The sequence below is a fragment of the Artemia franciscana genome, chromosome 3, assembly GCF_032884065.1.
Source record: "Artemia franciscana chromosome 3, ASM3288406v1, whole genome shotgun sequence".
Lineage (NCBI taxonomy): Eukaryota > Metazoa > Arthropoda > Branchiopoda > Anostraca > Artemiidae > Artemia > Artemia franciscana.
Genome location: NC_088865.1, coordinates 45,154,902 through 45,296,731, shown reverse-complemented (window position 1 = coordinate 45,296,731; position 141,830 = coordinate 45,154,902). Strand labels below are relative to the sequence as shown.

The 141,830-nt window shown below is 35.0% G+C and overlaps 2 protein-coding genes and 1 long non-coding RNA gene across 4 annotated transcripts in view; 1 reads left to right on the top strand and 2 right to left on the bottom strand.

Annotated features, from left to right (window-relative positions):
* Positions 1-169, bottom strand: part of LOC136024651 (uncharacterized) — a 3,132-nt gene extending 2,963 nt beyond the window's left edge. The window contains exon 1 of the long non-coding RNA XR_010616875.1: positions 35-169. This is a non-coding gene — a long non-coding RNA (uncharacterized LOC136024651). The remainder of the gene's footprint in view (positions 1-34) is intronic.
* A 21,792-nt stretch (positions 170-21,961) lies between these two features.
* LOC136025317 (sodium-independent sulfate anion transporter-like) lies at positions 21,962-97,280 on the bottom strand. 2 transcript variants are annotated; one of them, XM_065701223.1, is made up of 10 exons: positions 97,204-97,280; positions 76,477-76,701; positions 61,451-61,646; positions 58,456-58,676; positions 54,461-54,800; positions 49,570-49,734; positions 43,279-43,419; positions 38,458-38,603; positions 28,627-28,794; positions 21,962-22,297 (listed from the first exon to the last, which is right to left on the bottom strand). In XM_065701223.1, exons 3-10 carry the CDS (start codon positions 61,623-61,625, stop codon positions 22,169-22,171), a joined length of 1,485 nt encoding a protein of 494 aa, XP_065557295.1. In that variant the 5' UTR covers positions 61,626-61,646; positions 76,477-76,701; positions 97,204-97,280; the 3' UTR covers positions 21,962-22,168. The 2 variants fall into 2 exon arrangements, with proteins under 2 accessions (XP_065557295.1, XP_065557294.1); XM_065701222.1 differs by lacking the exon at positions 97,204-97,280 and adding an exon at positions 80,436-80,546.
* Positions 95,031-121,766, top strand: LOC136025318 (carbonic anhydrase 2-like). Its single transcript, XM_065701224.1, has 4 exons — positions 95,031-95,093; positions 105,799-105,849; positions 119,301-119,465; positions 121,269-121,766. The coding sequence occupies exons 1-4, from the start codon at positions 95,042-95,044 to the stop codon at positions 121,409-121,411; spliced, it is 411 nt and encodes a 136-aa protein (XP_065557296.1). The 5' UTR covers positions 95,031-95,041; the 3' UTR covers positions 121,412-121,766.
* The last annotated feature ends 20,064 nt before the right edge of the window (positions 121,767-141,830 follow it).

Genomic DNA, 141,830 nt, shown 5'->3' with positions numbered 1-141,830 from the left:
GAAAACTTATCAAAAATCAGTACAATGCACTTACATATTTGGTGTAGTGATTTTCTTCGATTTTCCGTGGAATTAGCTTTGAAAAGAAAACTACAACGAGGATCAAGTTTCACACTACGTTAGGATTTTCATTGTGAAAGTCTTAAACATCTATGGATCATGCGTCTTAAAATCAAAACTAATGTTTATTTGCGTCATAAGTTACCAGTATCTTTGCTTATAAAGTAATTAATAAAATTCTAGAACCAAGCATCAATACAACAGTAACTGTAAAATCCAATAGCTTTATAGGAAAAAGAAAATTTATAAAAATAGGGAAAAGAAATTAAACAGTAATTTGACGGTAGACACATTCATATAATTATGGTAATATTCATATGGCAATCATAGCATCTGTCAATTGTATAGATTAGTATAGCCTCTTGGGTCCAAAACTGTAAAGGTGAGGGAAAAAAGAGAGCATTTTACAGTTGGCACGTTTCCAAAAGAAGTTCATGATAATTTTTGCATAGCAATCTTAATACGGGTCAATTACGTAACATGGAATGCCTTTTGGAGCGACAAAATTAATAATCAAACAGTCAAACAGAACTGTAGTGAGGAGCGACCCGGCTCAATATTAACCAAAAGTCTAAAAAATGGAATTTTGGTACCAATAGCTATATCAAAAGAATCGCTGATTTTAAATATATAAGTTTCATCAAGTTTAGTCTTACCCATCAAAAGTTACGAGCCTGAGAAAATTTGCGTTATTTTAGAAAATAGGGGAAAACACCCCCTAAAAGTCATAGAATCTTAACGAAATTCACACCATCAGATTCAGCGTATCAGAGAACCCTACTGTAGAAGTTTTAAGCTCCTATCTACAAAAATGTGGAATTTTATATTTTTTGCCAGAAGATCACGGATGCGTGTTTATTTTATTTTTTTTTCCCCAGGGGTGATCGTATTGACCCAGTTGTCCTAGAATGTTGCGAGAGGGCTCATTCTAACGGAAATGAAAAGTTCTAGTGCTCTTTATAAGTGACCAAAAAAATTGGAAGGCACCTAGGCCCCCTCCCACGCTAATCATTTTCCCAAAGTAACGGATCAAAATTCTGAGATAGCCATTTTATTCAACGTAGTCGAAAAACCTTATAACTATGTCTTTGGGGACGACTTACTACCCCACAGTCCCCATGGGAGGGGTTACAAGTTCAAAACTTTGACCAGTCCTTACATATAGTAATGGTTATTGGGAAGTGTACAGGCATTTTCAGGAGGATTTTTTGGTTGGAGGCAGGGGTTGAGAAGAGGGGAATATGCTGGGGGAACTTTCCATCGAGGAATTTCTTATGGGGGAAGAAAATTTCCATGAAGAGAGCGCAGGATTTACTAGCATTACTTAAAAAAAAAACAATGAAAAAGTTTTTTTTTCAGCTGGAAGTAAGCAGCAGCATTAAAACTTAAAACGAACAGAAATTATTACCCATATGAGAGGCTCACCTCCTCCTAATACCTCGCTCTTTACGCCAAAGTATTTTTAGTAATTCCAACTATTTATTCTGCGGCGTTTGTGATTCAGGGGTCATTCTTAATGAATTGGGACAAAATTTATGCTTTAGTGTAAAGAGTTTGGTAGTAACGAGGGGGCGAACCCCCTCATATATGTAATAAAAACATAATAATACAAAAGTTCTTTACGTAAGCTAATTTATAAGTTACGTATATCTTTTACTTATAAAAAGATTCGTAAAAAATTAAAAGTTCTAGTTGCCTTTTTAATTAACCGAAAATCGGAGGGCAACTAAGCTTCCTCCCCCGCTATTTTTTTCTCAAAACCATTCGATTAAAATTATGAGAAAGCCATTTAGCCAAATCAAATATATATACAAATTTCGTTTTAATTATTCCTCTGCGGAGAGCCAAAATCAAAACATGCATTGATTCAAAAACGTTCAGAAATTAAATAAAAAAAACAAGATTTTTAAATGAAAGTAAGGAGCGACATTAAAACTTAAAACGAACAGAAATTACTTTTTATATGAAAGGGGATTTTCCTTCTCAACGCCCCGCTCTTTACGCTAAAGTTTTTTACTGTTTTAAAATGTAGAGTTAAGAGAAAGAGTCAAACTTTAGCGTAAAGAGCGGGGCGTTGAGAAGGAAAAGCCCCTTTCATATACAAAGTAATTTCTGTTCGTTTTAAGTTTTAATGTAAATCTTAGTTTTTAAATCTTAAAATGTAAATCTTAGTTTTTAAATTAAATTTAAATTTTGGTCCTTACTTTCTGTTGAAATGACCTGTTAATGTTTCTTTAATTTCTGATCGTTTTCTAAATCATGCAAAGGTCTAACCAAGACAGTAGGTGGATCGTCCATATTTTGCTATTAAATGGTATATCATAGTTTCCTGCTTTTTCATTTTTTCGGCTTCAGAATATCGGGTTGAAAATTAAAATTTTTGGAAGAAATCAGGAAATCTAATCAACATTTTTGAAGATAATTAGGCATTAATATGTACTGTTTCTAGCATCAATCCCACCTCCTCGCCTAGAAATAACCAACCGTCCTTGCTTCATAACAACTGATTCGCGCTAACATATCTCTGAATATAATTTCACGAAAGCTTATTGGAATGGAAATTAAAAGTTCTGGTGTCCTTTTCAAGTGACCGAAAAAATTGGAGGGCAACAAGGCCCCCTCCCACGCTAATTTTTTTCCAAAGACACCTAATCAAAATTTTGAGATGGCTATTTTGTTCAGCATAGTCGAAAAATTTATTAACTATGTCTTAGAGGATGACGTAATCCCCAGATTCCCCAGGGAAGAGCTGCAAGTTGTGAACTTTGCCCATTGTTTCAAATAGCATAGGTTATTGCTAAGTATACACACGTTCTTAGGGGAGATTTTTTCTGGCGTGTGTGTGTGTGGGGGGGAGGGGGAAGGTGGAAGGAGTTATGTTGGAAGACCTTTATATGCAGGAATTTTTTATGTGAGAAGGAAATTTTCCATGAAGGGGGCACCAGATTTCCCAGCATTGTTTGAAAAACGATCAAAAATTAAATTAAATAACAAGTTTTTTCAACTGCAAATAAGGAGCAACATTAAAGCTTAGAACGAACAGAAACTATTACGTATTTGAGGGAGTTGGCCCCCTCGTCAATACCTTACACTTTACACTAATTTTTTTTTTCAGTGCTTTTAAAGGGGCTATTCATTCTCATTAAGCGGCGTTTGTGAGTCAGGGGTCATTCTTAAGGAATTAAAACAAAATCTGAACTTTACTGTAAAGAGCGAGTTAATGGCATTTTTGTGCAGATAGGAGCTTGACAATTCTACAGCAGGGTTCTCTGGTTCGTTGAAACTGATGGTTTAATTTTCATTAAAATTCTTGTAATTTTATAGGGGATTTCCCCCCGTATTCCGAAGATCTGGCAAATTTTCTCAGGCTCGTAACATTTGAGGTGTAAAACTGAACTTGATGAACTTTAAATATTTTGAATAAAAAAATAAGCTGATTTTTTCATTTATCTAGAGATAGTAAAATTCCGTTATTTAGAGTTACGGTTACTATCGAGCCGAATCGCCCCTTAATCGGAGTTCGTTATAATGAACTGTTTGATGACTGCTGCTACTGCTGCTAGAAGTACTACTGCTACTACTACTACTACTACTACTACTACTACTACTACTACTACTACTACTACTACTACTACTACTACTACTACTACTACTACTACTACTACTGCTACTACTACTACTACTACTACTACTAATACTATTACTGTTACTCCAGTTACTACTTCTACAACTGCTACTACTACTACTAATAATAATAATACTACAACTACTGTTTCTACTACCACTATTACTACTACTACTTCCATGCGACTATGACTACTTGTGGCTCCTGCTACCACTGCCAATACTACTACTACTACGACTATTACTGCTACTACAGTTACTACTTCTATAGCTACTACTAGAGTACTGCTACTAGTACTGCTACTACTACTGCTAATACCACTACTATTATTACTATTACTACTTTCATGAAACTATGACTACTTGTGGCTCCTGCTACTGCTGATAATACTAATACTGCTGCTGCTACTACTACTACTACTATTACTATTACTACTACTACTACTACTACTACTACTACTACTACTACTACTACTACTACTACTACTACTACTACTACTACTACTACTACTACCACTACTACTACTATTACTACTACTTCAACTACTACTAATACTACTACTACTAGTACTACCACTACTACTACTACCGCTACTAGTGCTAGTAGTAGTATTACTACTACTTCTGTTACTACAGTTACTACTACTGTTTCTAATACTTCTATTACTACTAGTATTACTACTACTACTACTACTACTACTACTACTTCTACTACTACTACTACTACTACTACTAATACGACGATTACTGCTACTACACTTACTACTTCTGCAACTACTACTACTACTAATACTGCTACTACTGTTACTACTGCTACTATTACTGCTACTTTCATGAAACTATGACTACTTGTGGCTCCTTCTACTACTGCTAAAACTACTACTACTACTACTTTTACTACTACTAAAACTACTACTGCTACTACTACTACTACTACTACTACTACGACCATTACTGCTACTACAGTTACTACTTTTACAGCTATCACTATAACTACTAGTACTGCTACTTCTACCACTACTACTACTATTACTACTACTTCAACTACTACTAATACTAGTACTACTAGTACTACCACTACTACTACTACTGCTACTAGTGCTACTAGTAGTATTACTACTACTTCTGTTACTACAGTTACTACTACTGCTTCTAATACTTCTATTACTACTAGTGTCACTACTTCTACTAAACTACTACTACTACAACTGCTACTAAATAAATCAAAAGAACAATAGTGTATCAAGTTTGTCAAAACGGCACAGATACAATACCACAGGATAAAATAGGGTATTAACTTGAAAGTTCGAGGAAAATTCGTGGAAGATACAAAACTAATTAGAAATAAACTATGTATGTGATTGTCAAAAGGATATCTGTATAATATCCCAGGAGAAACTGAGAGTATTATGTTGGACATTCAGGGTAAGGTTTGGGGGATACTGAGCTTTTTTTAAGCTCAAAAAGTCTTAAGTGTAAGGAGTGAGGAGTAGAGGAGGGGCAGTCCCCGCTGTTTATGTAAGTAAAGTAAGTTATATAAGTAAAAGTAAGGGGTCAGTCCCCCTTACTTTTGGTTGATTAAATTTCTATATTTAATAAGGAAGCAAAATTTTTACACTTGGACTTGGGCAGAACTGTAGTCAAAACTACAGTTATTTTACTGTCGTCAAGTCCCCTAACGCAGTTATGGGCCCAAATCCATTCCTAGTTTTTTCTATCAGGACTGCAGTTTAAAAGCGTTTTCAGAACTTTTCACTTTAGTAACTGATACTAAGTATTAGGGTGTGTTTACTTTTGGTTGTTACATCATAGGGTTTTTTAATTTTAATTGTTACTTAGTAGGGAATGTTAGAGTCCACTAGTCAAGCCTTACCGATTATAAAACAGAAGATGTAGCTAAGTTGATCCCATCCTGCGGAAAATCTGAGCAGATCGGTCAGTCCCACATTTTCAGATTTTATTTCCCATCAAAAAAGCCTTGGAGGCTAATATGAAGGAACCTCTAAAGATCGGGTTGAACGCTTTCGCATTGATGGTTTTCAAATATTATCACGCCGTTGTTTCCACCATGTAGGAGATCTGGCGACCGAGTGTCAAAATGCTGAAGTTTATTCCCAGTGCGCAGGCTCTGACCATAAAGGTACAATAGAGTGGCCATGCATGCCTAAGAAAAGATTTGTTGTGTGCAAAGCTTTGGGTCACTCAGGTTATTCTGTATCCTGCCCCGAAAATTGGAAATTGACAGCTGAACAGTACAAATCTAACAGCTTTCAATGAATATTGATGGTTTTCTTTCAGTTATGTCATGGAATATTGACGGTGGCATTCTTGATAAACTACCGGTCCTTGAAAAGATGTGAATTCTTTAGTGTCATCTGTATTCAGGAGCACTTTTTGACGGATTTGAATTCTCAACTTGTATGCCCTCCCTCTAACGTAACAGTACATCACTCCCCTGCAAAAATATTTAAACCTAAAGGAAATTCAAGCGATTGTTTAGCCGTCCTGACAACTTGTCAATCAGAATTGTTAGAAATGTATGATTGCTATCTTGCTGTGACGGTTGATAACTTGGTAATAGTCAATCTTTATCTTCCAACCAATTACAGGGACGAAGCTTCTGAAAGAAAATTTGCTATCGCTTGCAGAAAGGTGGCCAAACTGTTAAAAAATTTCGAGAAGATGAACAGAAAGTGAATACTTATCGGAGACTTTGACTGTGATCTACTTGAGAGTTCAAATGCTAGAGCTGAAACGTTTCTACCTATTCTACCAACCGGTTACGCAATTGTACCGAAAGACCGAAATTATTTGTTTATTTCAATTTCTGGAACAACTTCTAATCTTGACCATGTAGTCTTTCTCAATCCTCCCAATACAGATCTTATTGTGAAAATCGGTTGGGAATGTAAACATAGTGACCATATCCCTTTGTTCCTGTTTATTCCCGTCCGAGATACTCCCTCTTCTGAATTTGTCAAAAGGAAATCAAAATTTTTACGTGTTAAATCTTGGGACAAGATTGATAAGGGTTTCTTCCAATGGGAGTGTAACTTTGGGCTAGATAAAATCCGAGTTCTCTTTCAACTGCTCCAACGGCAACCTGGGACGGACGAGTCTGACATTCGTATTGAACTGAATTTTTATCGTGTGCAGATTACCCACGCTCTAAAAAATGCCGAGAAATTCGCTGTCCGATTGAGAACGTGTAGATCTCGAATCGAAAAATTTAGATGGTCCGGTAACGAGAGCCTCAAATCCGCTTGTCAGTCTTTAAAATTTTGGTTACGTCTATGAAATGATTGTAAAAAATCTAGAAACGGAGTTGTAAATATTTTCCAGTTACTTACTAAGCGCCACTTTCAGAAGGACTTCAAAGCTCACCGGGTTGGCCAAAGTGTTGTAATTTCGGAATCGATCGCGAATGACCCTAATCACTCACGGAAAACTCGTTCAGCAAATAATAGGACTCGGGAAAGTAAAATTACCATTAGTGAGAACCAGTGGCATTCACATTTCAAAAATCAGTTCACCTTACCCGACGTTAACACTCTCGAGAAATTTGAAACGGAATGACATAATCGCTTACGTACTCCCGGACCGGGGGCCTTTGTAGTAAGTTCTAGTGAATTACGTGATGTTATACAAAAGCTTAACAAAAGACAATCTATGGGCTATGATGGCACATGCGCCCTTCATTTACAAAACGGGTCTGATAAGCTTATGTGCCATCTTTCATTGTTGTACCAAAGGTTTTTTTGCTGTGGTATAGTTCCAGATTCTGTTTGTGCTGGTCTTATTTCACCGATTCTCAAAAAAAGGGAAGGATCCGCCTAAAGGCTCATTGTGTCAACTTATAAAAGTTTCAAGCGTTTTTGCTAAGGTTTTTGAATTACTTATAATTAATAGCCTACGTTCTCTCTGTTATGTGCCTCCTCACCAGTTTGGCTTCCAGAATAAGCTTGGCTGCTTTCATGCTCTAAAATGTCTATGCAGTTTGTTGATCGATGCAGATAAATCCAGTGGTACTCTAGTGCTAGGAACATACGATGCTAGTAAAGCATTTGATTCGTTGTTCCATCTCCAAGCAATGAATGAGCTTTTTAACCGTAGTGTGTCGCTAGACTTAGTTAGACCTCTTCTGCACACTTACCGCCATATGAAAGCAAATATATGTATAATTGGAAGCAATTTGCTGACTGATGATATGCCAATTCATTAAGCAGGGTGTGGTTACTTCTCCCACAGTTTATAATAATGCAGCGCTTCCAGCTTAGTGCCAACTTTCTTCGCGCTGTACATATAAAGGTGCTGATCTGTCAATATTATGTTATGCAGACGACATTTTTAATAATAGTAGGACTACCAGTGGGCTAGAAATGTGGTGTTTAGAGATATCTAAAAATTACAGTGATATTTGGCTTTCCCTAAATTATGGAAAATAGAATGTTTTGATTATTAATGAATTAAAAGATGCGATCAGATATGATAATATATCTATAAATTTGGATGGTACAGAAGTAAAGCCTTATGTTAAGTTGAATTATCTTAGCTATCGGAAAAAAATCTGAAGAACACTAGGGTATTCTTACTAGAAATTATGGAAACTAAAATCCGCCGTGTATATGGTACAATTTTTAGTTCTCAGTTTCATTCGAATAGTGCCCATCTTGAGAGGATATAAAATAGTGTCGTCTTGCCACATATTCTGTATTTAGTACCATATATTTAGTGAATCTGACCATCTTAGGACGAAGCACGTTTTCTTCAAATTTGCTAAGTTTTTGTTGCGAGTTCCTCCGTTGACCCGCAACTCCTATTTGATGAAAAAATATAGCATGTCTGACCCGTGTGCTAAGTTAACTTAGCTGAATGTATACATATACAATAAGCAAACCGGCCAAGAATTTCAAAATGTTGTTTTTTGACGTGGAATTATTTTTGTTTGTATTTTAGAATGTAATTACGAGATGTTGTGTCTTTCTTTTTTTTCAATGTGCTCCATCGCTTCATTATTTTGTATGATAGGTTATAAATACATACATACATACATACATATATATCCTGCAAAATTCGTCGAAAAGTTAATTATCTTTGGATTTTCGTGAGAAATTCACTTGAAATTGCTGTTAGCTGTTGCCATTATTAACGGTGGCTTAGCTACCTGCACGCTTTTAGTCAGCATGGAGAAGATAATTGACTCTTAAACAGATACGCCTTCTTATTTCAAGTAACTAGTAATTACCATCAAGATGACGGAATCAACAGAAGTCCAGCTACAGATTTTAAAGACATTAAGTGAAATGTCAATAGAGCTTAGAAGACTTGATCCTTTGTGCGAAAAGGTAGTAAAAATCCTTGGAATATTCTTCAATTTCAGAATCTCTGAATAAGAAAATTTGTGTGAGGCATAAGAAAGATCAGGAAATACAGAGGCAGAAGTTCGTGAGCTGCAAATGGAAGATGCAAATAATAAAAAGATAATGGATTAATTGAGGCGGATCAAAAAGGTGCAATGTGATGCTCTACAATTTTGACCCAAAGACGAGGGATTCTATTCTAAAACAGGACATTCGTAGATGCTTAAATGAAGTAGTAAGAGGCGTCAGGTTTTTGCAGACATATATCAAAGATGTTCTTCGTTTACTTTCAAACCAGAAAGTAAAACCAGTCCTAATTAAATTAGCGTAAATGGAATTTAAAAAAATTCTCATTTACTTTGGCTGAATTTTTCAAAAGGTTTCATTTGTCAGTAACCCCAGTCTACTCTTTTTCAACTTTATTGGCCCGCAGTAAGTTGATGGCCATTTTGGAAGCCGCGTGTTAGGAAGGCCATTTACATGCAAATCTGAGGGGTGTGAAGCTTTTCATGGGGGATACGAATTTTGCATACGATAGGGAATTGGGTAAAGTGAAAGAAAGTGATTGAGAACAACGAAAGGTTAATGCAGTAGAGGAAATGACTCATCAGAATTTAGACTTAAATTGTAATTTGTGCAGGGGCAATGAAGTAATGGACAATACAAGTTTACTCAGTAAAGAAGGATCAAAATCAATCAAGCATGGGACAGTTATTGAAGTTCAGAAAGGAAAACTTACGCGTGATGTGCTGGCTAGCCTCCATAATGATTTTAATGAATCTGGCACATCTTACGCTTGTGCAAATCAGAGTAATCAAATTTTTTCGTTTGAGAGAAGCGAATCGGTAGATTCTGCTGCTATTGTTCAGAGTTTTGTAAGTGCTGCTTCTGTTTTTAGTGTAGAAGAGGGGGGCCAGTATGATTATGCTGGTGGGCAGTGTCATACCCCCGTTAGCCAAGAACCTGTAGTGTATTTAGCTTGACAGGGTGTGGGACAAGGCGAAAGAAAAGTGTGAACATTAGCCCTTTAGAGGAGGATAACGACACAAAAAAAATGCTCGAGAAAGGTAGTTTATTCGGATCACGAATCATTTGTGCCTCGCCAAATAGTGAAAGCCTCGGTTTTATCAGGCGCACCTTACTTGGGGTTATATAGTAGTGCCTGGGAACTAGTCAAAATTGCCTGAATAGGGAATACAGGGCCATAGTAAATCTTGATTACGTTTTGTAGTTTGGAATTTGCAAGGCTAGAGTAGGGAAAAGTTAGTAAATCTAATAGAGTAAAGTACATCAGCTGGTTGTGAAACTTTGAAAGTTGTTTGCCTTGTTGAGACGTGAAATTCTCTCGACCACTTCCCGTCATGTGAAGATTTTGATGTTTTCAAGTGTAGGAGAAAAGATTCGGCAAATGGTAGATATTACGAGGAGTTTCGGTGCTTGCACGGAAGGGTGTATTTAATTTATTCCGTAGACCAGAAAGTGAGTCTGGTAATCCACATGGTGATTGATTGAAAATGAAATATAGATGTATAAAAGAATGTACCCTTGCCGTAATTTTGTTTTTCTAGTGGACATCAATCCATATAGTAGTGAAAAGGACGAGCTGCAGGCTAGTGAATCCCTTTTAAGTGAACCAGGTCAAAATGTTTACTGGGAGAATGAATGTGATAATGAATATAAGGAGAATGAATATGTTTTTCCTATTAAGAAAAGTAGGGATAGGTCTCGGAAAATAAATAGATCGAGAAGGAAGTTAATAAACTTTTTAAAGAAGGAAGGGTTACTAATATTGAATGGAAGGCTGGGAGTAGATTTTGGTATGGGTTATTTTACGTGCTATAGTGAGTTTAGCCCCGAGTTTAATTGATTATATTTTATGTAGTACATCTCACTGGCCGAGGGTGGTGAGCCTGAGGGTCCCAGAGATGGTCGGATTTGACCAATTGCAAGTGAGTATTAAGATGAGAGCCTGTATTCGACGGTCTGAAAGGGTAAATGGAGAAAGAAGAATTGGTTAAAATGAAACTAGAAAGTGAGGAATTCCAGAATGATTGTCGTTCGATTTTGAACTTTTCAGAACCAGTTGAATTGGATCAAGCTGTTTGGGTAATTACGGATATAATTTATGAGAGAATCAAGTCTTTATCTCAGGATAGGAAACATCCAGCCAGAAAAGATGAGGATTTTTTCGATGAGGAATGTAGGCAGAAAAAGGAAGAGGTAATTAGGATTTTCAAGCTACTTAAGGCAACTGACTCATTGTATCAGGAAACGAATGTGTGCAGGCTAGCTGAATACGGGAAATTAGACTCAGATTACAATAAGGTTTAAATAGATAAAAAGAGAGAGAGGCAGATAAAGATTAATGAGGAAATTAAGAGAGCTTATGGTGTGGATAACCCTAGAGAGTTTTGCTCGGTAGTTAAATGTTCAATCCAGGGCCAGGGAATAAGAGGTGATGTCCTCCCAGTTGAGACGTGGCAAGATTATTTTGAAAAAAGGGATTCAGAATATGTCAGGCGAATGAGTCGAATGGCTCATAGGATAGAGAGTAAGGTCTAGGTACAGTAACATATCCTTTAAAACTGAATACTTACGATTTAATTAGGCCTGTATCTCAACAAGAAATTTGGGATCAGTTGAAAAAGATGAATGGTAATTTGTGTTTAGGAACAGGTGGTATATCTACAAAGGCCCTGAAGGTAGGAAGAACAACTTGAATACCCATGTTGGCTGCAATTTTCTCGTTTTGTAGTGGAGAAGGCTTGATGGCCTCGCTCATGGGTCACTTCGTTAGCAGTGCCTATTTTTGAAAGAGGTAATAGGAAGTTATATGAAAACTTCGGGTTAATCTTTATAGGAAATTTTGTAGGCTTAATAAACTGTTTTGTAAAGTTTTGGAATTTCGGCTAAAAGATTGGTTAGATAAGGAGGAAATACATAGCCCGATGCAAGTGTGATTCAGATCGACATTCAGCACTGTTGACCATATTTTAACTTTGGATATACTGAGAAAAAATATGCGAGAGGGAAAAGCAGTCGGCTATTTCTAGTCTTTTAGACCCGAAAAAAGCTTATGACTCGGTAAATAGGAGGTTGTTGATTGAAAGTCTGCTAGAAATAGGCTTGTCGTCTTGTTTTGTAACTGAGGTTCATTTTAATTTGATAAATAAAATGCTTTTAACAGATGTCCCTTTTCCGGGCCTTTTCTGCACCTCCACCGAAAACTTGATTAGTTACCCAAATAAGAGGAACTTTCGTATGCGTTTCATTAAAACTTCTATGCCTTTTCCTTCCACAGCCTCCTTGCCTCTTTTTCTGATTCTTGATAATTGAACTGCAATCAATACCTTTTGCTACCTTCTAAAGACAACATATATTGTATTAAATTTGAGATAGCAGGTGATCTGTCACCTTGTACTCATGTTTTTAAACATTTTTTTTCTTTCCATAGGATCGTGACTTTCTTATCAATAAATTTTTTTTTTCATTTAAAACATTTAATTTAATTAAATGTTTTAATTTAATTTTTTAATTAAATTAAACATTAAATTAAAACATTTAATTAAAACATTTAAATTTAAACATTTAATTTAATTTTTTCATTTAATTTAAGGTGATTGAACATCAGTTGATAGCTCGAAAGTTGCCATTTGAAACTACTTTACGCTAATTTGCTTTAAAAAATGAGTTTCAGAAAAGACAAAATCGAACATTTATAATATGTAAAAAGCTTCCAAAAATGTCAGTCTATGTTGTTCCTTAGAGGTTCTTTTTTCATAAATATTTGTACAGCACCAAAGGGACAAAAGCCTGGTTTGTTGTATATACCTATTTTTATAATTAGAGAGCCTTGCTTGTTTAGCCTGGCTGCTTGCAAAGTGAAAGGCTGAGATACTCTGCAATATTGACATACCATAGTTTATATATCATCGGAAATAACCTATGATTAATTTATCCTGGTTGACCCAATACTCCCTCGCTAAAAATACCATCCCGTGAAAAATGTCTCCCTGGAAAATACACCCCCCCAACCACTGGTTTCTAATAACTTTGACTTAAAAAGTAAGGACTGTAACTCTCAATTCTTGATAGAATAAGCATCCTCCGAAGTTTCTACGACAACGAGGCGAAGGCAGGAATGAGGAAGGGGTAGTCCCCTTCCTATACGGAAAGAATTATGCTAACTTCGGGGTTGAATGTTACCCCAATGTTAGGAGTGATTAAATATCAATTTCATATTTTTTATGTTTTTTGAATCCCCCTGCCAAAAATACCCCCCCCCCAACAAAAAATCTCTTTGATACGACCATGATAATTTTACATCAATTTCTGTCTCCACCTTCCCTTAGAACTAATTCTGTATTTATCTGAAAGTTCATTGAGAGCTGGGATGTTTTGGTATTAAGATAAACCCTTTGAGGGATCTCTTTTTCTCCCTAACTACTAAACAATCATAAATTCTCATTTTAGAAATTTGAAGTCCTTATATGCAGATGTTTGGAATTGTAAAACAATAATATTTTGAATAGTTTGGGAAGGAAAGAGATGCCACAAAGGGTATCTCTTACACAGCGTAGTTTTATTACCAAAACGCTGTTGATATTGAAGTAAAGAGAAACGTTAGACCTCAAAATGAGCAGAATTTATTCTATATGGGAAAGGATGTCCCTTCCTTCCCCCCAACTTCTTCTCATGGTCATAGAAGCTTCGGAGGATGCTCAATAAATCGAAAATTGAGAGTTCTAGTTATTTCTTTTAAGTCAAAAGTGATTGAAAATCATCTAGCTGCTGGCGGAGGTATTTTCTAGGAAGATATTTTTCATGGGAGGGTAATTCAACGAGGTTGAATTTTCCAGGATGGCGGTATTTTCTAGGGGGGGGGTAACTGCATAAACCCATGGACAGTGAAAGGCTGAATGGAATCCCAATAACAGGCATAAAAAAAGGAGAAATAAATCTGACTTTAATGGTTTGTGAAGCCCAATTTTCTATGTCTTTGTGGCAACAAAACATAGCTTTTTCATGAATCATTTTGATAGGGATTTATAGCGTGACTTTAATAACAAGCAATTCCAACAAGGTTGAACATGTAAAGATTCTAACTTGTGTTATGCCCAATGATATTGACTCGTACTTGTACAATGTATATATATATATATATATATATATATATATATATATATATATATATATATATATATATGTATATATATATATATATATATATATATATATATATATACATATGAGGAGCGTTATCCCACCTCCCGTCAATACCTTGCTTTGAGAATCCGAATTCTCAGAGTCAATCCAGTTCTTCAGAAATGACTCCTGAATCACAAAAACCGTTTAATTAAAATAAAAAGCTGTTTTAAAAGTACTAAAAGGTTTAGCGTAAATAGCGAGGTATTAGCGAGGGGGCGACCCTTCTGTAATATGTAATAATTTCTTTTCGTTTTCAGTCTTAATGTTGCTCCTTACTTTTATATAAAAGAAATTATTATATAATTTCTTATCGTTTTTTAAATAATTCTGGGATTTCAGCTTCCACTCCATATAAAATTCCCTTCCTCCATGAAAAAATTCCTCCATGGAAATATCTTCCCGCGTAAGCCTTTCTTCTGATGTATCTATTGTTATCAAGACTCTGCTTCGTAGTTTGTTACTATTCCGCAGCATCACTCCTTACTTACAGTTTATCATTACAAACTGTTTGACTTAAAAACTGAGCTCAGAAGTTCAGTTGCACGGGGGTTTACTTACACGACGATTCATTTACATGGTAGTTCAGTTGCACAGTGGTTCAGTTGCACGAAGGTTCAGTTACGCGTAGGCTGTGTTAAACGGGGTTACGTTGCACGGGGGTTGAGTTGTACGAGGGTTAGGTTAAATGGGGCTCAGTAGCACGAGGGTTCAGATACAAGGTGTTTTAGTTCCATGGTGGTTCAGTCACACTGTGGTTCAGTTGCAATGGAACCGTGATTACCATTATATAGGAACAATATTTGAATATGTTTCACTCGCTCCTGATGAACACTATTGAGCAAACCAATGATTTGCAGCAAAACACATAAGCATATGCTTTATTTATGGTGACTTTTTCATTATTTCTCAATTTTTACTCAAAAAACAGTAAAAAAAAAAGTATTATTTGCCATAAAGCAGGGATGATTGGTCTTCTAGGATATGATGATCAAAATTAACAAAATATTTAATTTATATGGTGGTTTTAGTGTATCCACATGTAGTAAGGCCACACTGCTATCCACACCAACATTAAGAGTGCAGGAAAGACAAGTTTTATTTAGTTTCAAAGATTGTATGCTAGATGCCTAATATTTTTCTGATTAGTTATGAGAGATGGCAATAGTGAAGAATTCTTGTTTAAAGCTCCTCAGATTTTATGACTCTTCCAAAGAGAACAGATGAAATTTGAACCTACACCACTCAGATTCAATAGTCCCATAAGTTCGTTGAATCCTGGACGAGTCACCCACAATTCGAGGGATGGATAAAAAAAGAACTTATATCTGGAATATTGTGTAGTATGCAATACTGATGTCAAGCTACGCAAAAGCGAAAAATCAGATTTTATACAGCACTCAACAAAGAGCACCCAGACAAAGCTTCTTGAGGAAAGAATCTGGAGTATATTGTGGAGTATACATTTTTGATCACAAGGTAGGCAAAAGTTGAAAATCAGAGCTTATTCAGCACTCCAACGCAAAAAAGCATATATATAATATTGAATCAGAAGGATTCACTTCGAACACCCTATCATTTTTTGCAAGGAGGATTTACTAACTAGACAAAGCTTCTTGAGGCAAGAATCTATAGTTTGGAGTATATTTTGGAGTATGCAATACTGATCTCAAGCTAGGCAGAAGTGGAAAATTGGAGCTGATACAACACTCCAACAAAACAAAGCTTATATCAAACATTGAATCAGGAGGGTTCACTTCAAATTCCCTTGATAACTTTTTGCAAGGAGGATTCACTAGCCAGACAAAGCTTCTTGAGACAAGAATCTGTAATTTTGGATTAAATTGTGGAGTATGCAATACTGATCTCAAGTTAGGCAAAAGCGGAAAATCGGAGCTTATATGGCAATCCAACACAACAAAGCATATATAAAACGTTGAATCAGAAGGGTCCACTTCAAATACCCTTGATCACTTTTTGTAAGGGGGATTCACTAACCAGACAAAATTTCTTGAGGCAAGAATCTGGAGTATATTGTGAAGCATGCAATATTGATCAAGCTAGGCAAAATTTTAAAATCAGAGCTTATACAGCACTGCAATACAAAAAAAGCATATATTTAACATTAAATCAGAAGGGTTTGCTTCGAAAACCCTTAATCACTTTTTGAAATATTGATTTACTAACCAAGCAAAGCTTCTTGAGGCAAGAATCTGTAGTTTGAAGTATGCTGTGGAGTATGCAATACTGATCTCAAGCTAGGCAAAAGTGGAAAATTGGAGCTTATACAGTACTCCGACACAACAAAGTGTATACCAAACATTGAATCAAAAGGGTTCACTTCGAGTACCCCTGATTACTTTTTGCAAGGAGGATTCACTAGACAGACAAAGTTTTTTGAGGCAAGAATCTGTAGTTTTTGAATATATTGTGGAGTATACAACAATGATCTCAAGCTAGGCAAAAGCGGAAAATCCGAGCTTATACAGCACTCCGACACAAAAAAGCATATATCTAATATTGAATCAAAAGGATTTGCTTCGAACACCCTTAATAATTTTTTGCAAGGAGGATTTACTAACCAGACAAAGCTTCTTGAGGAAAGAATCTATATTTTGGAGTATGTAATACTGATCTCAAGCTAGGCAAAAGTGGAAAATTGGAGCTGATACAACACTCCAACAAAACAAAGCATATATCAAACATTGAATCAGGAGGGTTCACTTTGAATACCCTTGATAACTTCTTGCAAGGAGGATTCACTAACCAGACAAAGCTTCTTGAGACAAGAATCTGTAGTTTTGGAGTAAATTGTGGAGTATGCAATACTGATCTTAAGCTAGGCAAAAGCGGAAATTTCCAGGCTGTACTAAGACATGATTTATGTTCAAATAATGAAAAAGGGTATTTGTGTAAGTTTTTATAGAAATCCCAATCAATCCCAATAAAAGGGTAATATTTGGCAAAAAAAATTGTTCTCCAAGTGGTTCTACGGCTGGATTTTTGGAAACATTAGAAGACGTTCTTAGAAAAATTGGTGCTGAAAAATATGAAGTTGTATTAACGGGTGACTTTATCAATGAAATGGCGGAATTGTCATCTAGGCAGGCTTCTGACCTCTTGTCCTTACTAATTTCGTATGGATCGGCTCCTTGTATAAAAATACCGACAAGGGTTTCAAACTAGTCAGCAACATTAACTGACATTATTTGTTCATCACTACACTCCATTAAGAATGAAGTAATGCTTTCTGATACTTCCAACCATTGCCAATTGCAGCCTTGTTTCAAATCCTCCAAAATCCACAAAGATTAGTCCCCAGGTTAAACTAAGATTCTGGTGCTCACAAGTGAAGCTGAATAGACTGGAAGAAGATCTTGGTACATCTTCACAGGACTTTTCTTTACCAAAAAGTATTGTTGGAAAATTATAACGATATATTTACCCGGTTTTATGACACTGTTAAGGAAAACTTCATGTCTAAAAGCTCTTTTAAGGAATCCTCGATCAAAACGATCAACACCCATAGCTCCCTAGTTAATATCTGGTGTTCTCAAGTTAATAAAAAGGAAGCAAAATCTTTGGAAAGAGTAAAAAACAATACACCGAGTGATGCTAAGTTAGAAGCATTTAACTTGTTCCGTAATATGCTGAAATCAATTATTCGCAGAACTAAAATAGTATATTTTACAAAGGGATTACGGTATAGATATAAAAAAGGTGTGGGACATGATTAAGAAGGTTAGTTGGCCATCCATGAGAACAGGAGGTCTCCTAAGTTTCTCATTGAAGACGATCAACTTATAAGAGAAGAAGGCCAGAACGACATCATATGAACAAATTCTTTGCGGAGAAAGGGAAAAAACTGCTAATAGTGTTTCTTATTGCTCTGTGTCACAGTCTTGGAAGCAGTTCCAAGGCCCTTCGTGCTTGAAATCAATGGCTCTTTAGGAGGCTACTGTGCAGGAAATCAGAAATAATGTTTTGTCTTTAAAGAAATCCTCAGCAGGATTTGACCAAGTTTCTGCTAAAATAATTAAACATATTCTTCCATCGATTTTACCCCAATTTGATATTTGATTAATAGGTCATTTCAACCAGGAATAATTCCCTGACGTCTTAAATTGTCGCGTCTAATAGCTTTCTTTAAGGGAAGTGACCTTGAGGATCCTGGGAACTACAAGCCAATCTCTCTTTTGTCAGCGTTCTCTAAGATATTTGAAAGGCAAATGCTCAAACGGCTGGTGACATCTCTTGGAGCTAATTCTTTTCATCCGCATCAGTTTGGGTTTCGCACAAAGAATTTTACAGAATATGCTTATAATATACTTCTTCAGTTTATACGACAATCTTTAGATTCTAATATTATCCCTGCAGAGATTTTTTTTACGCAAAGAAAGCTTTAGACAGCCTTACACACAAGATTCTCACTGGTAAACTTTCTCATAACGATGTGCGCGGGGAAGCATTCTCTTGTTTCTCTTCACACCTCACAGACAGATCTATCGCCACGGAAGATACAGACAAACAAGTTCCAGTAGAATACAGAGCACGCCAAGGCTCTATTATTGGGCCAACTAACTTCCTCATCTATGTGAACGGCCTCTACCGACTTTTTAACACCCCTACCAATGTTTGCAGTAGATTTTGTTATATCTTTTACTCCCAGACTGCGTGGGTGTCCCCATCTCATACTCGAGAAGAATTGATAGTAGTTATAGATGACACTACTCTAGGTGTTGTGGCTCTGGATAAATCATACCTTATTCTGAGGCTTCAAGCAATGACTGAGAAGATACTCAATTGGTTTGGCATAAATCAACTAGTTTTAAATGTAAAAAGTCGTACCTTCTTATTTTCTCTGGTACAGGTGTGAGTTGCCCCACAATTACTGAGCTTCCTTCACCAATAGGCTCCAAAAGTCACCCCCCCCCCCAAGATCAATATGTTTTGTTCCTGGGAATTCTTTTGGATGAAAATTTATCGTTTAAGTGGCATGTTCAAGTAATAAAAGTGGAAGTTTCCCATGAACTTTGTATCATCCAAAAATTAAAGCGTTTGTCATATGTTACTATCCTTCGTCTTTTATATTTCTCTCTCATTTACCCTTGTATAAGTTACTGTTCGACAGTGTGGATGTCTATTTTTTTCTTTACTTACTCGTGTTCACCATCTTCATGAAGAAGAGACAAGAGTTCTCAAGTTGACAACACACACTCCTTTTGACCTCCTTAATACTAAAGATACTTATGTTATATTTCTTTTTTCGTTGGTATATCAATACTTCCAGGGAGATCTCTCATGTTGCTTTCCTGGACTACTTAAACTAGAAGGAGAAATCAATTTGTACACAGTTGGAAACTAGAAGGATGTGATGATTCCAGCTACTCCCTCGGTTCACTCAGACTTCGGTCTGGCCGTGACTGTGGGGTGTGCTTGAAACTTGATTCCTGCTGAGATCCGACAGTCAAGAACACTTGGCGCTTTTAAAAGACACATCAAAAGTTTCTTATTAAAGGTAAATATTAAATAATTTTTATTTTTTTTACGGTTTAATTTTTTTTGTGTTGTTTTTCTGTTGGCGTTGGATCCCCGATGACGTAGAGAATTTAAATTGTTTTTTTGTTGTCGGGTGATGAAGGTTCGCTCTTTCGTGGGAAGAATCGGTGACATAATTTCTTTTCATTATAAATGTATATTTAGACGGTGTTTAGTTTTCTTATGCCGAATTTTAACATTATTTATTTATTCTATGTGGTTTCCCAAATAACAGGCCATTGAGTCCTTTTGGGATATTGCTTTTGTTATTGTTATTTTATAGAAATAAATTAAACTTGGAACTTCAACTTTAAAGGAAATAGTGCAGAATACAGTCGTGGTTATAGTCACGAAACAGAAAGCCGATAACATTATACGATCAGAACTAAGTTTCTGTGAAGATCGTTTGATTAAAATCTTACAGAATCACTGCTTTTCTGTTATTATTGATGAATTCACTAATGTGTCTTCTAAGAAGCTTCTTGTAATTGTAGCAATGTTTTACTTGCAATGATGACATCCCAGTTGAAGTTTCTGTAGTCGAAGGTCTCGAATGTCCCGACTCTTCAGCCGGGGTTAAATTTAAGAAGCTGAAGAAGTGCATAATGGAAACACGAAAGCTTCCCCCTGCTAATTTCATAGGATTTTGATCTAACAATGCAAATTTCATGACTGGAGCCAACCAATGCGTGACGTTGATGACAAAAGAGGTGTTTGCCTGGTTAGTCATAGTGAAATTCTCTTGCTGTATTGCTCATTATCTTGCTTCATATTAATAAAAGAAACTACCAAAATTATCAAAAAGATGTCTGTCGCTCCATGTATAGTCACTTCAAATATAGTCACAAGAATCAACATGCTTTCCCAAAATTTAAAACTTTCAACAAAGTTGACATGCATAAGATTTGGCAGGCTGAGCTGACTTGGTGACTTTCAGTCAAAGCTGCTTCGGATAGAATTTCGGAGCAATAAGGTGCTCTTGGTGCCTTGGTGACTTCTATAAGTTGATGATCCAACAAAGCTCAATGAGCTTGTAAACAGAAATCTGAACCCAGTCATGAAGCACAGGCATGAATGTGTTACCTTTGCAAAGGGATTGCTTCCTGAACATAATGTATCTTTTCAAGCTGACAAACCGCTATTTTATCGCATGAAACTACAGACTGAATCTCTTACCAAGGAACTGTCTTTAACCTTCACAAAAAAGGACAATGTGAACTCAACGAAGGTATTCCAGCTTAATGTGAATGACCCAAGTGTTTACCGTCCCCTCAAAAACATTTATTTGGGTCCAACTGAGGAGGACACTCTTTTGACGCTAGATCAGTTCCTGGTGTGCCCCATGAAACAGTTGAAAATATCCTCAGAGCTAAACAATCTTTTCACATTGAAGCTGTAGTGCAGATAGAAACTCGATTTCCCTTTGATGATGACATTTTCAAAAAAATTCAGAAATTTTTCAATATGTTTCAATTACCTTAGTCACTACGGCCTGAATCTCTTCAACCCTTTGTTTGAGAGTATTAGAGATTATAATGGGATGAAAACAAAATCAAATAGGAGTGGAGAACACAAAGTCTTATCAGTGTTGAAAATATTCGAAATATGTCGGAAGAATAAGTCTAAAATTGATAGTAATATTTTTGCTTTCTTTTCCTTTCTTCAATGTCGCCGTCGAACGGTTTTTTAGTGCAGTTTGCCTTACGACACCTTACTAAACGAATGTGAACAATCCTTAAGTATTTTTTTTTTATATTTTACCTTTTCTGTATTACTCCTAGTACATTTTAAGCAACTTTTTATCCTCCAATATCCTTGAGGGTCACCTATTGACGGATCCATCTACAGATAAGTTTTTTTTCATTACTATTATTAACATAAACACAATTCAATACGATAACAAGTCAAAACAAAAAAAAAAAAAAAATGCTTCAAAAAGTGACTAGTTGGATATCAATCATACTAATTCGTCGTATTAATTCAAACAAAAACGGAAGTGTTGCAAAAACAAATTTATTAAATATTTCAATAGAGAGCGAAATGTGAAATATTTAAATATATATATATATATATATATATATATATATATATATATATATATATATATATATATATATATATATATATATATATATATATAATATATATATCCATTCGTTCAATAGGACCTGAAGGAAAAAGGAAGTCATTTATTTTGTATTTAATCGCTATTGCGTTGATTATGACAAAAAGTGAAAGTAAAAAACAAAGGTAAAATTATTTTACCAAACAAACAATTCGGTAAAGCTAAATCACAAACATCGAAACACTTAAAAATATACGTCATTTGCAGTTCTTCACTTTACAAGTGAAATAAAACAATTAATTAACAATCCTTTGTGTTAACTGATTGTTATATTCATATTCTTTGGTTGAATTCCTTCTAAGACTTCTAATGCTTTTGGCATCACGTTTATAGCTAATACCTCAATGTTTGAACTCGCAAAGTTGTCAGACAGGCCTTTTAGAGTCTGGAAGAGATAATCATAGGTTGAAAAAAAAAACTGTTAAAAGTTACCATAATGCTTGAAAAAAATGAATAGAAAGATGGAAAATCATACAAATAACAATATAAAGCACTAAATATAACTAAAATACAAAGTACTATAAAGTACATACTAGAATACAAACAAAGCACACATGTGGTCACAAATATAAATTATAAGTAATGGACTCAAACTGACATGTAACATGAAAGTTTTATAGTATTTTAACATTAAATAGTCTCCTCGATGTTTTGGTGTCATCACGATTTATGTTCATCTCACAAATTTTCATTAATTACCTTTGTTATCTATTTTTGTTTGTCATTAAGAAAACGTTATCATTATTTTTGGGAGTCATGGTACTGAAAGAGAATGTCTGTGACCTTGAAACGTGTCTGATTCAAATGATTGAGGAAAATATCAGTGGTGTCTTTGACGGGGTAGAGGGGGTTTTGTTTCCCTTCTTTACCGCTCCCCCAAAATAATATGGAGAAACAATTTTTATAACTTTGAAACTGTTTCTCGTTCCAAGATTCAACTTCATTCAATGCTTTGAGCAGAGAATTTTTTTTTTAATTAGTCCATCCTCGATTTTAATATGAAAATAAAGTGAAAAACGGGTCTATTACATTTCTTAATATGTTCAACATTCATACTTATAAAAATAAACCACCTTTGAAACCTTATCAAGTAAATAGTTGAGCCTAGTTAATAGTATAATTGCGAAAATCGATTACTTATTGTTTTGTCACATTTGCTCAGGTCAAACTGTTTCCCTTGATAGTTATTTTACTTCCTAAATTTTATCAGTTCCATATAAGATTTTCCTGTTTTAAAACTTTCAAAAAATTATATGAGTGCACCTACTACATCTGCAAATATAGCAGAAAAGGAATCGCTGAAAAACAAGAAATCATTGAAAACAAGAATTCTTTTCATTGAAAAAAAAAGAAAAGAAATCATCGAAAAAGAGAAATATTCTCACTGTAGCTAGATAGGTCAAATCAGTTAATGTTTGGTCTTAGAATTAAATAGGTTGGAGGGATGAGATCCAGGAATCCTTTAATTGTTTCAATTTTTACTTCCAATTTTAAAATCAAAACTCCAATATAGCTCCAAATTCTCTTATTTGTAATTAAACGCATAGTGAGTGCTGATAACATCCAATTTCTTGTGTTTTTGATTCATATACTAACCCATATATGCAGAACTGCATCTACATAAAATTAAATAAAAACAAGTTAATTAACTGAAAGTAAGGAGCGAACTTAAAACGAACAGAAACTTTTTCGTATATGAAAGGGGCTTATGCCTCCTCAACGCCCCGCTCTTTACAATAAATTTTGACTCTATTTCACAACTCTACTTTTTAAAACAATGAAAAAATGTCCCGTAGAGAGCGAGACGTTGAGGAGGAGACAGCTCCTTTCATATACGGAATAATTTCTGTTTGTTTTAAGTTTAATGTCACTCCTTGCTTTCAGTTAAAAAAAAAAAAACTTGTTCTTTTTTAATTTCTGAACGTTTTTGAATTAGTGTAAGTTTTGAATTTGGCTCACCGTACATGAATAATTAAATCAAAATTTACGTATTAATTTCACTTTATTTTAAACTTATAATGACTTATAGTAGCCTAAGTTTGATTTTTGTTCCAGTTGTCTATTAATGACTCCTGAATCACCCAGGCTATTTGATTAAAATAATAGACTCTTTTAAGAGCTAGTGGAGAAATTTTAGCGTTAGAGTGAGCTATTGAGGAGAGGCAACCCCCCTCTTACACGAAATATTTTCCGTTCCTTTTAAGTTTTAACATTGCTTCTTACTTTCAGTTGAAAAAAATTGCTTTTTATTTAATTGCTGATCGTTTCTTTAACTAATTTCGGGAAATCCAGCTCCCCATCCATGAAAACTGCCCTTCATCCACTAGAAATTTCTTCATGGAAAGATTCTCCCATGTAGCTTAAATTAGTGATACTAATTAAACTAATTTTCTAGTAAAAATGTGGTTGGACCTCAAACAAATTGCTATACGAATGATTCCTTAACTATTTGACTACAAAATATGTGCTGATCACGAATCCGAAAAGTTCATCGCTTTAGCTATTTCACAAATTTGAGTTTTTTAAGGTTGAATTTGAGGTTGAGGCAAAAAATGTTATTTAGCTATCTCAAAAATTTGAGTTTTTTAAGGTTGAATTGGAGGTTGAGGCAAAAAATGTTATGTAATTTCTATGTAAAAAAAAAAGATATGTAATTTCTACGCTCTTTTTTTGCTAATGAACATGAAACTAAATGATTAAAGTCAAATGGATTGTTTGAGGATTAAAGCTTTTAGAGAGACTGAGGTTGTGGGAGAGGTTCTAGGACAATTGTGAAAAAAGGGGGTCAAACTCAAACAAATTGCTATACAAATGATTTTACACTATCCGACTAAAAAATATGTGCTGATTCCCAATCCGAAAAGTTTGCTGCATTAGCTCTTTCACAAATTTGAGGTTTTCTTAGGTTGAGGGTGAATTTATTAATGCAATGAATGCCGTCCTGAAAAGACAATTCAGAATTTAGGAAATGGTTTAGGGATTTGACTTAACATCCTTAATGCATCAGAACATTACAGTAACCCGGATTTAGAATGGAGAGGGTGAGGTAGTCTCTGAAACAAATTTGAGGTACATAAGAGTCTGATTTTTTCGAAAATAGCCACCTTCCACGAGTTTCGAAGAATTTTTGTGTCTCCAATTGTGTGTCTGAAAATTCTACTTTCTAACTAATGCTGGTAAAGACTTGCAGTAGATATAGAAGAAGATTTGAGGTACAAGAATTAACAAATAATTACAGAATCGCTAAAGTTATTATGTAACTGCAAAAATATTTATGGTGTCTGAGTGATAATTTCAACTTTTTGATTCAGACTAGAAAAATACCAAAAATTTCAAAATTATTCTGACATTCTTTCACTTAAAATGAATTGTTACGTCGCTTTATGAGGTAGAATTCGAGCCTAGAATTATGTTTTGTTTAATCTGTAAAAAAGAAATACTCGAAGCGGACGAGAAAGTTGTTGTGACTGAAGTAGGAGCGAGAACCAAGAATCAAGTAAGAAGCGAAAACGAAGTGATGTTGTGGGGGATATTTCCACAAGTCATGACAAAGTTCTTACACAAATGAAAGGCCAGTTGACCAGCACTGGCGATTCTTAGTCAAGCAAAATGAAAAATTTGAAAGCAAAAAATCAATTCAAAATGAAAAGCAAAAAAAATTTAAAACCGATTGTTTATTTTGTTCGAGCAGTGTGGTTTTTGTAAATACTCACAAGAAGGAAAACAGCTTTCGCATCCGCACGACAGAGTTCAGTGAAACATTGGTGAAACTTTATCAAAAGTGAAATGATCACTGGTCTGAGAAAGGCCATGGACGAATACTAGCAGCAAATTTAGATCTGCATGCAGGAGATGTTGTATGCCAAAAAATATGTTACTCCAAATTTGCATCTGGCAACAACCTCCCTTTGAAATATGCAGGAAATCCGAATGACAGACTCGAAAAAAAGAGAGTTTGAAAAGTAACATAAATTAAAACCAAGCATTTGAAGAGGCGATTCGGTTCTTTGCAAATGATGAAGAACAGTCAAGAGTTCGTGATTTGGTCAATAGGCTATGATGAGTGAGTTTCTCGGTGATTCGCAAGAGCTTGTGTATAGCCCATTTTACATGAAGAAGCTCGTCAACGAGAGCTTTGGCGATGGAGTAGTGATTGCAGAGACCAACGGTAAGGGTAGTGTTGTCACATTAAGGCCCACGGCCTTACTATGCTGCGGAGCTGTTACCCACAACCAAATGATAGCGACAAAACCTAGGAGAAGATGAATATTATTGATGCGACTGCTGAGTTGCTGAAGAGCGACATAAAATTTATCACTCAAAATATGACTAAGTAGGTTACGACGAACGACTTGAAAATCTCAAGAAAAATTTGAACTACGTGTCACAGACTCTGACGTTCTTCCTGGAAATTTTTTTCGTGGGCAAAGATGCTAACTAAAAATAAGGCCTGCAACCAAAGACAGATTATGCGCTTATAAGTTTGGATGAACCTCAGTATGTAATTAATTGCAATAGCTGTCTTGTGGTGGCGCAGTGGATTTGACCTTATCTTGGTAATACGGGACCCAGAGATCGAACCATGCTGCAGGAATGCACTGCAGGGCCGACGCAGGGACCTTAGTAGTCAAGAAGCGTCATTAATCCGATACAATACAAATTGTAATAGCTATGTGAAGCAAAGATATGCTTTCACTTCCATAGCCTTTGACGGATATTTATCTGGACCCTGAAACAGAGAAGTAACAAATTTGAGGAGGATCAGGTTTAAAGACTGTCTTAGGAACAGCATTCAGTTGCAAATGCCTTGTTTTAGTTAAAACAGAGGATTTCCTGTGCAACACAGAAAACAGGCAGGTAATCATCAGCATGCTGCCCGCTTACCTTAATGATTTGGGATGTTAAATTTACAAATCGCCAGCCAGTACTGACCTGCCGATTGTGAGGTCAGCGGTCAAATCAACAGAATGCCATCCCTCTGTCTTAATAGATGAAGATACGGACTTACATGTCCTTTTACTGAAAGCAAGACTGTAAACTTATATTTTACAATTCCGAGTCCAGGTCACAGAAAAATGAAGGTTAACTGTGGGATATATTGGCAGCTAAACTGAAACTTGGTGACACCCTTTGCGAAAAAAGTATTTTTCTCCATGCCTCTCTCGAATGGGAAAATATATGGAGTAGGAAAATTTACACCACTGAACCACGCAAAAAAGAAGAAAAACTTCCGGGATATCACCGGGCTATTCCTAGATTCACCTTCTACAAAAGACGACATTAGAAAAGCTGGAGAGAAGGCCATTCTTATCATGTTTTAAGCTGCAGAAAATTAAAAAAGTCTTGACCAGATCCGCTACAGGAAATTCTATGAAAAAGTTGGAAGATCCGGGAAATACGTAGAGGCAAAAACGCACCCACCAACAAGCGATTTTTGCAAGTAACGTTTGCTTGGAGCATACTTCCAAGCATAAGCGTGAAATATATTGAGCGTCAACTTGATCCTTTAGAGTATGGCTGGATTTTGCGGAAAGAAGAATTACGACCTGCGCATTCAGATAGATCACCGGTACTACCTTCACTTCTCTTAGTGTTTCACTGTAATTACAAGAGCGATTGTTTGACGCTACGATGTTCTTGCAAAAAGAATGGCTTAAAATGTACCTGTGCTTGTAGCAATTGTAAATGAACAAGCTGTTTTAACCGCCAAACAGTTGGTGCTTGAAACCTTGAAGACGATGGTATTGAAGATGAAGACCGAATTTTTGAACGGCTTTGCCAAGCTTTCAGCCACAGACATTTCTTTTAACTTTAAAAGTTTAATTTCCTGTTCATCAGCAGAAAAAGGGTGTATGAATTACATAGCAAACTTTTCGGAATCGGAATCAATACATATTTTTTGGTCAGGTAGTGAAAGAATCATTCATATATCAATTTGTTTCAGGTTGACCCCATTTTTTTATAGTTTTCCTAGAGCCTCTCCTCCAACCTCACTCTCTCTCTCAAAGCTTTAAGCCTCAAACAATTTTTTTGACTTTAATAATTTTGTTTCATGTTCATCAGCAAAAAAGAGCAACATTAACAAAAGGTTCAACATCCACAAAACATCAAAAGGTGCAACAGATTCAAATCGCTTTGGGATTTTTTGTTTATAAAGAGATTATATTTCATTTAAATTTTTCATATCTATCGACAATAGCTAGCAGGTTTTGATATATGTGTTAACAATCATAGATAATTCTAGAAAAAATACAAAAGAATAAAATAAAATATCCAGATTTCATACCCAAAATTGATTTACTAAAATGTTTGAATAAGATTTCTTTCTAAATACTTTGAATAAGTTTATAATGTTTTAAATCTGAATTTTTTTTTGTCCTTCAGTGCTTGCAAGTGCGGAGGACCTCCACTGAAATCGAAGAGTATTTCTGTTTTTATCAGAACATCCTCTTTTTCTTAATATAGTTTTCTTCTTACTTTTATTTTGTTTTTGGTTTCTGATTTTTTTTTCTTCTGTTTGAGCAGAAGCTTCTGTTTTGATTCTGCAATTAAAAATCAAAATTATATTTTTCTTCCTTTAAGTAACTTTATTTCCTATAATCTCGTGTCTTATTTCGCACGATTTTGTCTCTTTTTATCATAGCTCGTTAGATTGCCTTTTTATGTTCCAATTTTGTGATTCATTTCATTTTATTTTCAAAAAAATAATCTTACCTTTGCTGTAGCAAAATCTAATCTATTCACATAGGCTAGATCGAAAATAACTGTAGTAACATGCTCTTCTTTTGAGATGGCTTTTTTGACAATGTTGCTGAAATAATCAGCCGCAGGAAAAACAAGGCTTTCCCGGGGCTGAACCACAACTGTTGCTCCCGCTTCTTTCTGTAAAATAAAGAAGAAAAATTATAGACTATAAAATTAAAAGTCATTTTAGTTCTTTTTCCATACTGAAATTCTTTCAGACACTTTAAGTTTACTTGTACATGGTCTATTTGTGTTAGACTATCAAAAATATATATAAAAAAAAACTGGAAGAAACAATAAAAGAGGCAAAAGGTAGTACACTTTGAATAAGCTCAGTGAAATTACAATACAAATACATCCTGAGTAGTTAAAGTGAAGCATAGTTAATACTGAAGTTGCATATTTAAAGTAAAGTGCACACAAAGGAAACAAGAATAAGAAAAGCCAAGTGAAAAAAATACAAAAATTTTATCTGAACAAGCTTAGTTTTTAGTTATAGAGAATTGGAACAAGCAGAATAAAGTGGTTGGTAGAATAACGACCAATCAGCATTAAAAGATGATTACCAAGTTCTGGCAGAAAAAAGTAACAAAGAAAACTATTTTATATCAGCATATAAAAGTGAGTCATACAGTTTTTGTAGCAAAGGAAAAATCTGGAAAAAAACAAACTGCATTGATATGGTCTCTCTTTCTCTCTCTAAAACTCTCTTTCCCTGTCCTTCTCTTGTCCTCCCCCCTCTCTCTCTTTCTCTCGCTCTCTGTCTCTCTGACTCAGTCACACTCATAAAAATTTCATTTTCAATATCCTTTGAAAACACTTAAACTGAACACTAGAACTGAAATTCTCTTCAAAACTCTTCAATTGTTGGTATTTTTATTTCATTTTTTTTTGTTCGTTGTTCGTTTTTTTACTTCCTTTTTTAATGCTATTTTTTAATGTAACTTTGATTTTGTTAATAATTATTTTGTTTATTGAGTTAATCTAATTTTTATCGTTTATGATATGACTAATCTCAGTTGGAATAATGACTACGGAATTGATTTTTATTCTTACAATTTTAATGGCGGCATTCTTTTGCCCTTGGTTCGTACTTTCTAGTTCGTTAACCCGGAAACTTTTGATTCAGCCTTTCGGCTAAATTATAAAAAATAAAATTTTACGTTATAAACAAAAGGGAACAAGAATTATAAATGAATTTATCGAAATGAATAAATTTAGAAAGTAACTATATTACAGAATCCTTCAATTATTAACCCACAGTGTACTTGCACAAAAAAATGTGTTTAGCAGTGAAATAGATTCATGTAAACGTATCTTTTCGTGTAATCGTTTGCCTTTGTAATTTGTTTCTGTAATTCTTTTTCGTGTAAGTTCATACAAACGTATCTTATTCGTGTGAGCGCCAAAATTAAAAATAATTTTGTAATAAAAAGGGCGCATTTTCCCTTTTCCAACCATATTAGTGTGTAAGCCAAAATATATTGTTCCAAATGGGCTTTAGAAGTGAGATCCCCTATTTAAAGTAAACGGAAGGATCTCTCAGGAGTGATTGGAAAACTTGGCCCCAAAAACTCACCAATCAGCTTAGAACTTTTAAAATGAAGCTTGTCAGTAATTGCCTCTCAGTAGCCTCTCTCAGAGTTTACATTTGATAACACTTCGGTCATTTCATGCCAAAAAAATAGTTTTTGGCAAACACTAGCATAGTTTACCAAATATTTGGGGTAACAAATATTTCATCTTATGTTTTTGCCAAAAGGAACATAAAACCTCTTTTAAAGAGTTCTTTGAAATGCTTCATATAATGCCATAGTTTTTATCAAGGCCTTCTTTCTTTTAGAAGTGTTTTCTCCCTTTTTCTTAAATTGTGTAATTTTTTTCAGGCTTGTAGTTTTTATGAGCAATTTAAGTTAGAATGTGAAAAGAATATTATTTTAATATATTTATTGCTACCCAAATTTAACTGTTATCATTTAGGAGCTGTTAGATCATCCACTATAATAAAGTTTAATAATAATGTTTTTTAATGACCAGTGCATCAAAATTTGGGGTTGGTGGGAGGCACGTTATAGTAGACTGAAACCAGAGATTTGTATAAGGATATGATAAAGCTCTGCTTTTGAAAAGATATAAAATTTTCAATCCTTCAATTAAGAATGACAATTCAAAATCTTGTATTAAACATATTTTTGTTATTACTTGGAGCATGGATGCACGGACCATCTCACATACAGAAGCACGTTTCTGGAATTTTTGACCATTTTGATTCAAATTGCGATCTTGAAGTTTTGATGTAATCGGACTGTGGAAAAAAACGATTTTTTCTAATGAAAGTAAGGAGCAGAATTAAAACTTAAAACAAAAAGAAACAGAAATTATTAAGTTCAGAAGGGGATTGGCCCCTCCTCAACACCTCACTCTTTACGCCAAAAATTTTTAGTACTTTTTAAAAAACCTTCTTAGCATTCTAATTAAACGATCCTTGTGTTTCAAGAGTCCATCTTGGGAAGTTGGGAAAACCGTCAAACTTTACCATAAAGCGTGAGGTGTTGAGGGGGAGGGGAGCAATCCTGTTCATACACGTAATAATTTCTGTTCGTTTTTAGTTTTAATGATGCTCTTTACTATTAGTGAAAAAAAATTGTTTTTTTTATTGAACTTCTGATCTTTTCTTAATAATGACAGGATATCTGACCCCCACCTCCATAGAGGAATCCCCCTCCCCATGAAAATGGTCTCTAGAAAATTCAATCCCGATAAAAATTCACCCTTGACAATTACCCTTAACAACTACATGCCTAAAGTTGAAAAGGAAAAGAGAAAGCAACACATATAAAAAGGATTTCGTTCAGTAATTCTGGCAAATTTCCCTCAGTGTATAATTTCTCCTGACAAGTTCACCCCCTGAAGATTTTCCCTCCACGTGAAAGATTCCCAGTATAACAATTTGTCCTCCCCCCATACCAAAATGTACACATACTTCCCAATAACAAATACTATGCATAAACAATGGGAAAATTTTTTTTAACTTAAAGATCTTTCCCCTAGGGCTGTGGGGGGAGGGAGGTAAGGCGCATCCAAGGGCATAGTTATTGGGATTTTAAATCATTATCTATCTATATATATAAAAATAAGTTGTCTCTCTGTCTGTGGATCAGTTGACGTCATGTTTCTGTGTTGACTGACGTCATGTTTTCAACTGACGAAATTACAGACCGGGACATCGGGACACAAATGACGACCGGGACACCGGCACATAGGGAATATAAATGACGACAATCAAAGAGAAAGCGACCGGTACAAAAGGATTGTTCGATTAGCAATCACCATCAACAAAGCACCGGGACACAAATGACGACCGGGACGCAGGGAGTATAAATGACGACCAGGACATAAGTAAAAAAAAACTAAAAAACGGTAAAACTACAAAAAAACTAAAAGGAAAAAAAAACTAAAAACTAATAAAAAAACTAAAAACTAATAAAAAAACTAGAAAAGCTAAAAAACTAAAAAAACTAAAAAAGAAAAAAAATAAAAAAGGAAAAAATGAAAAATAAAGGAGAAAAACAAAACTAAAAAACGAATGTATATACAGACCGGGACACCGGGATACAAAGGACGACCGGGACACAGGGAATATAAATGACGACCGGGACGCAGGGAAACAACTGGAACGGGGATGCCGGGGGGCACAGGGGGATATAAATGACGACCGGGACACCGGGACACAAGGAATATAAATGACGCCCGGGACACTCAAAGAGAAATCACAGACTGGGACACCGGGACACAAATGACGACCGGGACACAGGGACAAAACTACAAAGGGGACGCCGGGGGGCACAGGGGGATACATAAATGACGATGGCGACACAGGGAATGGTCGATTAGGGGACACAGGGACAAAACTACAAAGGGGACGCCGGGGGCACAGGGGGATACATAAATGACGATGGCGACACAGGGAATGGTCGATTAGCAATCAACATCAACAAAGCTCAAGGGCAATCATTAGAATCATGAGGTATAGATCTGAATATGGATTGTTTTCCCATGGACCATTATATGTTGCATGTTCAAGAGTCGGCAAACCTGACAATCTATTTATATGCACAGACAATGGGACAGCAAAGAATGTTGTATAATCGCAAGTTTTACGTAGTTAAAAACATATATATATATATATATATATATATATATATATATATATATATATATATATATATATATATATATATATATATATATATATATATATACTAGCTGTTGGGGTGGCGCTTCGCGCCACCCCAACACCTAGTTGGTGGGGGCGCTTCGTGCCCCCCCCAAGCCCCCCCGCACGCGTAAGTCGTTACGCGCCATATTAGTTACGCGCCATTGTAGTTGTGTCCCTATGTCCCACCTGTCAATATAGATAGATATATATATATATATATATATATATATATATATATATATATATATATATATATATATATATATATATATATATATATATATATATATGTTTTTAACTACGTAAAACTTGCGAATATACAACATTCTTTGCTGTCCCATTGTCTGTGCATATAAATAGATTGTCAGGTTTACCGACTCTTGAACATGCAACATATAATGGTCCATGGGAAAACAATCCGTATTCAGATCTATACCTCATGATTCTAATGATTGCCCTTGAGCTTTGTTGATGGTGATTGCTAATCGACCATTCCCTGAGTCGCCATCGTCATTTATATATCCCCCTGTGCACCCCGGCGTCCCCTTTGTAGTTATGTCCCTGTGTCCCGGTCGTCATTTATATTCCCTGTGTCCCGGTCGTCATTTGTGTCCCGGTGTTCCAGTCTGTGATTTCTCTTTGAGTGTCCCGGGCGTCATTTATATTCCTTGTGTCCCGGTGTCCCGGTCGTCATTTATATCCCCCTGTGCCCCCCGGCGTCCCCATTGTAGTTGTGTCCCTGTGTCCCGGTCGTCATTTATATTCCCTGTGTCCCGGTCGTCATTTGTATCCCGGTGTCCCGGTCTGTATATACATTCGTTTTTTAGTTTTGTTTTTCTCCTTTATTTTTTTCCTTTTTTCTTTTTTTTCTTTTTTAGTTTATTTAGATTTTTAGATTTTTTAGTTTTTTTATTAGTTTTTAGTTTTTTTGTAGTTTTTTACCATTTTTTTAGTTTTTTTAGTTTTTTTTTTTACTTATGTCCTGGTCGTCATTTATACTCCCTGTGTCCCGGTCGTCATTTGTGTCTCGGTGCTTTGTTCATTGCTAATTTATATTATATTTATATTTATATTTTTATATTTATTAATATTTTTTTAGTTTTCTTTTTCTCTTATTTTTCAGTTTTTTCCTTTTTTTTAGTTTTTTCTTTTTTAGTTTTTAGTTTTTTTTTGTTTTTTACCTTTTTTTAGTTTTTTTAGTTTTTTTAGTTTTTTAGCTTTTTTAGTTTTTTTATTAGTTTTTAGTTTTTTTTTAGTTTTTGCCTTTTTTTAGTTTTTTTCAGTTTTTTTTAGTTTTTAGTTTTTTACCTTTTTTTAGTTTTTTTTAGTTTTTTAGCTTTTTTAGTTTTTTTTTCTGTTTAGTTTTTTTTTGTAGTTTTTACCTTTTTTAGTTTTTTTTCTTCTTTTGTATTAGTGTGAAATAATTCAGACGTCATATGCGGACAAACACGACGTCACTCGACAGACAGACAGACAGACATAACCCACAAACAACTTATTTTTATATATATTTATTCATATTTTTTTAGTTTTCTTTTTCTCTTTTATTTTTCAGTTTTTTCCTTTTTTTTAGTTTTTTTCTTTTTTAGTTTTTAGTTTTTTTTAGTTTTTTACCTTTTTTTAGTTTTTTTTTAGTTTTTTTAGTTTTTTAGCTTTTTTAGTTTTTTTATTAGTTTTTATTTTTTTTGTAGTTTTGCCTTTTTTTATTTTTTTCAGTTTTTTTTAGTTATTAGATTTTTACCTTTTTTTAGTTTTTTTTAGTTTTTTAGCTTTTTTAGTTTTTTTTTCTTTTTAGTTTTTTTTGTAGTTTTTACCTTTTTTAGTTTTTTTCTTCTTTTGTATTAGTGTGAAATAATTCAGACGTCATATGCGAACAAACATGACGTCACCTGATCCAGCCACAGATCCACACACAGACAACTTATTTTTATATATATAGATATATATATTCACAGGTGGGACATACGGACACAACTACAATGGCGCATAACTGATATGGCGCGTAATGACTTACGCGCGCGGGGGGGGCTTGGGGGGCGCGAAGCGCCCCCACCAACTAGGTGTTGGGGTGGCGCGAAGCGCCACCCCAACAGCTAGTCTATATATATATATATAAAAATAAGTTGTCTGTCTGTCTGTGGATCAGGTGACGTCATGTTTCTGTGTTGACTGACGTCATGTTTTCAACTGACGAAATTACAGACCGGGACATCGGGACACAAATGACGACCGGAACACCGGCACATAGGGAATATAAATGACGACAATCAAAGAGAAAGCGACCGGGACAAAAGGATTGTTCGATTAGCAATCACCATCAACAAAGCACCGGGACACAAATGACGATAGGGACGCAGGGAGTATAAATGACGACCAGGACATAAGTAAAAAAAGACTAAAAAACTAAAAAAAAAGGTAAAAACTACAAAAAAACTAAAAGGAAAAAAAAACTAAAAACTAATAAAAAAACTAAAAACTAATAAAAAAACTAAAAAAGCTAAAAAATTAAAAAAACTAAAAAAGAAAAAAAAGGAAAAAATGAAAAATAAAGGAGAAAAAAAAAACTAAAAAACGAATGTATATACAGACCGGGACACCGGGATACAAATGACGACCGGGACACGGGGAATATAAATGACGACCGGGACACAGGGACACAACTGGAACGGGGACGCCGGGGGGCACAGGGGGATATAAATGACGACCGGGACACCGGGACACAAGGAATATAAATGACGCCCGGGACACTCAAAGAGAAATCACAGACTGGGACACCGGGACACAAATGACGACCGGGACACAGGGAATATAAATGACGACCGGGACACAGGGACAAAACTACAAAGGGGACGCCGGGGGGCACAGGGGGATACATAAATGACGATGGCGACACAGGGAATGGTCGATTAGCAATCAACATCAACAAAGCTCAAGGGCAATCATTAGAATCATGAGGTATAGATGTGAATACGGATTGTTTTCCCATGGACCATTATATGTTGCATGTTCAAGAGTCGGCAAACCTGACAATCTATTTATATGCACAGACAATGGGACAGCAAAGAATGTTGTATATTCGCAAGTTTTACGTAGTTAAAAACATATATACATATATATATATATATATATATATATATATATATATATATATATATATATATATATATATATATATCACAGGTGGGACATAGGGACACAACTACAATGGCGCATAACTGATATGGCGCGTAACGACTTACGCGCGCGGGGGGGCTTGGGGGGCGCGAAGCGCCCCCACTGACTAGGTGTTGGAGTGGCGCGAAGCGCCACCCTAACAGCTAGTATTTTATAATTTTGATTGAAATATTTTGACAAAAAAGTGTCTGGAAGGGGACCTGGTTGTCCTCCCATCTTTTGGTCACTTAAAAATGACACTAGACCTTTTAATTTTGTTCGAATAAGTCATATCACGAAATTTTACGACCGCTGGATGAACACAATCAACCCTTTGAAAAAAACTTAATACATAAATAAATAAAAACCCGTCCGTCATCTTCTTATGGCAAAAATATATGTTCCAAATTTTCAAACAGTTCGTAATAACGAACCGTAGTAAGGAGTGACCCGGCTCAATAGTAACCAAAATTCTAAAAAATGGAATTTGATACCAATAGTTACATCAAAAGAATCACATTTTTACGTTGATTCTAACTATAGAGTTTTATTAAGTTTATTTTTACCCATCGAAAGTTACGAGCCTGAGAAAATTTGCCTTATTTTAGAAAACAGGGAGAAACACCCCCTTAAAGTCAAAGAATCTTAACGAAAATCGCACCATCAGATTCGGAGGTATCAGAGAACCTTTCTGTAGAAGTTTTAAGCTCCTATCTACAAAAAAGTGGAATTTTGTATTTTTTCCCAGAAGACAGGTCACGGGTGCCATTTTTTTGTTTTTTTTTTGTTTTTTGCTTTTTTCTTTTCTCCAGGAGTGGTCGTACCGACCCAGTGGTCCTAGAATTTTGTGAGAGGGCTCATTCTTACGAGATTAAAAGCTCATATTCCCTTTTTAAGTGACCAAAAAATTGGAGGGCACCTAGGTCCCTTCCTATGCTCATGTTTTCCCAAAGTTACTGGATCGAAATTTTAAGATAGCCATTTTGTCCAGTATAGTCGAAAAACCTAATAATTATGTCTTCGGGGACGACTTAATTCCCCACAGTCCCCAGGGGAGGGGCTGCAAGTTACAAACTTAGACCACTGTTTACATAAAGTAATGATAATTGGGACGTGTACAGACTATTTCAGGGGGACTTTTTCACGTTAAAAGGGGGTCAAGGGAGGGAGTTACGTGGGGGATCGTTCCGTGGAGGAATTTATCATGAAAGAATGAAATTTCCTGGAAGGGACCGCAGGATTTTCTAGCATTATTTAAAAAAAAAAATGAGAAAATATATAAAAAAAAAGTTTATTTCTGGTGAAAGTAAGGACCAGTATTAGGACCTAAAACGAACACAAATTATTATATATATAAGGGGGTTCATCTGCTCCAAAATATCTCACTCAATATGATAAAATATTTTTAGTAATTACAACTATTTATTCTACGGCGTTTAGTGTAAAGAGCGAGGTATTGACAAGGGGGAGAACCCCTTCATATACGTAATAAGAATATACAAATTCAGAATTTTGCTACATAAGTTAATTCGTAAGTTACGTGTATTTTTTGCTAATATAAACATTCATAAAAAATAAAAATTTCTAATTGCCGTTTCAAGTAGCCAAAAATTGGAGAACATTTAGGCCAACTCCTCCACCCCTTTTTTCAAAATAGTCCGATCAAAAGTATGAGAAAACCATATAGCCAAAAAAAATCAATATGAAAATTTTGTTTTAATTATTCATGTGCGGTGAGCCAAAATCAAAACATGCATTAATTCAAAAACAGTCAGAAATTAAATAAAAAACAAGTTTTTTAACTGCAAGTAAGGAGCGACATTAAAACTTAAAACGGACAGAAATTTTTCCATTTATGAAATGGATTGTCTCCTCCTCAATGCCCCACTCTTTACGCTAAACTTTAGCGTAGAGAGCGAGGCGTTGAGGAGGGACAGTCCATTTCATAAACGGAATAATTTCTCTTCGTTTTAAGTTTTAATGTTGCTCCCTACTTGCTGTTAAAACTGGTTTTTATTTAATTGCAATAGAAGGTAAGGGTTTCCTGATACGCTGAATCTGATGGTGTGATTCTCATCAAATTTCTATTACTTCTAGGGGTTGATTTTCTTTCTTTCGTAAATAAGGCAAATTTTCTGAGGTTCTTAGCCCTTAATGGGTAAGACTAAACTTAATGAAATTTATTTTTGAAATCAAGCGATTATTAATTCGCAATTACTAGTTACAAAGGTAATTTTTTTTAACAGAAATAATATTATTTCAGCCAATTGTTTATTTTTCATTAGTTTCTGGAGGTCTACAATTTACTCTTTTAAGGTCAAAACAATGTTTTACCAAGATTTTATGGAATGTACGATTAATATTTCAATGGCTTTAGTAATTCTATTGAAGGCAAACAGTAGAACATAAAAACTATAAATTATTCTTACACGAGTAACTCCAATTTCAATTGGTGGTCTGGCGTTTGCAAATGACATCATAAATAGATGTACAAATGTGCCAACAATGATTCCCAGCTCCAAGCCAAAAAGAAGACCAGAAAAAAATGTGGTGGCAAACGGAATCAAGTCACTCTCTGGAATTCAAAATAAAATTAATTCACCAACTTCACAGCTTAACAATTCGTTGAACGTCCGAATGTCCGTTGAAATAACAAATTTCTTTGAACGTCCAAACACCTCTAAAATTCAATCTTGAAAAAATTGTATATATTTACAAATATGTATATTTTAATAATATTGTAATATTTGTCATAAACTTTGGACAGTTTTACTTTTTGAACTTTGATTTTTATCTATACATTTGGGTTCGTTTGTTTAGAGGAATTCCTCATCAAATTTTAAAATTGAAATTTGCTTACAATTATGGCTTTCATCTCACACCAGTGGCTTTGGTTACTAGCTACTTGAACAAAATTTCAGTGGGGTCTACTTCTCTGATCTGAAAGATTTACTGAAGACTAAGCAACTACAATACATCGCGATAAAAGTAAAATCAGTTTTTTTTCCTGCTAACTGGAACTTTTTTTATAATTCTTAAATTCATGGCGTCAGGTACACCTAAATACATGTGTTACCTTTTAGCTTTTACGTTGCTCAATCTGGAGATTTTAGATGACTTTTAAACCTTCTTTTGAAGGTGTCAACATGAAAACTTTAGTGGATAGCATGCCCAGGAAGATCATCCTAAATTGAAGTGCAATGTTGAATGAAGCTGTTCTTAAAGCAATCTGTTCTAAGAAAGTCAATACTATGATGATTGCATTGAACTTTTTGTTTTATGTTTACATTGACAGTTGGACAATGGGGATTACAATATGAGAAATATCTAGAGAAGGGTATGTGCTCATAGAAAACAGCCATCGACACTACGCTAAATTGTTTCAATAGCAGGTTGAAGAGAGTCATGGGGATCAACTGAACCAACCTATTCTATTATTCCTATTTTGGATTTCTTATAATGGTGCCAACAACATTTTCTGAGCACCCGATCGATGTGGATTTTTTCCAAGAGAGAACTCTGAAGCAGCGCAGATTCTGAGGAGACAAAACTCGTCAACTCCCTTTGTAGCTTCATTCATGAAGATGTAGCTGTGGTTCATGCTTAGTGCTTTGATCGGGAGATCAGTAGCTCCTTTTTTTTGACACTTCGAAATTTGGGATTTATGCATCGGACTACTTTTCAATTCCGACAAAATCAACCTGTAAGAGCAGGGGGGCTCTGGTTTGGACTTAGTATTATGTGATGGTTATGTGTGTTCTGGTATCCTTAGCAAAGTGATTAAAAGGCCTTGTATGTTTTTTTCCAGTGACAACTATGTAAAGAATGGAAAGCGTAGGTGCCGAAATACCCTCCTGAGTTACGCCTGCTTTTATTGGATATTGTCAGAAAATGAGCCCGCTAACAACAATCTGTTGTTCGTTTACAAAAGGCCTTTGTAAGCCTTACCAATGCAGGAGAGGGGCTAAAAGGACCGTTCGAGCCCACGATCGTTAGATTATCACCTGTATCACGCATAGAAATGATATGGGCAGATTTGCATGTGTGTGGAGACGCCCTAGAGTGAAAACACAGACAAAAATATGATTGACAAAGGTTCCACTCCTTTGGCACTACTGAACGTGAAGGCAGCATTAGATATGCTTTTACAACCTGTGAATTTGGTCAAATTAAGACGGTGTAGACTGCGAAAGACTTTAGTAGTGAAACAGCTAACACAATTGAACACTGTATCGGTTTTATCATGGGAAATTGAAAAAAATCTTTACCATCAATCGTCCAGATTTGAGAATTTGGTACACACCTTAGCAAGAACTTCAACCTTTGCCTGTGGATCTTGCAGTGATTTTTAGAGAGGAAACTGAAGTTCACCTAAACGACGAAAAAGCCTCTTTGACAATCCTCCATCAGCTCTTGGCAGAAGTATTTTGAAGCTTAGTAGTGAATATCTCTTCCTTCTGAACTCAAAATGACTGAACTGTGTGAACTGCTTGTTTACATGCTTTTATAAAATCATATATTTCCTTTTGATCTTTGAAGGTGGCCATCACTTGTTTGCCTTCTTTACTCGAGTATCGTTTCTGCAGCTGACGTTGAGCCAAGGTTTTTTCTTGCTGGACAGCTGGATCTGCTTCCATGGGATATAGCTTACGATAGAGTCGAGTATGACCTGCTGGTATTTTTCTGCAGATTTCTTGGACCCATCAAGAAGGAAGATTCTCCACTTATGATTTGCGACTGTGTCCCTTAAGCCATCCCAATCTCCTGTTTTATATTTTCAGATTTGTCACTCATACTTTTTTTGGGAAGAAAAAGCCCAGATTTGCGTCCCAATGACATCAACTGATCCATTTTGAAGCTGTGAATGTAACCTTAATGAATTCTAGGCGATGTGTAAGTAAGAAATCAAGACAAGGTGAGCCGTCTGGGCCGTGGTGGGCATCAAATTCAACGAGATATTCAAGCCTATACGAACGAGAATCATCATACAGATTTTATTCCTCCTTATCATTATCTTTTTTACAAAGCTATGCGCTATGACGAACATTGAGGCCTCTCCGCGGAGAATGATGGTAGACTTAGCATGTTTGCCATGAATAAAATTGAGGAAGGGTTTATGTTAGCTAGTAATATGACAGGTTGGAGGTTTAAGTGTTGATCCAATGGTCAAATACTTGTTTGGAAAGGTAACCCATGGAGCTTCTTCCAATGCTGTGTTTGGTAGATTTAGACCTGAGTGTGGAATATGGCTCTATATGTAAATGAAAACACCTCATCTTCCATTGTTTTTTTTACTGTTGGTCTGTGCCCGTTATCACCTGAGGAATGTGTACCCCGGTGTAGAGACCTCGTTGCTCTCTTATAGCTCAGATTGGCCGCAGTGATGCACATAATTGAGAGTCTGAAAGATAGCACCAGATGTAGAAAATAGTCAAATTTAGTTGTGATACTTCTTGCACTACAGTTAGCTACCGTAAACATATCCATTTAGATTATCTGTGTTCGTATTAAAATATTAAAGGTCATCGACATATATTAGATTTGTCCCGAGGCCTATTTTGATAAATAGTATATAGGTAAAAACACATTGTCGGTTGGTCATCCCAACAAAGACTAAGGGATCCAACGGCTGGTGCATTCTTCGGATAAGGAATAGAGCTGAAGCACATTTTAACTATACTCAGTATTGGAAGTAGTGCCTCAGTATGGGTTGTGCCTTTGTTGGTTGGGAGCGAAGAATTTTCATAACATATATTATGGGTTTTCAAGGACAACTTTGTATGTCTTGGCCAAGTTTTTGTGGAAGCAACAAAATAGCGAATATTCACATTTTACCGTTTTTTACGTCTTGGTGTACAAACTTTAAAATACAGATTATACATGTATATATATATTTTTTTTTACTTCTTTAATTTTGAGGGAAATTGATAAGGGTTCTCTAGACAATAAACTGCTTTTTGAAACTCTTCAGATGAGAATATTTCTAATAATGTTTTTTCTGCTGTGACATCATCAAAAATTTTGCATTGTAAAAATTTCAGGAGAGATGGAAAGTTGCATCATAAGTACATGAATGGGGTACGTTCTTGGGAATAAACAGTTAAACCATTTGTAAACTTTTGAAGATGATTCGGAAAAATATATTTGTCATGATTTTACTAATTTTAAAAAACTGTAACCAAGAAGGTTACAGCTTCTCTCTCCTTAGACCGAGAATTAAAGTAAAAATTAAAGTTTTAATTTTTATAGGTGTGGGTTATCATTTGCTCATATTTTCCCTTCAGAATCAAACTGTTTTACTAGGTCTGATTCTAAATTTTTAGTTAATAAAAATGAGAATGTAGACAATATTTCAGAGATAATTTTTCGGCATAGAGTTTGCATTGGAGAGTTTTAGATATTTTTTTCGAGGGATCATCAAATATTTTAGTGTAATATCTACACAAAATTGACACTGAGGAAAATTGGAGAAATTAAAAGACATATGGAAACCGTGTAAACTAAACGAAGAGCGAGGAAACTTTATTTTTTTCAGCTCTAAAAACAGAAACAAAATTGGCCGAAAACCAGTTACAGCCTGAACCTACACCAGAGTTTTCTGTTTTGCTGAAACTGAAAAAGAAACCTTAAAAAATGTTAGAACTTCGGTGCAAGGCACCACTGACATAAATTTTCCCGAATATGGATCCGAAATTTTCAGGGAGAGACTCAAAACTTGGATGAAATTTTTCTTGTTGCAGATTTTTGACGCTAGAATTTTAAATATTCTTTTAAATTTCAATGAGAAATAAATTATTTTTTAGGAAAAATTACGTATTATCCTAAATGAAAATAATAAAATACCCATAAAGTTCCTCCTATATTTTTTTTTTCAATTTGACTTCCTGGGATGATCAGAACTCAAAATAAGAGTTCACTTAAATTCTATAATCATGTCAGCAGTCCCACGTCAAAGCGTTGGAAACGAAGATATTGATGCTTATTGTTTATTTATTTTCCTTTATTTTTATTTTATTCCTCCACATTTTTGCTCCTTTATCTGTTTGCTATTATACGTTGAATATCTTTCTATCGCTACAAAAATGCTTTTCACTGAGGTAATTTGGTACCTGTTACTTCTTTCACGCTTAGAGAGAGTGACTGTCAAATAATAACTAAAGGCAATTATTAGAAAAAGCCGAATATAAAATCAAAATTAGTTTAATTTTTTCCTGCTTTTCCATGCTTATTTCGAATGGGGAATAACTTACTTTTTGTTCTCCACATTGGCATGATTACGTGATATTCTACCATTACTATCACAGCACCAACGATAACAGCGGCAAGACTCGCTTTTGGAATGTAATAAAAATAAGGTGTCAAAAACTGTGCTGCCAGGATAACAATAATACCTGTAAAATATTTATGTTGTATTAGTTATTAGTTAGTAAAAGAAAAAACAAGCAAATATTAGTCAATAGATCTGCTCCTGGAGGTTAACTTCTGTTACTCCTTTAATGGAGCCATGAACGCTATCTATGATTTTAATTTCCGAGTAGTTACCGGCTAATTTAATTGGGTTTTTAGTCGCAAGTTTTCCACATTTAGAATTTTCAATGTATACAAAGTCGAACTTTTAGTTTCTAACAGCTGTTTGGACATCGTTAAAAGTTGTAATCACTTGTATAACATGATACATATTCACTATCTAACAATTCATGGTAACGAACCGTATTAAATTCTTAAAAGATAGCAACTTAAATAACAGTGAATGTAAAAAAAAAATTGGTTTTTTAACAATAATACCTGTAAAATATTTAGGTTGTATTAGTTATTAGTTAGTAAAAAAAAACAAGCAAATATTAGTCAATAGATCTGCTACTGGAGGTTAACTTCTGTGACTCCTTTAATGGAGCCATGAACGCTATCTATGATTTTAATTTCCGGCTGGAACACCTTATTCACCAATTTGGAAAATTCATCCAAGCCAATAAGAGCCACCGATCTTTACTACCCGAACCAGCCCCTCCCAATAGCCGAACTCGATTACGAAATAAACTTGTACCCCCTAAATTACGAACCAATCGATACGCAAACTCATTTGTGCCTTTTTTCACATCAGTTTTTAATGCTGAGTTGTAGTGTGTGATTTTTGTTTAAATGTATGATTTTTGTGAAAAAACTGAATTTAGCACTATGCTACGATAGTTTTTTAAATATACCGATCTCTCTCTCTCTCTCTCTCTCTCTCTCTCTCTCTCTCTCTCTCTCTCTCTCTCTCTCTCTCTCTCTCTCTCTCTCTCTCTCTCTCTCTCTCTCTCTCTCTCGAGTAGTTACCAGCTAATTTAATTGGGTTTTTAGTCGCAAGTTTTCAACATTTAGAATTTTCAATGTATACAAAGTCGAACTTTTAGTTTCTAAAAGCTATTTGGACATCGTTAAAAGTTGTAATCACTTGTATAACATGATAAATATTCACTATCTAACAATTCATGGTAATGAACCATATTAAATTCTTAAAAGATAGCAACTTAAATAACAGTGAATGTAAAAAAATATTGGTTTTTCCAAATATATTAAATTCTTTAAGTTTAATGTTATGCATCAAGAGCTAGCTACAAGTCTGAAAATATTTCCCTGAATCCCAAAAAAGAGGAGAGCTTCCCAAGAAATGCAAGTTATCGTAATGAAGTTCACACTGTATATTTTGCAGGCTTTTTTACAGAAGAAAATCATAGAAGTATTTTTCTAAGACCGCGCTGCCTATCCATGACGTACAAGTAACCGTTTATCCGCTAATGATGCTCCCTGTGTATTTGATCTAAATATCCAGATCTTTTATCATGGTTTTTCATTGTCTATTAAAATGATGTATCCCTATTTGAACTGTTATGTGTAAGGAAGATCATGGATTAGTCTTTGCTTTTTTTTTGTTTTTTCCCTGTGGGGGTCATTTCAAACCGATAGTCCTAAAAGAAGAAACGAAATTTTGTACGAAAATTGAATTCCCTCATTTGAACAAAATTTGAATGTTTTATATGCTTTTTAAGTGACTAAAAAGATTCTGCCACAGGAAATTGGTGTTTTCTGTCATTTTATGACACCAGACAACGACCTTGTTCCAAAGAGGATCAAGTCGCAATTGATTGAAAAATACATGATTGATTGAAAAAAATACTACAAACTTGTCCCAAAGAGGATCAAGTTGCTATAGGTTAAAAATTCTGAGCCAATCAATTCAAAAGTATCAAAAAATTGCATATTGAACTCCCCAGTTGCAGAGGAAGTACTGATACATAGCGGCGTATTCGATCCTGAAAAGTCAGGTGGTACATACAAGATAAATGCTTAATATGGGCATCTACCGTATAGTTTGTATTGCATTTATCCCTATTTGAAATGTTATTTCTATAAGGATCACAGATTCACCTTTATTTGTTTGTTCTTTCTTTTTCCTCGGGGGGGGGGGGGGGGGGGGCATTTCCAACAGATAATCTTAAATGAATGAATGAAATTTGATACGAAAATTTAATTCGCGCATTCGAACGAAATCTGATAATCTTATGTGCTTATTAAGTGGCTAAAGAGATTCTGTCACGAGAAATTGGCGTTTTCTGTCATTTTGTGGCACCAGACTACGACCTTGTCCCAAAAAGGATCAAGTTGTTATCGATTAAAAATTCTGAGCCAATCAGATGAACAGTGCCAAAAACAATGTGTACTGAACTCTGCTTGCAGAGGAAGTACTGCTACACAATGCCACATTTATTCCTGAAGTCATTTTTACAGATAAATGTAGTAGAAAAGCACAATGTAATATAAAATACAAGATAAATACTTAATATGGAGATCTACTACATTGCTTGGTTTAACTAAGTTGATTTAATTCATTTTTATTGAATTATTTTTGGTAATGTACAATTGGGCATCCGCTATTACAAAGATGGAGTGATGGGTCATAATTAGGGGGGTGAGTGAATCCTTAAAAGGACACTATAATGTCCAATTTCTAAAGCTCTCCATGAGGCTTCAGAAGCATATATAGAAAAAGGCATGGAAGGAAGAGATAATAGGAATAAACCTCTCATCTCCATTTATTTTGACTAAGCCTGAATAAGGATGATGCGATTTCATATTTGTTTTGTATAGCCCCGTTTAAATAAACTTATCTGTTTCATATTTCATACAACTATATAAGATGTGTGTAAGCATCAGCTTTTACGAAGGAGGAGTATATTGTGGAAGGAAGAATGAATATTATCATTAGGGATGTTTTAGTTGAAAATGATTTATTTTCGAGACGCAGAAAAAGTAATTGACGGCTGCATTGATTATCTTTGATCTTAAAAAAGGTTTTCCGAATGAGGGGTGGTGGGTTATTTCCACACGAGGAGGAGAAGACTTATGCTTTAAAATTTCCATTCTAATGTTCAAAATTCCTAACTCAGCTTGAGCCTTCATATGAATATAGAATAGTTTAGGAGAAAGGGGAGGCGGAAATTGATACTGAATCTTTCTTGGTTCCCAAAAAGATTTGTTTTTTCGCTTGATTTGTTTTATCGCTTTTTTTTATGGTGCTGGTAGGGGACTAATAGAACTCTCCCATCATGACAATCTCTTTCTATGTAATATAAAAAATTACACTCATACGCCTAGCGGCACAGAGTTGGAAAAGGCAAGGCGGGGCATCATGAGTCATGCCAGAAGCTTCCTTGGGTAAAAGGGAGAGGGGTTACTAATTGCTGCTAGGAGCATTGTTTTCATTAATTTAAATGGTGATATTTCTGTTTTCCTATTTATATACAATGTTCCAATGCATTTAAAAACCTGAAAACGCTATTGTGGGGTCGCGAAGACTTTAATTGCGTACAAGATCAAAAGTGACGCTTAATTTCGATCGTAAATTCAGTAGTACCTCTCTTCATCCACCAAAATTCTTTAAAAGATATATTACTAGGAACCTGTTCAAAAAAGGAACTGTTCATCAGAATTTCAAAAAAAATTGAAATTTTGTCCAAATTTTTAATGGCAATTTGATTCAGCCTTGCTAGAATTAAGAAACGATCAGAAACTAAATTTTAAAAACAAAGATATTTAAGAGTAAGTAAGTAGCAATACCAAAACCCAAATCGAATATACGTTATTTCGTGTATAAGGGGGCTTCCCACTCCTTAAAACCTAGCTTTTTACGCTAAAGATTGATTTTTTTGTCCAAATTCTTTAAGAACAACTACTGAACACAAAGACCGATGATTTGAAATAAGAAACTTTAATGAAACACTGCAAAAACTTTAGCCTGACTCACTCACTTACTTAGTTCCTCCAGAGCCATCGGTGGCGCATAGGGCGTCGACAAAGCCAATCTATTCGTCTCACATTGGTGCTGCAGCGATGACGTCTTCCGATTCCGGTATTAGTGAGGTGCCGGCCGTCCTCACATCTCGGTCATATGTTCGTCTCAATGTATTTTTGGGGCGGCCTCTCTTTCTTCTACCGTCTGGCTTCCATTCATAGGCTGTTCGAGGAAGGCGGCTCTCTTCCATACGAAGAACGTGTCCCAGGTATGTCCATCGCCTTCTTTTCAGCAACTCAATGACTGGAGGTTGACCTGTTTTTCTGCGTATTTCTGCATTTGTAATTTTTTGTTGCCAGCTTGTATTCAACATTCTTCTGGGGCTCATATTTTCAAATACAAGGATCCTTTTTTCAACCTGGGTATTTATTTTCCAACATTCGCTTGCGTAAAGGAGAATTGAGAGTACATTGCTGTTGAAGAGTCGAAGCTTCAGTCGCAATGAATATTTATTGCTTCTCCAAATAGGCTTCAATCTATTGAAGGCACCTGTAGCTTGTCCAATTCTACGTTTAATCTCGGTCGAGATCTCTCCATCACAATCAATCCAGCTACCCACTAGCCTGACTAGACAATCAATCTAGCCTGACTAGAGAGGGTTAAATTGAGTATCCCCTTTATATACGAATTTATTTTGTATTTTATTTACGTTACAGTGTTCCTCCTTACCTCCTGTTTAAATTTAAATGATTTTTTTTTATTAGAACTTTAAAACAAAATCACGACAATATTTATCAATTATATGCCTTTTTGACCATGTCAGTTACTAGGTCATCCACTTAACGTTAACTTGTATGTCTTGTTAAAATGGGGTACATATGCTATGTATGAATTTCGTGCTTAGCAGATTCCGGGTATATCAATGGGGTTTTAATTAACTGGAAGTTTTCAGATTACAATAGTACCCATGGTATAAGACACTCCATCTATTAATCAAAATGCAATTAAGCCTCTCAGTCACCATATCAGGGATTGGAAAATAATATTTATTACAACTTAAATAGTGGCAATCACGATTTTATATCTTTATTTACCTGAATGGTATTAGGATAAAACTAAACACATAGCATACATTTTAACACCGATATAAAGGACAGTAGTCTCTCTCTTTTAAAGCTCTCCTTTACATTTCTTATGATTTAATTGATAGGTTTCAAAAGGAACGAACCTATCTGATTGTTGCTGAAAATGCAATTATTTTTTAGCGCTTACTAGCTATGTCTTTTTGTAGTAACGCCAAAAGAGCCTCTGGGCTTGGCCTCTGGGTACTTAGCTCTGAAATTGTAGCAGGATTATGCCTGGAGCATATCTCTTATGACGAGGTCAAGCATACTGTCCATGAATTGAACAAGATAGACCGATGGATTAAAGCCAATTTTTTTACAAGGACGTATTGATCAATATCTCTTTATTTAATGCTCTAAGTTATTAAATTTTTAAATTAATAATTTATAAATTTTGAATAAAAACTTAATTGTTGGTATAATCATCCGTGGTCAAAAGCAATGGACCTATCTGAATTTTTTACAAAATATGTTTTTGTGTTTCGAAGTGTGCATATTTGTAAAAACTCAACATGAGTTTCTGGGGTACGCTACTTCACACAAGTGGAGAGGTCAGTAGAGCTATATAAGAAGTCTGAAAGTTTGTAACTTATAGACTATTAAATTTAATTAATGTTATAACTAGCATATCAGGTGAACCTATAAAGTGAGTTATGTCATTTTGTTATGGTTACAATTTTTCATTATTTATTTTGTCTATAAGTCAGTGGCCGTGAACACATGCTTTGATGGCACCACCAATTGTTTCTGTTCATATTATGACATTATTAGTTTTGAAGTTAAAATCGAATATTAAACTTGAAAATATATTTTTAAACTACAGAAAATGACACTAAGACTTAAACTGCCAAATTTTCTCCCCCCCCCCCCTAACTTTTTCCCTTCTTTGTGTTAGTACTTTACTGAAAGTATTTTTGAAGGCAATGAATATAGTCAGTGGATAATTTCAGAATTTTATTCACCAATTGCTTGTCAAAATTCTTGGACTGAAACACAATTGCTGTAACAGCTCGTATTAAAAAAATATATTTCCTAATTCCACTGTCCTTGTGTCAAAAACCATGTTCTTGGATTATTTGTTGTTTGGGGGTGGGGAGGAGTGGATAATCTTTAGACATAAAGTCTGATAGTGTGTAGTATCTTACTTGTTATAACTCCACTTATCGGCGTCTGGACACCACTTGCTTCATTAACGGCAGTTCTTGAAAACGAGCCAGTGACAGGAAAAGAGGAGAAGAAAGAGCCAACTACATTACTGGCACCAATGGCGATAATTTCTTGTGATGCATCCACTTTCTTTTTTCCACCAGCTAGAATGAATTTATTTTACAAATTTATAGTAAAATTTAAATATTATTTAGTTTTTCGCTTCCTAACTAGGCAAAAAAGCTTTTTTTTCAAATCAAGGCGAAGTCCAACTTAAAGCTTAAAACGAAAAGAATCTGTCCAATATAAGTTCCCTGCATACCCCTAACTTTATACTAACGCTATTTTTTTTTCTATTTTGTGTTTTTTGTATATCATTAACAACTAGTGCGATGTGGTAGAGTTTAGGGGGCACCAGCCGCCCTAATACATGAAACAATTTATTTTCTTTTTAAGTTGTAGAGCTAATCTTTACTCTCATTTGAAGAAACTTGCCTTTTTTATACAGCTAAGGCTCGTTAAATATAAGTGAGATTGCCACTCTCTTAAGCCATCCTTTTTACGTTAAGTTTAAAATTAAGAACAGCAATACTTAGAAAAATAATAACAAAAAGAAAAATAAAAAGAAAAAGAATACAAAAAGAAAACGATCAAAAATGGGGTCTTAAAAGGCCAAATGAAAATACTGAAGAAACGCACAAAGCGAATATTTCAAGAGAGCAACCGCCTCTCTTCTTCAGCGCGAAAAAACGGAAAATTCCAAAGAAACAACTAAAAATAAACGCGAAAATTCAACAAAATCAACTAAAAAACCGAAAATTATAAGATAAATAAAATGCAATAGAAGCCATAAACTATAAGAATTAAAACTAAATACCTAGCAACCATAAAGTGAGTCATTCGCCAATATCCACGATTTGCACAAAATCCAAAAACTTACGAATTGCAATCGACGAATACTAACGAACAACAAAGAAACAGAAGAAGGACTTCATTCACTCAAAACAAACTAACCAGAAATTAAATAAGTTAATGAACTAGTTCACTGATTTCTGATTTCAGCAATTGCATTTGTTGCAGCCACCCTTTTAAGACCTAAGGGGTTGTTGGCGTGTTTGATTATGTGATTGGAAAGGTGGTTCAAGATTTGTTTCAGTGATTACTAAAGTATCGGCTTCTCTTTGGAGAAAACCGAAATACAACTCATTTATTCTCAACTCGACCGAATATCTGTTCAAAACTAGACCTAATGTTGGTGTTTATAAATTTCAGCAGCTTCCCAGTAATACTGGACCTTTATAACTTTATCACGCGAAATTAGACTAGATGTGACAAACACAGATGTGTTTGTAAGGGAAGATCCAAAATTTTTATTTTTTACGCTTTTTAAGGGTGTTATTAATTGACGTAAAGTGTTGAGCTCATCTATCCGTAAGCCGTTCTTTTGTTTTTTGGATATATCACAGACCACAAGAGCAAGGAATTCTGTAGACACCCGATTTTTCACCTATCTGGATAGGGTCTTTGCCTTGATAAATTTGGGAACTGATAATTTTACCGGGTGTGCAATAAGCGTAAATGTTATTTTTCCTTATGTTTTTCTGAAATGTGGTGCGAGACTCTTTTAACATACGGAGACCAAGATAAAATAAATTTTCCCTTTGATTTGTATTTACTGTGTCACTATCTTGTAATTTTTTATTACGATTTGCAATTACAGAATTTATTAAACTAATTGGATAACGATTCCCGAACAAAATATCTCAAAGATGGTCCAGCTTTGAATCTAGGAAACATGGTTAACAAACTTGCAATGCTCTGTCGACTAGATAAGTGACGATTTCTTCACAGCAGAAGAATGATTAGAGGAATAATTCAAGTGACGGTCACTATATGTGGGTTTTCTATAGAGCCCAAACTTGAAACATTTATAAAATCGGTGCACCAGGAATCCAAGAAAGGAAGACACCTGTCAACTTCTGACTCCTGAGAAAATTTGAGTTGCGAATTTAAGTTATAGAGTTAAGAAAGCGAAAGAAAGATTCTTCACCATGCCCCCACAAATAAAAAAATCTCATCTTTAAGACGAACCCACACTTCATGTTAACAAAAATTTTCAAAATATCCCTTTCTTCAAGGTTTTCCATGAAGATATGAACCTCTATCGGTAATAGGGGACGCTCATTGGAAGCCAATATTTCAGTCTATAGGAAATGCCTCTATAATGTAAGTAGAAAGAAGTTCTTTTGCAAAGTGCCGTAAGTGAAAGAAGTGTTTCACTCTGATTCCAAAATGCGCATATTTTTCTGATATAGATGGTCAGAACTGAGCTTATGTTCCAAAATCAGTTCGGCCTTTTGAGGATCCCAATTGGTGTAGATTGAATCCGCATCGAAACTGCCAATTCTTGCATTTGATTTAAGCAAAACTTGCTTTACCTTTGAAAAGAAATCAGTGGAATTTTTAGTATAGGATTATTTAGCCTGAATTAGTGGGCGAAATACAACTGATCAGAATTTTCCTGTTTTTACTGTAGGAGAATTAAGTGAGGAATTTATGGTTCAAAGTGGATTACCGGTCTTAAGAATTTTAGGAAAACCATAAAAACGAGGCGATGTGCTCTGTTCAATATAATTTCACTATAAGGTATTTTTGAGGTGGCTATTGAAAATTTTAATCCTTTTGACTGAATCCGATTTTACTCTGTTGTAAGGGACTTAGAGCTGAGATATATCACAGCAGGACTAGGAGATACTTCAGAGACAAAACGTGGATTATGACTGAATTCTGCCAATTTTAACAATGGAATTTCTCAGGAAGTCTTTGTCTAGAAATCCTGAAATCATGCTGAAAAGAATTTTAATGCCAGATTTGCCTTAGTTTGATAGAAATCAGTATAAGAAAATGTGCATAATATTTCTCACTCTAGTCTGATAATATCCTGATTTAACCGGTAGAACTTGCTTTTGCAATCTCTAATAACGTTGTTTAAAATACCAAACCCTATACGTTCTGTAAATTGCCTCTCGTTACGTATGTTGAAGTCAAGTTAAGGTCACATTGAATTGGATAAAATACGATTCTTTTTACAATAATGGTGAAAATACTGTTCATTAATGAAATTTGTTTTTTTCCTTGCAAGAGATATCAAAAGAGAAGCTGATACTTTAGTAACCCCTGAAATAAATCTTGAACCACCCTCCCAGTCACATGATCAAACACGTCAACAACCCCATAGGTCACAAAGGGTGTCTAAAGAGCGAGGCCTTGAATAGATTGGGTTGGAGGAGGAGCTTGCGTAGCTGCGTTGGCCTCAGGCGGCTTGGTGCTGCAGTTTGTTATTATTAGTAGTAGTAATATTGGTTTTGTTAACTTTTCATGTTTGTTTTTGGGTTGTTTTTTCGGCATTATCCTTTAATTATATTATTCTATTCAAGCTGAAGAACTGGGGCGGTTGCTGTCTCGAAATATTCGCTTTGTGTGTTTCTCCAATATTTCGTTTGGCCTTTAAAGACCCCATTTTTTATCCTTTTCTTTCTTTATGTTATGGTAGGCCAATGTGGTCTAAGAAACTAAAATAATATTAAAAGTGCAGTATCTTTTTTTTTTGGGGGGGGGGTATTTTAAATGATAAAAGGAGGGTTTAATTAAATTTTTGGGTCCCAGCATTTCTGTTTTTTTTTAATGGTGGATGTGATTCAACAAGCCGCAATAACTGTTAGATTAGAGCTCCAGATATATCTTTCCAAAAGAAAGACGTTAGGAGGTAAGTGCTTTCCCTATTTTATATCTAGAATAGTAACTTCTCACAAACATTCGGAGAATATGAGGCTAAATTGCCATGTTTGGGACTTAAGACACCCCTTCACATCCAAAAAAAACGGATTCCTTCCTTTTTTACAGTTTTCAATCAGTATATTTACATAAACTACTTATATTTTTAATGTAAAATGAGTACCCTCGTGAAAAAATGGTCTCTAAGACTGAGAGAATATTCAAGCTGCTTTTTGATATTCCAAATCTGGTTGATAATTCTAAGTCACTTCCTCTTTTTTGGGGCTGTTTTCCTTTTAGAAGATTATAAAATCTTTCCATGGTAATGATTTTTTGGAAACTAGCTTATCAAATTTCATATATTAGAGTTAGCTTAAAGAGCAACTACCTTTGATCCATATTTTACTATCAAACACCCGTTTTGTATAGCTCCAGATTCTAATGACGAAGGCCAGTCTTTCCTTACCGCTGCTGTGTTTCGTATTTTTATCTTTTATTTCTTTTCGATTTTTAGTTTTTCTTCTTTATTTTTCTTCTCTTCCTTCTGTTATTCTTTTTTTTAATATTCTCTTTTTTTTATTTACATTTTTGCCACTACAGCTAGCCTTTGCTTTTATTTTGTTTGAAAAAAATTGGAGTGGTTGACCGTTACAGAGTCTATTTTGGTCTCATTTATAATTTGATATCCTCATATTTTAAGTGTTCTGAAACTAGCCAGAAACAGCAAGCATATTAAGTGCATTTTTATACTTTGGACTCGAGAAATAAGACAAATCAAAAGGAGACCTCCAAAGAGGTCAAAAAAGCCTTTACAAAAATTATCCCAAAATATCAAATGCAGCATGTGCATTCGAGGACCTTAGAAATAGTTTTGCCTAAATTATATGGTAAATATGTACCTAAAAATAATGAAAAAACTTTGATTCCTCTACAAAATAGGTAAGGTGCTTATTAATTCAATGAACTTATCATTTATCAAGTTATTAATACAATTGGTAAGGTATTTATCAATTTACACGTTAAGAATCATACTAAAAGGTGCTTTATTTTATTAATGCTTAATATCCCAGGTTATTTCCGTATTAACGGTAAAACACATTGAATAAAATATCTTACCAAAAGCCTTGGCTATAGCTACTGCTTCTAGAATTGCTACCAATGGTAGAATAATCATTGAAAATCCTGTTGCTGATAAAAGTTCTGGGAAACTCAAAATTATTTCTCCAGTTGTCACGTTGGTAAGTTGAAAGGGGGGAACATCAAAGGGAGGCAGGCCCGAAGTAATATTGCCAATAAGCTTTAAATTCCCATCTGACTCAGCATCATAAGTTGCGACAGCAATTCCAGCACACACAAAAACACAGATGGCGTTACGAGCTGTTGATACAAACCAAATTAGTTTTGATATGATTTTTGACTTTGTGCTGAATCCAGAAACTTTCACTCTTCCAAGTGCCTAAAATTGAGATTTCTATATTTATTAGAAGTTGAAAAGCTAACTATACCCTCTATCTAAGCCTTTGGGATGCATAGCTGTATTTGCCCTGCTTTGATGGATGTCAGTCTTTTGAGAGGAGGGAAGGAGTCATTTAAAATAAAAATGCAAAAAAACACAGTTATATGAAAACTATACTAAATCATTGGTAAAAATGTAAAATATAAGATTTTGGGAGGCTTGGGAGTTAAGATGTAACCTAGACACATGATCACAGAAAAATTTTTTCATCCGGTAGAATTTTCGGAATGAGAGGAGGGGGAAGTGGTCAAAAAATAAAAGGAAAGCAAGTTAGATGGAAAATATGAGAAATTGTTGGAAAGACGTATAGATATAAAATTTTTTGGAGCTTGGGGCTACGATGTGACGAAAACACGTGTTTCTATCTTAAACCAGCAAAAATTGCACGTACAGCTCAATACTTTCAAAAATATTTAATAGGTCAGGCAGGTCTAACGTTATCAATAAATTTTATCTCTGGATTTTACTGGGTTAAATCTACGCATGAGTGCATTTTACTCCTAATCTAGCATGTCTTAAAGTAAGATGGATAGAGATGAAAAATATATTATATATTGTCAAGCAAAAGGAAATAGGCTGAAAAAATTACCGTCAGTGGGAATCAACCCTTTGAAAATTTTGGTAATTATCAAAAGGTTCAACCTGTGACTAAAATAGCCATCACCAGAGCGTGTCAAAACGTTTTAATATCAATTTTATCAGTAAGGCCGTGATTAAGTGAACTTGAAAATATCGAGATTCAAAATTGAAGTTTGGGTAGCCTTTTGTCTCTCATTACTCTAGAGACCGGCGATTGTCAAAAACCCTTCAAATAGCACTTATCATTGGCGGAAATAGCAGGTCAATTATACCAGCTTTTCAATTTAGTCTCTAGGGCGATCTAAAACGATTCTATCTGGCAAAAAACTTGTAAAATTTCAGGTAGCTGAAAATATTCTATGGGACCGAAAACAGGAAAATACATCGAAAAATGGTTCCAATCATCTTACAGGTTATTGTCTTCTGCTCATGATAGTACCAATTTTGTTCTAAAAACAATATCCTTCATAGAGCACACTTGTGAAAAAGAGTTAGACATTTTCTAAGATTTGTAAGCAATTAGAGGAAATAGAGCAAAATCCTAGCAAATATTTTGTAGCATCTTCAAGAGGCTACATCCTGATATTAAAAGCGGCATCTTCCGCCAATGAATACTTGAGTACTTTTTGAATATTAATTTTCAATTTAACATGGGATTTTCAAGTTACATCAGTTCACTTAATCACGGCCGACAAATAAAATAATAAACTGAAGAAATATTTGATACCGCTTTAAAATTTATTTACAAGTTTATTGATTTATAAATAACCATTGTCACCTTGTGAAACGACATTGTCTTATATTGTATTTATTTGTCTTGCTATTGTAATGATAGTGATCATTCAATTTAATCATCACATTTAATTATTTACAAAAGTGCGGTTGCAACCGCTGGAAATGAAGTAAAGAATTAAAAACATTTAAGCGCATCCTACACAAAAATTCAACAGAAAAGAGAATAGGAAAATTTCCAATGAAAGGAACATTAAAACTTAAGACGAATAGGAGTTATCCTTTTTAACGGGGGTTTGTAATCTCTTCATGCTGTATTCTTTGCACCAAAGTCTCACAAGCACTTTGCGGAAAGCGAAATCCGCTACGAAATGGCAATTGTAAATGACATGCTTATCGATTGCCTTTCAAAACGTTTGAACTGAAATTTTTGTCATTTAAAGAAAATGTGGATAATTATTGCTTTCATTCTCAAAGAAATATTTAAAAATTCGAGTATTGCTATTGTGCAAGATCATTAATCTTTCAGTACTCAGAGAAAAGGTCACTTTTGGTTAAAGAGTAAGAAGATGAGGGATAGAACACCTTTATTCAATAGGATAATTTGTGTTAATTTTAAATTATAAAGTTGTTCGTTACTTTCATTTGAAAAGAACTTGGTTTTCTAGTTTAATTTCTGTTCGTTTGCCATACAATATTTGATATAATCTAAATATAAGGAGAGCTCCCAACCCAGCTGTTCATGGCCTCAACACTAAAGTTAACTTTTTTGTTGTTTTAAGTGTCTTGTTTTGACTATTTTAAGGATTAATTAAAAGAAAAATTTATGAAAACGAAGTTTTCTAAGAAAAGTTAAGGCCGCTTAAACTTAAGATCGGAAGAAATTGAAACCAACAATAAATCAAACTTAAAACGACCATAAATTACTAGTAAAAATAAATGAAACCGAAAACGATCAGAAATTAAATAAACAATCATAGCCAAAATATTCCACAGGGACTAATATAAATGAATAAATAATCAGTATAACTTTCAATAAACGAGCTGGAAACATATTACTTTGAAGATACAGGCAGTTAAAAAAATACAAAACAATAAGAATCATGAAATAACTTGGCCGATCAATATTTAGCTGTTTTTAAGGTCGTGACAAAATGGGGATCACGATCCGGGGAACCCTATTAAAGGTCACCATTTTCGTAGATTTCAACTCGTTTATTCGATTCTCGTTTTATACATTCAAAATTTAATTGCAAAGTTATTATTAAAATTATTGCAAAATTTAAATCAAATATAAACAGCCGGCAAAAATCTGAATTGCCCAGAAGAAAAAAAAAATCTTTACTACTATTCATTTTATTAACCAATAAAATTTAATACCAATAAAAAACAAGCAGAAATTTATTCAAAAAGAAAAATTCTCAAAAAAAGCCTTATATAGGAAATCATAAAGCTAAATAAAATTAAGAAACCCAATGTTACCGAGACTAAGGATGAATGTCAATTTATATTATGCAATTAATCTACTCTCTTTAGTCCTTTTTTGTAATGATGGAAATTTTCTTTCTGTTTAGCTCTTCTTGCTGGTGTTTTGACATCTGAAAACCACATTGGTCCGAATATAGATCGTTTTCAATGGTAGTTGTTTACAGATTTTGAGAGATCAAGACGTTGACAGGTAGTACCACTTACTTGTAAACCTTAACTAGCCTTGAAATAAAAAAAAATTGTAGCTGTACTCTTATTGATGCTATGATACTATGAAATTTTTATTGGGCACAGACCCAAATAAAAAACGTGTTCAGTAAAGCAAAAAGATATTCTTACCTGTAGATGTCTTAGGGAGCATTAGCCCAACAACTTTTAGCGGTAGGAGTTTGACCTGATTATTCATTGCAATTCCTATTCGTTTGGGTCTAATTTATCTAGACAGTAATATCTCTTCTTTTTAAGTTTGAATTTTATATTGAATTTATCTCTACTCGTCTTTGGTTTAATATAGCCCTTTACTTTTCCTTGAAAAATATATTTTTGGGATTTTTTTTTTTTTTAAATTGACTTTTAACTTGATGAACAATGGGAAATCAAAGACTTTATCTTATACAAATTTTGTTGCTGCTAACTTTCCTTAGGAAAAGCTTTTTTTTAAATTTATCTCTAAATTTGATTATTTTAAGCATATCTTAAGAGCAATGCAACCAGAAGGGTCATCCTCATCATGATTACAACACAAAAATGCACTCTATTACAGAAAAGCTGAACCGTAGTATGCGTGAGGACCTACTCTCATTCCAAATAATGCAACCAGAGCAGTCATCCCCATTATGGTGTCAGCCAAACGAACATCATTTATATTTCTGAAAAGCTGAACTATAGCATGCAGAAATCCATCAGATTTGTAATTTAGACCAAAAAGAGACTTCAGCTGTGTTGAAGAAATGGTTAAGGCCGCTGCTGATGTAAAACCATCAATAACAGCTAATGATATGAAGTCCAAGAAAAATCCTAAGAAGAAAAGTTGATTTACAAAAGCTTTATACAAAAAAAACAGCATGTTAGATATGCAAAGGACGATCAGTAAAAAGTACAATCACTTAATCTATGGTGTATAACATATAATCTTATATACAAATAGAAAAAAAAAACTTAACTTCGCGAAACTACATAAGAAACTGTAAATATTATTTAGTTTATAATACCTAATAAACTGGTAATAAGATATGTAGTTTACATATAGTCCAAATCTATACTGTAAGTTATATTCATGTATCCTCCCCCCTTCCTCTGAAAGACCAGAAATTTGCTAAAAGTACAACATTTACTAATAACCAGCAAATCTCAATCATAAAAAAATAGAGAAAATAAAATTTAACCCCTTCTCCATATAAAAAATTTTGCAGCCACTCCCCCACGGAAATCTCATGCAGATAAACATGGGCTGCATCTAGCCATAGGTGAAGGAATATTATTTGCATTTTTGTAGGTATTTCTCAATGAAATAATGTAAAAATATTTTGATTAATTCTATTTTTCCCTCCAAACCTTCTCAGCACTAGCAATACTTATCAAACAGTTCGTGGTAACGATGTTGTAATACACAATGTATTTTTTTCGGCTTGTTTTTACCAGGGCACTTTGTATAGTAGGAGTTGTCATAGAAACTTCAGAAAGGGCTCATTTGTTTGGATATTAAGAGTGCTAGTGTCCTTTATAATAGTTAAAAGTGATTGGAGGGCAAATGGTCTCCTCCCCTACGTACCAATTATTCTCCAAACACTTCCGATAAAAATTTTTAGATTGCCATTTTGTTCCACGTAGTTGAAAAGTCCAAAAATTACGTCTTTGAAGATGACAACCCCTCCCCCACCCCTCGGAGCAGGAGTACTAAGTTATAACCTTGGGGCATATAAGGTTCTTATAGAAAGCGTTTTCGTAGGAATAAGTTATGTATTGTATCAACATCATAGGCAGTGCAATAGCGCTGCTTAAGTAAAGAACGATGTTGTCACAGTTAATCCCGACCAGATCCGGTGGCATTGGGGGGAGTTGGAGGGGAAATCGAAATTCGTGGAAAAAATGAAAATTGATGCATCTTTATCTTACAAATGGGTACTCGGATCTTAATGATGATTAATATATAGAAATATCTTATGTCTCAAATGCTCCATTTTCAATTTGAATTAGATCCAGAGACATAGGGGGTTGGGGGGGGGGGGGGAAACAGAAATCTTGGAAACCGGAAATAGGAAAACGCTTAGAGTGGAGAGATCGAGATGAAAATTGATGGAGAGAATAATTAGAAGTTCTAGATACGTGATTGACATTATTGGAATGGATCCACTCTCTTTGGGGGAGTTGGGGGGATTTCCAGTGCTTTGGCGAGTTCGGTGCTTCTGGACGTGCTAGGACGATGAAAATTGGTAGGCGTGTCAGGGGCCTGCACAAATTGACTTGATAACAGTCGTTTCCCCGATTCGTTCATCTGGGGGCTGCAGGGAGAGGAAAAATTGAAAAAGATCAGAGGTATTTTTAACTTACGAAAGGGTAATCAAATCTGAATGAAGCTTGATATTTAGAAGGACCTCGTTTCTCAAAGCTGTTATTTTGAATTCCGACCGTATCCGGTGATATTGGGAGAGTTGGAGGGGGAAACGGGAATTCTTGGGAAACGCTCAGAGTGGAGAGATTGGGATGAAACTTGATGGGAAGAATAAGCACAAGTCTTAGATACGTGATTGACATAACCAAACTGAATTCGCTTTCTTTGGGGGAGTCGGGGGATGTATTTTGCAAAAATGAGAAAAATTGAGGTATTTTTAACTTAAGAACGAGTGATCGGATCTTGATGAAATTTGATATTTAGAAGGAACTCGTGTCTCAGAGCTTTTATTTCAAATCCCAACATGATCTGTTGACATTAGCAGGAGTTGGAAGGGGAAACCGGAAATCTTGGAAAACGCTTAGAATGGAGAGATCGGGATGAAACTTGGTGGGTAGAATAAGCAAACGCCGTAAATATGTGATTGACATAACCAGACTGGATCCGCTCTCTTTGGGGGAGTTAGGGGGTCCGGTGCTTTGCAATTTCGGTGCTTCTGGACGTGCCAGGACAATGAAAATTGGTAGGCGTGTCAGGGACCTGCACAAATTGACTCGATAAAGTTATTTTCCCTGATTCGATCATCTTGGGGACTGAAGGAGAGGAAAAATTAGAAAAAATGAGGTAGTTTTAACTCACGAGTGGGTGATCGGATCTTAATAAATTTTGATATTTAGAAGGACCTCGTGTCTCAGAGCTCTTATTTTAAATCCCGACCGGCATTAAGCCTCTGATTTTCCTTTTAAATACAACTATTGATTCTTAGAATTTTGCTGGAAGCTCATACTATATGAGCTCTTGGCTCTTGCCTCTTCCGGCCTCGTCACAAGTATCATATGAGCTCTTAGCTCTTGTTTTTTCAGCTCGTTTTGAATTTAACTCGTTTATTTATTGTAATTTCTGTTCGTTCTGGGTTTCATTTATTTATCGATGCTGATTGGTGGTAATTTTACGCTTGGTATATTATTTGATTTAGTTTTGCTCATTTTTTATTTAATTTAGTTCTTTACTTTCTTTGAAGAACTTATTTTGTGGAAAAAGTGTTTTAGTCAATTATCATTTAATGGTTTGTCTATAAGATATACCATATATACGATAAATTCCTGTAAGGCCGTCACTATTTAAGTAATTTCAAGTATATAATTCAAAACATAATGGAAAAATAATTAAACCAACAAACCTAAATTAAATAGTCCAAGGATCAGTTCGATTAATCCGGATGTGAAACATAGAAAAACTGCCACCTGGGGTCCGAATTTTGTAACAGAAGGATATATTGTTATAGCCAGTAGAGCTACAGGGCCGATTGCCAAAGACCTTGTACCCCCGAGAAGTGCGTAGACAAAACCGCCCATAATTGAAGCATATAAGCCATACTGAAAAATATGATTATTATATGAGAGATAAATACAATCAAATTAGCAATTAGCACTTGAAATATGAAAATCTTGTTTTTATAGCGTATGGACAGTTAAGATTTGTTTTGTCCATCCTGATGGTCATAAAAAGAATCTGAAGCAACGCTGTAGCGTTGCCTTAGTAAAGGGTCTTCTGCCTCTTATGTCCCAATGCTAAACAGTTTTTGTCTCCAATCCGCTTAAAAGTTTTTTTTAGGAAATTACTTGGAAGATCAATTTGAATCAACAGTATTCTAGAAATTGCTAGGATGATCAAATTGAAATTTATGGGGATGTATGGACCCCAAAAGAACCTTAGGATATCAGCTTGTGGAAAGGGGGCAGATATGAATCAAGATCCATGTGTTTATACGTTTCCGGAGCATCCTAGGGACACATATTCTTGCCTTCGAGCTCCCGAAGACTTCAGTGTAATAACCCTCTGTGGTACTTCAAATCCATTAACGGTTAAGTACCGAGGTAAATCAAAAAACACTATGTGCATCCAGTTTATCAAAATAACCAAAAAACAAACATTTTTTTAAAAATATAATTCATTGTCAGCAAAACCGAAATGATGCTTAGGCCTTTAAAGTTCACTCCTGTTTGTGGCAATCTCCACTCCTTTTAAGTTAATTATCTATTTTTAATGCTGTTCGTTATATGTTACGTGTGTCCATTCATAGTAAATTCTGTATGTTTGAAAATTTTTTGTTACTACTCTATTTTTTTTACTTTAGCTTTGAATATAGCTCTTTTACCTTCTTCTTTTTTTGCAAACTGTTTTTAAGTTGATTAATAAAAGCGGTGGCCAGTGTTTTTCTCTAGCAATGTAACAGTGTGATCCTTTTCACGATTTTTAAACATGGCTCTAGACTCTAGATTACTAATATAAGACTTAACATTCATTTTTAATTTATAATAAAGTAAAGATAATAGCTAATAAAAACTATCAATTAAACAATTATGTAACATAAATATAAAAAAAAACTACAAAAATCTAATCATTAGAGTTCGTTTATCGTAAGCAACAAAAATAAAGAAAAGTCTAATAGCTTAATTTCTAATATGAACAAATAAAGAAAGCTGGCAAGGCATTACCAAGAAACGTACAGCTCCCAAGAGGCTAAGAAAAAAAAAACACCCTTACAAATATGTGAAACACCCTTAAAATATATGTATGTTGATAATAATAATTTAATGCGCTGTACTAGCCTAAACCGTGATAAATAAGGAATTAAATCATAGGCAGCGAGTACTGCTTAAGCAAAGAATGATGTTGGCACAACATATTATTTATTTGTTTGTTTGTTGGTCTTAGTCCAAGGCACTTCGTATCGAAGGAGTTGTTGCAGAAACTTAGAAAAGAGTTAACTCGTATAGAAACTGAAAGAGCTAGTGCCCTTTTTAATAGTAAAAAGTAATTAGAGGGTAAATAACCCACCTCCCACGCCCACCATTTCCCCAAATACATTAAAAATTTTGAGATAGATATTCTGTTCAACGTAGTTGAAAAGTCTGAAAATTATGTCTTTGAGGATGACTATCCACCCCACAGCCCTCAGGCCTCAGTTGTCGTAGAAACTTCAAAAAGGGCTCATTTGCTTGGAAATTGAGAGGAATAGTGTCCTTTTTAATAGTCAGAACTGATCGAAAAGCAAACAGCCACCCCCCAACCCTTGTGTTTTAGGAGTCGTTTTTAAAGCAATCGGACAAAATTTAAGCGTTAGTGTAAAGATAAAGGTGCTGAGAAGGGGGCAACCCCTCTCAGATACAAAATAATTTCTGCTCGTTTTACAGTTTAAATTTTGTTCCTTACTTTCTGTTGAAAAAAAACTTGCTTACTATTTAATTTTGGATCAATTTTTAAATAACACTAGCATATATGACTACATATCCACGGAAAAATCCCCCTCTCCGCAGAAACATCCTCTGGACAAACCAATCTTGGCGAAAATTTACCCGGGACAATTACCCTTAACATCTGCATGCATAAAATTAAATCTGTAAAGAGAAGACATATAAAGAAATTTCTTATAAGAATTCTGGCAAATTCACCCAGTGAAAAATTTCCCTGAAAATTTCACCCCTGGAAACTTCTCTCTATAAAAAATGCTCCCCTTGCATCAAGAAATTTCCTGGTGGGTTTAATGATGGCCTACCTTGCCTTTTTCACCTCTGTGCTGGTAGATAGGGGCCCTTAAAATTTTAGCTGTCCAGAGGAATATTTTAATTAATTCTTTCACCTCCCTACCTTTTTCAACATTTATTGGACGCCTCATGAAGAGTAAGCAGTTTGTCCATTAAAATTTATTTTTGGGATTCTACCCTAACCCCCTCCCCTAAACAATGACGGCCGGTGTAGCAATAATCAAGAGAATCCCATTTTTAGCTTTTGCTGAATATTGGCCAAAGTCACTTTTTGCTTCCAGTTTTTTGTTTTATTTCAATCTGGTGGTTAAAATGTTTTTGAACCTGTTCATTTTATTTAATTGAGTATGACAATAAATAGAAAGAAGGTCAATTTGACAGCTGGATAGTTAAGTTTAAATTTTGTTTATCTTTCGCTATTCCATTTTGTTAAATATCTGATTATGTAAGGGATTTAAGTTCCAGGGTGAGAAGTGTTCTTTTATGAAAGGGGTAAATTTTATTTTGTCGGTATAAAATCAAAATATGGTATCTCTGCAGGTAGGATGATTTTTGAGTATGTCTACTCCTTCTGTAAACTATTTTAAGGCGCAGGAAATTGCATAAAAACAAGTCTACATCTGTTAAGATCTTGAAACGTAATAAATATTTCTGTAATTTGGGTTTTAGTTTGATTTTCTTTTAAGATTAAATACATAATAATTAAATGTATTATTGATTAAATAAATTAATCCCTATGCCAGGAATCCTTGTCGTTTATAATTTACTGTATTTTATTTCATTGTGCATGCAATTTAGTTATTCTTTTTATTTTTCTTAAAAGTATTGAAAAATAAACCATTCTTACGAAAAAATATCCTGAAATGTGTTCCATCACCCAACCACCACTACTATTTTGGTGCACCCCCCTGGAAATTTTCTACCGGCGCCCTTGCGTGTAAGTGTATCCAAGCTGTCAAAGACCATAGATTGATTTTTTTTTTGCGAAAGGTATCAAGTTTTATTTTTCAGACCAACTAAAGAAGGCATATTTGTTCTTTGCAAAATTAAAAACTAGTTTAAAATTGTTAAACTAAATCAAAAAATAGTATTTGTATCTATGCTTAATATATATATATATATATTGATAATAATAATTTAATGCGCTGTACTTGCCTAAACCGTGATAAATAAGGAATTAAATCATAGACAGCGAGTACTGCTTAAGCAAAGAACGATGTTGGCACAATATATTATTTATTTGTTTGTTTATTGGTCTTAGTCCAAGGCACTTCGTATCGAAGGAGTTGTTGCAGAAACGTAGAAAAGAGTTAACTCGTATAGAAACTGAAAGAGCTAGTGCCCTTTTTAATAGTAAGAAGTAATTAGAGGGTAACTAATCCACCTGCGACGCCCACCATTTCCCCGAATACATTAACAATTTTGAGATAGACATTCTGTTCAACGTAGTTGAAAAGTCTGGAAATTATGTCTTTGAGGATGACTATCCACCCCACAGCCCTCAGCCCTCAGTTGTCGTAGAAGCTTCAAAAAGGGCTCATTCGATTGGAAATTGAGAGGAATAGTGTCCTTTTTAATAGTCAGAACTGATCGAAAAGCAAGCAGCCACCCCCCAGCCCTTGTGCTTTAGGAGTAGTTTTTAAAGAAATCGGACAAAATTTAAACGTTAGCGTAAAGATAAAGGTGTTGAGGAGGGGGTAACCCCTCTCAGATACATAATAATTTCTGCTCGTTTTACAGTTTAAATTTTGTTCCTTACTTTCTGTTGAAAAAAACTTGTTTACTATTTAATTTTGGATCAATTTTTAAATAACACTAGCATATATGACTATATATCCACGGAAAAATCCCCCTCCCCACGGAAACATCCTCTGGACAAACCAATCTTGGCGAAAATTTACCCGGGACAATTACACTTAACATCTGCATGCATAAAATTAAATCTGTAAAGAGATAGCAAGACATATAAAGAAATTTCTTATAAGAATTCTGGCAAATTCACCCAGTGAAAAATTTTCCTGAAAATTTCACCCCTGAAAACTTCCCTCTCTATAAAAAATGTTCCCCTTGCAACAAGAAATTTCCTGGTGGGTTTGATTATGGCTTAGCTTGCCTTTTTCACCTCTATCCTGGTAGATAGGGGCTCTTAAAATTTTAGCTGTCCAGAGGAACATTTTAATTAATTCTTTCACCTCCCTACCCTTTTCAACATTTATTGGACGCCTCATGAAGAGTAAGCAGTTTGTCCATTAAAATTTATTTTTGGAAATCTACCCTACCCCTCCCCTAAACAATGACTGCCGGTGTAGCAATAATCAAGAGAATCCCATTTTTAGCTTTTGCTGAATATTGGTCAAAGTCACTTTTTGCTTCCAGTTTTTTGTTTTATTTCAATCTGGTGATTAAAATGTTTTTGAACCTGTTCATTTTATTCAATTGAGTACGACAATAAATAGAAAGAAGGTCAATTTGACAGCTGGATAGTTAAGTTTATATTTTGTTTTTCTTTCGCTATTCCATTTTGTTAAATATCTGATTATGTAAAAGATTTAAGTTCCAGGGTAAGAATTGTTCTTTTATGAAAGAGGTAAATTTTATTTTGCCGGTATAAAATCAAAATGTGGTATCTCTGCAGGTAGGATAATTTTTTAGTACATCTCTACTTCTTCTGTAAACTATTTTAAGGCGCAGGAAATTGCATAAAAACAAATCTATATCTATTAAAATCTTGAAAAGTAATAAATATTTCTGTAATTTGGGTTTTAGTTTGATTTTCTTTAGATTAAATACATAATAATTAAATGTATTATTGATTAAATAAATTAATCCCTATGTCAGGAATCCTTGTCGTTTATAATTTACTGTATTTTATTTCATTGTGCATGCAATCTAGTTATTCTTTTTATTTTTCTTAAAAGTATTGAAAAATAAACCATTCTTACGAAAAAATATTCTGAAATGTGTTCCATCACCCAACCACCACTACTATTTTGGTGCACCCCCCTGGAAATTTTCTACCGGCGCCCTTGCGTGTAAGTGTATCCAAGCTGTCAAAGAGCATAGATTAATTTTTTGCGAATGGTATCAAGTTTTATTTTTCAGATCAACTAAAGAAGGCATATTTGTTCTTTGCAAAATTAAAAACTAGTTTAAAATTGTTAAACTAAATCAAAAACTAGTATTTGTACATATGCTTAAAAGGGTATATGTTGTAAAAAAATTGGTCAAAATTTTTTTCAGCACACAAATAGCAGGTCATCTATAAATTCTTAGATAACAACCGAAAAGATTTTAAATATTATTTTCTTTTTCCCTGAAAAGAATATATCAATATAAAAAGAACGGAAATTAATTTAAAAGAAAACTTTTTGCACAAATTAAATTTTTCAAACAAAATAAAGAGCTTTATTAAACCAAAAATGAGCAAAAATAAAATAAAATAGTCTACCAAGCATAAAACTACCACAAATCAGCATTGATAAATAACTGAAACCCGAAATGAAAAGAAATTACAATAAATAACCGAGTCAAACTCAAAACAAGCAGAGATTGAAATGAGTAGGGCTCAAAACCCCTATGCCTTTACAAGATCAGAAAATAATTGGCACTTTACTCAAAAATTAAATTTTAAATGTTTTCACATTTATAACTTTAATAAATCAAATGCAATTAAAATTTTAAGGAATAAATATCATCATATGTAAATTAAACTGACAATGTATAATCATTTGTATTTTTTCAGTAAAGTACAAATTATGTTCTTGCCTTGGAAAGCATAGGGGGTTTTGAGCCCTACTCATGTTAATTTCTGCTCGTTTTGAGTTGACTCGGTCATTTATTGTAACTTCTGTTCGTTTTGGCTTTTATTTATTTATCGATGCTGATTCGTAGTAGTTTTACGCTTAGAGATTATTTGATTCGATTTTTGCTCATTTTTGGTTAAATGGAGCTCTTTACTTTTCTTTGAAAACTTATTTTGTGGAAAAAGTTTTTTAATTAATTTATTGAAAACACCGAACTGGGTTTGGTTACTCCCTTGTGGTATATATATATATATATATATATATATATATATATATATATATATATATATATCTATCTATATATATAAAAATAAGTTGTTTGTGTGTTATGTCTGTTACACTATGTCTGTTACGCCAGATTATATCTTCTATATATATAAAAATAAGTTGTATGTATTTTTGTGTTGAGGGTTTGCATATGACGTCTGAAAAATAAAGAAGAAAAAGAAAACAAACTAAAATGTAAAAACTGGGAAATGCATAAATATTTCGAAATATTTTGACAATAGATTAAAGTAATTCGAAAACCTTAAAACAGATATTTAAAATTTTGAGGTTTATTATAAATTGTTGAGCTTTAGCAAGCTTGGCACGTGAAGAGGAATTTTTAGTATAGATCTTAAAATGACAGAAGAAACAGCCGAGGAAGCTGCTCAAATAGTTAATTCAAAGAGAAATTTTAGTATAAATCCTACAATGGCAGACGAAACAGCCGAGGAATCTGCTCAAAGGGTTAATGCCAAAAGGCTTGCGGCTAAAAAACGCAAAATCGCGCAGTTAGATGAAAATTCACCTGGACAGCGAAAGTCAAAAAGTATCAAAACTGAAAATGATAGCGATGATGATTGGGTTTGGGATTTCGACTTGGATAAGGTCATCAATGCCTACCAGAATTTAGTTAAAAAAACAAAGATTAGGCGATATGTATTTCATAGTGACGCTTAAAAATAAAGAAGAAAAAGAAAACTGAAAAAAGAAAAATGGTAAAAAACTAAAAAAAACTAAAAAGAAAACTAAAAAATTAAAAAAATTAAAAAAAGAAAAAACCTAAAAAGTAAAACGTAAAAAAAGGTAAAAAACTAAAAAGAAAAAAAACTAAACCAAGTTAAGAAACTAAAAAAAAGAAAAAACTAAAAAAAACCTGGGAATTGCACAAAAATTTCAATATATTTTGACAATAGATTAAAGTAATTCGAAAACCTAATTCGAAGTAATTCAAATAGTAGTTCGAAATACTAGCTATTGGGGTGGTGCTTTGAGCCACCCCAATAGCTAGTATATATATATATATATATATATATATATATATATATATCTATATATATATATATATATATATATATATATATATATATATGTATATATATATATATATATATATATATATATATATATATATATATATATATATATATATATATATATATATAGAACGCTGGAGGTTCTCCAGCGAGAACCTCCAACCGGTACGACTTCAGTTCGGCATTGTGAAGGGACACGTTTGCACGGAGCATAAATGGGAGACAGTAACAACGGCCATCAAAGGGGTAAAATTAACCTGAACAATCTGTCTTGGCTTTTTTCTACAATTGGCCATGACTTCCACTTTTACGCATAATACTTTTACTTCCACTTTACGCGCGCGTAAGTCGTTACGGGCCATATTAGTTATGCGCCATTGTAGTTGTGTCCCTGTGTCCCACCTGTGAATATAGATAGATTTATATATGTGTTTCAAACTACGTAAAAATTGCGAATAAACAACATTCTTGGCTTTCCCATTGTCTGTGCATATACAAAGCCGTATGTACTAATAATGACGTCATATGCAAACGCTCTTTTTACAAACAAACAAACATGCATCCACACAACTCGTTTTTATATAGATAGATAGATAGATAGATACAATACAAATTAACTGCGTAAAACTTGCGAATATACAACATTCTTCGCTGTCCAATTGTCGCTGCATATAAATACATTGTCAGGTTTACCGACCCTCGAACATGCAACGTACAATTGTCCATGGGAAAAACAATCAGTATTAAGATCTATACCACATTTTTCTAATGATTGACCTTGAGCTTTGTTAATGGTGATTGCAAATACTAATCGAATTGGGAATTGCAATCTTTTAAATTGAAAAAGCAGATCCGTTGGAATCATGGGAATGCGAGGAATAAGAACAGCCTCACCCTCATAAGGCCCTGTCAAGATTGTGGCCTCTATTAGGTTTTCCATTGTTTTTTTTACGGCAAGTCGCGTGCCATTGCAAAGCTTTGGTGGGTTGATATTTCTTAAAAGTATTATTGGTACGCCTATTTTTAGTTGTAGCACGTGTGGTGGAAACCCTGAAGGATCTATGGAATTTAAAAATTCAGATGGATAATTAACCGCTTCATTTGGTTCCAAAACTGTGTCGACTGACTTGTAAAGGACTGCCTGGTCTCGAATCTTGGTCAAAACAATATTGTTGATTTCGTGGACGTCTATATTTTTGGGTGCGAGAATCGCTCTTTCACTTAGCCATTTATTATTTTTATAATTTTTTAGAATATTCGGAAATACTTTTTCAATCAATTCATTTTTGGACGTCACTAAATTACAGAAATCAGCAGGTAGTTGTATACGTCCTGAAATTGAGCCTACTGTTTGACCAGAGTCATCGTTTTGCAATCGGACACGCATATTTGTAGTTAATTTTAATATTTTTACGTGTGCCCATAAATTAGAATTTTTTAGGCAAGCATTCATTTCGTCTGCAGGAGTTAAACTACGTAAAAATTGCGAATATACAACATTCTTGGCTTTCCCATTGTCTCTGCATATACAAAGCCGTATGTACTAATAATGACATCATATGCAAACGCTCTTTTTACAAACAAACAAACATACATACACACAACTCGTTTTTATATAGATAGATAGATAGATAGATACAATACAAATTAACTGCGTAAAACTTGCGAATATACAACATTCTTCGCTGTCCAATTGTCGCTGCATATAAATAGATTGTCAGGTTTACCGACCCTCGAACATGCAACGTACAATTGTCCATGGGAAAAACAATCAGTATTAAGAACTATACCACATTTTTCTAATGATTGACCTTGAGCTTTGTTAATGGTGATTGCAAATGCTAATCGAATTGGGAATTGCAATCTTTTAACTTGAAAAGGCAGATCCGTTGGAATCATGGGAATGCGAGGAATAAAAACAGCCTCACCCTCAAAAGGCCCTGTCAAGATTGTGGCCTCTATTAGGTTTTCCATTGTTTTTTTTACGGCAAATCGAGTGCCATTGCAAAGCTTGGTGGTACAGCCAATAGAGGAAGTTTAACTTTTCCTGAGGCGCAACACATTCCCATTGTTTCACCATTGAATTTCAAGGCCTTGCAATAGGGACAAATTTTAGACATTGTCCCGATTTGAACACATCTACTCAAGCTATAATCATCGACTGGGGTGTACCTGAATGCCAGACGATAACTTTCAGGTTGCTCTGATTCCTCGGCACGCTTTCTTTTCTTACTTTCTCTATCAGCAGCAAGCCTGATTTCTTGCTGTTCTTGTGATTCCTCGGCACGCTTTCTTTTCTTACTTTCTCTATTCTTTCAGCTTTTACTTCAAGGCCAATCGGCGGTTCATAGGCATGCCATTACGGCCCGTGTCTTCCGGCAAAAGTTGAAATCACTGATAAACTACATAGTAAAACTTGAAGTGTTTGGGTCAGTGCGATGCTGGATGTACTCAGTGGAATGGCAAAAACGAGGTTTGCCACAGGCACATATACTAATCTGGCTATATAAAAAAATTACTTCGAACGAAATTGATGATGTGATTTCCGCTGAAATACCTGATAAAAATGTCGATAAGGGGTTACATGACATTATTGTAAAAAATATGATACATGGACCTTGCGGTGCACTGAACGAAAATTCACCATGCATGGCCAAAGGAAGGTGCACAAAGCAATATCCTCGACTTTTAGTATCAAAGACAATTACTGGCAATGATGGTTACCCACAATATAGAAGAAGATCTACTGAAGATGGCGGTAAAACAGCAATAATAAAGAAGCGTAATGGTACCACCATCGAAGTAGATAACCAGTGGGTTGTTCCATATTCCCCATTATTATCAAAAACATTTAATGCACACATAAACGTTGAATACTGTAACTCCGTAAAGGCAATCAAATACATATGTCAATACGTCAACAAAGGCAGTGACAAGGCAGTTTTTGGCTTGCAGCCCGAAATCAAAGATTTCGACGAAATCGTACAATATCAGGCTGGAAGATACATAAGCAGTAATGAAGCTGTTTGGCGAATTCTTTCATTTCCGATACATGAACGTAGTCCAGCTGTTGTTCACTTAGCGGTACATTTACAGAATGGTCAACGTGTTTATTTCACGGAAACCAACGTGCAACAAAGAGCCCTGAATCCACCGGATACAACATTAACAGCTTTTTTTCGCGTTGCAAAAATGATTCTTTTGCAAAAAAACTGCTGTATACTGAAGTGCCTTCGTATTACACGTGGAATACTAAAAATAAAGTATTTGAACGTCGAAAACAGGGTAAGTCAGTCGACGGCCAACCTACCATTTTCAAAGATACCACGATAGGAAGACTCTACACCGTTCACCCCAATCAACATGAATGCTTCTTTCTACGCCTGCTTTTGGTGAATGTACCCAGTCCGACATCCTTTGAGTATTTGAGAACTGTAAACGGTACTATACATGACACTTACCGTAGTGCATGCCAAGCTCTGAATTTAATGGAGAATGGCCAACACTGGGATAACTGCATCAATGACGCGTGCGAAACGTCAACCACAAGTCAAATTCGTGCATTGTTTGGCATCACTTTAACAACTTGCTCTCCATCAGTTCCTACAGAGTTATTGGAAAAATATAAGTCAAAAATGTCCGAAGATATACTCCATCGAAAACAGTTAGAGACCTCAGATATGAATTTTGATTTTACATCAGAAATTTATAACTACACATTAGTTATTATAGAAGATTTGTGCGTAGGTATGGCAAACAAACCTCTTCAGGATTTGGGAATGCCTTCACCTAACCGTATCGCTGCTGTTTCGACATGTGTAGAACTGGATCGTGAACAAAGTTACAGTACGAGTGATCTATTGTCGTATGTACAAAATAACATTTCCAAGTTAACGTCGGAACAAAAAGACATTTATGATACGATAATGCATTGTGTCGATAACAACGTTGGAGAAATTTTCTTTTTGGATGCGCCAGGAGGTACTGGTAAAACATTTGTGATAAAACTGATTCTGGCATCAATTTGATCAAAAAATTATATAGCGTTGGCAATTGCGTCGTCCGGAATAGCCGCAACATTGCTGCCTGGTGGAGGAACTGCTCATTCCGCTTTGAAATTGCCTCTGAATTTGCATTCTACAGAAACTCCCACGTGCAATATTTCCAAATCATTTGGGATGGGTAAAGTATTGCAGCAATGCAAACTTATTATTTGGGATGAGTGCACAATGGCACACAAAAAATCGCTCGAGGCTCTGGATCAATGCTTGAAAGATTTGAGAGGCAAGTCGAAACTCTTTGGCAGCACATTAATATTGCTTGCGGGAGATTTCAGGCAAACATTACCTATAATACCTAGATCAACTCCTGCAGACGAAATGAATGCTTGCCTGAAAAATTCTAATTTATGGGCACACGTAAAAATATTAAAATTAACTACAAATATGCGTGTCCGATTGCAAAACGATGACTCTGGTCAAACATTTTCAGATCAATTGCTGGCAATTGGAAACGGAAAGCTCCCAGTAGACTCAATTTCAGGACGTATACAACTACCTGCTGATTTCTGTAATTTAGTGACGTCCAAAAATGAATTGATTGAAAAAGTATTTCCGAATATTCTAAAAAATTATAAAAATAATAAATGGCTAAGTGAAAAAGCGATTCTCGCACCCAAAAATATAGACGTCCACGAAATCAACAATATTGTTTTGACCAAGATTCGAGACCAGGCAGTCCTTTACAAGTCAGTCGACACAGTTTTGGAACCAAATGAAGCGGTTAATTATCCATCTGAATTTTTAAATTCCATAGATCTTTCAGGGTTTCCACCACACGTGCTACAACTAAAAATAGGCGTACCAATAATACTTTTAAGAAGTATCAACCCACCAAAGCTTTGCAATGGCACGCGACTTGCCGTAAAAAAACAATGGAAAACCTAATAGAGGCCACAATCTTGACAGGGCCTTTTGAGGGTGAGGCTGTTCTTATTCCTCGCATTCCCATGATTCCAACGGATCTGCCTTTTCAATTTAAAAGATTGCAATTCCCAATTCGATTAGCATTTGCAATCACCATTAACAAAGCTCAAGGTCAATCATTAGAAAAATGTGGTATAGATCTTAATACTGATTGTTTTTCCCATGGACAATTGTACGTTGCATATTCGAGGGTCGGTAAACCTGACAATTTATTTACATGTAGCGACAATTTGACAGCGAAGAATGTTGTATATTCGCAAGTTTTACGCAGTTAATTTGTATTGTATCTATCTATCTATCTATCTATATAAAAACGAGTTGTGTGTATGCATGTTTGTTTGTTTGTAAAAAGAGCGTTTGCATATGACGTCATTATTAGTACATAAGGCTTTGTATATGCACAGACAATGGGAAAGCCAAGAATCTTGTATATTCGCAAGTTTTACGCAGTTTGAAACACATATATAAATCTATCTATATTCACAGGTGGGACACAGGGACACAACTACAATGGCACGTAACTAATAATGCGCGTAATGACTTACGCGCGCGGGGGGGCTTGGGGGGGCGCGAAGTGCCCCACCAACTAGGTGTTGGGGTGGCGCTTCGCGCTACCCCAACAGCTAGTATATATATATATATATATATATATATATATATATATATATATATATATATATATATATATATATATCACACCTTTCAGTCACTCAAACATTTTTTTGCTCTTTTTTGAGGTAAAGAGGGGATGAGATAATTGAGGCATGTACAAAAATTATTGATTATACGGACATTATAATAAAATATAGTTAACTGGTAATAAGATACTTTTTGGTAAGAAGATAGTAAACCGGTAAGAAGATGGAACATTGTTTTTGCTCTTTTTTGGGGGAAAGAGGGGATGGCAAGTTGAGGCATGTACAAATGAAAAAAGTTATTGATTATATGGACATTAGTAAACTGGTAAATTCAAATGACGAAGAGATCGAAGCCTAAAGATTCACCGTTCTTCTTAGTACCGTTCCTAAAGATCTTTTTCCTTCTTAAGTAAAGGGCTGCGTTAGGATGGGCTGAGTGGTGCCTCGTTCCTGTTCATATAAAGAAGGGTTTTTTTCGTGTTTTCATAATAAAGCTCTTTAGCTTGATTTAAAAAAGCTTCATTTTTTTTTGCAATGTATAATAGATGGGCTTCTTAATTTCAGTAGCTCATTTAGGGCTTTAACTTTGTGTGAATTTAATAGCTTTCTAAATATTCCAGGATCTCAAATATGAGGGACAAATATTTGTGCACTTACTATTTATAGGGCTATACTGAAGATTTATTTCGGGGACGGAGGGTTACAGAAGAATTTTTTCGGGGGGGGGGGGAATTCGAGAAAGGCTTAAAAAAACTTTATATTCACTTTTGTTACGTTTTTACGTATCTGAAAAAAATTATGGGGGGTTCAACCCCTCTAAACCCCCCTGGATACGGCCTTGACTATGTGTGACTATATTTGTACTTCTTAAGATTACACAGGACTTGTTATATTTCGTATTTACAGAGGAGGGATTTGGACGTCTGGGAGCCCTTCCCCTTCTCTGGATTCATTATAGCTGCAACAAATTGTTAGGACAGTTTATTATAGGCCTTAAAATCATTCTACGGTGTTGAACTCTGTAATGTATTCAGTATCGTAGCAATAAATGGCCTGAGTGGTGCATACCATATTAACTGCTCTTTTTTGGAGCCAGGATAGTATTTAGCAAAGTCTCTTGCGTAAAAGGGATGATAGATTAAAAGTCCTTCCAAGATATTAAAGCTATTTCCATGAAAAGCCCTAGCGACTTGATTTAATTATTTAATCATATAGATTATATTATACCAGATTCTGCAGAAATTAAAAAAACCGCACAAATAGTGAAACTCAGCCATTTTCTAGACAATATTAAAGTGTTTACTACCCAATACCATTTAAGCCGCAAAAATTATCCAACATTGATCCAAGCACCATTGAAAGGTGGCTAATTATTTGTCAAAATGCTTCTCACGGTAAAACCCTACAAGAAGTGACTATTTTCCAGATTTTTAGGGTGGAAAGAATTGGGTATTATGTTAGTTATTGTAAATAAAAACGGTTGTCAAAAATGAAATAGCAACTTGGTGAAATATATTCCAAAACACTTTGGGTAGTCACGCTCCTGCATAGATCTAGCATGTCATCAACATAAAGCCTACTGGCGTGATGATTATTGTACCTTCGTTTGTCCCCAGACGGACGTAAATAATTTTGTAGCATCACATCATAAACAAGAATGGATTCTTTTGTTCCTTTAGGTAGAACCTCCGTTTCCTAGCGAAGACTACCTAGACGACATAGACATCTAAAATTTTCGGTAGACGTCTAGGATAAACTAAAGACATAGTTTTTCGACAATTACACCTTTTCTACTACTTACTGAAAGTAGAAAAAACTTTATGTTTAGGTACTTTTTTCTACGTTTAAAGATTTTTTCTCACGATTTTATATCTTGCGACAACCCTGCACAAAATCTTTTTTTAAGTTAAAAGGAGTTAAACACTATTTACCTGTGGTGGCAAACCACCTACGGTTGCATACGCCAAGCTTTGAGGCACCAATGTCAATCCTACAGAAAATCCAGCAATAAGATCAGATAATAAATTGTCTACTTTGAACTGTGGAAGCCATTGTAAAATAGGAAGTCGACTGTATAGTGTCTTTTTTCGAAAAATCTTTTCTTTTTTGGTTTGTAAAAATGATTTCTTTCTTCCGACACCTTGCGTGGTTTCCACCTAAAAAATATTGAGCAAAATAAGTGGAAGGGATAAAATGCATAGTAAACTTAGAATTGCTCTAAATGAAAACGAGATGTCTCAAAAGAAAATAGCAGGTAGAGTAAATAAATAATGTCAAATTATAATAAAATAATTGGAATGAGGACATAGTCCTGAAACAGTGATTGAAATAAAATCTAGGCGAAAATTTCGGCTGTATTCAACCTTCTTTAGGGAAAAATAAAACAAAAGGAAAAACATAAGAAAATCACTATAAACAAGAGCCAATCGACCAAAAAAAATTGGAACCAAAATAAGTCTAAGCACTTATAACTATTATACCGGCTTCAAAGCTCGCATAACTCACAGTGTTGTATCTATTACTACAGACATATACACAATACAGTCATTTCAAAATAAATGATTAATAAAAATAGTTATCTTTGAGATTCTAGAGACTAAGAGTGTTCATTTCAGGCTTCATAAGTTTATGCAGAGTGGTGTATGGTTTCACATGGAGTAGTAGGGAGGAGGGGGAAGGAATACTTTTGTGTAGGGAGTGTTGGGAGAAGGGACCTTAGTTTCAAAAAATGTATTCTTTAGGCGCAAAATTTCTCAATTCTAATATGAGGTCCTTCTTATCCAACCGGAGGAAGAATTTGGAGCACGTAGGGATATCCTATGTAAATAATATTTTATAATTATAATTATTTAAAAAATAATAATTATATGTAAATAATCTTTTAAAAAGCCTAAGAAGGGTGACCCTACAATTTATTTTTTAAAATTCAGACATTGAAGCAATTTATACGAATATTAAAATTGAACGTTAGCAGCAAGGGGTTGAATGGAGAGGGGTGGCAGTCTAGGACGAACAAGCGATTAAAGAATGAACCTTGTCAAAAGCAAGAGGCTGGGATAGACGCTGGTGGATTTTCTTTAAAGGAGGCAAGGGCCTACATAAGCCAAATAAGGGGTTTCTTAGGCCAAGTGTCAGTTTTAGATGTAAAAAAATATGATTAGAGGTTAAATCAAGAAGTATAAAGCGTGGGCTTGATTATCTGATTTAGGGAAGTCCTAACTTACTTTGGAAGCAACTGAACCGAAATAAGTTCTTTTCTGAAACATGGTTATATCGAAGATAAGCTATCGTTCATATAATGTGGCTCAAGGGGCCTGCATGCCTCCAATGATACTTAACATAGGTTTTAATCTAAGCTCTTTTCCGAAACATGGTTATATCGAAGATAAGCTATCGTTCATATAATGTGGCTTAATGGGCCTGCATGCCTCCAGTGATGCTTAACATAGGTTTGGATATGGAATTAAAAATGCACTGAACTTGAATTAAAAAAAAAATCAAAAAAAGGAAAAAAAAAGCGTTACGATTTAAAAAGAACAGAAATTATTCCGAAGATGAGATGAATTCCCAGTTCCTCAGCTCTCTTCTCTTCCTGCTAAAGGTAAACCTTTCCCCCAATACTTTTAGTAAGAATGCTCTAGTACAAGAGAAATGTGACGAAAAAAAATTTCGCAGTGCCTCAAAAATAGAAGATATGTTTTATTCAATCTTGCTTCATAAAAAACCAAAATTATTAGTTTAGATGTTTTGAAAAGCACTCAGTAAATAAAACACACACAGCTAATTATGAACGATTAAACAAATTTGGTTTAAAAAGTAAAGAACAGGGGGAGATTTGGGGGGAAAATTTTCGGTAGCTCCGCTCACTTAATGGATAATTTTTATTCGTTTTTATGCAGAGAGCTATGTTCATTGAATTTTCCATGGTAATTAGCGCCATCAACAATTCTAAGCATTTCCTAGCAGATGACAATTTTAGGTAACTAAAGTTTTTGGACAAATTTCCAAAAAAACAAACAATAAAAATGGATATATAATTGAGAAAACAAGCATCGTTCACGTGAAACTAAAAAGTGAATTTGAAATTTAAAACAAAAAGAATTAACTCAAGATGAAGAAAATAGGATAGACAGGGACTGTTTGATCCCGTTTTCATATTATCCTCAGAATGTTTTTTATAAATAAAATAACTTCTGCAGGTATATTCTATGCTATATACAAATACTATCTACAAGTACAAGCACTACATGCGTATTATGCTTCCTTTTCTTACATTCACAGTGGGTTTTCATCCCATAAATCTTAAATGGCTGATACAAACAATACCAGGTCAATAAAGAACCTTCAAGATAGAAGTTTGTAATGGAGCAATTTTTGTGAAACTTAAGAATAAGTTTGTCTTGAAGGTTCTTTATGGGTCTTTGTTTGCATCAGCCATTTAGGATTTCTGAGCATGAAATCACAAGTATAAGAATAAAGAACCATTCTCTTGTTTGAGCTGTTCACAGGCAAAAGTTATCAGGTTTTGGTTTCTTTTTTCTGAAGATTTCAATGACCATCCCTTGACTGGCCCTTAGATTTGTACGCTAATAAGCTAATTCCCTGAGCTTATTCCCTGGACCGTAAACAAAGTCAGGTCTCGTGTAGCACAATGACGTATCCAGATAAATTAGTCTATAGATTGCTTTTAAAATTAAATCATTTATTGTAAATAATATTAAGAAATTTGCAATATTAATTGTTATTTTACAAGGCTTTTTAAGAGCGCTTGTTTTAAGGAGCTTTACAGTCATCCTAAAATAGTGATAAACATAAAAAAAAAGTTTCTGGTACTTGTCTATTATATAAAACACACTCGAAAAGTGAAGTTTGGTTAACTCTAATAAAAATAAATAAAATATGATAAAAATAGAATACTTTATTCGCAAAATTGTGAACCCTACAATTATGCTCCCAGAATGCAGTGTTACACATTAAAAAATGTTGCTTCTCGTAAGACTACAAAGTCATGTGTCCATTGACGCAGTGTTTTGTTTTGGGCAACAACCTCTTATACTAAAAAAAATATTTGCCTGTTCTTCGCTCCTTGGCAAAATCCCAAATATTAACTTGAACATCCATAGTGAGACACTATTTTCTATCACTAATTTGAGCAACCTAACCGGTGTCCTCAAAAATCGAATTAATAATGAACTAAAATGAGCTGGGTTAAGAATCACATTAATAATATACTTTTCTTTATCTTTGAGACGGTCAGCCGACGCCGAAGCTCCCAATTTAATAATTCACAAATGACCTTGACAATTTTGCTAATAAAGTATTCTATTTTCATCATATTTTATTGTCATCAAACTTCACTTCTCGAGTGTGTTTTATATAATAGACAAGTACCAAGTTTTTCAAATGAAGGTAAAGAGCGATATTCAAAGTTAAAAGAGCCAAAGCAGTTCTATTCATCTGGATGCTGCTATACCCCTGAATTTCCTGCTCTTTGCGCTCGAGATTAAGGATTGTTTAGCTAAGTGCTGTCGACATTCCGCCAAAAATGTCATTACAACTTTGTTACCAGCCTTTACGGTAAAATACAAATTTTTACCTTTTTAGAAAGGATATTGAAATATCGGCTTTTGCGTTCTGTGAAATGTTGGATCATAACATAACCTTTATATAGATCAGTTTCCTATTTAGGTGTGTTTCTAATTTTTATAAAATATTGCAAATATCCTAAGGCTATAAACTTTTGACGGTAAGTTTGAATCTTAATAATTTTTACATATATGTACCCACCAAAAAATTCAACTTTTTAAAGCAAGTATTATTACAAAATTTTCATTTTTTAGTTCGCTGCCACGAACTGTTTAATAAGTTAATAAGAAAAAAAATAGCTTACCTCAAACGAATTCATTGTCACTAGACGGACAGACACTGGATTCATTGGGAAAAAATACGAATCTTCCCAATGAAATAAATAACAAATAAATTCTAGTTTATATTCAATATGTGATACGACGATTGCTTAATTTTGTTTTAATACAGGTATGAATACATTTAATATTTTGTGTCGATATTCTGAACCTCGTTAAAATCGATGGCAGGCTCATGTTGATTTCTAATTTCGAAAAATTAAAAGAAAAAAGAAAAATATATGCAATCAACCAGTTTGACAACTAGCATTGTCCAAGGCTATATCATTATCTCTCAAAGCACGAAACGGTTGAGCAATTGATAGCTGTAAACTCAATAAAACTGATCAGCCGATTTTATTTAACGTATTGATTTTTTTTTTGTTCATCATAAAAAAAAATTTCTTAAGGATTTGGGTTATATGATTATGATCCTGTATGATTCTATGTACTAAAACTTTGCTGTCATTTTCTAAAGACTTGTTCAATTTTATAGAACCTTGGAGTAAGGGTAGTAAATTATGGATATTTCCAGTTATTTACCAATTATTTTTAGTACAAGGGGGAGGGTTATGTTCCATTTTAGACAACATGATTGGTCCAAAGTTCTCGGGGATCATTCTCTGGGCCAAGAGGATTGCAAATTTTGCTGAGAGAAGACCAAGGTGTCAGGAGGTCTAGAAATGGACCAACATTTTTTTTTAGCTTCTGATCACTTTGAAAGTTACATCTGTAAGTCCAAGGCCAAGAGGAATCCAATTCACAAAAAATGCCTGGGATTACATACCCTTAAAATTGAGTAATGATTTTCCGATCAATTTGAAGCTTATAGATAGATAGATATATATTTTTGGCAACAAAGCAAATTTGGGCCATGGCAAAAAAACAACAACAAATAACACAAAATAATACCACATGATACTAACTCACATAACAGGGTATATAATAATATTGAAAAAGCATAACATTTGCAAAAAGAAGACAAAAACAATAAGGCACATAATACCATAAAACTAAAATAATTACACGAACTTTTACAGGCACGATCAATATAAATAATTGCTTTAAAGCTACATGAATCATGGCTACAATTGCATAAAAAGTTCTCTAAGTCCTCATTTTCTCCGCACATCTGGCAAAATACGGACCCCTCTGCGACATAAACCTCCCCAAATACTTTCGTCTTTCACTGAAAGGCATAAAATTACCCCTTATTGAAGTTACCCACCTTATTTCCTCTCCCTGAAGTCCTACTTTAAAATAATATTCCTCCTCCCATGCCTCCTTGACTTCCACGTACACACCTAGAGACGCCACCGCGGTCCGATAAGCCTGCCATAAGTGGATCTCCCGCTCTTGTAGCATGATCCTTACCTCTTTTGCCACGGATCCTACTTGCCTACCCCTGATTCCAAATTCCTGACATCCCACAACTATTCAATATTTCCCTTATTATATTTGGCCATAAATCTTTCCTATTTTCATTAATCATTTGTCTATATGCTACCTTTACTAATCTATCCTCAGGCAATGATGTTATCCTTTCCCAAAACTTAACCATTTTTACTAGTCTTTTGTTCCTAAGGGTATCTAGGCCAAAATTTCCTCTTACTACTAGACTATTAAACCTATCCTTTAAACCTAACAGTTTCTAAAAGTACCTAAGCTGAATTCTTAAAGTACATATTCTTAAACTCACATATCTGAAAGAATCCCTATGTAGAAGAGGAAATAGAAAAAAATAAGTTCTCTCAAAAAGGGGGTCAACAAAGTGCAAAAAAAATATTTTCTTTGAACTACTTGAAACTTCAAACTGTAAGTCTTTGGTCCATAGAGACCCTATTGTGCAAAGAAATTTTAGCTTTGGACATAGTCTTCACGACAAGCTTGCTACTTTCCCCTGTAAAAAGACCCAGCAACGTGAAGGCCCATTCGACATCGTTTGCACCAGCAATGGCCCAGGAGGATCTCTTTACTTTTTTACATTGCCTTCACAGATATTTATCCCCAAAGGGGCCAATTTCTTATAACAGAGGTTAAATTATATTGGAAGTCCCATGGACATGGGAAACCGGCCATACGACAAAAGACTTATAAGAATATCTAGCCCCTCTGGCAATAGAGCCCATAGGGCCAAAAATGTTTTTTTTTTAGTTGGAGCATCAACCCCATTTAAATGGACTAAAATTGTTTAAAAAAATTTGTTTTCAATTTTTCTTGAAACGTCTAAGAACCGTTTCCTGGGCTAAGGGGACCAAGCATTTCATTGGGAGAGAGGGGTGTACATAAAACCACCTTAGAATTGGGTTGCAAAGCTTGTTCTTAATAATTTCGGAAAATAAAGCTGAAAGTCTTTTGGGAAAGGAGAACCTAATATAAAATATTTTTGGGGCATGGTCCCTAAAAATGAGTCTCAACAAGGGAAGTTTTTTTATGATCGTCTAAAAACATCTTGAGTTGCTTGGATCAAGAGGGACCCAATGCAAGGGGAAAAGGAGAGAACCTAATATAAAAACGTTTTGGGGGCATGATCCCAAAAAATGGGTTTCAACAAGGGAAGCTTTTTTTATGATCGTCCAGATACATCTTGAGTTGCTTGGATTAAGAGGGTTCCAATACAAGGGAAAAAGGAGAAAAAATATTAGCTCCCAACACTAAAAAGAGTAAAAAGATAATTTGTTTCTCTTTGTACGACTACAACAATTACACCCATAAGCTCCAAACCAAACGAAAAAATTAAGCTGGAGGCACGGGACAGTGAAAACCAGGATCAGAGTTTTTGTATTAGCTTCGGCTTCTATCCTAAAGTCCATGTCAAGAGACTCCCAATTTAGAAAAACTGAAAAAAAGCCATGGTTCCCTGAAAATGGCGGCAAAGATTTTTTTTTATTCCGAACGACATGAAACTTAAAACCATAATTGTTTGTAAAGCCGACCCAATGCATAAGAAAAACGTCTGTTTTGGGACAAATGCACCACTTAAAATTGGATGAATTTTCCATGATTATCTTGAAACCTTACATTTTAAATCATTGGGCCAAAAAAGCCCCAACTCGGAAAAAAAATACAAAAATATGAATAACAAAAAATATTGGCTTGTCTTATAATTAAATAAAAAAAACAAGTTTTTTTAGTGAAAGTAAGGAGCGACATTAAAACTTAAAACGAACAGAAATTACTCCGTATACGAAAGGGGCTTTTCCTCCTCGACACCCCGCTCCTTACGCTAAAGTTTTTTATTGTTTTAAAAAGTAGAGTTGCGAGAAAGAATCAAACTTTAGCGCAAGGAGTGGGGTGTCGAGGAGGAAAAGCCCCTTTCATATACGGAGTAATTTCTGTTCGTTTTAAGCTTTAATGTCGCTCCTTACTTTCATTAAAAAAAACTTGTTTTTTTTATTTAATTTCTGAAAGTTTTTGAATTAATGCATGTCTGATTTTGGCTCTCCGTACATAAATTACTAAAATGAAATTTGCATATTAATTCTTTTTTTTGGCTAAATGGCTTTCTCTTAGTTTTGATCAGACGATTTTGAGAAATAAGGGGTGGGGAAGGAGGTCTAGTTGCCCTCCAATTTTTCGGCTACTCAAAAAGGCAACTAGATCTTTTAATTTTTCACGAACGTTTTTATTAGTAAAAAAAAACGTAACTTAAGAATTAACTTACGTAACAAACGTACATAACTTACGTAACTTACGTTACGTTTTATCCCAATTCTTTAAGAATGACCCCGGAATCAGAAAGGCCGTAGAATAAATAGTTGAAATTATTTAAAAAATTTTTAGCATAAAGAGCGAAGTATTTATCTCCTCCTAAATACCTCGCTCTTTATGCTAAAGTATTTTTAGAACCCTTCATATGCGTAATAATCTCTGTTCGTTTTAAGTTTTAATGCTTCTCCTTACTTTCAATTGAAAAAACTTTTTCATGTTTATATTTTCATTGTTTTTTATATAGTAATGCTAGAAAGTCCTGCGCCCTTTTCATTGAATTTCTCTTCCCCCATGAAATACTCCTCAAAGGAAAGATCCTCCCATATAGCCCCCTCCCTGAACCCCACACCCAAACCAAAAAAATCCCCCTGATAACGTCGGTACACTTCCCAGTAACCATAACTGTATGTAAACATTGGTCAAAGTTTGTAACTTGCAGCCCCTCCCCCAGGGACTGTGGGGGGTAAGTCATCCCGAAAGACATAGTTATTATGGTTTTCGACTATGCGGAACAAAATGACTATCTCAAAATTTTGATCCGTTGACTTTGGGAAAAAAAATGAGCGTGGGAGGGGGCCTAGGTGCCCTCCAATTTTTTTGGTCACTTAAAAAGGGCACTAGAACTTTTCATTTCCGTTAGAATGAGCCCTCTTGCAACACTCTAGGACCACTTGGTCGATACGATGACCCCTGGGGAAAAAAAAACAAAAAAAAAAAACAAAAAACAAATAAACACGCTCCCGTGATTTGTCTTCTGGCAAAAAATACGAAATTCCACATTTTTGTAGATTGGACCTTGGAATTTTTTCTATAGGGTTCTCTGATACGCTGAATGCGATGGTGTAATTTTAGTTAAGATCCTATGACTTTTAGGGGGTGTTACCCCCTATTTTCCAAAATAAGGCAAATTTTCTCAGGCTCGTAACTTTTGATGACAAAGACTAAATTTGATGAAACTTATATATTTAAAATCAGCATAAAAATCCGATTCTTTTGATATGTCTTTTAGTATCGAAATTCCGTTTTTTAGAGTTTCGTTTACTATTGAGCCGGGTCGCTCCTTACTACAGTTCGTTACCACGAACTGTTTGACTTTCCCTAAAAAAGAGAATGCAAACGCTTTTTTATTAACAAATTTAAACTTAAATCTGTAGTTTAAGGCTTGTGGATCATTACACACACGACGTTTGGCCTTAAAAAGGGCCAAAAGTGTTTTTATTCAGATTCCCCTAAAACTTCCAAGGATCAGTATCTTGGCAAAGGGGAGCACACAACTTTTCTCGAGAAGAAGAGATTGTAAAAGTGCCGAAAAATAGGCCAAAAAACTTGTCGTATTTGATCAATCAGATATGAAGAGCTTTAAGCTCCTTGGCGAAGGGCTGCAAAATGTAAAACTAGGGTTGGGCCCACCGTAGCCCAGAATTGGGACCAATACTATAACCGTATACATGGAAAGCCACAATTTTTTTTTCGATCGGCTTTGAAGTTACACGTAAAAACCGAAGAAACAAACAAAATGAAGTCAAAATTAGAAAAATTGATAATATCGATTCGCAACATCAGAAAATAGATGCAATATTTTCTGTATCTGTCCTACCGTCAACCACCCGACATGATTGCATCGCATATTTGGTACCATGGGTGCCGGCAGGGAGGCATGGGGACCATGCCCCCTGGAAGTTCGGGATTTCACGGAAACCAAAGGGAAAAGAGCAGAATAGGGAAAACCATGGAAAAAATCTGTGCCGCCCTATTGATGGCTGCCTGCCAATAGATTTTGACCCTTAATAAGGACAATATAGGTTCTAATTTGTGACTGAGCTACCCCTTTCGAGTTTTAAACAAACATTTTTTCTATATGATTCGGTTGGAGCAACAGAAAAAAAAAGAAATCAAATTTTTCACAGTAATGAATGGTAAGTAAATGACGATCCTTGTCAGTAACGAAAATATAAAAAACTAACTAGTGATAACATTCAATCAAAGAATCAGCTTTTTATGGTGATGCTCAGTATTTATTTGTTTAATAACAATTAGTTCAGTTATTAGTACACAAGAAAGTTCGTATACTTACTGAAAACACAAGGAAAACAATTTAATAAGGGGTAATTTTGTCAAAAATACGCCCTGAACTTTTGATTGCATTGCAAGAATAGGCTACGCATGAGCTTATCTATGAAGCCACAATAATCAGAAATGTTTCTCCTGAAAGCAATGCGGGGAATTTTTGTATTTTCTCTCTGAATGGATAGGCTACGTTCTTTGTTTTTTATTATCATTGTTTTCCCGGAGTGATTGTACATATCTAGTTCTCACTTTGAAAAAGATTTAATTTTCTTCAGTTATGAAAGATAAAGGCATCGAATAAATTGACTTTTGGTATTCAAAATTAGATTAAAAATATTAAATTAAAAATTTTTATTTGTTTTTTCTTAATTGTTGTTTTAGTGTTTTAATGTTAACAAACTACTTTGATAATGCGTTACTTTTTATACAGAATTGAGCCTAAGGACATTAAATTTTTTTGTGTTTGATAACCAGGTTCAAAACTGTCGATATTGTTTAAAAATATCCTTTAAAAAATATTATTAAAAAATATCCGTTCGGTATTCTTCAACAGAAATGAATGCTGGGAATTATATCTTGTAAGTAGGCTATTGTTTTGTGTATTTTTTGTAATTAAATATTTTTTCTCATTTTCATATACTTTTACTTTAATTGACATACTTTTTCCGTTGCCTTGTCTCTAAGTTTCATTAAATAAAAAAAACAAATTTTTTTCAACTGAAAGTAAGGAACACCGTTAAAACTTAAAACTAACAGAAATTATTATGCATATGAAATGGGTTGCCCCCCTCATCAACACATTGTTATTCACGCTACAGTTTTTCGGCACTTTAAAAAAAAGTTACTTATTGTTCCAATTAAACGAGCCTTGTATTTCAGGAGTTGTTTTTTAAAGAATTGGGACAAAAATTTAAACTTTAGCGTAAAGAGCGAGGTGTTGAGGAAGGGACAACCCCCCGCATATACATAATAATTTCTGTTCTTTTAAGTTTTAATGTTGCTCCTTACTTTAGTTGAAAAACCTTTTTAATTCAATTTTTGATGGCTTTTTAAATAACACCAAGATACCGGGCTCTATCTCCAGGGCAAAATTCCCCTCCCCAAAGAAATACCTTCTGGGCTATTCAATCCTAGTGAAAATATACCCCAGGCAATTACCCTTAACGTTTCCACGCCTAAAATTGAATCGGTAAAGAGAAAGCAAGACATATAAAGAAATTTCGTATAGGAATTCTTGCAGGTTTACCCAGTGTAAAACTTCCCCTGAAAAGTTCACCCCCTGGAAACTCCCCTCCCCAAGGAAGATTCTCCCGTGCGAAATCCTCCCAGCAAAAAATTCTTCCTCCTCTTCCAAACCGAAAAATATATGCATACTTCCCAATAACAGATAAAACAATGGGTAAATTTTATAACTTAAAAACCTTTCCCCAGAGGCTGTAGGGGATCATTCTATCTCTAAAGACATGGTTACTGTGCTTTTCAACTACGCTGAGAAAAACAACCTATCTCAAAATTTTGATCGGACGATTTTGGGAATAGATAGCGGGGGAAGGGGCCTAGTTGGCCTCCAATTTTTTGGTAACTTCAAAAGCACGCTTGTGCTTTTGGTTTTCGATTAGAATGGACCCTCTCTTGACGTTTTAGGCCCAATGGATCGATACCATCACCCTTGAAAAAAAAAACAACAAAAAACGAAGAAGAAAATGAACACACATCCGTGATCTTTTTTCTGGCAAAAACCACAAAATTCCACATTTTTGCAGAGAGGAGCTTGAAACCTCTTCAGCAGTGTTGTTTGATACACTAAATGCGATGGTGTGATTTTTATTAAAATTGTATGACTTTGAGTGGCTCTTTCCCCCTTTTTTCCGAAAATCAGACACATTTTCCCAGGCTCGTAGCTTTTGATGAGGAAGGTTAAACTTAATACATCGTATATATTTGGAATCAGCATTAAAATGTGATTTTTTCGATATATCTATTGGTACTAAAATTTAGTTTTTTAAAAGTTCGGTTACTATTGAGCCTGGCCGCTCCTTACAGTTCGTTACCACGAACTGTTTGTTTACCAATCAAAATGTAAACAGAGGTCTTTGAAATATTGATCGTTTTTGCGTTACCAAAAGTATTGTATTCATGAAACTTTAAAGTTTCGTGAAATGTAATTAAACAAATAGAAAATGTTTTCAAAATAAAGTAAGGAGCAAGTTTAGAACTTATAACGAACATGCATTACTCTGAATATAAGGGGGACTGCCCCCTTCTCAACACCTTGTTCATTAAACAGAAGTTTTTTAGTGCTTTGAAAACTCTTTATCTTTCCAATTGCAAATTTTCTTAAGAAAATTGAAAAAAAAGACAAACTTCACAGTAAAGAGTTGGGAGCCAAGGAGGGGACGGCTGTTTTGAAACCTGTTTTGAAACAGGTTTCAAATCTGTTCCTTGTTTTTATTTTGAAAGGCTCGTTTTTATCTAATTCCTGATCGCTTTCCAAATCATACCCAAACCTAACCAAGATATAATTTGAGGTACCGGTCCCTGAAATCCCTGATTAATTGCTTTTAAAATGTGTAAACCAGTAACTGTATACTGATTGGAACCGTCCAACGTTTAAATTTGCAATATCCATTTTGGATAAAATTTGAATATGCTTAAAGAATTGGCGGCGAATAGTAATTTCGTTAAGAATTCCTTGTTAATATAACTACTAAAGAATTTAAGTAGGATTAAAAGGAGTTTTATTGTTAGTATAGATGGAAATTCTCTTTTGATCTTCTACATAACTGAAGCCATCACAACCTTTAAAATAGGATTTTCTTATCGATAAATACATTACATACATTTCTTTAAATACATTAAAATACTTCATACAAATAGAAAAAGAAAATAACATCTTTTAAAATTTCTGAAAACTAAGTTACCACCAGTATTTGCCATCCCAAAGAAGTTTCCTGGCGGGGCTGATGATGACCTGCCTTTCCTTTTCCACCTCGGTGCTGGTAGATATGGGAATGTAACATTTTAGCCGAATAGAAAAACAATTAAATTCATTCATACTCCTGCCCTACCTCTTACAACATTTATCTGAAGCCCCATAAAGTGTAAGCAGTATGTCCATTAAAATGTTCTTTTTATAAAACTACCCTTCCCCCACCTAAACAATGACTCACCTATCCCCCTCATTATAGCTGATAGGCAATTACAGATCACCAAAAGCCTGATTTCATTACAAATAAAGCGAATCATTTTGGTTGAATCCAGTACTGCCATCGTTAGCTTCTCAGAATTTTAAATTGATTGCAAATTCGTCGTCTTTGTGATAAAGTCGTAGTTTGGTGTCCTAAAATGAGAGAAAACAAAACTTTCCCCTGGCTCCATTTGTCTGGTCACTTAAAAAAGGGCTTTAAATTAACGTTTGAATGGGTTCCTTCCCAATTACCTTGGACCTTCGGTTTAATACAATCATCCCTGGAAAAAAAAAACAAAACAAATCAAATAAACATGCATCGACGATTCTGAAAAAAAAAGTTAAATTTCATATTTTGAAGATTGGAGCTTGAAACATCTATGGTAAGGTTCACTGATATGATGTATCTAATAAAGGGATTTTCAGTAGGATTGCTTGCTTTTTGGGGGGTTTTTCTTCTTTTGTTAAAAATCAGGCAAATTTTCTCAGATTTTTGGTTTTAGGTGGGTAAATTGGGTAAAACTAAACTGAAAGAGTTTTTATATTAGGATAAGCCTAAAAAGCCAATAATTTCGGTATAGCAATTGTTATGAGAATTCCATTCTTAGTTTTGGTGAATATTGGTCACTTTTTACTTCCTGTTTTTTTTTATCACAAACTATTTGATTCTCTTATGACGAAATTTTTTTACGTGTTCATTTTATTTAGTTTAATAGGACAATAAGAACCCATATGTTAATTTGATAGCTGGGTAGTAAGTTTAAATATTGTTTTTCTTTCGCTATTCTATTTTTTTAGTGTCTGAATATATAAGGGGTTTAAGTTTGAGGGGGGGGGGTGTCCTGTTTTGAAAGAGTTACACTTTACAGGGCCGTTGTGAAATCAAAACGCAGTACCTATGCAGGCAGGATGGTTTTTGAGCATCTCTACTCCTTCTGTAAACTATTCCAAGGCGTAGAAAATAGCACAAAGACAAGTCTACATCTGTCATAATCTACAGAAGCAATAAACCTTTCTGTAATTTATGTTTGAGTTTGAATTTCTTTTAAGATTCAATGCATAGCAATTAAATATATTATTGATGAAACAAATTTACCTCTTTGTCAAGAATCCTTGAGTGGATATCTGCCCCTCTGCCCAGGCTTAGAACTGACCCTGAAAACAACCGTAAGGCTGGGAGCAATATCTGTGAAAGTCAAACCATCGAACCAAATATGTTTAATAACCCGGGAAGGGAGATTTCATTAGTGGACTTTCAGTAGCGGGAGAAGCATAATTTGGGAGTCAGGTATCTTAATAGGTGTGTAAAAATATAAAATAAAAGGAATTCACTATAAAAAAAACTGGGGGAGGGGCCCCCTGCCCAGGCCTAGAACTGCCACTAAACACAACTGTAAGGCTGGGAGTCATATCTGTATAAAAAAAAAACCATCAAACCAAATTTGTTTAATAACCCAGGAAAAGAGGTTTCATTAGCGGAGTTTGAGTAGCGGGAGAAGTATAACATGGGAGGCAGGTACCTTAAAAGGTGTGTAAAATTTAAAATAAAAGAAATTTACTGTAGAAAAAACTGGGGGAGGGGAGCTTCCCCCTGCCCAGGCCTAGAACTGCCACTAAACACAACTGTAAGGCTGGGAGTCATATCTGTATTAAAAAAAAAAAAAAAAAAAAAATATCAAACCAAATTTGTTTAATAACCCAGGAAAAGAGGTTTCATTAGCGGAGTTTCAGTAGCGGGAGAAGTATAACATGGGAGGCAGGTACCTTAATAAGGTAAAGGTAAAGGATACGGCATTAGACTTTACAGTCCCTACCGGCGGTGCTGATCTCCGTTTCTTGGCCCTTCAGCCAGGAAGTGCAATGGGGGGCTGGGGGCCAACCATCCTGTGCTTTCGCACACCCTTCCTGTTTACCTTCCCCAGATTTCTCCAGGTACCCATTTAAAGCTGGGTCGACTCTGGCTAAGCTTATAGAGTCACGCCACTGACTCCCGTCCCAAACTGAACAATTGGGTACACTGGGAATCGAACCCGCGTCCTTTCAGACAAAGGATCCCAAATCCAGCGCACCAACCGACCAGGCTAGGACGGTACCTTAATAGGTGTGTAAAATTTAAAATAAAAGAAATTTACTGTAGAAAAAAACTGGGGAAGGGGAGCTGCCTCCTGCCCAGGCCTAGAACTACCACTAAAAACAACCGTAGTAATATCTGTGAAAATCACACCATCAAACCAAATTTGTTTAATAACCTAGGAAAGGAGGTTTCATTAACGGAGTTTCAGTAGCGGGAGAAGCATAATTTGGGAGGCAGGTACCTTAATAGGTATTTAAAAATATAAGATAAAAGGAATTTAATGTAAAAAAAAAATGGGGGAGGGGAACTGCCCCCTGCCCAGGCCTAGAAACGCCACTAAAACAACCGTAAGGCTGGGAGTCATATCTGCGAAAATCATACCATACTACCAAATATGTTTCACAACCCAGGAAAGGAAGTTTTATGCATTTATTTGCATTTTGGAATTTCATTATTTGCTTATTTCTACTATTTATCACTTGTTTTTATTTGCACAGGAATTTTTGCACAAATAAATCTTTTTTCAAGGAACAATTTAAAAAATAATAAACAACAAGTGTAGTGCCTCTCTATTGTCCTCATTTACTTCCTTTCTTCGTCATTTTATATTTTATTGACACTTTTATAGAGCCAGTGCTCGTTGTTTATTGAATAAAGACTCAATCAAATGGACTTCTTGAGCCCTAGTCCCCTAGTGAGTAGCAAAAAAGGCATCGCCACAGTATACTAATGTTTTCCGTCAGCTTATGTCGGAAAACAGGGATTTCTGCCAAATTAAAAAAAAATCTTCCATTATAAAGTATATCTGCAGTTATAAAATACTTAGAAATGCTAGCCCTACTTACCTTAATCGATACTTGTGGCTATGATCTGAAGAGAAGGAAGATGCATTCTGCATACTAAGCGACATACTGCATACCTGTTTGTCAGTATCAAATCCTACTGCGTTCTACATTCCTGCATATATTTATACTGGGTATTTAGATTCCTCAGTATCGCCATACTGCATTTCTACATACCAGTATACTGTACACCTGCATACCTGCTCGACTGCATACCAAAATACTGCATAACCACATTCCTTCATCCAAGTATGTTGAATGTATACTGAATAACTACATTCCTGCATAACAGTATACTGCGTATCTGCATTCCTACACACCTGGATAACTACCTTCTTGTTTACAGGTGTGCTTACTTACCTAGCGATGAAAACAGGGCTGGCCAACCGTAGAATGATTTGGATCTGTGGATGAGTTTCGAAGGTACTGCACTACTTTTATCGCTGCAAAAATACCAAAGATAGCTTCTTTTTTTAACAGAAATACTGAAGACTAGAAGTTTGTAAATAAATTAACAGGCTGTCAGTACTCCAGTTGATGGAAGCCGAAAAGCCTAAAACCCAAAAGTTAAGTCCTTACAATATCCGGTTTCATCCTGCGTTAAACAAAACAAAAATAATTTGTTGAAATAACAGTAAAACGAGACGTTAAAACTCAAAACGCACCAAAATTATTCCAGATTTGAGGGGAGCTGTCCCGTCCTCGAGCCCAAGAAAGTCTTGTAGTGTTTTCAAATATCTCTTATTCTAAGCCAACGGCCCTTTTGTTTGAGTCGTTGTTATCAAAGGATTAAGACAAAGAGTCAAACCTAGGCTAAAATACTAAGGGAGGAGGATTGAGCAACCCCTAGTATATGTAATAATTTCTCTGGACTTTAGATTGTGAATTTACTCTTGAATTCCATTTTAAAACCCACCTTTAATTGGTTTAGGTTCGTTTAATGGTGATTAGAAGTAAAATCTCCAATCCTCTCAATATTCATCTGTATGATACGAAAAACGGAAAAGTATCTAATTTTGTAGGGAATGCATTGAGAGTATAGGTTGAAGTTCACTGTGTAATTTTCATCAGGGTCAGACCCTTTTGTGGAGAGGGTAAACCCAATTTTTCAAATTATACAGATTTTTATGTGATAATAAATTCTGTTGAGCTACCTTTTTGCGTATTTAGGATTTTGTAAAAAAAAAAAAATAATAGATTTTGTTGTTGCATATCATCAATCGGTTATCAAAAGATCATATCTATCTAATTTAAATTTTAAGGACGGCAAAGTAAAAAAGCCCAAACTTTTTTATTTCCCCCTCGATAACTGTAAAAATAAAAAGCATCGGTACGTAAAATCATAACATATTAACATGTTTTTGTTGTATGGTTATCGGAGGGGAAATAAAAAAGTTGTGAGTTTTTTCTAAAGAAACACGTCCTTTTGATGCTCAGCTAACGATAGTTTCAAAATGCTGCGAGTCTAAGCATGTTAATGTTAATGTCATATTAACATCTAAGCTTCGTTCTTAGTAATCTCAGTTTCTATTGAAAATCGTCACTCTCTGCTTACAGTTCGTTACTAAGAGCTGTTTGGTCAAATAGTCTCATTCATGTGAAGTAGGGCTACTACCCCCTCTTTAACCCCTCATTTTTTACATTCAAAGTTAAATATTCAAAAAAAGGGCTTCGAGAAGGAAGACTATCACTAAGAAAATATATTCCTTTAAATACTGATTAGGAGGGAGTCTGAAATATGGTCAATTAATGACAAGACCAAGCGCACTCTCCAATTTCTCTACGAAAATTTCTTCCAAACGAAGTGGCTTAGGAAAAAAAAAGTCATACAGAGAGTCCACTTCAAACTTTGCTTAGACATCGCTTTTGTGATGCCTATGGGGCTAGCAATAAAAGCACTGACGGCCTGGTATTTTTACCTCATAGTTGCCAAAGAATGTATTTTTTCGAAATCTTCTAAGAGCCTAATTCTCCCCCCGTATGGAAATTCCACCTTGGGTGGTCCTCCAACCTCTTCTCCTGTCTACACCACTACACCAAGCCTTAGTTTATAGTTTTCTTACTGCCATGTCTCGCTTAAAATAATGATATTTCTTTCTCTTTCATTAAAAGAAAATAAAGAACATTCCTTCTAATCAAAAAGTAACAAATGTATTTGTTTAGCTATTTGACCTGTCTAGAGAGAGTAGGAAAATATTTTAAGGGAGTTGTATTTCTAATCTATATCTCTTTCCTGTTAAGAGAGTGTCATTGGCCTTGTGTGGTCCAGGGGGGGGGGAGGATAGTTCTTGCTGGACTGATCAGCGCTCAATAAAATGCGTTTTCATTCTTTTTTCATAAGTTTTTGGCCATTACTTGTTTTTTTTATTTCCCTAAGCTATTATTGTGCTTTAGACGTACTTTAATTTCGATAAGTTACTTTTATCAGAACTATTTTCTATAACGTAATTTCATAGATATTACGTCAGACAAGTTTAAAATTCATATAGCGCAAGCTTTGAATTTGTCCGAAAAAATATCATTGAGGATTCTTAAGTTCTTTCAAAGGGAGTTACATACGAAAAACATGTTGAAACAATTTTTAAGATTAGAATTCAATCAGAGTTATAAGTTTTGAACTACACGCATGCATTGCATAAAATACCCATTTAAGAGTTCTTTAAAAGCAAAACAAACTTTTTACTTTTTTTAGAACCACGTAGCCATTTGAAAATGAATAAATATTATATCGATGTAGCTATTATTTTGTTGGATGTGTTAAAAGGTAGGCACAAAAAAAACATTTTTAATGTATTTATATTAGGTTCACTAATAGATTAACAAACTTAAAATTAGCTACGTTATGATTAAACTATACTTCAATAAACTTCCGAATTTAGTTCTTAAGATTTTGAAAATTAAAAATTGAATCGGAATATTAAGTCGCGTAATGCTCACTTGCATAGCAAAAACTACAAATTTAAAGTAAGAGGAAAACAAAATTTGTTACTTTTTAGAATCTCGAAGTCGACAAACTTGTTACTTTTTAGAATCTCGAAGTCGACAAACTTGTTACTTATTAGAATTTCGAAGTCATTTAAACATTGATAAGCATTCCGTTGTTGTAGCTACTCTTTTGGCGGAAGTATTGAAAGGTTGACAAAAAAATAATTACATTTTTGTATTATCTTTTTAATACAATTGTAATACAATTATATTTTTGTATAGTTTTTTACAAAAACATTGTAACTTTTTTAAGTTTACTGTAAACTTTACAAACTTTACATTCTGATTGCCATTTAAACATTTCAGCTGAAAATTTCGTTGTTTAAAGTAAATTTGTAAGCTCAGGAGGCACTGTAACAAACAAAAAAGCTATCCCATTCTCAATGGACCTGAGTCAGAGAATTTTTTCTCAATATATTGAGGAAATAAATCAATTTTCAGAAAAAAAGATTGGGGTGCTGAGGGGGGCCCTCACATGCAGCCCCTTCATATATAATATATTTTGTGATTTTTTTTTTATTGGCACTGTTTATGCATATATTCTTCAGTTTTATTAATGACTAACTTTTTCATAATTATACTTCGGGTCAAATAGATGAGTTACTACCGCTACTACTAACGACTCAACTAACTGTAGCATCAAGCTGCCTGAGGCCAACACAGCTACGTAGGCTCCTCCTCCATTCCAATCCATTCAAAGCCTCCCTCTTTACACACTCTCAAGAAGTTCCCATTTCTTTTAAACCTTTCTTTATGACATCCTCCCACCCCTGTTTTGGACGACCTGTTTTCTGTTTACCCCTAGATGGTTGTCCAAAACACAGGTGTCTGTTACGTCACACGGAATGTTTGCTTTTGCATGTTATGCTTGTTTGTTACAAAATAAAGAGTGTTTAAAAACCTACTAGGGCCAGGAGGGAAAAAGTTTCACGATGCAGGACCCTAGCGAGCAATTCAACCAGGCCGCCTAGCATCCAATTCTCAGGGATGCCCCTAGCAACCAATTCCAAAGAGGACCTAGCAACCAATTCCATTGGGGGGTCCTGGCATCCAATCTCAATTGGCCCCCTAACCTAACCACCGGGGATAGCAACTAACCACTCTAGCATTCAATTTAACTGGTGGGCCCTAGCAATCGATTCAACCGAGGCCCCTAGAAAGAAATTCCAACAGGATCCTAGCAACCTTTTCCAACATGCACCTAATCTAACCACCCGGGGGCACTTTCATCCGTTTTTACTGGAGAGCCCTTCATCCAATTCCACTGGGGCCCCAGCAACAAACCCCACCGAGGACCCTAGCATCCAATTCCAACGGGTGCCCCTAGCAACCAATTCCAATGTGGCCCTAGCATTTAATTCCATTGTAGGAGCCTAGAACCCAAACCGAAAGGGCCCCCTAACCTAAGCACTGGGGCCCTAGCATCCAATTTCACTGGGGGGCCCTAGCAACCAATACAGCCGGTATACCTAGCAAGCAATTCCAACAGGACCTTAGCAAACTTTTCAACGGGCCACCTAACCTAAACAAACCATCGGGTTCCTAGCTTCCAATTTCACTTGGGCCCCTGGCAACCAATTCAACCAGGGCCTCTAGTGAGCAACTCCACCCAGCAAGCGCTTATTACATAATAGCGACGAAGACCACACTGCCTTTCCATAACAAACAAATACAACGTAGAGACAATAGGGAAAATTTCAAGACAGTGGAAATTATTACTGTAGATATTTCGGCCCTATGTCCAAGGGCCGTCTTCAGCACAATATAAGAATAAGAGGGAAACTATATATATATATATATATATATATATATATATATATATATATATATATATATATATATATATATATATATATATATATATATATATATATATATAAAGAACTTACATCAAATTGTGAGGATTAAAACTGAATAATTAAAAACACTTTTTAAAACTTTTTTTAAAAATAGCCCTAGCATCCTTACTTCAACGAAGTTCAACCAGGACTGGCGAAAAGAATGAATTGAGAATATAAGCTCATTCAAACTGAAGAGAATAAAATGATTAGATGCAATTTCTTAAAGCTAATCTTGCTTGTTTAGCAGCCTGTTTCAAAGGCCTTTTCGTAGTTGGTTCAGTACTATTATAAATCGGTTTAGTAAAATATTTTGTTAGATCATTTTTAATTAAATTTGAGTATAAAGAATTTAGTGAGTATTCCCCCAAGTCCCTGTTCAAAGAAATATTATTATTTATTTTGAGGTTAGTTTCGATTGATTCTCGAACCACCTGTTTTATTCCCAAATCATTACTAATGAGTGAAGAGTTTTCAAAAAGTATCATGTGGGCCGGATTATTAAATATATGCCAACCTAAAGCAGAATCAAAGGAGTTGTTGGAACTATTTGAAATTAAGGCCTTGTCTATGTCATTTTTACGCTGTTGTAACCGTTTGTCTAGATTCTGATGGGTCCTGCCGACATAGTATTTTCCGCAATCACATGGTATTTGACAGACCCCTCTTTGGCGAGTAACTGGGGTCTTATCTTTACCCAAATTTAAGAAATTGATGATTTTAAAATTATTAGTAAAAACTACGTACAGATTATTTTTTGTGCAAATATTTTTTAATTTTGTTGTGATCTTTGGGATACACGGAAGATAGACAATATTTGAGGGCTTATCAGTAGCCTCACATTGTGAAGTATCTTCTTCGATTTTAAAAGAATGTCTTTTTATTTTACGGTTAATTATTTTATTGACAAAAGGAATGGGGTATCCATTACCAAAAAGAATATCTCTGATAAAGTTTATTTCTGCATTTATATATGAATTGGAGCGAATATTCAGGACACGATCAATGAGGGAAGTTACAACTGCTCTTTTAACTTGTGGGGGGTGATTTGAATTAAAGTGAAGATATCTATTGTTTTGTGTTGGCTTTCGATATATAGTAAAATCCAGTTCATCAGCATTGCGAATAATTAATACATCTAAAAATTAATCTACAGAAATAATTTCCACTGTCTTGAGATTTTCCCTATTGTCTCTACGTTGTATTTGTTTGTTATGGAAAGGCAGTGTGGTCTTCGTCGCTATTTTCGTCTAGCTTATGGGGAGCAGTTGACCTATGATATCTTTTATTTTATTAGTCTAGGTAAAAAACATGCTAATATTTTCAATCAACAAAATTTTTTAGAATCCTGTAGAAATGAAAACCTTATTCCCAAGTCTTTAAGATATAAATTACATTTAAATACCCGGAAAGAAGCACAATTTGCCCATACACTACAGTTAAAAACCCTAGTCCATATTATTAAGGACAAAAAACAGAAACGACATATTATTTCTTCAGAAAGAAAATCGTTAGAAACTTTTTTGCTGGAAAACCTGTCCACCGTTGATTTTGCTCAAGTTGTTAGATTAGAAAGGAATTTGTTTAGCCACGATTTTCGCTTGTCCAAGGAACGCCTCTATAAAAAATTGGAAGGCTTACGAAATGAATCTTCGACGAGAAACCGTATTTATTCTCCAAGATTCACTCCTGGACCTGCTATCGTTAACCTCTCTTCTAAAACATTGGAACCCCAGGAAATCGAAACACTAGAAAAAGGTCCAAAATTTTCTTTTCTACCGAAACAGGTTCCTGTGGAAGATATAGTTTCCTCTCTAGAGTCCGCTTTGCATAAACACTATCCTTCTGTCTCTAGCCCGGATGAAGTTAGATCTGTTCTTATAAATATCCTCTATAACAGCCAAAAAAAGTTTAAGCCTCCTACCAATTCCACACCGGAAAATTTGCATGACATAAAAAATACTATCTAATCTCCGAAAAGATCCTTCTATTATAATAACTAAAGCAGACAAAAGCAATTCACTTGTTGTCATAAATACGACAGACTATGACAACAAAATTCTTTCGCATTTAAATGACACAATTACATATCAAACAATAACTCATTATCCTACTGATCAGTTCACTAATAATATTATAAATGAATTAAAGCAGCTAAAACAAAATGGAAAAATCACCCCACAACTATACAATAAATTTTTCCCCGTGGTAGTTTCTGTCCTAAACTCTACGGTTTACCAAAAATACAAAAACAGGGTATTCCCTTAAGACCTATCGTAGCTTGTACTAAAGCCCCTGCTGCCAATATTGGAAAATGGCTTTGTACAGCTTTCAAACCTTTATTGTGTTCTCAAAATTCCTATGTTCGTAACTCGGCAGATTTGGTTAAAAAACTTAGCAGCACAAGTATTTCAGAAAACACAATAGTTAGTAGTTTCGACATTGTTTCAATGTATACAAATATAGATGTAACTTTTTCAGAGGAATTATTAAAAAACAAAATAGAAGAAAATTACCACTTGATCGAGACTTCAGCGACAGGAATTGATTGTGAAGTTTTAATGACTCTTGTTAAAATTTCTAATAAGTTTTCTAGGTATTTTCAATTTCGCGATTCTTTTTATCAGCAAAAAAATGGATTACCCATGGGAGCACCTTTATCCGGGCTACTAACAAGTATTTACGTCGAGAATCTTGAGAATTGGGCATTGAATTCTTATTTTTTAAAACACGTCTATTGGGGTCGTTACATTGATGACGTAATTTCACTTTGGAATTATGGGGAAGCTGAGCTTCGGGGCTTCTTAGATCATCTTAACACTTATGACCGAAATTTGCAGTTCACCCTAGAAGTTAAAATTGAAAATAAACTTCTGTTTTTAGATGTATTTATTATTCGCAATGCTGATGAACTGGATTTTACTATATATCGAAAGCCAACACAAAACAATAGATATCTTCACTTTAATTCAAATCACCCCCCACAAGTTAAAAGAGCAGTTGTAACTTCCATCATTGATCGTGCCCTGAATATTTGCTCCAATTCATATATAAATGCAGAAATAAACTTTATCAGAGATATTCTTTTTGGTAATGGATACCCCATTCCTTTTGTCAATAAAATAATTAACCGTAGAATAAAAAGACATTCTTGTAAAATCGAAGAAGATACTTCACAATGTGAGGCTACTGATAAGCCCTCAAATATTGTCTATCTTCCGTATATCCCAAAGATCACAACAAAATTAAAAAAATATTTGCACAAAAAATAATCTGTACGTAGTTTTTACTAATAATTTTAAAATCATCAATTTCTTAAATTCGGGTAAAGATAAGACACCAGTTACTCGCCGAGGGGTCTATCAAATACCATGTGATTACAGAAAATACTATGTCGGCAGGACCCATCAGAATCTAGACAAACGGTTACAACAGCATAAAAATGACATAGACAAGGCCTTAATTTCAAATAGTTCCAACAACTCCTTTGATTCTGCTTTAGGTTGGCATATATTTAATAATCCGGCCCACATGATACTTTTTGAAAACTCTTCATTCATTAGTAATCATTTGGGAATATAACAGGTGGTTCGAGAATCAATCGAAATTAACCTCAAAATAAATAATAATATTTCTTTGATTAGGGACTTGGGGGAATACTCACTAAATTCCTTATACTCAAATTTAATTAAAAATGATCTAACAAAATATTTTATTAAACCGATTTATCAAACAGTTCGTGGTAACGAACTGTAGTAAGGAGCGACCCGGCTCAATAGTAACCAAAACTCTAAAAAATTGAATTTTGATATCAATAGCTACATCAAAAGAATCGCATTTTAATGCTGATTTTAAATATATAAGTTTTATCAAGTTTAGTCTTACCCATCAAAAGTTAAACAGGAAGGGTGTGTGAAAGCATAGGATGGCTGGCCCCCAACCCCCCATTGCACTTCCTGGCTGAAGGGCCAGGAAACGGAGATCAGCACCGCCGGTAGGGACTGTAAAGTCTAATGCCGTATCCTTTACCTTTACCTTTACCATCAAAAGTTACGAGCCTGAGAACATTTGCCTTATTTAGGAAAATAGGAGGAAACACCCCCTAAAAGTCGTAGGATCTTAGTGAAAATGACACCATCAGATTCAGCGTATCAGAGAACCCTACTGTAGAAGTTTCAAGCTCCTATCTACAAAAATGTGGAATTTTGTATTTTTTGCCAGAAGACAAATCACGGGTGCGTGTTTATTTGTTTTTTTTGTTTTTGTTTTTTTTTTCCCAGGGGACATCGTATCGACCAAGTGGTCCTAGAATGTCGCAAGAGGGCTCAATCTAACGGAAATGAAAAGTTCTAGTGCCCTTTTTAAGTGACCAAAAAAATTGGAGGGCATCTAGGCCCCCTCCCACGCTCATTTTTTTCCCAAAGTCAACGGATCAAAATTTTGAGATTGCCTCCTTCCCATCCCATATTTCTCAAAATCGTATGATCAAAACTAAGAGAAAGCCATTTAGCCAAAAAAGGAATTAATATGCAAATTTTGTTTGAATAGTTTACGTGTGGAGAGTCAAAATCAAACATGCATTAATTCAAAAACGTTCAGAAATTACATAAAAAAAACCAGGTTTTTTTAACTGAAAGTAAGGAGCGACATTAAAACTTAAAACGAACAGAAATTACTCCGTATATGAAATGGATTGTTCCCTCCGCAATCCCTCGCTCTTTACGCTAAAGTGTGACTCTTTGCCACAATTCTGCTTTTTAAAACAATTAAAAGCTTTAGCGTAAAGAGCGAGGGATTGCGGAGGGAACAATCCATTTCATATACGGAGTAATTTCTGTTCGTTTTAAGTTTTAATGTCGCTCCTTACTTTCAGTTAAAAAAACTTAGTTTTTTTTTATGTAATAATAGTACTGAACCAACTACGAAAAGGCGTTTGAGACAGGCTGCTAAACAAGCAAGATTAGCTTTAAGAAATTGCATCTAATCATTTTATTCTCTTCAGTTTGAATGAGCTTATATTCTCAATTCATTCTTTTCGCCAGTCCTGGTTGAACTTCGTTGAAGTAAGGATGCTAGGGCTATTTTTAAAAAAAGTTTTAAAAAGTGTTTTTAATTATTCAGTTTTAATCCTCACAATTTGATGTAAATAGTTTCTCTCTTATTCTTATATTGTGCTGAAGACGGCCCTTGGACATAGGGCCGAAATATCTACAGAAATAATTTCCACTGTCTTGAAATTTTCCCTATTGTCTCTACGTTGTATTTGTTTATTACATAATGGGTTTTGTTTACTATTGGCTGCTACGTAATAGGACTTGTTAGAATCCACTAGTCACGCGGGGAACCCACGGTTGTAACTGAGGGGGGAAACACATGTAGGTTTTACGTAATAATGGTGTACACGTGGTTGTTATTTAATGATGGTTACATGTTGGATCTCATATGATACTTTAGGAGATTTTATTTCATTTGTTTGTATTTCTCAGGGAACATTTATTAACTAGGATTTGTGTCCACATTAGGACTCCAAAAGGATTTCCCCTCAATAGAATGGAGTGCTAGATAGCTGGGCCAAGATACTCTTTCTAATATCTTGATTCGGCTAATACATTCTCCATGGTAACCTATTGCGCGCTAGGAGAATCCCCTGTTCACGCATAGTAGAAAGATTAAATGAATTGCGTGTTCCCATATGGCTGCAATAGTTGACACACTGAGGGGAAAATGGATTACTGGAAGTCCCTTAAATTTGAAGTACACCTGCTTGTTAAGTAAAGTTTCTGAGAATGATATCAGATAATATTAGAGGCTTGCTCTTAGCACATTTCTTAGAAATAATTTTGAATGTAGAACTTCAAATAGACCTTGAATGTACTATCAGAGATGAAATAAAAGTGAAAGTACCATTATGGCTAGAATATAGTACACGTTCATAAATGATCAAAAGTCTTTTCTTTTTCTCTTTACTGCACAAAATTCTACGCTTATATTAAGGGCAATCTTAAACGAAAAAAAAAACACAGTTTGAAACATTTATTGCATATTTTCTTCGTTGTTCAAACATTAACGTCTTTACTTAACACTCATCAAAAAGCAAAGATTTGTTAAATAAATAATTTTGGTGTCTTTCAAAAGAGCTTTACATGGTTTGAAAGACTCTGTTGTCCTATTCTGCGTGACACTGAATGGCTAACACACGGCACCCTCTAGCAGACTTTATCGTACATATGGCATTTTCGGGGCATTTTCCTGCAAAAACATTTCTTGGCACTATAATCGATCGCTTAAACTTAAAGAAAAAATTCCTATTAACGTTTCTTCTGGTGACTCCTATCAATTGAGACCAACTTGGCACAACTAGCCCCCTGATGACACCCCCTGGGGGTTACATTACCACACCTGACCTGTGACAATTCCCGACCTGTGACACAGAATAGCTGGCATATTGCACCCTCTAACAGGCATTATAGTAAATATAGCATTTTTTGGGTATTCACTTGCAAAAATATTCGTTTACAACAGAATCAAACGTTAGTGCTTAATCTGATGACTCCTAGCAATTAAGGCCATCTCGGCACAAATTCAAGCCCCCGATGACGCCGATTGGGGGGGGTCACATTATCACACATAAGAGTTTTTCTACCTTTTTTCTCTCGAAAGTAAATTTATGAACCAAAAAATGATCGTTGTTTTTTATTTGAACAGTGAGAACTTGCCAGTTCATCGCTAGATTGCGATGTTCCATAGCAAACCCTGTCTTGTGACACTGAATGGCTGACACGTAGCACCCTCTTGCTGGTGTTGCATTTAAATATGGCATTCCCGGCATTTTCCTGCAAAACTTTCGTCTACACTAGAAGGAATGATTTTAACTTAATGAAAAATCCCCATTAGCGTCTCTTCTGAAGACTCCTAGCAATTGGAGCCAGCGTATCATAGTATACCAGCCTCGATGACACCCTACGGGGGCATTTTTTCACACCTAAGGGGTTTTTCAATATTTTTCACTTAAAAATAAATTTATAAACTAAAAAATGACCATTGTTATTACTAGAACAGTAGAGACGTGTCATTTAATTGTTAGATTAAGATGGTCCATGACAATTCCCAGTCTGTGACACTGATTGGCTTACATATGGCACCCTCTAGCAGGCATTATCACACGTATGGCATTTTCCGGCATTTTCCCTCAAAATATTAGTTTACACTAGAATCGATCTTTAAACCTAATGAAAAAATCCTCATTAGCGTTACTTCTGATGACTCCTACCAATTGAGGACAGCGAAGGAGAATGTACCAGCCCCAATTAAACCCACTGGTAGCAACTTTTCACATCTTTTTCTCTCAAAAATAAATTTAAAAACTAAAAAGAACCATTTTTTTTTATTTGGACATCGGAACACTGTCATTTCTTTCTTAAATTGCGATGTTTCATCCTAGTTCTCAGACTGTGACTCTAAATGGTGGAAACACAGTACTCTGTAGCACCCTTCATTATTTCTAAGCCATTTTCAAGCATTTTTTTTTGATAAAAAAATTATGCTTTAACTACATTGGTTCGTTTTCTCGTAAGCAACCCATTTGTGGTGCCTTCAAAACACTTCTTATTACCATGGCAACATGTGCTCCTGTGGCATCGTTGTAGCATCCCCGTGGCATTCTACGGTATTTTGAATCTTCTACCCATACAAATAAGCATCTAAAACTAAAATTGAACTCTTTTTTTATTTGAGCAGCGGAACTTAGCATTTTAATGTTAGAACATGATATTCCAAGGCAATTCACGCCACTTAGAATTTAAAAGATTTCTTGAACGAGTCTTCTCCTTATTTCCAGTATATTTGTAGAAATTGGCTGCATGATGGCACCTTTTGGCCCCCCTCAACATTCCTAAGACAATTTTGGATATTTTTTTTATTTTAATAAGTGATATTCAATTCCGCTTCCTCATCTTTGGACCCCGGTTACAGCGGTACCACCTCCAATATTGCTGGCTTCCACCCCGGGTCAACCGACTCCCGCTCCCACTTTGCACGCTCCGATCACAATTCTTAATCCGACTCCTCTTGCGTCAGTTCTAAATTTACTACTTTTGGCCCTGAATTCCACAATCCCAATCCAACCAATGCCGCTCCAAGTTCCGTCGGTTCCAATATTTTGTATGCGGCTGCCTCCGTGTTAATCTATGGCTGGCAAATAGCAGCCCTCTGGCTTACTTTATAACCCCTAAGGGTGGGATGACAGATTGCCGAAGATTGTCCTTTTTGGCCGACCGTCTGGGGCTTCACGGTAAGCAGGTCGTCCTTGTCTGGGTTTGGAGGATGTCATAAATAAAGATTTAAAGGAAATGGAAATTTCCTGGGAGGGTGTAAAGAGGGAGGCCTTGAATGGATTGGGCTGGAGAAGGAGCGTGTGTAGCTGTATTTACCTTAGGCGGCTTGGTGCTGCAGTGAGTTATTATTATAATTATTATTATTATTAGTAGTAGTAGTAGCTATTCTCAAATTGTTTTCTAATCATAGGGATTTCCCACTTTAGCATAAATGCTAATGACATATGGCTATCATTGTTCTCAAGTAGTATTAATGCTGTAAGAAAAAGTGGAATTTGCCTTCTAACTCCTATTTTAGAATTTTGTTTTGCAGGTATATTTTGTGGTGACCATAATTTGCAATGGGATTATGAGGGTGAAAATGGTAAGTAGGAGAAAGCACATTTTTATTATCTTACTTTATAAGCGGGTCAAGTTTTGCATATATGAATAATTTGGTTTTCAATTTCGTTTGGTAGCCTATTGATTTAGATTGACTGACCTCTTGCATTGTTCATCTTGTGTGTTGTTATAATCAAATGGTGTGTTGTTACAATCATAATTGTGATTGTGTGTTGTTACACTTTCGGTCGCACTGCATTACTTACCCAATGGACAAATATCGTAGATATACGACATGGCTGACTTAATTTTGTTATTTTTTATTGATACAAGAAAGAAATTTGACTTTTATGGCTTATAACAACTGTTTTTAAATAAAATGGATCTTGTCGTGTGACATTTTTTTACTTTATTTTGAACCATCATTTCGATTATTCTTTTGTTTTAGGATATCTAGCTGTTTACTATTTAAAAGAAACGAGTAATTCTGAAAAATTCCCTGACCTAATAAGCTGGGTGTCAAACGTTTCGTGGTAACGAACTGTAAGCAAGCAGCGACACATCAATAGACACATAAAAAGAACCAGCTTATTATCCTTGTAGCTTATATACATAGCTTAAAATGATATCTATCAAAAGTTACGAGCCAGAGTAAATTGGTCTGGTGTTTTACAGGAGATGCTTGCATAGGCCATTTTTTTGCTAGGAATCGTTTTGTTGGCATAACGGTTCTAGAAGACCGGAAGAAAATGTATTCAAACGGAAATTAAAAGTCCTATTGCCCTTTTAAGTGACCAAAAAGATTGAAGAGCAGCTGGGCCCCCTACCTCGCCCATTCTTCCCCCTGGATCATGTGATCAAATTTTTGAGATAGCCATTTTCTTCAAAATAGTTAAATGAACAAATAATTGTGTATTTAGGCGAAAAAGGACCTCCATAGTCCGTGGGGAGAAGCCCGAAACTTATAAAGTTCACCCATTGTTTTCATATAGTATTTGCTATTGGAAAGTATACAGACATTTTTTGGGGGGAGGTGCTAATGGGGTGGAATTTTGCGGGGAGAATCTTCCTTGGGGATAGAAATTTCTTGGAGGGGATGAATATTCCGGGGTCAATTATACAGTGGAGGGATTTGACAGAATTACTAAACGAAATTCTTTTTAATCTTATATTCTCTTTGCCAAAATTTTCATATAAGGATATTCCGGGGTATTATCCAGGGGCTTTTTTCGCGGGTTTTGATTTCTGGAAAATATTCTATGGAAGGGGGCGATTCTGGAGTGATGGAGATTAAATTCTAAAATTCAAATCAAAAAGTGCTAAGGATAATTTTTAGGCTGAATGGTCCACAAGCAATTTTACAGGGATTCTTAGCAAGGATGGAACTGCTCCAAGGGAATTTGACGCAGGGGGGGGAGGTGCACACTAAGTTGGATGAAATTTCCATGGAGGAGTTTTCTGTGAGGGGAAAGGGTACATTACATAGAGGGCAAGCCAGATTTACTGCCATTATTTGAAAAACAAAAACAAAATATTCCATATATGAAGGATTTCTCCCTCTTTAATACCTTGTTCTTTACGACAAAGTTTGGCCGAAAATTCCGAATTCTTTAAGAGCATCGGCTAAAACATGGGAAACCTTTTTTTAGAAAGCTCTTTAAAAAGTGCAAACAGCTTTAGCGTCAAGAGCAATGTATTGAGGAGGGGGCAACCTTTCATGTGCGGAATAAATCTGCCAAAATTAGCATACAAATTTTGTTGTAATGATTCATGTACGACGAACCACATTTGAACCTGCATTAGTTGAAAAACATTCAGAAGCTAAATAAGCAAGTGTTTTTAACCGAAAGTAAGGGGCAATATTAAGCCTTAAAACGAACAAAAATTATTCCACATATGAAAGGAGATATACCATCCTCAACGCATCGCTCTTTACACTAAAGTTTTGTTTTTTCGTGTTTTAAGCAGAGTTGCTACAGAAAGTCAAACTTTGGCGTAATGAGTGAGGTTTTGAGGAGGGGAGAGCCCCTTTTATATACAGGAAAATTTTTGTTTGTCTTAAGTTTTAACATATCTCCTTTTTTTTAGTTAAATACAAAACTTTTTTTTTATTGAATCAAAGGTTGGATGTTTTCCGGTGTCTAAAGATAGTTTGCGTTTCCCCTCCGTCATAAGTTCCTTTCTCCATCCACGAGTTTTCCTATCCAAAACTGTGAGTGCTGACAGTGCTGCACGGTGACAATGAGAAGTGGTACTTCTCGAGAAAATTATAATCTAGTAAACGATACAGCATTTGCACTGTATACAGCATTCAAATTCATCATATCAGAAAACCCTATTGTAGTAGTTTCAAGCTTCTATCTGAAAAAATGTAGAACTTTACATTTTTTTTTTTGCCAGAAGAAAGATCACCGATGCGTGTCTATTTTTTTTTTTTTTTTTCTTTCTTTTATCGCACTTAAATTCAAAAATCCGTTGATTTTTGAATTTAAAAAAAAGGGAATAGTTGTGGGAAAAGTGGAAGTCATGGCGAATTGTAGAAAAAAGCCAAGACAGATTGTTCAGCCCAGTCAAGGTTAATTTCACCCCTTTGATGGCCGTTGTTACTGTCTCCCCCATTTATGCTCCGTGCAAACGTGTCCCTTCACAATGCCGAACTAGAGTCGGACCGGTTGGAGGTTCTCGCTGGGGAACAATCGCAGGTTGACTACGAGTTAACTTGCATGAAAATTTTGCTCTCATGCATATCACTCCACAATGCTGAACTAGAGTCCAACCTCTCATACTAAGTCGATCATATCGACCAATTGGTATTAGAAAATCGTGAGATGGCTTGTTCAAATGGAAATGAGAATTTCGAGTGGTCTGTTCAAGTGAAGAAAAAGACTGGAGGATAACTAGGCTCCCTCCCTCACCTCTTTTTCTCCAAAATTATCCGATCATAATTTTGTGATAGCCATTTTTTTCACCATAGTTGAATGGCTCAATAACTATACCTTTTGATAACATGACCCCCTCCCCAAAGCCCCAGGGGAAATATCTAAGTTATTAAAATTGCCCGTTGTTTACGCATAGTATTTTTCATTGGGAAGCATGCAGACATTTTAGGGTGGGAAGACAAATTTTCTGATGTTTTTTTTACGGGGGAACTTTCCATTTGGAGGGAAGTTTCCAGGGGGTGAACTTGTCAAACGAAATTATACACTGGGGGAATTTGCGAGAATTCTAATACAAAATTATTTTTATATTCTTGCTTTCTCTTTTCCATTTCAATTTTACGTGTGAAATTAATAGGTGCTTTTCCATCCATTTACTAGGTAAAAATTTTTGTTAAGAAAAATTCAACTATGAACCTAATAGATTTGAAGCTTATAGCTTAACTTTAATTATGAAGCTTAACGTTAATACCTTACTAGCTTAACTATAATCAATTAGTCTGCTTAATAATACTTTAACTAGCTTACAGCTTCAAGGGATCAAATCCCCAGGGTACCATATTTAGTTTATTTTTCAAAACCTCTCCTTTAGTGTCACTTGGGTCAAGAGCTTTTTTTATTTTATTTTCCTAAGGACATTCTATGTTTGTTTGCTTTTAAATTATCCTGAGTTTCTGATAAGCTTTCCAATTTTCCAAAAAATACATCTTTATAATTCTGTTATGTCATATTTTCTTTAATGATATTCGTTTTCATACATTTTAATTTTTTTCTTTGTTTTGGTTTCATCGTCACCCTCTTTTAAATAAGCATATCCTTTTGATCTTAAACCTTCAAAATCACGCATCATTGTTCCAGATAGTTCATCTTTCATCATGTCTTTTTTTTTATTGTATGCAGAGTAGTTAAATGGGTTATCTTTTTATAATTTGAAGTATCGAACTATTCTTGGAGGTCAGCTTTAATGTCTTCATAAAAATCCTCAGTTGGAATATCATAAATAAAGCTCTGCGGGTCCAAATAACATAAGTCAATGTTTTCACTGTATTTTGGTTACGTGTATTCATAATGAAATTCATACATTAGTAACTTAAATAACTCTGATAAAGCAAATCCATTTTAAATAGGTTAATATAGATTTATGTTTGACATGGCCATTCTGGGTACCGAGAAATTCTCGCTAAAGATTATTTTCGATCTAAAGTTACGTTTTTAATTATTTTGTTTTGTCTTTGTTCATCACTAGTAATTGTTTCAATACTTGCTCTTGTTCTAAAATTTTCCATGGTTTTCTCAAAACAAACAAAAATCTTTCTCTAAATTAAATTCTTCATTATACGATTCAAAATTAGCTAAAATATAGTAAGGTACTTTCATTTGTTTTGTAATATTTTTAAATTCAATTTTAGATCTTGTTTTTGGCATAATGATTTCAGGATCTTCGCAGTTATCCTTTTTTGGAATGTTTTTCAAACTTTTATTCTTCTTCGAAGTGTCCAAACCAGGCATCTTTCAGCATCCAAACACATACAATTTATTTTTATTTCTTCACTTAGTTTCGTCTTGTCATTTTCCTTAGCTTTACCTCTGATGTTTGTTTGATGTAATTATATTTACAATTTTGATTTACAATTGATTTATAATTGAAACCATTAACTAATCTAGGTGATCTAATATCAGCGAAAGATAATATGAATTTACAAAGCGTGAAAACTATTTTAAACGATTTCAAAGGCGAAGTTGTTAACCAACAAATCCTTACAAATCAGTATTTGAGTGAAGACATTAATATGCTCCCTAACAATTATCAATCACTTGACAATATCAAGACTATAATTGATGACAAAGGACTATTAAAACATACCTTAAAAGTAACAATAGAAGATATTAATGCCGAAAATACAAGAATTAGAAATGTTGCATACCCAAAAAATGGTGCAGATGCAGTTAATTTTTTCACTTTATCTGTATACTTGAAGGGCTTTATGTAGTTACCTGAAAGTTTAGACAGCTTCGAAAATTTTATAATAAAAATACGTGAAAAAAATCCCGATGAAGCATTTCATAAGAAAAGGTAAGGAAGGTTGAAGTAAAACTTAAGCCTATGAATTTTTTTTGAAAGGAGTATTACGAAAATCTTTACCTTGGAATCTTATCTATAAAAATAATTATCTAATAAAAGAAAGACTGTACAATTTACTCATCAGAATTTCAAAAACAAAAAAATTAAAACGTGTTGAATTAGACTTCTGGCAAATTCCTCCAGTGTATAATTTCCTGTGACAAGTTCACCCCCTGGAAACTTCCCTCCACATGGAAAGTTCCCCCGTAAAAAGAAAACATCAGAAAATTCGTCTTCCAACCCTAAAATGTATGCATGCTTCTCAATGAAAATGTTACGCGTAAAAAATGGGAAATTTTTATAACTTAAATCTTTGCCCTGGGGCTTTGGAGAGGGGGATCATGTTATCCAAAGGTATAGTTATTGGGCCGTTCAGCTTTGGTGAACAAAATGGCTATCTCAAAATTGTAATCGGATGATTACCCTGGGTTTTTCACCTTTTTAAACCTTTTACGGATTTTCACCTTTTTTCGAAAAAAAGGCAAAATTTTAAATCCTCGTAACCTTTGATGGGTAAGATAAAACTTAATAAAACCTATATGTGTGAAATCAGCATGTAATTTTGATTCTTTTGATATATCTATTGGTATCAAAAATCCGTTCTTTGGAGTTTCGGTTACAATTAATAATAATAATAATAATTTATTTGTGACCCACTTGAAACAGCGGAGTATAAAACAAAACACAGAAAAAAAACAACTTCTGATAACACATTAAATTACTGTAGAAAACGTTTTAGAAGACCATAAAAAGGCTTAATAGTAAAATGTATCGAGTCGGATAGTTTTTGGTGTAGCACATTAAGTCTATTTAATAAATCTGGAGCCCCAAAATTTTTTACCATATCACTGTTCTTGTACCAGGGAGGAAGATACAACAAAAATCGGAGGAAACAAAAATAAGATGACTTGAAAGCCTTTAAATCCTTTCTTTTTAAAACAGGATACAATCCAGAAAGATATAAAACCGAGTGATCACAAAAGCAAGAATAAATTTGTGAAAGGGTTTTGCGGTTGTATTTCCCACTGTTCTCAACAATTTTAGAATAACCCACTTGAAGTTTAACCTTAGCATCAGAAAAAATTTTATTACGAAAAGAGACTAAATTGTTAGTAAGGGTAATGCCCGACCACCTTAAAGAAGTCACGCACGGAATGCTAAATTCAGAACAGTTAAGTCTAGAAGATTGGTTAGGAGAAGGACCAAAATGAAGGAATTCACATTTATCAGGGTTAAGGGCTAGACCTACTTTCGAGAAAGCAGTAGAGATAGAACGAACAGAAGCCGAAAGCCCAGATTTAGTTCTACTAATGAGAAGAATATCGTCTGCATAAGCAAGATATGAGACATTTGAACTACCTAAAAGGTAAGTTCTTGGAAGACTATTTAAAATATCAGCAATACAAATTTCGAAAATTGATGGAGATAAAATTCCACCTTGTCTCACACCTTGTCTTACGGAGATCTTTAACATAGAAGTATCAGAAGTGTCCAAACCAGGCATCTTTCAGCATCCAAACACATACAATTTATTTTTACTTCTTCACTTAGTTTCGTCTTGTCATTTTCCTTAGCTTTACCTCTGATGTTTGTTTGATGTAATTATACAGTTCGGAGTAATGAACTTTAAGTAAGGAGCGACCCAGCTCATTAGTAACCGAAACTCTAAAAATCGGAATTTGGATACCAATAGATATATCAACAGAATAGTCTTTTTATGCTTATTTCAAATATAATTTCATTAAGTTTAGTCTTACCTATCAAAGGCTACGAGATTGAAAAAGTTTGCCTGATATTCAAAAAAATGATGAAGCAGCCTCTAAACGTCATAGAATCCTAAAGAAAATAAGATTTTGATTTACAATTGATTTATAATTGAAACCATTAACTAATCTAGGTGATCTAATATCAGCGAAAGATAATATGAATTTACAAAGCGTGAAAACTATTTTAAACGATTTCAAAGGAGAAGTTGTTAACCAACAAACCCTTACAAATCAGTATTTGAGTGAAGACATTAATATGCTCCCTAACAATTATCAATCACTTGACAATATCAAGACTATAATTGATGACAAAGGACTATTAAAACATACCTTAAAAGTAACAATAGAAGATATTAATGCCGAAAATACAAGAATTAGAAATGTTGCATACCCAAAAAATGGTGCAGATGCAGTTAATTTTTTCACTTTATCTGTATACTTGAAGGGCTTTATGTAGTTACCTGAAAGTTTAGACAGCTTCGAAAATTTTATAATAAAAATACGTGAAAAAAATCCCGATGAAGCATTTCATAAGAAAAGGTAAGGAAGGTTGAAGTAAAACTTAAGCCTATGATTTTTTTTGAAAGGAGTATTACGAAAATCTTTACCTTGGAATCTTATCTATAAAAATAATTATCTAATAAAAGAAAGACTGTACAATTTACTCATCAGAATTTCAAAAACAAAAAAATTAAAACGTGTTGAATTAGAATTCTGGCAAATTCCTCCAGTGTATAATTTCCTGTGACAAGTTCACCCCCTAGAAACTTCCCTCCACATGGAAAGTTCCCCCGCAAAAAAAAAACATCAGACAATTCGTCTTCCAACCCTAAAATGTATGCATGCTTCTCAATGAAAAATGTTACGCGTAAAAAATGGGAAATTTTTATAACTTAAATCTTTGCCCTGGGGCTTTGGAGAGGGGGATCATGTTATCCAAAGGTATAGTTATTGGGCCGTTCAGCTTTGGTGAACAAAATGGCTATCTCAAAATTGTAATCGGACGATTATCCTGGGTTTTTCACCTTTTTAAACCATTTACGGATTTTCACCTTTTTTCGAAAATAAGGCAAAATTTTAAATCCTCGTAACCTTTGATGGGTAAGATAAAACTTAATAAAACCTATATGTGTGAAATCAGCATGTAATTTTGATTCTTTTGATATATCTATTGGTATCAAAAATCCGTTCTTTGGAGTTTCGGTTACAATTAATAATAATAATAATAATTTATTTGTGACCCACTTGAAACAGCGGAGTATAAAACAAAACACAGAAAAAAAACAACTTCTGATAACACATTAAATTACTGTAGAAAACGTTTTAGAAGACCATAAAAAGGCTTAATAGTAAAATGTATCGAGTCGGATAGTTTTTGGTGTAGCACATTAAGTCTATTTAATAAATCTGGAGCCCCAAAATTTTTTACCATATCACTGTTCTTGTACCAGGGAGGAAGATACAACAAAAATCGGAGGAAACAAAAATAAGATGACTTGAAAGCCTTTAAATCCTTTCTTTTTAAAACAGGATACAATCCAGAAAGATATAAAACCGAGTGATCACAAAAGCAAGAATAAATTTGTGAAAGGGTTTTGCGGTTGTATTTCCCACTGTTCTCAACAATTTTAGAATAACCCACTTGAAGTTTAACCTCAGCATCAGAAAAAATTTTATTACGAAAAGAGACTAAATTGTTAGTAAGGGTAATGCCCGACCACCTTAAAGAAGTCACGCATGGAATGCTAAATTCAGAACAGTTAAGTCTAGAAGATTGGTTAGGAGAAGGACCAAAATGAAGGAATTCACATTTATCAGGGTTAAGGGTTAGACCTACATTCGAGAAAGCAGTAGAGATAGAACGAACAGAAGCCGAAAGCCCAGATTTAGTTCTACTAATGAGAAGAATATCGTCTGCATAAGCAAGATATGAGACATTTGAACTACCTAAAAGGTAAGTTCTTGGAAGACTATTTAAAATATCAGCAATACAAATTTCGAAAATTGATGGAGATAAAATTCCACCTTGTCTCACACCTTGTCTTACGGAGATCTTTAACATAGAAGTATCAGAAGGAGAAGATTTAATATGAAGGAAAGAATGACCATACCAAAATTTTTATAAAGAAACAATAGAAACATTCACTCCACATTTAAGCAAAGAAAACAGGGCTTGGGAGTGAACTACAGAATCAAAAGCCTTAGATAGATCTAAAGAACAAAAATAAAGATCATAGCCCTTCTCGGAAGCATCAGAAATCAATGTAGAAAGAACTTTATGGGCATGCTGACATCCCAGACCACGCTGAAAACCAAACTGGTTAACTCCAAAATTTATATTAACTGTTATAGAAGGGAGAAGTAAATGCTCAAGGACTTTGCTTAAGGTACACGAAACAGTGATAGGACGATAAGATGAACATGAAAATGGATCTTTCCCCCTTTTTAAAATAGAAGTAACTGTGCCACACAAGAAACTGTCCAGCACGACAGAACAACGCAAACACATTTGAAAAAGTAGTTGTAAATGCGATATTAAAGGGGGGCGATCAGGTTTTAAATGATTCACTGATATTCCATCGGTGTCAACTGACTTAGAGTTAAGCCTTTTAATAGCCAGGTAAATTGAATCAGCGGATATCGGTAATATATCCTGCTGAGATAGAGCAGACGGTAGCATACGTTTCAAAACAGCTGAAAAATGTGAATGAACTGCATAATTAATCCGGGAAAAAATAGCAGTATAATGCGATTCCCAAGCTGACTTAGAAATATAATTGCCAGGACCATCACTACTAATTCTACTAGAATTTAAAACTTTCTTCCAATCACTTGGATTTGATGGAAAATCAAGACCCCGAAATCGGACTGCACGAATGTATTTCTTATAAGCAGATTTAGTGCGATTTTTAATACTGAACCAGAAGCAGGCCTTCCGCATTCTGACCATATATGCAGCCATAACTTTGCAGGGTTCTTAATCGACTTCAACTCTGAATCATTATTCCACACAGGTTGACGAGTCCCTAACCTAACTCGTTCACAAGGGACAGCACAAGACTCAGCGTTTTTCAAACACGAAATAATTTGAGAATAGTACAGGTTAATATCAGCAACCACATTTTGTGGAGAACAGATTACATGGGCAATATTTGATACACTTCCTGAATGATGAATGTAAGCATAGGACTAATCCTTTGGCACAATTTTATAATCAGGAACTAAATCTAACAAGCAGTCAGTTCTGGCCGAGTTATCTAAAATATTGCAGTTCAAGTCACCAACAATCAGATATGTAAGTTCAGAATCAACGAATTGCTTCACAGCTGAGCATAACGAGGAGCAAGCTTTAGCGAACCGAGTCATAGAATCAATTCCACGTGCATTATGTGGCAAATAAGTATTAATTATAAAAGTATTGCCTAACTGGATGGCAAGAAAATGATCGTTCGAGCATAAGCAAGTGGGATTTAGACCACTTAAACTCCGCTTCACAAAACATGCAAGCCCTCCAGAGGGCCTGGCAAAAAATTGAGCCGGGTCACTCCTTACTTACACTTCATTACCACAAACTGTTTGATATATCCTAAACTACAGCAGTGTTTAACCATCACGGTTTTGTTATTTCACACTAAATTTACGTAGTCTGGAATACCACCTATTTTTATTTCCACCGACCTAGCCAATAAAAGTAACTGATGAAACACCATATTTTTACGTGGGACCCTTTCTATTTGTCCCTGTATTTATACGTAACATTCACCTGAGTCACTACTATATCAATCAGACGGTTCCAAGGGGGCGTAAGCTACTATGACTAATACGATGCATTTTTTAAGTCATAAAATGAGCAGCCGGCATTTTATTATTAACACTTTCCCAATCTAAACCAAACTTGGCACGCTTCTTATTAATCAGATGTCCTACTCTATGCCTCTCCGAACCATCCTTCCTGACCTAGGAAATAAATTCTATATCACCTAATTTCATGTTTTGAACCCCTGGGATATGATTTTCTGAAGGTCCTGTTAAGTCCAGTTTAAAGTATCTGAATTTGTCAGTCAAAATGTCGATATGAAGTCTACATGAAGCACTTAAAGAGGAGTCAGATAATCCCCTTCTTCGTCCCTGTATTGACAGCTTAAATTATAATTGTAGGAGCACCAATGGACTTCCGGTTGAAAGGAGGGCTTGTAACATTGTTTTCGACACTAGAAGATGTTCGAAATCTGGCACATACGATTTAAAACCTATTATCTCCAACTCATTATTTATTCATGCCTACAAATATTGTGATACTAAGGGGGAAGTGGGGGCATCCAAAAATAAATAACTTAGATAGGAAGACGGGATTCAGTAAAAACAAGATACTAAAACAAACAAAACTCAGATTTATTATCCATTCAGCAGAATTCAGTGCAAATGCTGCTGTATCGTTTACTAGATAGTAATTTCCTTGAGAAGCACTGCTTCTCATGGTCACCGTGCAGTACTGTCAGCACTCACAGTTTTGAATAGGAAAACTCGTGAAAGGCCCACGCTGATGCAACCATGAGGCTTCGCAAGCAGGATTTCCCTATCAAGGATAGGGATGGAGAAAGGAGCTTATGACGGAGTGGAAACACAAACAATCTTCTAACATCGGAACACATCCAACCTTTGATCAAATACTAAAGAAGGTTTTTTATTTAACTGAAGGTAAGGAGCAATTTTGAAACTTGAGACAAAAAGAAATTTTTCTGTATATGAAAGGGGCTCTCCTCTCCTCAAAGCCTCACTCTTTACGCCAAAGTTTGACTCTTTGTCACAACTCTGCTTTTTAAAACAATAAAAATTTTAGCGTAAAGAGCGATGCGTTGAGGATGGTATATCTCCTTTCATATGCGGAATAATTTCTGTTCATTTTAAGGCTTAATATCGCTCCCTACTTTCGGTTAAAAACCCTTGTTTATTTAACTTCTGAAATTTTTTCAACTACTAAAGGTTAAAATGTGATTCGCCGTACATGAATCATTACAGCAAAATTTGTATGCTAATTTTGGCAGAAATATTCCGTACAGGAAGGGTCCCCCCCCTCCTCAATACATTGCTCTTGACGCTAAAGCTGTTAGCACTTTCAAAAGAGCTTTCCAAAAAAGGTTTCCCGTGTTTCAGTAAACGCTCTTAAAAAATTCGGAAGAACAGGCAAACTTTATCGTTAAAAACAAGGTATTAAAGAGGGGGCAGCCATTCATATATATACTTGTTTCTTTTGTTTTTCAAATAATGCTGATAAATCTGGCTCACCCTCTATGATATATACTTTTCCCCCTCAAGGAAAACTCCTCTGTGGAAATTTCATCCAACTTAGTGTGCAACCCCCCTGCTTCTAATTCCCTCGAAACAGTTCCACCATCGCTAAAAATCTCCTCTCCCTGCAAAGTGCGTGTGGTAAATTCAGCCTGAAAAATTCTCCTTATCATTTTTTCATTTGAATTAGGCTTTAATCTCTAAACAGTTTCAAACAGTTCGTGGTAACGAACTGTAGTAAGGAGCGACCCGGCTCAATAGAAACCAAAACTCTAAAAACTAGAATTTTGATACCAATAGCTACATCAAAAGAATCGCATTTTAATTCTGATTTTAAATATATAAGTTTCATCAAGTTTAGTCTTACGCACCAAAAGTTACGAGCCTGAGAAAATTTGCGTTACTTTTAGAAAATAGGGGGAAACACCCCCTAAAAGTCATAGAATCTTAACGTATCTCTTAAAACTTTTGAACGTAAGTTCTCAGAGATAGTCAATAGCATTAACATCGGTATATGGTCTTTATTGTTTTTAGTATGTATTTTGCTGTGGTGTTCTCGCGCTGGGGTGGCATCCTCTGTTATCTCCTACCTTGTATGTTTTTTTATTATCTGTTTGTTCTTGTTTCAGTTTTTTTTTCTTTTTGGAGTTATTAGTATGACCAGACGTTGCATTTTTTTTCTATGGATTTGTACTACCCCAGTCTTACGAGCTCTGCTCTCTGTAGGGGCATATTATTATTTTTTTTATATTTTTAATTTGAATTAATGAATATTCATTGATTGATATTGATTAAATAGCGTATGAATACACATACAGTGAAGTAAATGTATCAGAAAGGCGGACAGTCAAGAAGAAGGTAACAGGAAAAAGTTTAAAAGAAACACAGCTCAGACGAAGGCAGAAGATGGACTGACCGTAGAAGTATGCACTTGGCCCGATCCCTCCTGGAACGGAAGTTCTAACGATTTGCAGTTCAACCAGGCCTGGGAATAAAATTTTTCTCACGTCTAGCTTTGGTCCCAGAAGCCCCCCTAGAACGAGCTCTCGTTGAAATATATATGGCACACTCTTTTGAAAATGAGACCTCGGAAAATGCTTCTCGAATCTATATCCTAAGCATTCTACAATAGCAATAGAACTTAGAGTTACAAAAAAATGCTCTGAAGGAAAAAGTTTAGAAGGAAAGCTAAGACTCCCCGAAAAATTAGGAAAACTCAAATACTTATTTTAAATTTGCCTTATGTTTTCTTCTTCCTTTGGATCTCCTGAGGAACCCACACATGAATGAAAATAGCCTTTTGTCAAAGGATAGGGACTTTGAAGGAAAGCTTTTTTAATGACTGCTTGTAGGTAATTTGTATAGCCGTGTATTTTTTCAGGTCCTAATAGCTGGAACGAAATAGAGCCTACTTGTGGTGGCTCAGAGCAATCACCAATAAATATTGCCTTTTCTTCAGCAATACCTGCCCAATATGGACCCATATTTATTGTAAATGGTGATTCACCACCGGAAAATCTCCTGATGGTCAATAATGGACACACAGGTGTATCTTTATTTTGTTTTATCCTATTTCATTCTAGCATAATTTAGAACTAATCCAGCTAATTTATGACATTGAAAATTAGCCTATAATATTAACGGTGAATATCAATACTCTGAACATCACGCTGAGATTACTACGTTGAGTTACAAAACACCATAATTTTCTATCCTATTTATTATTTTATAAAAAAAAAATAGAATGAAAAGCATCCTTTTTATAACTGAAAATAAGTTAAGACTCCTTCCGATATTTCCCAAGTCACTCATTAAAGTAATTAGATTGAAAAAAAAAACATTTATCTTCAACTGAAAGTAAGGAGGAATATTAAAACTTAAAATGAATAAAAATTATTCCATATCTAAGCGGGGAGGCCCCTTTCTCAAGCCTCTTCTAAAGTCTTTGTTCCTTAAGAATACATTTTGCTAAAATTCAACGGAACTTGTTTTTGATCAGTTTTTTTTTACAGAATTGTGACAAAACGTCAAACTTTAGTTTAAAGAATAAGGTCGAGGAATATTTTTGTCGTTCTAAGTTTTAATATAACTCCTTTTTTTCAGTTGAAAAAACTTGCTTGTTTTATTCAGTTCCTGGCCATGCTTAAATGATGCTAGTGAATCACCTTACCTCCCTTAGGGTAAAATTGCCCTTAAAAATTCCTCCGGCAACTTTTCTCCCCACAGAGAATTCTTCCCGTGAAAATTCACCTGAGAAAACACTCCCAAAAATTGTCCGGATATTTTCCAACGATAAATACTATTTGTGAACAATGGCAAAAATGCGGAACTTACATCTTTTCCCCCCTGGTAATATGGGGGGGGGGTCATGTCATTCTCAATGGCAGAGTTATTAAACCATCCAACTGTGTTGAATAAAATGGTTACTTCAATATTTTGATCAATGTCTTTAGAAAAAAGGGGCCTTAGGAGGAGGGGACTAGTTGACTTCCAATCTTTATTGTCACCAAAAAAGGGTACTAGAACTTTTACCTTCCAATCAAATGAGCCCTCTCACGCTCTTCTTGGATCACTAGTTTAATATAACCGCCCCTGGAAAATAACGTGTCCGTGATCTTTCTTCTCCTAAAGAATTCAAAAACTCTACATTTTTGTATATAAGGGCTTGAAATATATACAATAGGGTTCTCTGATATGCTGAATCTGGTAGTGTGATTTGTCATTAAAGGATATGCTTTTTGGGTGTGTTTTCTCCCTATTTTGAGTATAGAGTGAATTTTCTCCGGCTTGTAGCTTTTGATAAATAGTAATAAAATTAATGAACTTTATATATTTGAAATCAGCACTAAAAGCTAATTCCTTTGATTTATCTATTGCTATTAAACTTCTATTTTTGAAAGCCTTTTATTAACTTGCTTTCTCTTTCTGTCGCTAATTTAGATGCTTATTTCGACCCCTTCCTCTTATTCGATTTGGCTAAAAATTTGTATATATCTTTGCTTTGCCTTTTATTATTCTGATACATTTAAGCTTCAGAAAGACTTACTTATCCTTTTAACACTTTTAACATTTTGAAGTGAACAATTTTTTTGTCAGTTTATCAAAGGCTCATTGTCGGTGAAAGTTAAAAAGATATTTTAGCAAACTTTAAGAATAAAATATTATACCTTCAATATTGTGAAAATAAAAACTGAGCTAAAGAACAGAAGGAGAGTGAGAAAGAGAGAGAGAGAGAGGGACAGAAAGACAGAAATAGTAGGATGGAAAACTTACCCCTTCACTGTAGTGAATTGAGTGTTTAAGTTAGACCTTATCTTTAATGTTACTGAAACTACGTCTTACTTTTTAGTCGTTGTTTCCATGGAGGGGGATAGAATTCCTCAGGTATCGGAGGATTCTTTAAATGCAACATTCAACCTTGCTCAGGTTCACTTTCACTGGGGTTCAAATGGTACACATGGATCGGAGCATGCATTAGATTTTAAAAGGTAAAATTAAATCCTTTTATACTTCTTATTTTACCGTACTTCTTCATTGAAGTCTAAATTGTAGATAGATGCGCATATCTATTAAACAACGAGTCTAAACAATAAAACAAAATACATTATATACCTTCGCAAGGCTTTAATGTAGGAACAAAGAAAAAAAAGAATACTAAAAAGGAAAAAGACTACAAGAAGGAAAAAGGAAAAATCGCACATTACTGATTACCCACCGAAAATCCTGTAAGTAATGAGCCACATCGTAACTTAAACTGTACAGAAATTATTTAGAATTTGAGGAGCGCTGCCCTCTCCTCGACCTCTTGTTTTTTAATCCAATTCTTCTCTTATTAAATATCATGGTAGAACTTAATTTTCCTCCTCTCCCTCTTGCGAAATTTCTTTGGAACACTATAATCTCGTTCCCTCCCTTCTTGGCCTTTTTGCCTATATGAATGTGGATGTAACATTTTATGTAACATAAAAAAAAAATAATGCAATGAGAGGAAACTTTTCATCCCAGTACCAATTGTACAGGCGTAGCCTAATCTAAACATATTCCCAGGAATCAAGAGGGATGATAAATTATTTTTGACACACACCCCATGCCCCCAAGAAAAACTGCTTGGGTTAGGCACATGGAATTAGGAAGAAAGGCTCACGGAGTTGGAAAATTTGGGTATAGAAGGTCAATTTTTTACCAGCCAGCTCAACTAAACAAAAGTCAATCACACCTCCTCGAAAATGGCTAATATACCACTCTATATGATTTTACTGAGTCGAAAACGAATATAAATAGTTAAATAATTTTTTTAAAAATAGCTACCTTCACCGTTTGTTTTATAGACCAAGTACATGTACAAGGAACATAAGCACCAACGCTTGGTATTACTGTCTCTTGACCTGGAAAGCTTAAAACACGGTCTTTAAATAGTTTTGAATCGAATTTTGAATCGGCTGCCTCAGAGATCTTAATCGGCCGGCTATTAGGCACCCTTTGGAGCAAAATTTTTTGTTTTTGCGACACAAATTGACTGAGAACCACCTTTTGTGCTGCATAAAAATGTCATACAGCAACTTTTCATTTTCTCTTCTAAAGAGCTTTTTCTTGATAATTTAAAAAAATTGGTTCGATAAGATCGTACCGAGGAAAAACAACAACAAACAAACTAGCAAATAAACACGGATCAGTGATCATCCTTTTTGAGAAAGATTAAAAATATTCCCAATTTTTTTTCAGTCTCAAAATTTGTTGTTAACTTTAAACTCAATAGGTTTCATATATAATGAATATATATGAAAAAAGGATTCTTTCAACATGTATTTTTAACATATAATTTATATTTATAACATATATTTAACATATATTTATAGTTTTAGTTAACTCGGCCTATTAACTCGAGTTGCTCCTTCCTTACAGTTTATTAACACGAAATGTTTAGTGGAAGAAAAGTAAACATAAAAAAACAGTATTTATATTTGAGTGTCTATTAAAAAAGGTTCTCAGCAACGCTTACCTCCCTCCTCTTAGAAAGTTTCCAGCCTATGCTCATGATGCCCAAAATAATAACCTTTGGTGCTGGGAAGCAACTTAATGTAATATTTTCTGTTTCAAGGGAAAACATTTTCGTCAAAAAGAAGTGAATTTTCATCCCAAAGCACCCAATTTAGGACTCAAATGAAATAAAGTTAGATCAGGAAATAGTTTATTTCCATCTCCCAGACTCTATTCTACATTTATCTGAAATTTCACGGATAGCTAAAACATTTGAGTATTAAAATGGATATTTTTTTTAATGAAACATATCCATCAACCTCTTCCATAATGGTTGTAGCGTAATTTTACATCATTTTGTGTAACTCTATCCAACATAAAATAAGTAGTTAAATGAAAAATTAAAATAATTTTATTGCCCATTTCTTCGAATGGACTATGCGATTCTTTAGGAGAGAATGTATCCCAACGCACCGCTGCTATATCTAAACCTGGAAGTTCAACCTATAGCATTTTGATAATTTAAAATCTATTGCTTACTTCTGAATCTTCAAGCGATTGCAGCTTTCTCCGATTAGAGCACAGTTGTCGTTTGTGTCATAAAACCACGGGAAATGCCACTGTAAAGCGGGAAGATCTTTTTGGGTATTTAAAAAGAAGAAGTTTTTAATATCAGTTGAAACAAGCTCTTCCCTGATTTTTTAGGACTATTGGTTTGATGCTATCGCTCTTAACACTGAAAAGGTAAGCTTCGCAAAAAATTACGTAGATGGTAAGCTTTCGTAAAAATCACTACTTGAAGGAACATTGAGTTCTACAATTCATCATTTGAGCATACTTTAAAAGTAAGAGGGAATTATCAAAAAAGATCTTCGAACAATCTTTTATACAGCACAAAAGATTGCTTTCATGTCTTGGAATCCCATGGAATATATGCTGTAGATCACTGTAGATCTAAAGCTGTAGATCATTCTTTTCCAATCCACAGACGTCATTGAACCTCTTTCATCCGTCACGGCCATTGTCTGACTAACTTCGCGTCTGATCAAGCATTGCAAAGTGGGTGTTTCTAAGAAAGTAGCCATATGTGACTGGGCCAACTTTTTGAACATAAAATTCATGAAAGCCTTTCGTGAAAGTGGTTTTCTAATAGGTTTGGAGATACTTAAGGAGTAGGGGACATAACTGTTGATGCATGCTACATTTATCAACTTGTAAAATATACACATGAGTAGTGAGGGGGGCAATACTACTAGCCTTTCTTCTATTACTATAATAGAACAAAACTGTTGATGTATGCGACATTTATCAACCCGTAAAATATAGACATGAGTAGTGAGGGGGGCAATACTACGAGCCTGCCAATAGTAACTATTCCTTTCTTCCTTAGCAGTTTAAGATCACGAAGAATGTTTACCGGTGATTCCCTCAGGACATTTTTCAAGAATATTATTGTTTACATTTGATGCACTGCTGGTTGTTACATCACAGTTTTGGAGATTTTATTGTTTATTTATGCAAATTTAAATGAAGATGAGAATTATATATAGGTGCTATCGTTTACATTTTACGCAGAGGTGGTTGTTACATCATTGTTTAGCAGATGTTAATCTTTACTTATGTCTTGTGAGCTCTCGAATGTAGTATGGTGTTAATGGAAATCTCTCAGTCCTTGTTGCCTTTCGCAAATATGGCATTGCATTCACCCTGTACTTTGTTCCAACGTCACACATTATGACAATCTAAAATCTGTACTTGCTAGGTTTGTTATGAATGTCATTCTAAGAGGACAGCGTCTGCGGAATCCTAAAAGCTACCCATCGATTGTGACGTTGTATCTTTGCAGCTCTGCATGATCAGTTCCTCAATTTTTCTTATAGGTGCAAATGGGTATTTTTTTTTGTTCTTTGCGATAATTGTTTCCTTGTATCGCAAAGAATTGATCGAAAATCTGAAGTACTGATAGTTCATGGTGGCATGGTATGCAGAGCCATTCAATTGGGAGTCTAATAGCTCCTCGGTCGAAAGAGGCCCTTCTTTGAGTGACCCTGAGAGAATATGAATTCCAGTTAAGACTCTAATGTCTCCCTCAATCGCTGCACCAGTGGTTGCACTTTTATGTGAATCAATTCTTTCTTTCTCCTTATTTCCTCGTTGGTATGTTTTGTTAGTTTTTTGAAGACAACGTGTTTAAAAAAACAGTTGAAATGTAGACATTTAACTTTTGGCCGCTTTTACAGTGTCACTTGGAGGACCAGCTATACCTCCCACAATGTTTCTTGCCCTTGCCTTGTTAGGTCTCGGTGGCAGAACAGCCGACCATCGATGACCATTCTTTTCTTTCAAAGGGTTTTTCTTGATATGACAATATGTCTATCCCCTGGCAGCTGAGATGATAGAAGAGGATCTTCATTGGTCTCACTTGACGATTCAGGAGATTTGGAACCTTCAGCCATCCTTTTTTACGATTCGACTGGGACTAGCTAAAACCCACTACAGTAGAATGGTCTTCATCAGGGCTGTTATATTCGTTCTCGTCTGGAGGAGTATGGCCATCATCAGAATCCTCACTATAAGAAATGCAAAGGATTTCCTTATCCTCTTCATCTTCTGCATAAGAGTCCGCCGCTTCATAATCTTCTGATTCAAGTAGTTGCAAAATTTCAGCATTCGACAGCCCTCGCGAGATCATTCAGCAAAATCTCTCAAATCACTCAGAATCACTCACCCTTAATATTTCTCAAACCGGTTCAGACAATAAAACCAATTTTTCCACTTCATTTATCTGAAATCCCTAGAAGTCTGGTGTCAAATCCCTAGAAATCCCCGTTTTCAATACTAAAATCTCTATTATTTTTCCTATTTTCTAACTTCTTTTCAAATCATTATTAAAGCCTTGTTATGCTGAATTTTGAAGGCTTTTGTCAAAATGACTTATGCAACTTTAAACCTTTACTTGTACCAAATACCTTGTTTTGACAATTAAAAGAATGCTTTGTATTTATCATCTAGTTAAGTTTGGATTTAAGTGCCAGATTTCGGATTCTGGACCATATGAAGATTCTTTTTCTTTCTGCCATTCTTTTTTCCGCCTGTACTACTGTTTTCGCAACACTCATGTTTTTATTTGAATCGGTACGATGGATTGGCAAAATGATATCCAGCCGGTCGCTTTCTCAAGCATTGGTTTTTTTTTTTACTAGTTCTCGTATTGATCTGTGTTTGTGCTAATAAAAATGTCTGGAAAAAAAAAATATTTATCCGTCGATAGATCTGTCAAAACATGAATGAGAATATGAACTCTAAGCATAGAAAGTTGTTCCAGATGTACTTTGATTCAGACAGAAAATGTAAAAAATAAAACGACACTTAGGCATTATCCACATTCGTGCAATAAGGCGAGGATATAGGAAGACAATTAAGAGAAATAGATTGTTATTCTCTTTTCTAAAAGCATGACTATTCAGAATGCTCAATTTGTTGTCTCAGTTCGTGAGTGGATATAGTGGTCAGAATAAATAAAAATTGCTGTTTTTGGTTATTTTTGGTAATTGGGGCTATAAGGCCACACTACTTATCACACCAATGTGAACAATCCAATAGTTGCCTCAGAATCGGGTTCTATTGATAAAAAGACAACACACTGAAGAATCCATTTTTAGTCAAAATCAAATTCCACACCTTCATCTATTGTGTTTATGGTAGCTGAAGTCTTGACTCTTTGCGTGTGCAGCATTAGCTGCTTGTCTTCACAACTGCATGGGAAACTTCCTTGGTCACACTTCATACGATATTTGGTTTTCAGAATTCTACGTTTTCGTTTTAAGTTTATTCGTTCTGTCTGTCTTTAAAATTGTTACTGTACAATAAAAAAAAAACATTTCAACGACGATCTTTGAGAAAGGAAAGAGAAAGCAAAAATATTACTGCCAATTTAAGATTTGCGTATACCTCGGTTCCAGAAGAGTTTTTCTTCAAAAAACCAATCGTCGGTAGGCAACCGAAATCATATTTCAAACATCGATGATGCTTAGCTTCCTACACATCTGTTTGATTTTGTTTCCATTCCATTATACTTTTCCATATTTTTGAACAAAGGGTTGAAGAGAACCAGGCCGTATTGACTAAGCTTATACAGTGTAAACTATTTTTTCATATTTTTAATTGTCTTCATAAAAACGAAAATCAAGTTTGGACCTGCTGGAAGCTTTCATGTAAAAAAATTGTGCCGCTCTGAGGGTATTTTTAACTGCATCATAGGGCACATAAGATCCGATTTTAATCTCAAGAGAGAATCCTAACCATTTGAAACCGGATAAATACTTCTGAGGGGTAGGTAAGCCTTTAGGAGTAGGTTACAGTAGGTAAGCACTTTAAGATATGCGTATACCTCGGTTCCAGAAGAGTTTATCTTCAAAAAACCAATCGCCGGTAGGCAACTGAAACCTTATTTCAAACATTGATGATGCTTAGCTTAGTACACATCTGTTTGATTTTGTTTCAATTCCATTACACTTTTCCATATTTTTGAACAAAGGGTTGAAGAGAACTAGGCCGTAGTGACTAAGTTGGTACAGGGTAAACTATTTTTTCATATTTTTAATTGTCTTTCCAAAACGAAATCAAGTTTAGACCTGCTGGAAGCTTTCATGTGAAAACATTGTGCCACTCTGAGGATCTTTTTAACTGCATCATAGGGCACATAAGATCTGAGTTTAATCTTAAGAGAGAATCCTACCCATTTGAAATCAGATAAATACTTATGAGGGGTAGGTAAGCACTTAGGTCATTCAATTTAAGTTCAAATGTATTCGTTGAAGTCACATAGTCCGTCTTCAAGTCTTGGTTTAATAGAAGAGCACCTCTGCACCTTTGATTGCAGGGGTCCTACTCTGCCCCTTTACCAGGGTCTCTTCAAATGATTATTAGTTTTTAAAGAATGTTGGACCTCTCTTCTTTTTACTGCTAAGTCAGTTTCGTCGTCTCCATAGCCTGTATAGACACCAGTTGCGCAAACATTTTTCAAAAGCAACAAATAGCTACTGTAACGACAATAATTGGCGCTGCGTCATTCCGCACTGATTGGCTGTAGGAGTGCCGGAGGTTAGCGCCTAGTCTAAAGATGTGTGTTGAAATCTTTCTATGGGCAAGATACCACTCCGTGCAACTGCTATCTATATAGGCTGTGATTGTCTCCTAGAAGTCTCTGTCCACCATAGGTAAGCATTTAAACAAAATGCGCTTCCGACTCGACTCTGCAAAAGATCCTTAACTCCCTTTATGGCATTGAAACCAGACTATCAGATTTCTGGAAACCAAACAAAGATATAAGACTGAGTTCTCAGTGAGAAAGCTCTCAATGAATGACATTGAAGTGTACAAAATAAGACTCCGGGTATCCATTCATTAAAATTTGTGAACACCTACAAAATTTACAATGGTAGTCTCTAAGACACGTCACATGTTGTGTTAAGAAATACAGCAAATTTTGTCTAACAATGTGTTTGTTTCCTAGTCTGTACTTCTGCATTCTATGCAGGCCTACATTTAATTGAAACCCATCAATGAATAAATAGAGATTTAATGGCACCAATTCATGGAATACCGTAAGGGCCAAGGTTGTTTTTATTTATTTTGAAATTAAAACACCAAAAACTTATTCTTTAAGCTATGGGGGAGCAATTTTTTCAAGATAATACCCAAGAAAGGTATACTTGCAAATCTTGGGGGCAAATAATCCCTTCCCCTTGGTATTTTTGCACATTTATTGATCAGTTCAGAGCTTCTAAAACTCTCTTTTCCTTGTAATTAAAACCTTTTTTGGAGGTTACGACTGAGAAATAAAGACCTTCTCTAAAATAAAAAATCGGTACTGGCATATGCTCGTTTACGAGATCCTTGTGGTTCCTCAAAAATAAAGCACACTATCCAGCGAGCATATTCCATACGAGAATCTCAAAACTTAAAGAAATTTTGGATGCAAAAGCTCGTCCAGGAATAATACCATTTAGTTTCGGGGGTTTGATTATGATTCCCTCTTGAAGATAAGATTTGTCTAAATCATTGGAACATCTTGGAAGCCATGGTCTTCCATATATCATGTGAATTTATTTTAACTTTTACTTATCGTTTCGCACATTCAAAAAATTGAGTCATTTGTTATTCCCTTTCCCAACACATTTCACAAAGTGTTCAAACTCTCTAGTCTATGTTTCTTAATCTGATGATACATTTTAACCAATATTGAATAATGTCAAATTTATCCAAGTATCCTAACAGAGGCTTTTGCAGAAAAACCTACAGGGGCTTTTTAGTCTTTAAAACTTGTGAAAAGGGGTCAACATCAAATAAATAGCTACTAAATTATTCTTTCACTACCTGACCAACAATATGTGCAGTTTCTGAATCCGGACAGTTTGCTGCTCTAGCTTTTTCACAAATTTAATATTTTTAAGGTTGAGGCAAAAAAAGTTGATTGAGTAAATACCAGGAAATGTTACGAGATATGTAATCTCTACGCCTTTTTTGCTGATAAACATGAAACTAAATGCTTAATGTCAACAGAATTGTTGGGAGTTTAAAGACTTGAGAGAGAGTGAGGTTCGGGCAGAGTTTCAGCCTGCAGGTGTATATTAAGCTGTGTGGATTCTTTGTTTTGTGAAAGTGAGTAAGAAGAATGCGGAGGATGGGAAGTTGAAAGCATATTTGGCAGCAACGAAAAATATTCTATGAAAGAGCTTCCCTTAGCTGAGAAGAAACCCTAGTTCCAAATAAGGTATAAATATAAACAGATATAATACAACACAGAGATCAATTACACAAGGAAGATAAAAATCACAGTAACACAGAGATTCAATGGATAGTGGCAAAGCTATTCAAAGTTTTTTCTTCTTCTTTGCTACCATGGCCTTTGAGGGTTTTGGCATCAACTGTTTTGAAGTTAGAACAGCTTGTTACTTTACAATTGCCACACGCCCAGTTACATTTTAAGCCATGCCTTAGCAAGAACATCGCAGCTTCGTACACTCGGTCTTCCCATTACAGTGAAGCATTGAGAGAAGGGAAGGCGGTGCCGATCTATATATATATATATATATATATATATATATATATATATATATATATATATATATATATATATATATATATATATATATATATATATATATATATATATATATATATATATATGTATATATATGTTATTTATTTATTTATAACCCCCATAATACAATGATAAAACTGTTAAGTAGACAGAAAAAAAAGGAAAAAAACAACCATAAACCTGCGATTCTATAATACAACATAAATAAATTAACTCAATATAAGAAATGGCCTAGGAGGGTATAAAAAACCGATCATTTGCTGAGTTTTAAAACATAGATCTGCGGATATTCACATTTGGCAGAATTAACTGAAAATACCTGTGTATCTGAATACACAGGTCGTAATTCTTCTTTCCGCACAATCCAGCTGAACTCTAAAGGATCCAGTCGACACAACATTTTTCCACGCTTTTACTTGGAAGTATGCTCGAAGTGAATGATACTTGCAAACATCACTAGTTCGTGGGAGTTTTTTTGCCTCAACATACCTCCTAGAACTTCCAACTTTTTCGAAGAATTTTCTGTAGCGAACCTAGTCAAGACTTGGTTTTATTTTCTGCAGCATAAGCATGGCCTTCTCTACAGCTGTTCTAATGTTGTCATGAGAAGCTGAATCTAGGAATTTTCCCTTGATATCCTGGAAAGTCTTCTTATTTATCGCGTGGTTTAGTGGTGTATATTTTTCTATGCCATAAATTTGTGAAGTCGAAGCGCATCCGAGAAAGGCACATAGGATAAAGTTTGGTCGCAAAGGACGTCAACAAGTTTCAGTTTAGCTGCCAATATACCCCATAGCTGGCCTGTAGTTCTCCGTGACTTTGACTTGGAATGAAAATAAATCAGCTCACAGTCTCCCTTCGTGTGGTACCGTAAAAGGACTAGTAAGTCCGTATCTTCTCCTATTAACAGTGGGTTGGTTTCTGCTGACTTGAACCCAGTCATCACAATCAGCAGTTTGGCATCAGCTGGTGACTGGTTCGTTTCAAATCTCGCATCATTAAGGTAGCCGGACAGCATGCTGATGATTGCCTATTTGTTTTCTGCGTTGATTAGGAAATCATCTTTTTTTTACTAAACGATGCATCTGCAGCTGAATGCTAATCTTAGGAGATCCTGTAGACATTCTTCCTCTCCCATGCGTCACGTCTTTAATTGAGGGTCCAGATAAATACTCGTCAAATGACATAAAAGCGGATTCATATCTTCAATTCACATAATCGATGTATTTGCTGCATATATCTGCAAACGTGCTGCTTTTTTCCCAAGTAAAACAATGTAGAAAGACCCCGCCATATACTACATACTGAGGTTCATCCTAGATTTTGAGTCCCAAGCACCCTAAGCTTTTTTCCACCTACTGATGGAGACCATTAGGCTCAAATAACAAAGGTAGCAAGAAGCAGAGTTCGTACTTGAAAAACATGTGAAGTTCTACATCTGAACTCTTTGCAACAGTGGCCAGCCTTTGAAACATTAAAGCAAAGTCAATGGTAGGCAGTTCTGCTGCTGAAATAAGGTTACTTTGCACTCTCATAGTAATAGCAGCTTTCCTATTAATAGTGTAAATATTTGCATCTTTTTCTCGTCTAGTCTCAAATGTATAGCCTCGTATAGCCTTGTCTACATGGCTCATTTGTGACATGTTCCAAATCTAGGAGAAAGCGGATAACCTTTTCAACATCTTTAACGTCACGTTTCATTCTTGTCTCTCCAGCATCTTTGTGCTGCTCGCTAGTCTCAAATGTTACACCCGTGAGTTCTTGGAGGGCAGAGCTGAAAGCAGCCCGCCCAGGAACAGATAAAAGCCATGTTAGATACTGCAACTCACTCATACCATGTTTACGTGATATACTTCCACTAGTTTTTAAGAGAGCGAATTAATACTTACTCTATGATCACGTCTAGGAAAGACCAGCCCGAAATCTTTCAGTGCGTCGTATCACGAGATTTTGGTCTTCATATTCCTTGAACACCTGAAGATTTGTTTCTCTAATGTTCGATATTTTCTGGAGATAAGTTCTGTAGAACTGCACGTACAAGTGATGGTTGGAAGATGCAAAGATCCGAAGCATCTATTCACCAATGTAGAGGTGAAGGTTCCACTTGCATTTTCTTTTTGCCACAATCGAAACTTCAGTAAATCAGCAGTATTTATATAAATATCAATCCAGAGCTTTGAAATCTGTAATGTCCACGACGGTGACGCTTTTAGTGACCCGAGCTTGCTTGCAAACACGCTAATTAAGGGCTCTTGTTCTAGCTCCTTAAATTCAATGCATCCTTCTCAGACACCAAAAAATGCTGAGTAAAAAACTGGAAGCTCGGTTGAACTGTTGCAAAGATCAACCTGATCAAAATCCACTGTCGGGCCAACATTGTACGTTTCTGCCGCTAGAAGGTATTCAGGGACCAATCAACAATGACGTGAGCTCTAATAGCCCGAGAATACACTTTCTAAGCGAGAATCTCCTGAACGGCATTCGGTGCATATATCAGCTCCAACATTTCCTGCAAACCAGAAGCTAGTATCAGTTGTTTTATGGCAGCTAAGAAGCTCATTCTAGCGTGAAACTCTCCAAGAGTAAAACTATGAGTTTCAAAGGACTTCCTTTTGATTCAGACTCTATAATACTCAATGCTTTCCTGTTAAATGGTTGACCGTATGGCGTAACCGGTATGCTGCCGCATTTCCAAACTGGGCATTTACGAAATTAAAAGTAGGCTAGTATAAATACATGTAGGATCATTTGGGCTAAGATCAATCATCGGCATATGTATCACCAAAGCATTTTTTGGGTAAACTGATGCTCCATTAAAGGAAAAATAGTCTGTAGTGTTCCTTACAAACTTGGGATTAGGACACGAAACTGTTTTGACATCTTCCAGTAAAAATACAAAATTCGTGAAAGATCTGGAGTAAAAAGAGTTATGGGCCTTAATGTGACAACACTACCCTTGCCATCGGTCTCTGCAATCACTAATCCGTCAACCTCTTCTAGACGAGCTTCTTCGTGCAAAATGGGCTAAATAGAGGGCCCTCCAAATGACCGAGAAACTAATTCATCATGTTGACCAAATTATGAACTGTTAACTGTTCGTCACCATTCGCTTCAAAGAACTACATCACCTCTTCAAATGCATGCTTTTGATTCATGTTTACTTTCCTACCTTTCTTTTTTTGAGTTTGTCATTCAGATTTACTGCATGTTTCAAAGGGAGGTTCTTGCCAGATGCAAAGTTGCAGTAATGTTTCATGGCATACAACCTCTGCTGAATGTAGATCCGAACTTGCTGCTAGAATTCGGTCCTGAATTTTCTCAGACCAGCGGTCGTTGTGCTTTTGACGAAGTCCCACCATTGTCTCACCAAACGCTGTTGTGTGGACACGAAAGCTGTTTCCTTCTTGTGAGTCTTCTAAAAAACCACTCTGCTAAAACAAAATAAGTAATCGGTTTTTAAATCGAGTTCTATCAGGCAATTTCTATCTGAAAATTTGAAAATTTGAAAATTTGAAAATTCTATCTGAACTTCTCCTCTGGCGTTCATTTTGCTAGATTAAGAATCGCAAGTGCTTGTCAATGGTCTTGACATTTTTGTAAGAACTGTGGCTAGATTTGTGAAAACAATCCCCCACAACAGCCATCACGTCAGTTCGTTTTCACTTTTTACTTGATTTGCTTATGCGTCTCCTCCTTCTTCAGTCACAACAACTTTCTCTTCAGCTTCGAGTATTTGTTTCTTACAAGTTAAACAAATCATCTGCTTAGACTAGAACTGCTCATCTGGAAATTGAAAAACTTGTTTTAAATTGGTTGGGAGAATCCTCAGAGAAAAGGGGTAAGTATTAATCAATCGAAGAAAAGATTAAGTATTTGACAAGCAAAATCTTATTCCGTGTTGGGACAGTTGAAGTTTTAGGTAAAATCGAATTGTTGTACCTCAAATCTACCCCTGTATCTGACTCAAAGCTTTACCAGCATTATTTAGAAAGTAGAACTTTCAGACAAAGAATCGGAGAAGCGAAAATTCTTTGAAACTCGAGGACGATGAAGGGTTTTCACGGAAAGTCAGGCTCTAGTGTGCCTCAAATTTGCCTTAGAGACTACCTTACCCTCTCCATCCTCAATCCAAATTGCTTTAATGTTCTGATGTACGTAGGGATGTTAAATCAAACCCCTAAATCACTTCCTAATTTCGGAATTGTCTTTTTAGGACGGTATTCTTTACATTAAAAAAATTGACCCTCAACCTCAATCTAAGAAAAACTTAAATTTATGAAAGATCTAGAGCGGTAAACTTTTTTGATTTGCAAGCAGCACATAATTTTAAGTTGGGTAGTGAAAAAAACATTTGTATAGCAATTTGTTGATGTGAAAGCACGTTTTTACCAGACCATTTGAACATTTTAGAGCGATATTTACGAGAGAAAAAGTTGGTGGTTTATGTTTGTAAATCAGTGGATTTGGTTTTCAGGGGAAGTGGGTAGGGGAAGAAAGAGGAGTTTAGGTTTTGACTGGAAAATTTACCTGTTGTGGATGTGCTTCTTTACCTGGACTGTGGGTTAACAAAGGAGGGTAAGTGGGGCAAGCATTTAGAATTAGTCAAAAAAGGGGAATAGGGTGATAGGAGTGGTTGCTACGTTTGGTCTATAATGGATTATGGAGCAAAAGTTTGGGGGTCTGATAAGGCTATTATGTTAGAAAGATTACAACTAAAGTATTTGAGAAGGATGTTAACTTTGAGTGATAGGTTTAATAGCTTAGTTATTAAATGTGATTTGGGAATTGGTTGTTAAGGAGTAGGAGACAATAAAAAATGGTGAAATATTGGGAAAGAGAGGTAAATATGGAGAAGCATAGGTTAGTAAGGGAAGCATTGGCTTATTTTCTTAGACGGAAGAAGATGTTCATGGATGGAGTAGATTAAGGCAATTATAATTAGGAAGAAAGGCTCACGGAGTTGGAAAATTTGGGTATAGAAGGTCAATTTTTTACCAGCCAGCTCAACTAAACAAAAGTCAATCACACCTCCTCGAAAATGGCTAATATACCACTCTATATTATTTTACTGAGTCGAAAACGAATATAAATAGTTAAATAATTTTTTTAAAAATAGCTACCTTCACCGTTTGTTTTATAGACCAAGTACATGTACAAGGAACATAAGCACCAACGCTTGGTATTACTGTCTCTTGACCTGGAAAGCTTAAAACACGGTCTTTAAATAGTTTTGAATCGAATTTTGAATCGGCTGCCTCAGAGATCTTAATCGGCCGGCTATTAGGCACCCTTTGGAGCAAAATTTTTTGTTTTTGCGACACAAATTGACTGAGAACCACCTTTTGTGCTGCATAAAAATGTCATACAGCAACTTTTCATTTTCTCTTCTAAAGAGCTTTTTCTTGATAATTTAAAAAAATTGGTTCGATAAGATCGTACCGAGGAAAAACAACAACAAACAAACTAGCAAATAAACACGGATCAGTGATCATCCTTTTTGAGAAAGATTAAAAATATTCCCAATTTTTTTTCAGTCTCAAAATTTGTTGTTAACTTTAAACTCAATAGGTTTCATATATAATGAATATATATGAAAAAAGGATTCTTTCAACATGTATTTTTAACATATAATTTATATTTATAACATATATTTAACATATATTTATAGTTTTAGTTAACTCGGCCTATTAACTCGAGTTGCTCCTTCCTTACAGTTTATTAACACGAAATGTTTAGTGGAAGAAAAGTAAACATAAAAAAACAGTATTTATATTTGAGTGTCTATTAAAAAAGGTTCTCAGCAACGCTTACCTCCCTCCTCTTAGAAAGTTTCCAGCCTATGCTCATGATGCCCAAAATAATAACCTTTGGTGCTGGGAAGCAACTTAATGTAATATTTTCTGTTTCAAGGGAAAACATTTTCGTCAAAAAGAAGTGAATTTTCATCCCAAAGCACCCAATTTAGGACTCAAATGAAATAAAGTTAGATCAGGAAATAGTTTATTTCCATCTCCCAGACTCTATTCTACATTTATCTGAAATTTCACGGATAGCTAAAACATTTGAGTATTAAAATGGATATTTTTTTTAATGAAACATATCCATCAACCTCTTCCATAATGGTTGTAGCGTAATTTTACATCATTTTGTGTAACTCTATCCAACATAAAATAAGTAGTTAAATGAAAAATTAAAATAATTTTATTGCCCATTTCTTCGAATGGACTATGCGATTCTTTAGGAGAGAATGTATCCCAACGCACCGCTGCTATATCTAAACCTGGAAGTTCAACCTATAGCATTTTGATAATTTAAAATCTATTGCTTACTTCTGAATCTTCAAGCGATTGCAGCTTTCTCCGATTAGAGCACAGTTGTCGTTTGTGTCATAAAACCACGGGAAATGCCACTGTAAAGCGGGAAGATCTTTTTGGGTATTTAAAAAGAAGAAGTTTTTAATATCAGTTGAAACAAGCTCTTCCCTGATTTTTTAGGACTATTGGTTTGATGCTATCGCTCTTAACACTGAAAAGGTAAGCTTCGCAAAAAATTACGTAGATGGTAAGCTTTCGTAAAAATCACTACTTGAAGGAACATTGAGTTCTACAATTCATCATTTGAGCATACTTTAAAAGTAAGAGGGAATTATCAAAAAAGATCTTCGAACAATCTTTTATACAGCACAAAAGATTGCTTTCATGTCTTGGAATCCCATGGAATATATGCTGTAGATCACTGTAGATCTAAAGCTGTAGATCATTCTTTTCCAATCCACAGACGTCATTGAACCTCTTTCATCCGTCACGGCCATTGTCTGACTAACTTCGCGTCTGATCAAGCATTGCAAAGTGGGTGTTTCTAAGAAAGTAGCCATATGTGACTGGGCCAACTTTTTGAACATAAAATTCATGAAAGCCTTTCGTGAAAGTGGTTTTCTAATAGGTTTGGAGATACTTAAGGAGTAGGGGACATAACTGTTGATGCATGCTACATTTATCAACTTGTAAAATATACACATGAGTAGTGAGGGGGGGGGAATACTACTAGCCTTTCTTCTATTACTATAATAGAACAAAACTGTTGATGTATGCGACATTTATCAACCCGTAAAATATAGACATGAGTAGTGAGGGGGGCAATACTACGAGCCTGCCAATAGTAACTATTCCTTTCTTCCTTAGCAGTTTAAGATCACGAAGAATGTTTACCGGTGATTCCCTCAGGACATTTTTCAAGAATATTATTGTTTACATTTGATGCACTGCTGGTTGTTACATCACAGTTTTGGAGATTTTATTGTTTATTTATGCAAATTTAAATGAAGATGAGAATTATATATAGGTGCTATCGTTTACATTTTACGCAGAGGTGGTTGTTACATCATTGTTTAGCAGATGTTAATCTTTACTTATGTCTTGTGAGCTCTCGAATGTAGTATGGTGTTAATGGAAATCTCTCAGTCCTTGTTGCCTTTCGCAAATATGGCATTGCATTCACCCTGTACTTTGTTCCAACGTCACACATTATGACAATCTAAAATCTGTACTTGCTAGGTTTGTTATGAATGTCATTCTAAGAGGACAGCGTCTGCGGAATCCTAAAAGCTACCCATCGATTGTGACGTTGTATCTTTGCAGCTCTGCATGATCAGTTCCTCAATTTTTCTTATAGGTGCAAATGGGTATTTTTTTTTGTTCTTTGCGATAATTGTTTCCTTGTATCGCAAAGAATTGATCGAAAATCTGAAGTACTGATAGTTCATGGTGGCATGGTATGCAGAGCCATTCAATTGGGAGTCTAATAGCTCCTCGGTCGAAAGAGGCCCTTCTTTGAGTGACCCTGAGAGAATATGAATTCCAGTTAAGACTCTAATGTCTCCCTCAATCGCTGCACCAGTGGTTGCACTTTTATGTGAATCAATTCTTTCTTTCTCCTTATTTCCTCGTTGGTATGTTTTGTTAGTTTTTTGAAGACAACGTGTTTAAAAAAACAGTTGAAATGTAGACATTTAACTTTTGGCCGCTTTTACAGTGTCACTTGGAGGACCAGCTATACCTCCCACAATGTTTCTTGCCCTTGCCTTGTTAGGTCTCGGTGGCAGAACAGCCGACCATCGATGACCATTCTTTTCTTTCAAAGGGTTTTTCTTGATATGACAATATGTCTATCCCCTGGCAGCTGAGATGATAGAAGAGGATCTTCATTGGTCTCACTTGACGATTCAGGAGATTTGGAACCTTCAGCCATCCTTTTTTACGATTCGACTGGGACTAGCTAAAACCCACTACAGTAGAATGGTCTTCATCAGGGCTGTTATATTCGTTCTCGTCTGGAGGAGTATGGCCATCATCAGAATCCTCACTATAAGAAATGCAAAGGATTTCCTTATCCTCTTCATCTTCTGCATAAGAGTCCGCCGCTTCATAATCTTCTGATTCAAGTAGTTGCAAAATTTCAGCATTCGACAGCCCTCGCGAGATCATTCAGCAAAATCTCTCAAATCACTCAGAATCACTCACCCTTAATATTTCTCAAACCGGTTCAGACAATAAAACCAATTTTTCCACTTCATTTATCTGAAATCCCTAGAAGTCTGGTGTCAAATCCCTAGAAATCCCCGTTTTCAATACTAAAATTTCTATTATTTTTCCTATTTTCTAACTTCTTTTCAAATCATTATTAAAGCCTTGTTATGCTGAATTTTGAAGGCTTTTGTCAAAATGACTTATGCAACTTTAAACCTTTACTTGTACCAAATACCTTGTTTTGACAATTAAAAGAATGCTTTGTATTTATCATCTAGTTAAGTTTTGATTTAAGTGCCAGATTTCGGATTCTGGACCATATGAAGATTCTTTTTCTTTCTGCCATTCTTTTTTCCGCCTGTACTACTGTTTTCGCAACACTCATGTTTTTATTTGAATCGGTACGATGGATTGGCAAAATGATATCCAGCCGGTCGCTTTCTCAAGCATTGGTTTTTTTTTTACTAGTTCTCGTATTGATCTGTGTTTATGCTAATAAAAATGTCTGAAAAAAAATATTTATCCGTCGATAGATCTGTCAAAACATGAATGAAAATATGAACTCTAAGCATAGAAAGTTGTTCCAGATGTACTTTGATTTAGACAGAAAATGTAAAAAAATAAAACGACACTTAGGCATTGTCCCCATTCGTACAATAAGGCGTATAGGATATAGGAAGACATTTGAGAGAAATAGATTTTATTCTGTTTTCTAAAAGCATGACTATTCAGAATGCTCAATTTGTTGTCTCAGTTCGTGAGTGGATATAGTGGTCAGAATAAATAAAAATTGCTGTTTTTGGTTATTTTTGGTAATTGGGGCTATAAGGCCACACTACTTATCACACCAATGTGAACAATCCAATAGTTGCCTCAGAATCGGGTTCTATTGATAAAAAGACAACACACTGAAGAATCCATTTTTAGTCAAAATCAAATTCCACACCTTCATCTATTGTGTTTATGGTAGCTGAAGTCTTGACTCTTTGCGTGTGCAGCATTAGCTGCTTGTCTTCACAACTGCATGGGAAACTTCCTTGGTCACACTTCATACGATATTTGGTTTTCAGAATTCTACGTTTTCGTTTTAAGTTTATTCGTTCTGTCTGTCTTTAAAATTGTTACTGTACAATAAAAAAAAAACATTTCAACGACGATCTTTGAGAAAGGAAAGAGAAAGCAAAAATATTACTGCCAATTTAAGATTTGCGTATACCTCGGTTCCAGAAGAGTTTTTCTTCAAAAAACCAATCGTCGGTAGGCAACCGAAATCATATTTCAAACATCGATGATGCTTAGCTTCCTACACATCTGTTTGATTTTGTTTCCATTCCATTATACTTTTCCATATTTTTGAACAAAGGGTTGAAGAGAACCAGGCCGTATTGACTAAGCTTATACAGTGTAAACTATTTTTTCATATTTTTAATTGTCTTCATAAAAACGAAAATCAAGTTTGGACCTGCTGGAAGCTTTCATGTAAAAAAATTGTGCCGCTCTGAGGGTATTTTTAACTGCATCATAGGGCACATAAGATCCGATTTTAATCTCAAGAGAGAATCCTAACCATTTGAAACCGGATAAATACTTCTGAGGGGTAGGTAAGCCTTTAGGAGTAGGTTACAGTAGGTAAGCACTTTAAGATATGCGTATACCTCGGTTCCAGAAGAGTTTATCTTCAAAAAACCAATCGCCGGTAGGCAACTGAAACCTTATTTCAAACATTGATGATGCTTAGCTTAGTACACATCTGTTTGATTTTGTTTCAATTCCATTACACTTTTCCATATTTTTGAACAAAGGGTTGAAGAGAACTAGGCCGTAGTGACTAAGTTGGTACAGGGTAAACTATTTTTTCATATTTTTAATTGTCTTTCCAAAACGAAATCAAGTTTAGACCTGCTGGAAGCTTTCATGTGAAAACATTGTGCCACTCTGAGGATCTTTTTAACTGCATCATAGGGCACATAAGATCTGAGTTTAATCTTAAGAGAGAATCCTACCCATTTGAAATCAGATAAATACTTATGAGGGGTAGGTAAGCACTTAGGTCATTCAATTTAAGTTCAAATGTATTCGTTGAAGTCACATAGTCCGTCTTCAAGTCTTGGTTTAATAGAAGAGCACCTCTGCACCTTTGATTGCAGGGGTCCTACTCTGCCCCTTTACCAGGGTCTCTTCAAATGATTATTAGTTTTTAAAGAATGTTGGACCTCTCTTCTTTTTACTGCTAAGTCAGTTTCGTCGTCTCCATAGCCTGTATAGACACCAGTTGCGCAAACATTTTTCAAAAGCAACAAATAGCTACTGTAACGACAATAATTGGCGCTGCGTCATTCCGCACTGATTGGCTGTAGGAGTGCCGGAGGTTAGCGCCTAGTCTAAAGATGTGTGTTGAAATCTTTCTATGGGCAAGATACCACTCCGTGCAACTGCTATCTATATAGGCTGTGATTGTCTCCTAGAAGTCTCTGTCCACCATAGGTAAGCATTTAAACAAAATGCGCTTCCGACTCGACTCTGCAAAAGATCCTTAACTCCCTTTATGGCATTGAAACCAGACTATCAGATTTCTGGAAACCAAACAAAGATATAAGACTGAGTTCTCAGTGAGAAAGCTCTCAATGAATGACATTGAAGTGTACAAAATAAGACTCCGGGTATCCATTCATTAAAATTTGTGAACACCTACAAAATTTACAATGGTAGTCTCTAAGACACGTCACATGTTGTGTTAAGAAATACAGCAAATTTTGTCTAACAATGTGTTTGTTTCCTAGTCTGTACTTCTGCATTCTATGCAGGCCTACATTTAATTGAAACCCATCAATGAATAAATAGAGATTTAATGGCACCAATTCATGGAATACCGTAAGGGCCAAGGTTGTTTTTATTTATTTTGAAATTAAAACACCAAAAACTTATTCTTTAAGCTATGGGGGAGCAATTTTTTCAAGATAATACCCAAGAAAGGTATACTTGCAAATCTTGGGGGCAAATAATCCCTTCCCCTTGGTATTTTTGCACATTTATTGATCAGTTCAGAGCTTCTAAAACTCTCTTTTCCTTGTGATTAAAACCTTTTTTGGAGGTTACGACTGAGAAATAAAGACCTTCTCTAAAATAAAAAATCGGTACTGGCATATGCTCGTTTACGAGATCCTTGTGGTTCCTCAAAAATAAAGCACACTATCCAGCGAGCATATTCCATACGAGAATCTCAAAACTTAAAGAAATTTTGGATGCAAAAGCTCGTCCAGGAATAATACCATTTAGTTTCGGGGGTTTGATTATGATTCCCTCT

Excerpts from the sequence above, each read along its gene's own strand:
- LOC136025317 (XM_065701222.1), bottom strand. The coding sequence starts at position 80,480 with ATGAATCCAGTGTCTGTCCGTCTAGTGACAATGAATTCGTTTGAG. Across the intron at positions 58,677-61,450 it reads CCTTGGACTATTTAATTTAG|GATTTTTCTTGGACTTCATA; the intron begins GTTTGTTGGTTT and ends TTTTCTTCTTAG. Across the intron at positions 28,795-38,457 it reads TTGAAATTGGAGTTACTCGT|AAAGAAGCGGGAGCAACAGT; the intron begins GTAAGAATAATT and ends TTTATTTTACAG.
- LOC136025318 (XM_065701224.1), top strand. The coding sequence starts at position 95,042 with ATGAATAAATATTATATCGATGTAGCTATTATTTTGTTGGATGTGTTA. Across the intron at positions 95,094-105,798 it reads TTTGTTGGATGTGTTAAAAG|GTATATTTTGTGGTGACCAT; the intron begins GTAGGCACAAAA and ends TTTGTTTTGCAG. Across the intron at positions 119,466-121,268 it reads GGTCAATAATGGACACACAG|TCGTTGTTTCCATGGAGGGG; the intron begins GTGTATCTTTAT and ends CTTACTTTTTAG.